Consider the following 144179-nt stretch of genomic DNA (forward strand, 5'->3'; position numbering starts at 1 on the left):
CCTAGAAACGTATTCAGTGAACCCATTCTCCCATCATACAAAGTCAATCACAGATTTATAGTTCAAAGTAATTATATGTGAGCATTTTGATCCTTGGTTTGTCTATGCCAAAATTCCACTGTGTTTACTAGCACATGCCTTCACTAGCATAAGGATTAGGTGCAGTTGTTATATTGTTATATTTCTTGTAGGAAAATATCTGTAGTATGATCTCCTAAAATGTTCCTATGAAATCATTTCTATGAGGTATTATTTTGCATGGTAGATTACTCAGAGATGTGTCAGCAATGCAGTAGCATATCATAGTGAAACACAGTTGGAAAGGTGTACTCCATGGAGTGCACAGACTTTACCAAGGAGTTCTTTATACTGAGGTCTAAAATGTGCCTCTTTTTATGAGACATTGTTATGCGGTGTATTTGCATACATGAATGAGAGTGAGACTTTGAGGCTGATATTCAGCACAGTTTAAACAGGGGCATAGCCAGACCTCGAGATGGGAGGGGGGCCAGAGCCCAAGGTGGGGAGGGCACATTTTGGTCCTCCGCCCCACCGCAGCCACCGACGGCACCCCCTCCACCGCCGTGCTCCTCCCCAGCCACTATTAACATATCTTGGCTGGCAGGGGTCCCCAATCATTGCCAGCTGAAGCACTGCCAAAACAAATACCTTGGCTGGTGGGGGTTCCCAACCTCCACCAGTTGAAGCCTTTGTCCAGCGCTGGTCTCCGGCGCTGCCGCATTGTCTTCGCTGCTCTCTCTTCCCCTCACGTCCGGCATGTGTGGCAGTGCCAGAGACCAGTGCTGGACAAAGGCTTCAGTTGGCCGGGGTTGGGGGACCCCACCAGCCAAACCAGGGGCCCAGAGCAAATTGGGGGGGGCAGGCTCCCGTGGCCCCACATAGCTATACCACTGAGTTTAAGTGGGCAGAAGAGGCTCCTGTCTGCTTAAACTACACTGAGCTGGCTGTCCACTTAACTAGGTAGTGCTGCTGAATATTGATTCTTTATACAAAGTAGTCCTATCTGTACCTGGTTAGTTATGCGGGTACCATCACTGAATATTAGCTGGCTCACTGTCATGAAGGGGTTATAGAGTGGAGCTGCAGGACTCTGAGTGTTTGATTTTAGACAAAATGTTATTTCTCATTAAGAAAGAAAAAAAGGAAGAAAACTACATTTCCTAGGAAGCCTGGATGGAGTAGGTAAGCCACCAAGTCAGCAGGAAGCTGTGCCCATCTTAGGAAAGGCTAAGGCCTAATTTGGAGAAGAATGAGCCAAGCTCCACAGAGGTGGAAACCTAACGTGAGGGGAGAGGTTTTAGAGCTTAGACTCTTCAAGAGAGCTCCCTAGCAGAAGAGCAGGCAGAAGGTGAAGGGAAGGAAGAAGCCACAGCCTGTATTCTGGCAAGAAAGAATGGCTGAAAAGTTCGCAACAAGGAAAACCTTCAACAGGACCTGAAGGTTAGTGGAGAACTCTGTGTGGAAAAGGTACTTACCAATACTTGGCAACTGTAAACCTGAAGACTGTTGTTCTGATAATTTTTTTTCTTTTGATTAAGTTAAACAGCCAGGAATGGAGAATAGGAGTGTAAGGTCATGTTGAGTCTGAACCTATGTAGGATGAGGTGGCTGTTAGACTGGAGCTCCTAGTGCTTGCTTAGAAGGAGCCAGTCTTGTCCTTTTTGAAGTTTGTTTAAGGAAAGTTGGAAAAAGAAAATCCCCAGACAGTGCTTGAGGAAAGCTAATTTGCATAACAGGTCTGCAGTGTCTGAGAGAGACTGGTAGTTATTTGCATAAGCAAGGCTCTCTAGCATGGTGTCTTTCTGTTCCTCCTCTTCCAGATGGATGCTCAGAAGGTACTGAATAATAAAGATATTGGTGTTATCTTGTCTCACAGAAGGAGTAGAGGTAAACTTGTGGGAGCACTGGTTTGATCAAGAGTGGAAATTCACCCTGAGTGTGCAAGCTATTAGGAATATAGTAACATGACAGCAGAGACGGGCTAAAGGGTCCATCCAGTCTGCTCATCCTCAGCAGCCATTGTCTTCTTCTTTTCCTAAAAGATCCCACATGCCTCTCCCATGTGTCCTTAAATTCAGACACAGTCCTTGTTTCCACTACCTCCATTGGGAAGTTAGTCCACACATCCACCCTCCTTAGATTGCTCCTGAACCATTTATTTTGTAAAAAAAGATGTCTCCTTCTCTCTGGCCATTTCCAAGCATATGAACTACATGTTTGCAGAATAACACTAATATTTATCTAGATGTTCAACTTGGTTTCTACCTAGAGGTCTACAATAACCTACCATATATACTTATCTATAAGCCAATCTTTGTGTATAAGTTGAGGGCACTTTTAGAACTAAAAATGGCCAAAAATGTTGTGACCCATGTATAAGTTGAGGCTGGGTCCAACTTTGCTCCCTGCCCCTCCCCTCCACTAACATTGTTTGTTCCCCCCCTATCTCTCCCTCCCCTCCAGTATCTCCCCTGCCGTTCCCAAACCCACCCACCACCCCTTCCCATAGTACACAGCTTCACACATTACAACAGCAGTCAACAGACTTAAGCCAGAAGGAAACAGCTAAATCATCAGATTTCAGTATGTGAGAATTATTTATTTATCCCTTACTGATAAGTCACCAATTCAGTTTATTCACCACTCTCTCTCACTTAAATTTGGCAAGTTCAGTAAAATAAAATGTTCTAGAAAAATCACTCACCTTTCCTATTCAAGGAGAATGTTTTATTCAGGAATCTGAGTGTTTTTCTTTTTTTTCTTTTACAAAAAACAACAATCAGAATTTTACTCATCAGCTCTTTCTATACCAATGTCTCACTTTCTCTTTGAACCCACTGCTTGAGCCATCAGCCAATCAAATGACTTTTAGCTCAATCAAATGACTTTTAGCTATAGATGTCTCTAGTTCACTTGATAAATGTCACACACACGTCCCTGCAAGCATGCTCTCCTCTCAATGTACATGCTCAGCACAAACTTTAAACCAGCCAAAACATTTATAGATTTTAAACAATCACTACTATTTCTCGCTTTGCCACCTCCTCCAAACCTTTACAATTGAACAATGTTCAAGCTCACCCTGAATTAAGAGTTCTTCCCACACCAGGGACGGATAGCATTGATTCTATTCTCTAACGTAATTTCAGCACAGCTAGCTTCTGTCTACCATACTTCCATAAAGCCAACAATAGCAAGCGTGCTATGGCACTGATAGGAGTGAGACATTTCAATACCCAATGGCAACTTTAAATATAACAGCACAGCTTTCAATGAAATGCGTTGCCAACAAAATCTCTCTTAAAGCGTTTCACTGAAACCCCACACAATGTACGACATCACAGATGGAGAAAGAAAGCCTCAAACTTAAGTGGCAGCTAAACGCAAACTCAGCTTCAATGTTGCCTTCAGTGATATCATTGGCACAAAAAAAAACTCCATCTGCTTTAAACATTTAAACAATGTCAGTTTGCAGTCGAACATGCCCAATGTTTTATATACAAACTGCACTAGGAACAAGTCACTTATCTGTAATGCTGTTTGAAATAATTAATTTCTCTTCCACAATGCACTTTCATTGTGTTCAAAATTCCAGGCATGCAGTCCTGACAAAGATCCTTGTTTCGCCAGCTAAACTGGCTGCTTCAGTGGATATTCATTTCCAACAAATGCATTCAACTTCCAAATGGCACCTGGACTAAAAAGACACCAACTGGTCTACTTCTGGGACCAAAAAAACCCCCCATAAACCATTCAATTTTTTTTTATTTAATCCCTGCAGCATTTAGAAAAAAATAAGGTATCAATCACACCTGGGGAGCAGAACATATTTCCATCTTTTTTATTTTTGGCCTCTGCCTAAATGGCTTTTTTTTCTAAAGCAGGTTTTGAACTAAGTAGTTTTGGGAGTTCAGGACACTTAAAGGCCCTTTTACAAAGGTGCATAAGGCCCTACTCGCATCCAGCATGTGCTAAATCAGCATTACCGCCCACCTACCGCATGCCCTGGGCAGTAATTCTGAATTTGGGACACATTGAAAATATGCAGTAGAAAATATTTTCTATTTTCTACCGTGTGGTGTTTACCCAGCAGTAAATGGCAGTGGGTGCATGCTGCATGCCTACCACACGGGTAGAACGCAAGACCTTACCGCAAAGCCAATGGGTGGCAATAAGGTCTCAGGCCAAAAATGGATGCGCACTGGTTTTTATTTTGCTGCACATCAGGGGCTTAGCTACGTGGGGCCAGGGGGGCATGGGTCCCACTAGATTTGGCCCTGCCCCCCCCCCCCACTGCCAACTCCTTCTACCCCCCTCCCGTTGCCAACCCTCCCCCGCTGCTGCTGGTGGGGGTCCCCAAACCCCGCCAGCCGAAGTCCTCTTCTCCGGTGCGGCCGCCTTGTTGATCTGCAAGAGCAGGCTTCTGTTTCTGTGAGTCTGACATCTTGCATGGCGGCAGGGGAGGGTTGGCGATGGCGGGAAGATGGGATCGAAAGGGTTGGTGCTGGGGGGGGGGGTCAAAGGTGGTGGTTGCGGCGGGGAGGTCAAAAATGGAGGGGGGTGGTTAAAAATGGTGGTGGTGGTGGGGGTTGGCGGGGCCGGGGGGGGGGGGGGCTAAAATGTGCCCTCTCACCTCAGGCTCTGGACCCCCCCTCCTACCGAAGTCTGGCTATGCCCCTGCTGCACATCCATTTTATGGCCCCTTAAAAAAAGGCCCTTTTTCCAGGATGCGGCAAAAACTGGCCCAGCGCGCACCCAAAAGATGTGCTTGCACTGCCGCAGGCCACTTTTTGCCACAGCTTAGTAAAGGGGCCCCTTAAACATTGAGGACCTAATATTTAGCCACTGACAGCCACCAGACTCCTGCATTGGGTAAGCTCAATCACCCGAGCGTTAAGTACCAGCTGATATTCACACCAATGCTCAGTTAGCTCAGTGAATAAAGTTAGGACAGGCTTTTTGCTGTCCTAACTTTATGCATTTACTTAACTGGATAGTGGGCAGAATATCACCAGTATCCAGTTACTTTCCGGCTATGCCCAAGCTGTGTCCCTAGACGCCCTAGCACTCATAGGACAGTCCTCCAACAAAAGAGAAGTGAAATTAGGGAGGTTGAAAGGTTTTTATGCCTGTGATGGATACATGAATGGGTAGAAAAGTATAAAGGCACCGGTCAGCTTTTTCTTCCCATTTTTCATATATAAACATACTTAATTTTTTTTTGAGTATCTAAGACTGAACACAGTGTTTATAGTGAAGTATTAGTCACAGGACAGTGTCATGACAGTTACAGGCAATATTCAGTGGCACTAGCTGCTTACAAATCAGCAGGCTTTAGCCAGACAGGAGCCTCTTATTCACACAAACACTGTCATTCACTCAACACACACACACATACATGTACCCACTAGCAGACATGGGATTTTAGTCATATTGAGCAAGGAAACAGGCCTATATGCAATGTTTTTAGCATGCACTTCAGAACGTATTTCTCTTTGCTCGCGGAGAGCCATTTGACAGAATCCAGGATCTTCCAATTCACTAATTCTGCAATATTCAACAGATTTAAAATCTCTCACAAGCAACTATTCCCTCTTTATTGCATTCCTTTATACATTGTAAAAGCAGCATTCAAAAGAAATGTGCATTTTGGCCATTATTAATTTGTCACTCTTCCTTTCCTTACAAATAATTCAATGCATTAGGTTAATAGAAGCCCCAGTAATGCAAGTCAACACAATCCTGGAACCTATTCCCTATGAAGTTGGTCTTAAAGGTTACGTGTCATAGAGTTAACAGAAGAACCTGCTGACTAATCTAATTCACTCTATAGGTCTGGTAAGAATTTATTACAAAGTACTAGATTATTAAAATACAAGATAACACAGATGCAAGGTATGCTTATTTTTTCAGGCTGGCCTTTCTCAGTGTTTCTAAGAACTGGGAGTTTCTCAGGTATGGAGGGATTTGGACAATACCCATGTCTGGGTGAGCTATGGCTTCTATAGCAATGATGGTAGTGATGGAACTTTGGTTGAATGTATTCAGTCACCACTAGTCCTTATTATCCGGACTATGATCAATGCCCTTTGGATCAATCAAAGAAGAGTTGTCTTCAAAAGGCTCCTGGATCCCATGGAGTTTGCTGCATGTTATTACAATGCTGGGTATACATCCTGCAGATGTAGTAGGAAGAGAATCACCTTTCTGTAGTCCAGTACCATCTGGAGGTCTACATGTCTTGAACATGCATTGAAAAGAAACAGAAATGCAGTATGACCATACCATTATAACAGTAAGCAAATATTGCCCAAAATGCTATATTTAAAAACTGAATAAACATTCTACATAGGCATGCGATTTTTGGTTGCATGATTTTTTTCAATGGATTTTTAAAAAAATTCTAGATATTGCAAAAATTGAAACCTTGAGCACAAAATTTCACTGTTTCAGAACTGTGCAAGAAAGCTGAATTGTGGACATTTTTCACATGTATGCATTACTTTACTTTAAAAAATCTGTCTATAGGGTTCATAATCATAATTTAAAATGTTAATACAGTATTATACAATATAAAATTTCCTCTATTCTGCATCAATTCCAATATTGTTCTATACGGAGAACAGAGAAAGAAACTACTTATAACTAGGAATGCCAATTACGTGGAGGGGCATAATCAAACGGGGCACCCAAGTTTTCCTGAGAACGTCCTCGCAGGATGTCCCAGTGAAGGGGCAGGGAAACCTGTATTATCGAAACAAGATGGGCGTCCATCTTTCGTTTCGATAATACGGTCGAGGATGCCCAAATCTCAACATTTAGGTCGACCTTAGAGATGGTCTTCCTTAGAGATGGTCGTCCCCAATTTTCGGCGATAATGGAAACCAAGGACGCCCATCTCAGAAACAACCAAATACAAGCCCTTTGGTCGTGGGAGGAGCCAGCATTTGTAGTGCACTGGTTCCCCTGACATGCCAGGACACCAACTGGGCACCCTAGGGGGCATTGCAGTGGACTTCAGAAATTGCTCCCAGGTGCATAGCTCCCTTACCTTGGGTGCTGAGCCCCCCAAACTCCCCCCAAAACCCACTCCCCACAACTGTACAACACTACCATAGCCCTTACATGTGAAAAGGGGCACCTACATGTGGGTACAGTGGGTTTGTGGTGGGTTTTGAAGGGCTCACATTTACCACTGTAGGAGTATTTCCCTGTGTGTCTCACCTTGCGGGCCTTGGCCTGTATAATCCTATGACAGCAAATGGAGACTGTAAACTCTGACCCGCACATCTCTGTGTCAGCAAGTAACAGCTTTGCAGCTTGTGGAAAATTACAGCAGAAGCTCAACACCAAGGACATGCTGTGGGCAAAGCAGGCCCCCTTATCTCCCTGAGAGGCTGGCTCCAGCAAGGCGGGTGAGAAACAGAAAATGCATACCAAAATGTAACAACTTGAAGGTCAAGAACAACGAACTGTTCTTGCCACGCAGTGAACCAAGGAAGATCCAGATTGGTCCCGGCTGGTCACCTGGGCATCAGGGACTGAGGAGAGCGGGAACAACGAGAGAAGAGTTAGTAAGAAGCCTTGGAAGAAGGTGGAGGTAAAAAGAAGACCAGTGAGACCTAATAAGGTCCACCAACTGATGAACTGTGTATCTGGAGGAAAGTATCGTGGTTCAGCTGTACCTGCCCTGCGTGACCTGTGACCACCTTATCTGCTGCAGAGTTCCCTTCCAGCTGCGACTGAGACTCGCTGTGAATCCAGCTTGAGTCTGTGAGGTGTCCCGTGCCAGCTCCCAAGAGACACGACCCTGAGGTCTGGTGAGAAACACGGAGATTCATTTCCTACTAGTCGGGGGCTAGTTAGTGGTATTTACCTGAGCAGAAGGCTGGTGCCGTCATTCTTGTGATCAGGAGAAGTTGCTAATAACTGTACTACCTCGTAACATAGTGTGACTGATCAGTGGTGTAATTTTACCTGGTAACCAATAAGAATTAGTGTTTAGTAGTGTGACGTATGAGTGTAATTTTTATCAGCCAGTAATTTTGTAATCAGCCAAAGCTTGCAGAGTTCTATTTTGTATACCTTAGCTCTATTTTCTTACCTGACATACTATAATAAATCTAATATATATATCAGCCTACGGTCTCAGCTACAGTTCTTTCTAACGGAAGTATTTGGCTAGGTTCCAAGGTTCCCACCCCTAGACCTAATTCAGGATTATTTGCTTGCAGATAGTTCTGCTTAGGGGAACCTGGACACAGGTAATTTATTATCTGTGCAATTATCCTACAGATAATGGGGGCGTCGTCCGGGATCTCATAAAGTTGAGAAAGTATTCCGGTTTGTGTGTCTTCAGTGAGAGAGAACTGACAGGCTGGGGATATTTGCCTTCTGTAATTTTTCGTACTGCTTCACTGATTCCTTGCTTTCTGTGTCACTGAACTGTGCTGTTAAAGTATTTCTTAGAGAACTACGAAGAGGGAGGATCTGGTAGCTGAACAGTAAAGCTGCTAGTTAAGATTTACGGCTTAGAGATAGCAGCGAGACATTATTGCAGTCAGCCCAGCCAGCCACGATGACGTCACACACTACTTCGCTCACTAAACTAGAGTTGAATGTTTTTGAGATTCTTATTGACGTTGCCCAAAGCCAAGAACAGAAGAGCTACTCCATTGAGTCATTGCTCTCCCTATTTAGAAAAGAATCTGGTGCTAGCCAAGCAGCATATACCTCAGTTTTGACCAATATTGTGAAAGGCAAAGCTAAGCTTGCTCTAACAGATCTAGCAGAATTAGTTTGCACCCTGCTAGCTATCAAAGAAAATGCTATGAATAACTGTTCCTCGCTACAGGTAGCCCTGCAGCGATCGCAGGAAACAGTGACTCCTCTGACCACAGAAAAGGCTGAATTGCAGCGTTCGTGGGCAGACAGACTGGCTCAGGCGACTGCTGTAGGAGATAGGGAGTCGAGCAGTACCCAAGGTCAGCTAACATGTGTTAATTGCCCAGTACTGAGAGATAAATGTGCAGCTCTAGAAGATCTGAAATCCCAGTGGGAAAAACAAGTCTGTTCCCTACAGTGTGAGCTAAGGCAGAAAGATGCTGTTTTGGGGTCTAAAACACAGCAGCTAGCTGACGTTGAAGAGACTCTTGATTTAAGGTGTCAAGAAGTTGTTAGATTACAATCGTTCCAGCAAGAAGTGAGAGATAGATCTGAGGGTGCTATGTCTGCTCTGCGACGAGAGTTGCAGCAAGAACAGGAGAGGTGCAGCTTTGCTCAAGAGGCATGGAACAGTGCCAAAGAGGAGCAGAATGAAATGTGGGAAGAGAATAAATCTCTCTCGCAGCGGTTGGACCAGGCAATACAAGAGAAAGATTCTTGCGTGCAGACATTAAAGCGATGCCAAGAAGATTTAGATGCCGTGCGTAGGGAAGTGCGAAATATATGTGATGACCCTGAGTCACTGCCCATAGATGATGATGGGGGGGGGAGAGACTGGGGATGTGGATAGGCCCTCTAGCCCTGCACGGGAACCTAACAGTGTTTATGTAAGTCCCAGAAATCCCTCCACAGCTCCTCCCCGGTACAGTTCCCTAACCCCTGAAGCCTTCGACAGTATGCCGGAGCACAGACTCCGCCCTGTCCGGTCACAGGGTACTGTACCACTCAATGACGGCTACAGTACAGCTGCATCTGGGCCCCGCCCAGGAAGGTCACAGTACATTGCACCCGATGAGAACACTGGTACAATTACACATATGCTCCGCCCACGAAGGCCACAGCTCTCTGTCCTGCCTGACGGGGACACTGGTGCCCTTGGGCCTGGGTCCCGCCCAGGAAGGTCACAGTATACTGCACCTGATGAGGGCCCTGCTACAAGTGTACAGAGGTTCCTCCCAGGAAGGTCACAGTCCTCTGCCCCGCATGATGATGTCACCAGTACCAGTGGGCCTGTGCTCCTCCCAGGAAGGTCACAGTCCTCTGACCCACCTGCTGACATCAGCAGCATACCCACACCACTGTTCTCTTCTCCTGCTGGTGAGCAGCGGTATTACACCCAAACGCCCAAAGTTACTCCTTTATCTAGAGATCAGCACAACCAAACAATGAGAACACTTCGCTCTATGATTGTACCTTTTAAAGAGTCTTCAGGGGTGACTATACACTCTCACCTGGATAGCGTGCGTGACCTTTTTGAAGAATTACAGGTTCATGCTGAATCAGATAAAAGAGCTCTACTGAAGTGGACGTTTGCGGCTGAGTGCCAAACATATTTAAAAGCTATTTTAGCCGAGCATAATGACCTATCCACAGTGGAACAGGCCCTGAAGAAGCGGTATGGACAGTTCGCGGATCCCACAGAGGCCAAAAGGGCAGCATATAATATGTGCTGTGGCCCGAATGAGAGTCCACATGAATGGGCCTATCGCCTGAAGGAGGTATTTTACGAAGGGGGGGCGGATCCAGATACCAAAGACCTTGAATTTGGAGATTTTAGGACCCTTTTCGTGAAAGGCCTGCCCAACCACGTGAAAGTGTCTTTAGCAGGTTACAAGAAAGAACCTTTCGCCGTTCTGTTGAGGCGGGCAGAGGAGGTTTTTGATATGTGTCGCACAACACCTGCGGGGGCAACACCCAGACCCGCATCAAAGAACCGCAGCCCGGGGGCCCAACCCAGTGTGTGTGCTGTTACGTCCACACTTTCTCTGGAAAACAAGGGGGCAAACCCACCTGCCCAGTCCCGTGGTGGCAGTAACCAATCACACCAGCCGAAGGACACAGCGCCTCCTACTGCTCACGAGGATCAACCCCATTTTCGGAGGAGGCGTCATAATCAGAGACAGTGGGCTCAGGAGAAGATCAGGAACTTGCAGGCACAGCTTGATCAAACAATAGATAAGCATCAGAGTCCCGATCCTGAGGAGAAGATTAGGGCCCTAGAAGGCCAAATAAAAGCACTGCGGGCTAAACAGCAGGGTTCAAATGCTGGAGCCTCGCAATATCCCTCATCTTCTCATAAGAGAGGAAACCCTTACCCAGGGAACAAGGACCAGGTCCCCGGTCCAACAACTCAGACCGGGCCCAGTGTCAAGTCCGTTGAAATCTCGGAACACCCGGAGTCTGCAGAAGTAGAAACAGCATGACTAGGCTTGGCTCCGGCGTCACCTGCCAACATGCCCACTGTTCATGTTGATGCTCTATCATCCGTCAGTGAGGAGCCCTCGTTGCCCAAGGCTGATGCCCAGCCCGTGGACCAGGAAAGGCTTCTGTTATGTGATTCTATTAAGGAAACCAGGTACTTGATGGGTAAACTTACTCCTAAAGGTTCCAGATATACCATGGATGTGTTGATTCAACAGACCTTTTCCTGTCCGGGTCTCCTGGATACAGCCTCAGAGGTGACCTTAATTACCCAAGGCCTGTTTCAGAAACTAGAGGAATCCCTAAAGGGGGGTGGGGAGACGCTGCATGTCACCCCATGCAAATTCTCCCTGGAGGCTTATGGCAAACAGAGCATTGGGACTGTAGGTCAGGTGTGGCTTTCCTTACAGCTTGGTGAGATGAGTATCAAACACTCTGCCATAATTACTACCTGTGCGGGCGAAGAATTCTTAATTGGAATTGATCTTCTGAAGAGATTGTGGGTTGATTTGGATTTTCACCATGAGGTTATTTGGGCACAAGTCACTGAGCCCCTTCCATATGGGAAAGTCCAGCAGATGAGCAGAGTCAGCGGCTCCAGCTCCGTGGGACTTCGGGATACCCCAGGTCAAATTAAGTTCCAGAACTCAGCTGACCCGTTCACCTGGGAGCTCCAGTTGCGTGGTGGACCAGGGGGGGACGAACAGAGTGGTGACGTCATCCGCGTCCAGACTGATCGGATAGCTGATATGGTTCTAAATGATGACAACCTGGAGATTATTCTGAATGCCTCGCCTATGGCAGAGAAGTCCCCTGAGGAAGCTACTGACATGCCGCAAGAGACCCTCGCTTCCATTCCCAGTCCTGATCCTTCTCATCCTCGTAGGTTGACCGACATCCAACAGAGGGGTGATGCTTACACGGTTCCTGTCCAAATAACTGACATCCAAATACTTCAGTCCACGTTGCTGCTGCAAAGCGACGTCTCCTTCATCAGTGACACCTTGTTTTACCGTCTTCGCAAGTCTGTGCCACTTCCCTTCAGTAAGTGTTCTTCCATTTCAGTAGAAGTACCTGGACTAGGTACCAGGCCACTAGTGGGAAAATGCAGTCTTCCTTTGACGGTGGGACAGAAGTCGTTCACCCATCACTTCTCTGTTGTCAAAGGCCTACAACAGCCCTTATGTCTGGGCTCCGATTGCCTTGTGCGACTGGGAGTTTACGTGGACTTGGTGAATCTTGTCCTGTGGAGCAGACTGGACGGCAACCCAGTGGAATCTGAGTCGACGCCTGTGAGCTTAAAGTCTGGGCAAACCATACCCCAGGTCTGTGAAGTAGTCTGTGATAAAGAGGTGACCATCCCGGCAAGAGTGAGGGACTTTTCCATCCAGCTCCGCCTTGCACAGGGACAGCGTCTGTTGGATAAAGTGGTGTTCTTCAACCCTCACTCTTACTTTCGTGACCTAGGGTTGTCCACCGGTGTTCTGCCATGTTTGGAGGTTACAGATGCACCTTTTCACGTGTTGGTCACCAATCCGCATTCAGGGGAAGTTGTGGTGTCTAAAGGAGACCCTTTTGGATTTTTGGTGGGAGTGTCTTTTCCTGATGTCGAGGTAAGTTTGCCTATTATTGGCAGGTTGCCCTCCATTTGGAACACCTGCCAGGGGGGGTGACAACTGAATGTCTGTTTACCTCTCCCAGAGGCCTCATATCTGTGGAGTTCATCTGGCCATATGATGCAACGGATTCACAGGTGCAGCTGGAAGACGAATTCTTGATTTTGTCCAGAAGGATGCCTTTACCCCAGAAGTCCAGACTGGTGAATTCTGTTGAAACTTCATCTTTGCAAGAGGAGATAGAGGAGCAAGTGGAAATTCCATCCAACCAGCCTTGCTCAGAGTTTGATGCTATGGTGAAAGAGCAAGTTGAACAGGCTGATGCGTGTACTACTGACACAGAGAAGTTGCAGTTGACTGAGTTGCTGTACAAATACAAGGAACTTTTTGCTGTTGACTCATATGACTGTGGCCATACAGACCTGCATGTCACCAGAGTGCCTACAGATCCTAATAGTAAGCCTGTCTTTGTGCGCCAGTACAAGATCCCATTAGCTTCCTACGAATCCGTGCAAGAGATTCTCAATACTTTGGAGGCCAGGGGCATCATTAGGCAATGCAACAGCACATACAACTCCCCTCTGTGGCCTATCCTGAAGAAGAACAACAGCTGGAGAATTGCACTGGACTACCGTCAGCTGAATAAGCGAGTGCCGTTGTCCAGGTGGCCGATGGCTCCGCTGGATCAGAGTCTTGCTACAATTAAAGGGGCTAAGTATTTCACAAGCTTAGACTTGGCATCAGGATTTTGGACCGTACCTGTACATCCACATGATCAGTATAAACTGGCCTTCACCTTTGGGAAGAAACAGTATACGTGGAACAGAACTCCATTTGGTTTTCTCAATTCACCTGCTGAGTTCAACATCTTCCTCCATAAGGCACTTCCAGATGCTGAAGCTCGAGGAACTGTGGTCTACGTGGATGACATTCTGATCAAGAGCCCTACCTTTCAGGATCACGTGGCAGAGATTGAGCATGTTTTCAGACAGTTGACAGATGCTGGAGCTAAACTAACACTAGCCAAAGGACAATGGTGCAGGAAATCGCTGAATTACCTAGGGTATGAAATTTCTGCAGAGGGTCTGAGACCTCAGAAGAAGCGAGTACAGGCCTTACAACAGCTGAAACAACCTACCAATCTCACAGAACTTCGTTCCTTCCTGGGAATATGTAACTACTCCAGACAGTTCATAGAAGAGTATGCAGAGGTCACCAGACCCTTGGTCAAGTTATTGAAGAAAGATGTGCTCTGGTCTTGGGGTCCAGAGCAGGAATCTGCTATGCAGGAGCTGAAGAATCAGCTTAGCCGCTTTCCATGCCTTGCGTACCCTGAGGGGGGTCGTGAGTTCTACGTTGACCTGGGTTACTCCAAGCATACCATGAGTGCAGTCTTGTATCAGAAATATGATTCCGACAAGCGGGTCGTGGCCTATGCTAGCAAAGGCCTATCTGATGTGGAAAAGAAGTATTCAGACTGTGAGAAATCCTTGTGGACCACGGTATGGGCTCTGCAGCATTTCAGGAGTTACATCCAAGGTGAGAAGCTAATCGTGGAAACGTGTCATCAGATTGTTAGTTTCCTGGGGAGCGACCGAATCAAATCCGGTCAGGTTTCCAACAGCAGGATAGTATCCTGGACATTGGCTCTCCAAGGATGGCCTTTAGAGGTAAGGTATGCTCAGAAACATCGCAATGTAGTAGCCCAAGGTATGGCGGACCTGCATGACTGTGCAGGCCATGATTCCCTTGCAGGTACTTCTGAAACAGATGTTCCCCCACAGGAGAAAGAACCTCATCTACATCATCTGTATGATGAAAAGATCTGTGAGACCATGCCTAAGGTCTATGTGGATGGTTGTGCCTACCGCCGTGATACAGACCATGAGTTGGTTGCAGGTGTGGGAGTGGTATGGAATCCAGCCATTCCTGAAGAGACTTTGAAGCACAGCTTGGGTTCCCAGACAAACCAGTATGCTGAGATAGTTGCAGCCTTGGTGGCGGTACAGTCTGCAGTTCAGAGAGGACTTAGGGAACTAGTCATATGCACTGATTCAGATTATGTGAGACAGAACTTTGTCTCTCATCTGCCCATTTGGAAACAGAACAACATGCTAAATTCTAAAGGAAAACCAGTACATCATGGAAATTTGATTCTGGCTCTGGATCAACTGGTACGAGACCATGACATGACCATCTATTGGAAGAAGGTCAAGGGTCATGCAAAAGTTGATAGTCCTGACAAGATAGGGAATGATCTGGCAGACCTACTCGCGAAGGAAGGTGCGCTCACCGGAGAACTATGGCGGTTCTCAGAACCGGATGCATTGGCAGTTCAGGCTGTCACCAGACGGCAAACTAAACAGCTCTGTGAGACTCCAGTGTTCCAGTGGAGCAGTGAAGTCCCCTCCTTTGATCTTGTCACGGCTCAGAAATCAGATCCGGTGGTTGGAAGATTTTATGAGTATATCCAGAATCCACAAGAACATCCATTGACAGAAGAGGAGTGTCAAACGGAAGAACTGAGGATACTCTATACATCTAGGGAGAAGTTTGAGATCCGCCAGGACCTGCTTATTCGGACGAGTAAGCATGGCATTGAGCAATGGGTTGTGCCTCAGACGTATCGTGGCATCATGTTGCAACATGCTCATGATGAACCATGTGCAGGACATAGAGGAGAAAGCATCACCTATGAGACCTTGAAGCAAGTGGCTTATTGGCCCCATATGCGTCAGGATGTGAAGCTGTATACTCGAGGTTGTCTGACCTGTTGTCGTTTCCAGCCATCTTCACCATCCCATCGGGCACCCCTCAGGAAGAAGGGTATTGCTATGCCCTGGTCAGATATCCAGATTGATTGGGTTGGACCGGTGGTTCGATCCACCCGAGGCAACAAGTACATGCTTACTGTCACCTGCATGTTCACTAAGTGGGTGGAGTGCCTTCCTGCACCCAATTGCACCGCTGAGACTACGGCTACTTTACTACTGAATCATGTGTTCAGCCGGTGGGGCTTGCCAATGCGAGTGGATTCAGACCAAGGATCTCAGTTTACTGCCGAAGTGATCCAACACATGTGGAAGATGCTAGGAGTGAAGAGTAAACTACACATTGCCTACCGACCGCAGTCCTCAGGACAAGTGGAAAGAGCTAATCGTACCATCATCACCATTCTGAAGAAGTATGTGTCATCTTCAGGTAAGGATTGGGACATGAAGTTACCATTGGTCCTCATGGCCATCCGTGCCACACCTCATCGGTCTACAGGAGTGTCACCTTTTGAGATGATGACAGGTAGGGAAATGATATTACCAATTCATTTGCTTTACAGGACTAATGATGTGAACTTGTCCAGTGCTACTTCCTCTCATGAGTACGTCACCCATTTGCGTCAGCATTTGCAAAGTGCCTTTGCCTTTGCCCAAAAGAACTTGGAAAGTAGTGCTAGAGGTAGAAAAGCCTACTATGATCAAGGGACTACCTCCAAAGAATACCAAATTGGCGACAAGGTATTCTATTTCAATTTTGGCAGAAACAAGGTAAAAGAGAAGAAATTTCTGCCCAGTTGGCATGGTCCTTTCCCTATAGTGGAAAAAGCTTCACCTGTGGCTTACCAAATTCGCCTCAGAAAAAATTCTCAAGGTGAAGATAACCTTAAGTGGGTCCACATCAATCAGCTGAGACCATGTCATCCCAGTCATTCTGTTCCGGATGTATGTGTTGATGACTTGAACTGTACTAACCAGACAACAGCATAGTCTGTTTACTTTGTTTTTGCAGATGCAGAAAAGAACTTGGATTACCGTGTTCCTGACCACCCTACTGATGGGATCCTTGTCCAAGATGATTGAACCTGGTCCAATGTCAGGAGTCGTCCTACAAGATACCCCGGGATTCCTGATCGCCCAATCACAGATTGTTACTCAGAAAGTGGTTGTTTCCCTTGATCCTATGCACGTAATATTGAGACATTTCAATTTGACTATGTTGGGAAAGTCTCCCTCCACTCAAACCTGGTTTTTCAATTATAGGCAGTATGCCAGAGCCCAAGTTAAAAACATTTTGGCCCAGTTAGAGAAAGTAATGGTTCAACCTGTTCAACACCAAGGTGCCAGATCCAAACGTTTTGTAGGCATTGTGGGTGGTCTGATCTTTTCCGCTATTGGCTCACTATTTGGGGCATCCATGTCTGTCGCTAATGCCATTTCTGTACGTCAGCTGCAAGAGTCCATAAAAGCCTTTGAAGCAGATTTGAAGAATGTAGAAGCCAAATTACAATCCCAACAGGACCAGCTTATTGCCCAGGGCAAAACTATAGCAGATACTGTTACTCTTGTTAATTTGCATAACCGCCAAATTGAGATAAACACGGTAGATCTGTCTATCATGAAAGGTGTTTTGAATGATGAGCGTCTCTTTATCCACCCAGTCAAGGACCTAATGCAAGATTTATTTAGGGAATTAGATACCAGTGTTAGTAATCTTATGCAAGGGCACATACCTACTTATTTGGTCCCATCGGAAGTTATTAGGGATGCTTTTGCTAAAGTTACCCGTCTACCCATTGAACCCTTCCAGATACAGACTGCTTTCCATTTAGGGACGGCCCTTCCATTAATGCTTAACATGGAACGTATGGAAATTGCTTTTCTCTTACAGTTACCTTTTATTGTACCTGAGAATGTGTATCAACTCAAACAAGTTTTGAATGTGGGAACTTGGCATGATAATTTGTACCTTCGTGTTGAGACTCCAGAATTCGTTGCTTACCAACAGGAGGATCCTCAACATTACCTAGTCCCGAATTTGGATCTGTGTCACAAAACTAAAGATATTCATTGGCTATGCCCAGGTAAACCCTTCTTGAAAGATTCCACAGAAGCCCTTTGCGGCCTGTCCACCGAAAAGGTACAAGAGAAATGTAAGGTTACTGTGTCTAAATATGAAGATTTCTCTGATACCACTGTAGCTGTGGTTGATACTGTGTGGATGATTAGCACACCCAACACGGAGCTTACTGTTACATTCCTCAAACATGATGTTATAAATCGTTTGTCTCTCCCTTGCAATGTCTGTTTGATTGCTGTACCCAAATACTCTGTTGTTCATGTGGGAGGAGTGTCTTTGTTTTACCTCGATACAGATTCTGTTGTATCCGAATTGGAGATTCTCGATGTATTCCGTGGCCATCCCATAGACTTTGCTTTGGACATTATGCCACTTTTACAGTCTAAGAACTCTCATACCGTTGAACTTGCAGTCAACCATGATTCTCTCCAGGTCACTGACTTCAAGCATCGCCCATCTGAGGTTCCTGGTGTCAATGTAACCACTCATGTCGCCATTCCACTACTCACCATCTCGTGGATCGTCATGCTTGTCATTGTGACCCTGTTGGCACGAGAAGTTTTGGCTCAGCGCCAGCTCATTCGCAGTTCTTCATCTCCTATGGCCATGAGACTGAAAGACTTTGTGTAACTATTTTGATGACCTCTCCATCATATAATCAGATTCTTTACCTTATCAGTTCTGTACTAATTTTGCTGATGCTTTTGCTATGCATTTTATTGTACTGATGATTTAATGTTGATTATAATTTCATGTGTTAAGACATAGCTGCTAACACCCTAAGAGTGTTCTAGTATTAGTAGTTTGCTGTATTAGTATTTTGAAACTACGTTTGAACATTGCATATGATTGTATGAAGTATTTGCTTCTAGTTATCATTGATAGTGTGTTAGTATTGAGTTAATGACATTTACTGTTTTTATGTCCTCAGTCTTGACCATGAGTCTGACTTAACCAGTCTAGCTGTATTACTAGTTAGATTGGAGAAGGCTTTTACTCCTTTGTAGTAAATTCCATCTCCAAGGGGGGGAATATGTAGGAGTATTTCCCTGTGTGTCTCACCTTGCGGGCCTTGGCCTGTATAATCCTATGACAGCAAATGGAGACTGTAAACTCTGACCCGCACATCTCTGTGTCAGCAAGTAACAGCTTTGCAGCTTGTGGAAAATTACAGCAGAAGCTCAACACCAAGGACATGCTGTGGGCAAAGCAGGCCCCCTTATCTCCCTGAGAGGCTGGCTCCAGCAAGGCGGGTGAGAAACAGAAAATGCATACCAAAATGTAACAACTTGAAGGTCAAGAACAACGAACTGTTCTTGCCACGCAGTGAACCAAGGAAGATCCAGATTGGTCCCGGCTGGTCACCTGGGCATCAGGGACTGAGGAGAGTGGGAACAACGAGAGAAGAGTTAGTAAGAAGCCTTGGAAGAAGGTGGAGGTAAAAAGAAGACCAGTGAGACCTAATAAGGTCCACCAACTGATGAACTGTGTATCTGGAGGAAAGTATCGTGGTTCAGCTGTACCTGCCCTGCGTGACCTGTGACCACCTTATCTGCTGCAGAGTTCCCTTCCAGCTGCGACTGAGACTCGCTGTGAATCCAGCTTGAGTCTGTGAGGTGTCCCGTGCCAGCTCCCAAGAGACACGACCCTGAGGTCTGGTGAGAAACACGGAGATTCATTTCCTACTAGTCGGGGGCTAGTTAGTGGTATTTACCTGAGCAGAAGGCTGGTGTCGTCATTCTTGTGATCAGGAGAAGTTGCTAATAACTGTACTACCTCGTAACATAGTGTGACTGATCAGTGGTGTAATTTTACCTGGTAACCAATAAGAATTAGTGTTTAGTAGTGTGACGTATGAGTGTAATTTTTATCAGCCAGTAATTTTGTAATCAGCCAAAGCTTGCAGAGTTCTATTTTGTATACCTTAGCTCTATTTTCTTACCTGACATACTATAATAAATCTAATATATATATCAGCCTACGGTCTCAGCTACAGTTCTTTCTAACGGAAGTATTTGGCTAGGTTCCAAGGTTCCCACCCCTAGACCTAATTCAGGATTATTTGCTTGCAGATAGTTCTGCTTAGGGGAACCTGGACACAGGTAATTTATTATCTGTGCAATTATCCTACACCACCACAAGTTTAACAGGGGGGGGGAGGGGAGAGGCCTGGGTCAGCGTGTCTGAAGTGCGCTGCAGTACTCACTAAAACTGCTCCAGGGACCTGCATACTGCTGTCAGGGAGCTGGGTATGACATTTGAGGCTGGCAGGGGGTTAGTGACCACTGGGGGAGTAAGGGGAGGTCATTCCCAATTCCCTCCGGTAGTCATCTGGTCAGTTCGGGCACCTTTTTAAGGCTTGGTTGCAAGAAAAAATGGACCGAGTAAAGTCAGCCAAGTGCTCATCAGGGACGCCCTTCTTTTTTCCATTATTGGCCGAGAATGCCCGTGTGTTAAGCACTCCCCAGTCCTGCCTTTGCTATGCTTCCGACATGCCCCCGGGAACTTTGGTCATCCCCGCGACGGAAAGCAGTTGGGGTCGCCCAAAATCGGCTTTCGATTATGCCGATTTGGGCAACCCTGAGAGAAGGACGTCCATCTCCCGATTTGTGTCGAAAGATGGGCGCCCTTCTCTTTCGAAAATAAGCCTGATAGTGAACCATTAATAGCAAGTTACATCTTATAATGATAAAAGCTCTCCCAAGCATATAAAACTATTCAATAAATCTATTAAAAAGGTATGTTTTCAGCTGTTTACAAAATAATATGTAGTTACAATAAACATTTTAATTCTAAAGGTAGGGCATTCATTCCTTTGCTGCTTGATGGGGGAAAGTCAGTGAGAAAAATATTAGGGAAGTGTAATAATAGTTGATTTTTCAAACAGTCGTGTTTTACCAGTTTGCAGAAAGTTCACTAATTGAGTCATTAAAAAGTTCAATACCAAGCAATACTTTATACTCATACTACCCCTCTCCTCAAGAGCCTTCACTGGCTCCCTATCCATTTTCGCATCCTGTTCAAACTTCTTCTACTAACCTATAAATGTACTCACTCTGCTGCTCCCCAGTATCTCTCCACACTCGTCCTTCCCTACACCCCTTCCCGTGCACTCTGCTCCATGGATAAATCCTTATCTGTTCCCTTCTCCACTACTGCCAACTCCAGACTTCGCGCCTTCTGTCTCGCTGCACCCTAAGCCTGGAATAAACTTCCTGAGCCCCTACGTCTTGCCCCATCCTTGGCCACCTTTAAATCTAGACTGAAAGCCCACCTCTTTAACATTGCTTTTGACTCGTAACCACTTGTAACCACTCGCCTCCACCTACCCTCCTCTCTTCCTTCCCGTTCACATTAATTGATTTGATTTACTTACTTTATTTATTTTTTGTCTATTAGATTGTAGCGCTATAGAAATGCTAAATAGTAGTAGTAGTAGTAGTAGTAATACACCAAGGTATAAGTAGGCCCTTGTCTCAACTGGTAGCCAATGAAGGTACTGTAGCAAAGAGGTTCAGTCATACTTACTCGCCCCACATAGCAGTCTTGTGGTAGTGTTTTGCAAAGTATATAGCCTTTTGCATACCCTTTCCAAATATCCTACAAAAAATAGTATTGCAGTAATCTATTTAAGTCACAATAGATTTTAAAATATTTATGGTTTCACTGCAACTGTCTCAGTCTAAGTAACACTCTCCTCATTACCATGTTGGTGTAAACTCTCAGAGTACATGTAGGGGCTCATTTTTGAAATAGAAAAACATCCAAAAGTGACAAAAAGCACACAAGATGGATGTTTTTCTTGCAAAAACGTCAAAAACACTATTTTCAAAACACATTTTAAAGATATTTTTCTTGCAGTTCGTTTGCAGTGCATCCAAATCACAAGGGGGTATGTTGGGGGCAAGTTGGAGGTAGGATTTGGGTGTTCCTACAACTTGGACTTTTCTGTATACTGAAGAGACTGGGATGGTCTTAGGTAAATCCTGGGTAGGGATGCTGAACTGCCGAACAAGGGCTTTGTCAACGCAGTTTCCACCTGCACCAGAATTCAAGATAACCTCAATGTTTTTCCTCTCTTCATCCAAGTTGAGCACTGCAGGAACTAGAAATTAGGTACTAAGAATCCTGGGAGGCGGGTCCAGTGTCGCACCTTCGGCCAGAACTTGGTTTAAGGATTTGGGTTTGTTAGGACATTTAAGTGTGTAATGTCCCTTTTCACCACAATAGAGGCATAAATTCAATGTCCTGCACCTCTGCTTTTCCTGAACAGAGAGAGGGGAGCAGTTCACCTGCATAAGCTCTTCAAGATTGGGTGGTGGGTGCTCCCTCTGACTGGAAGTATGTGGAGGGTACTGCTAGCTAGGCACCTTCAGCATCGTCTTCTCCGAGGAGCGACATTTCCGGGTTTGGTCCTGGAACCGGATATCTATCATATTACATAGAAAGATAAGGTCATCCAGACTAGTAGGGATATCTTGCCCAGCCAGCTCATACTTGATTTGGGGTTTCAACCCCTGCCCAAAGGTTGTGCCAAGGATTTCATTATTCCAACTTAGTTCAGAAGCTAGGGTGCGGAACTGTATAGCATCATTGCCCAGGGTCTGTGTCCCCTGCTTCAATCTAAGAAGCTCGGAAGCTGCTGACGTAATTTTCCCAGGTTCTTCAAAGACCATCTTAAACTGGGTTGTTCCTTTCCCAGAGTGGAGAGGCTCATGCCAAGGCTTGGTCAGACAGCAAGGAAATAATGTAGGCCACCTGGGCCTTGTCAAAGGATAAATCTCTAGCTTAGAATTCAAAAATTATCTGACACTGGTTAATAAATCCTCTGTAGTCTTTGGGGTTCCCGTCCTACCTCAGTGAAGCCACAAGCCAGATACCTGAAGTTACTGGGGCAGTGACGAGGGCTGGGTCATGGCCTGGAAGAGCTGGAGCCTGTTGCATCACAAGCGCTTGGAAGTGGTCCATCCCGGCAGATAGGTCCTGGACCAAACCAGCGAGCTGCTGGACCTGAAGAGTCAGTTACTGGAGCAACTGCAGGGTGGGCGGAGGTGACTGGTTGGATCTCATGGCCTTTGCAATCTATCAGAATTCAGGGAAGGTGAGCCTCTTAGGCTGCAACTGGGTTGGCAATACCTGGTCAACCTGAAGATTGGCTGGGCCCCGGCTGGTGGCGGACAAGTCACCCGGGCTAGGCATTTGGGCTCAGACTGGAAACAGGCAAGGCAGGCTTGGACTGGAGACAAGGCTAGTGAGGCTTGGCTGGAGACAAGGCTAACAAGGCTGGACTGGAGACAAGGTTAGAGAGGTTGGGCTGGAGAACAAGGCTAGCGAGCTAGGCTGGAGACAATACAGGCAATGCTGGGCTGGAGACAAAGCTAGGAAAGCATGGCTGGAGTCAAGGCAAGCAAGGCTGGGCTGAAGACAAGACAGGCAAGGCAGAGGTCTGGCAAGGGAAGGCAAAAGATCAGACAAGGCTGCAACTTACTAGGACAAGTGACCCATTGCAAAGGCAAAGAAGGAGAGCCTGGACTTTCCTTAAATATACCCAGGCCCATAACATCATCTCCCAGTGCCCCGGAGGGTTTCCTACTGCCAGCTCTTTAAATCTCAGGCCATGGCACACACGTGTGCCTAGGAAGGGTGGCAGCGTAACAGGCAGGACCACGAGGGCCATGGGGCTGGATCCCGGTACCCATCCCCAGGAGAGGTGAGTTGGGTCAAGTCATGGCAGCGAACATGACACCATCCTGTCTAACAATTATAATGGGGTTAGCTTACAATCAAATTCAGAGAGAAAGTAATGCCATTTTCATTATTGGATAGTTACTAAAGAAGAAAGGAAAATAGCTAAAGAAAAGAAAAGTAGGGAGGTAGACACTGACATCCAGTCTGAATAAGAACTAACAATAGAAAGCTTAAAATGGGTAGAAGTAGGAGTGACAATAGAAAATATTTTCATCACAGGAAGGGTGGTAGAAACATGGAATGGTTTTCCAGTGAAGGTGGTAGAAAAAAGCAGAAACAGAATATAAAAAGATTAAGCATAGGAGAGGGCAAGATGGCGTCTTAAAGAGACGCATGCACAGGAGCTCTGCTAATCACTGCTAGCTTGCAAGGATGGGAAAGGGAAGATGCAAACCTACCTGTTGGTTTTAGATTCCACTCCCCATCTGATGCAGATTAAGCTGGAGGATTGCAGGCTTCATCTGTGAGGAGTAGCAGCAGGACTTATGGGCAAAGTTTGGAGGGGGCTTCATTTAGCTCTGAGCTTCGACCTGCACCCCTGCAACCTGGAAGGGTATTGTCAGATGGAAATGCAGGGCTGAGAGAGCCGAAGAGCCCAGGAGTGGCAGCATCTGCTGAGGGGGCTCCATTACCGGCACAGGAGCCGGTTCTGTGGGTGCTTGAGCACCCCCAACATTGAACAAATTCCTTGACTGTGTCCAGGGAGAGGTAATTTCCATTCGGTTTAGCACCCCCAATAATTTTTAAAAGTTGGCTCCCCTGGTCGGCGGTGTCTACCCCATTGAGAGGAGAAGGTGAAATTGTCCGGGAGCAGACTGGTGTGTTCCCAGAGAAATCAGAATTTTGGAGAACCCACATGGTGCAACACAGGTGGATGTGAGACCAGCAGTCATTGATATGGATCAAATCCGGGAACTCCTACAGGGACTAGATAAATCCCTAAAGGTACTGACTATACAATTTTCTAGTACATCAGAGTTTCCCAGTTAGGAATCAACAGTCCTCCAGATTATATCAGGGGGAGACTCAAATAGGAGAGATAAAATCTTTAGATATATCTCAGCTTAAAGAGAAGACCTTAATGCAGAGACAAATTGAATATTCGGAGAATCAAACAAGAAGAAATAATGTAAGATTTTTGAACTTTCCAGAATTACCATTAATTTCTCCAACAGATGTGGTGATACGGTATATAAGAGAAATATTGGGATTACCATCTGATAATTTGCCACCTATAGCTAAGGCTGTTTATTTATTTACTTATTTATTAGGATTTATTTACCACCTTTTTGAAGGAATTCACTCAAGACAGTATACAGTAAGAATAGATCAAACATGAGTAATAGGCAATCACAGCAGTAAAAATATTCAAATAGCAATACAAAGTATGGCGTGGAGGGGCATAATCGAACGAAAAAGTCTATCTCCATGGGCGTTTATCTCCGAGAACGGGTCCGTGAAGGGGCAGACCGAACCGTATTTTCGAAAAAAATAGACGTCCATGTTTTATTCGACAATTTGTGAGCTGGGCGTTTTTGTTTTTCAGCGATAATGGAAAATGAAAGCGCCCAGCTCAAAAACGAATAAATCCAAGGCATTTGTTCGTGGGAGGGGCCAGGATACGTAGTGCACTGGTCCCCCTCACATGCCAGGACACCAACCGGGCACCCTAGGGGGCACTTTTACAAAAAAAAAAAAAAGGGTAAAACAGCTCCCAGGTGCATAGCAGCCTTCCCTTGGGTGTTGAGCCCCCCAAACTCCCCTCAAAACCCACTGCCCACAAGTCTACACCATTACTATAGCACTAAGGGGTGAACGGGGGCACCTACATGTGGGTACAGTGGGTTTGGGGGGCGGTTTGGAGGGCTCCCATTTACCAGCACAAGTGTAACAGGTGGGGGAGGATGGGCCTGGGTCCACCTGCCTGAAGTCCACTGCACCCCCTAATAACTGCTCCAGTGACCTGCATACTGCTGCCAGGGAGGTGGGTATGACATTTGAGGGTGAAAATAAAAAGTTGTGAAACGGCATATTTTGGGGTGGGAGGGGGTTTGTGACCACTGGGGGAGTCAGGGGAGGTCATCCCCGATTCCCTCCAGTGGTCATCTGGTCATTTAGGGCACTTTTTGGGGCCTTATTCGTGGAAAAACAGGGTCCAGGAAAAGTGCCCTAAATTCTCGCTAAAAATGCACATTTTTTTTCCATTATCGGCGAAAGGCGCCCATCTCTGATCGGCCAATAACCATGCCCCAGTTCCGCCTTCACCACGCCTTCGACACGCCCCCATCAACTTTGTCCGCATCCGCGACGGAGTGCAGTTGAAAACGTCCAAATTCGGCTTTCGATTATACAGCTTTATTCGCTTTTGTGAGATAAACGTCTATCTCCCGATTTGGATCACAATATAGGCGTTTTTCTATTTCGATTATAAGCAGGATAGTATACTACTTACAATGTCAACACAATACGTAATAGAACATTTTAATTGATAGTGAAGGGTATAAGCAAAGATGGAACATATAGATAGGTAAAAGAGTAAGAGGAGTTAGAAAGTAGGGTGACTAATTTAAAGAAAGTTGCACATGAGGTCAGAGAGATGGTTAAATATTATCTCAGGTAGGGTAGGAGTGGATAAACATGTCCTGCTGCAGTATGTGCAGCCTGTGTCATTCCTTGTGTGTGTGTGAGTGAAGTAGAGATAGTCTTCTGTTAAGCGGAGCCTTTCAGGAAGTGCAATCAAGAGTGTGGGGGCTACTCTGGAGAAGGCTCGCTTGTGAGTATCACATCATGTAATGTCTTTTGGAGAGGATGTGGCTAGTGATAGTCCTTGAGAGGACCTTTGTGTCCTTAGCGGTGTGTAGAGGATCATCCTATTCTTCAGGTACTCAGGGCCATTTTCTTTAAGGGCCTTGAAGATCAGACATAGTTTTAAATTTAGCCTTGTATTGTACTAGTAGCCAATGAAGTTTTTGCAAAAATGGTGTGTTGTGGTCATGTCACTTCCAACCTTCTATGACTCTTGCTGCAGCATTCTGAATCAGATTGTTTGACAACTCCTGCTGGAAAGGTTGCTGGAGGAAATGGTAGTCAGGATCAAACTCCACATCTGGACATGAACCTGACTGAGTTCTTAGAGAGTTCTTTGGATCTCAAATCTGGGAAAACAACTCTCCTGGTCTCCTTTGTGTTTCAACTGGATCGCAACTTCATAGTTAAGCGTTACTTCAGACATATGAACGAGAAGTTCTATGGCTCTGTTATACGTATATTTCCAGATCTTTCTCCATTGACCCAGGCCAGGAAGAGAGCCTTTCTGGTGTTCAAACTGAGGGTCCTTGCCTTGGAAGGGACTTTTATACTGAAATTTCCTTGTCATTGCTTTGTGATGTATGTTGGACATAATTTTTTGAGCCCAGTCAACCTGTTGAAATTTTGAATGCTAGGGAGAATCCTGTAAGTACTGGTGGAACAGTTCCTTAATTAACCTTAACCAGTTACCATTAATCTGACTAGTCTCTTCAATAATTTTCTTATATTTCTTTGATATAATATTCGTTCTTTGTCTCTGTTATTGTGGGCAAAAGTTTGAAATTTATATTTCCATATTTGATATATCTTGAATTTCCTTCTTTTGTATTTCTTTTTTTATTTCATTCAGATTTGATGAATGTAAAATTTAAAAATGTTTATTAAAAAAAAAGATTAAGCATATTAGACCTTTTGTTGCAAAAAAGTGAAGGAATAATCAGAGAGCTACTGTAATCTCTTACACCCCGATATTCAGCTGGCGGTGTCAGCCAAAGTATTCCCCAATATTTAATGCTAGGCTATGTCCGGGCACCATCACTGAACATCGGGGATAATTTTGGGTGGGCTGGGCGCCTGACATTTATGCAAACCCGGCCGATATTCAGCTGGGACTGCATAAAAATTATACGGGCCTGGCTGAATATTGGACCGGCTGGCCTGCACAACTTTTATTTCCTTTAAAAAAAAATCTCCTGAGCCCCCCCCCCCCCTCACCTGCAAATGTCCATATTTCCCTCCCAGCCCACATCAAGAGCCCCCCAGAGGACCCCCCACCATGCAGGCAGGCCTTCCCCTCCCCCTGGGCCTACCTGTAACCCTGGTGGTCCAGTGAGGTACTTCGTGTAGGCACAGCTCCTGCCCCCTACGACCCCACTCCAGCAGCTGCAGCAGTTAAAAGCGGCTTCCCCTCTCGGGTCCTGTCTCTCTTTTGCCATTTTTCTTTTCCTCACTCCATGTGTCTAGCAATAGCATTAATCTCCCTCCCCTCATATAGTCCTTGCCTTCCCTTCTGTAGATGTCAACCACAGCTGTTAACACAGGCAACCTCTGGCAGACTACAAGGTTGCAGCAATGAAGACAAGCAAACCTCCAGCTGACTATGGGGCCTTCTCTCTGCCACATCCCACATGGGTTGGACGTGGCAGCTGGCCAAGGTTGTTTGCATCAACAGCTGCGGCTCCATCCTTACCTTGCTGGAAAGTGATCTCCAGTTCTTCACTACTATGGGTTCGCATTGTTGAAAAAAAAAAAAGAGCTTTGAGCAGACGGGTAGCTGCCCCCCTTCCCTCCTGCCTTGTTTCCTGCTGCTCAAGATTCAGGAGCCTCTACTACAGCTGAAGCTTCCCTTAGCTCTGTCTGTGTACTCCAGCCTCCTCCTCCCCCCTCCCCCATGGAAATTGCTTTCCCCTTGGGCCACAGCTAACAGGCACAGTGAAGAGCCAACTTGGACCTCCTTTTCATTACTGCACTACTGATCAGGGCCTCATCGGGGCAGGAAAGCCCAGGTAAAAAAAACAAAACAAAAACGTTTTATGTATAATGCTAGTGGGCTTTACCAGCCAAGGTTAAAAAAAAAAAGAAGTTTTATTTGTAATGCTGGTGAGTTTCTAGGGTGGGGATTGCTGGATTGGCAAGGGAGGAGAGATGCTATCATGCCAGACTATGGGGTAGGGGAGAGCAGGGTAGGGTGATGCTGGTTACAAAGAGGAATGGAGGGGTCGGGAAGGGCAGTGGCCCTCAGTTGAAAAAGGAAAACATGGTTAGATACTTGTTGTTTATCATTTTTTATTGTTTTTTTTATATGTTTAATTATATGGGAATATTTTGCCTTGTCAAACATAAGTTTTTACTTTTATTTTTGTATATGATATTTCTTATTATGAACATGGGGGGGGGGGTGGATAATTTTCAGCAAAATATGATTCCACTGTAAACCAAATGAAGCAGCAAAAACTTTTGGATTACAGAATGTTCGTGTAGACCAGGCGTGTCCAACCTATGGCCCGCTGGGTAGAGGCTGAGAGAGGGTTATATGAGCAAGAGAGACTAGATAAAAGTGTGTATGTGTGTGTGTGTGGAGGGGGGGAGGGTTTCATGAGTGAGAGAGACTGGGTAAAGGCTGAGGGGTTACACAAGCGAGAGTGAGACTGGGTGAAAGCTGGGGAGGGGATGATGCACTGTCATATTTTGCCACTATTTGACAAAATGTGGCAAAATACAATGATATTCAATTGACTCTGAGGGCCATGTTTACTAAACTGGACTCTAGGCGTGCTAACCTTTTAGCAAGTGCTGAAAATTAGCACGTGCTAACGCTAGAGACACTCATATATTCCTATGGGTGTCTCTAGATTTAGAATACACTAAAACGTTAGCACACCTATAATGCAGCTTAGTAAACAGGGCCCTGAGCTTTGTTGTTGGCTGTCATTTGGATATTTCCACTGGAAAATTGTGCCACAGGTTCTCAATCAGCGTTCCTTTCATTTTGTTAACTGTTTGATTTTTATTTATTTATTTATATATTATTACAACTCTCATGAGAAATAATACAGAAACTGGAAATAAAATCATAAAGAAATAACAATATTGTCAAAATTGACCACAAATATAAACTATACAAGCTTCGTCCAACATATTTAAGTAATTTGGATCCAAGGTGATAAGAAATTAAACAAATAATTAATGAAAGAAATCTAAATTATTGCAACCCATCAGGCTCTCTTCAGCCTATCTTACATTGTGAACCTGTGACTTAAACAATGATATTTACCTCCTCTTTAGCTAAGTTTGATTTTAATTTTAATTGATGTTAATTTACTGTGTTCACTGTTGTGATACAACTGCCATTAGCAGTGTATCATATTCAATAAACAAACACATTTTCTTTTCGCAGTACGTGTTACTCAAAAGTATAATATTAGGCACTTACTTTTTTACTTTTACTTCAGTAAATTTTTAATGCAATTTTCATTATAATTTTTACTTTTACTTAAGTACTTTGACCTAGTACATTAAACAACACTGACGAGTTCCAGGGGTTAACTATTCATTAAACTGGCAGTTGTTGGACAAACTGGATTGGTTTGTCTTCCTAAATATTCCCAGATATTCAGCTGCATTTTTCAGGGTATGAGTGTGGTTTGATATCCTGATAAATCTGAGTGGTCAAACTTAGGCTGTCTTGAAATGACTCTTGCTTTTAACATAATGTCCAAACATACCACGGATAAAACCCAGGAGTATGGAATTTGACACTTACAGTATGTAAAGAGCTGCGCTCCACTGTGTTAACCTCCACCATGGCAATGCTATCTACATCCATTAATGTCTAAGACACAAAACAAGTAATTGTTAGACAATTCTAGAATAAGATAACAGTAGGGACAGTTTTCAATGCACAAGAAAAACAGAACAAAATGAGAACATTCTTCAAAACAAAGCAACCCAGAACTGTGCTGGAACATGGGTGAGGAGTACCTTCTTGGCCCTTTCCACATTTCTCTCGTCAAAATTAACAGGGTAAGAGTAAGCCCACAGCGATCAGCATTTTGTTAAACACTGGCCTCTGTGGGTTCTTCGATACCAGAAGCGTAGCCAGGTTCAGCCAGGTTGACGGCGCAGGGGGAGCGAGAACGGACTTCCGCCGGTGCACATTTTCAGTGCTGCACAACAAAAGAAAATAGGCGCCGGCGCCAGCAGAACTCCGTTTGGGGGAGCGGACGCTCCCCTGACGCCCCTCCTAGCTACGCCACTGTTCTATACTCAAATATATCAAGGACAATTCTATAAATTGAAGCCTCAGTCTAGATGTCCCAATGCCGGGTGCACCTAAGCTCCATCCCTGGATTACCCTGGCACTACCCAAATGTGCACCCGGTGTTCACTACAAGCTGCGTTATAGTATTTACTTAGTAATGAGCTGCTTTAAATGTATTTGTATGTTTTGCATATCATTACTATGTTTCTCGGAGTAACCAAAATACTAACCTCTGATATTCAAAGCTAATGAATTGGCCAGACACGGCTGCTGACCAGTTAAATAGCATATCAGTGTCTAAACGCTAATATTGAATGGAAGATTACCGGTTAGCGCCTAGGCGTTAACCGGCTATATCACACAACATAAAAATGTAACTAGTTAACGCTGAATTGGCTAACTTTTTAGTGGTTAAAAAAACCCAAATATTCAAAGCCAGTCACTGGAAATAGCCCTGCATTGAATATGCAGGTTTAATGCTAGCAACAGACAGCAAAAACGCTACCTGCTGCCAGCTGAATATCGGGCCCTAAATGTACTTGTATATTTTGCATATTATTACTATGTATTGCATATTATTACTGTGTATCTTCAAATCCTTGCTCAAAGCCCACCTCTTCAATGTTGCTTTCAGCACCTAACCATTATTCATCTATTCAGGAAATCTAGACTGCCCCAATTTGATTGACTGCACTTTTTTGTCCTTTAGATTGTAAGCTCCTTCAAGCAGGGACTGTCCTCTGTGTTAAATTGTACAGCGCTGCGTAACCCTGGTAGCGCTTTATAAATGTTAAGTAGTAGTAGTAAGTAGTATGTATTGTGGAGTAACCAAAATAGTGCAATATTAGGGCAATGCAACCTGTGTTACAGCCCTTTAATACTCATTAAGGGGTAAATAGCATGGCTTAGTGCCCTAACGCAGCTTGATAAATACCTCCCTAAGTGGCTTGTCCAAGGTCACAGGGATCAACAACAGGATTTAAATGCTGGGTTCCCTGGCCTTCAGCTTGCTGCTCTAACCCCTAGGGTACTCTTCCATGGAGGAGGGGGGAATAGATTCATTTCAAAATCTAGAAATATTTTAGAAAGGGCAGTGGATGTATGGAATATGGAGTTATGTTGGCATGATAGACACAGAGGAGCCTTCATCACAAAAAATGAAGAAAAAGCAGCATATGTTTAAGTATTAAAATGTAGTACTTGAAAGATGCAATACGTGTTGGGGTTACCAGAGAAAACGGCAAAGTGGGTAACATGAAACATTAAAAGTTAACACAAAATCAGGCAATCACAGTTGGCTCTGTCTGGCAGGCAGCAATGGGATGACAATTACAAACTGCATCTGCCTGGCAAGCTGTAAGTACAGTAATAACTAAGGGGCTCTTTGAATAAAGTGTGGTAATTTTTGCACCTATCATACCATAAATGCAAATGTTAAGGTGTAGTCTCCGCCTTTACCACACAGAGTAGACCCATCACAGGCAACGACAGTGCCGCCCCAGCTGTCAAAAAATGATAAAGCCATGGCAGTTCACCCCTTCTGATTCTCCCCTTACACAAACACCCATATCTGAATCCCCCTCTTTGGTACAAGTACTCTCTTTCCAATTTTCTCTCCCCAGAACAAGTACCCCCCTTCCTTCTGATCCTCTCCCCAGAACAAATGCCCTTCTTCCAGTCCTCACTCCCCTAACAGACCTTTCTCCCCAAGCAGACCCTGATCCTCCTTCCCCACATTCAACCCCTCTCCCAAGGGAATCATCTAGGGATTCCTTGGTAGTTCAGTGGGATGAGATAGGATGGGAACAGTCCCCCTTTGTTCAAGTCCATTTGGATCTGAGTGGCGAAACGGCACTTATGACCCCTGGCAGTAATCTTACAATACTATTGCTAGGGGTCACTGGCACCATTTTGATATTTGGAGTCAGATAGGGCAGAGGCAGAAGGTGACCACTCCTGTCCTGTCCCACTATACTACTAGGGAACCCTTGATGAGTCTTGGAGGGAATTAGGGTCTGCACAGTGGGAATAGGGACTGTTGGGGTGTGGAGATTAGAAGAGGGGAATCCTTGTGTAGAGGGACGGGCAGGGGGTAAACTGCCACTGCCACAGTTCCATCTTTTTTTGACAGTTGGGTCAGTAGCCACTCTATTGGACTGCGGTAGTGTGGCACTTCCTGACATCATCATGATATACCTCCATTCCACCTACCCATCCCTACCCATATGAAGCAGCTAGCACAGGGTTTTACTGCACTGGCTAGAAAACTGGATATTTGGAGAACAGCCGCATGAGGGAACTATTTAAGATTAGGCTGTGACGACAGATTTAACTAGCAGCTGGGCCTGTCTGGCAGGCAATAAGCACAGTAATGATGAGCAGTCCTAGAGGAAATGTAGGTGCTCATGAGCTTCACAGCTGTCCTAGCAGACCATTACGTGAGTGCCACATTAGTGTTACTATTTACTACTACTACTACTTATCATTTCTATAGCGATACTAGATGTACGCAGCACTGTACATTTGAACATGAAGAGACAGTCCCTGCTCAACAGAACTTACAATCTAATTAGGACAAACAAGAGATAAGGGAATATTAAAGTGAGGATGATAAAATAAGGGTTCTGAACAAAGTGAATCAGGGTTAGGAGTTAAAAGCAGCATCAAAAAGGTGGGCTTTTAGCTTAGATTTGAAGACGGCCAGAGATGGAGCTTGACGTACCGGCTGAGGAAGTCTATTCCAGGCATATGGTGCAGCAAGATAAAAGGAACAGAGTCTGGAGTTAGCAGTGAAGGAGAAGGGTGCAGATAAGAGAGATTTACCCAGTGAACAGAGTTCCCGGGGAGGAATGTAGGGAGAGATGAGAGTGGAGAGGTACTGAGGAGCTGCAGAGTGAATGCACTTATAGGTCAATAACAGGAGTTTGAACTGTATGTGGAAACGGATAGGAAGCCAGTGAAGTGAGTTGAGGAGAGGGCTAATATGAGCATAACAACACTGGCGGAATATTAGTCGTGCAGCAGAATTTTGAACAGATTGAAGAGGAGAGAGATGGCTAAGTGGGAGACCTGTGAGAAGCAAGTTGCAATAGTCTAAGTGAGAGGTGATAAGAGTGTGGATGAGGGTTCTGGTAGTGTGCTCAGAAAGGAAAGGGCGAATTTTGGTGATATTATAAAGAAAGAAACGTTTCTTTCTCTACTATTTAGATTATTGCAAAGAAAGGAAATGTGCTGGGTAAGAAAGTGGGGAGATTTTGTATGCTCATCTGCCCAAGATAAGAGTACAAAGGAGGATGGAAGATAACAACTATGCTGGATAAGAGAAAGATCATTTTTCAAGTGGTCAACCCTCTTCAGCTGGCAAAAGAGATATATCCATAGTGAAAGGAACTCAATAAAAGGCACCAAAAATTCAGCACTGAAAAAAATTGAGCATCAAGTGCTATTCTATAAAGGGAGTTTACCCTTTACAAAATAACGTTGTTCGGTGGAGATCTGACGCCTAACTTTTGGGTGCTAAAATCAGGTGCAAATGCTGGCACCCAACTTAGGTGCACTTGAGGCAAATTTTGTAAATCTGTGCCAACATTTTGCAATGCTCCCAACACACCCATGGCCATGCCCCTTTTTAGATTTGTGCTAATGACTTAGGAGCCGTGCTTGATAGAATAGTGCGCAGCGAGATGCGTGTACAAATTTCTAAGACTGCCAATTATCATCAATGATTGGTTGCTAGCATCCAGTTATTGATGTTTCTGAGCTCATTGATTTATTTGGTCATGCATCTCTGATGTGCATACAAAGTTGGGCGCAATATATAGAATGTGGGGGAGTATGTGGACACAGATATAATGTTACTATGATGATTTGTAGTAGACATCAAAACAAGCATATTCCTTCCGCTTTTGTTAGTAATATGCTCGTATCTACTTTCCATTTAAGTGTGACCTTTACCTCCCTACATTTATACATTTCCAAGCTTCTTCACTTATGGGAGAATTATGCAAATTTATGATACCTTCTCATAAGTTCCAGAATCCTGACTTTTCAATTTTGATTTCCTTCTTGCGTCACTGGTTTCAGTGGTGTCCTTGTCCATTTCATGAAAAGTGTGCCTACTGGCTAGTCTGGAGCTTGCAGTACTGATATCAACCTCTGTGTCAGTCCAGCCCTAGAATAAATACATGTGAAATAATCAAATATACTGCTCTGATGAGCCTTTTGTATTTTTGAGGACATGAAGTTAAAATCTACTTGGACATTGTTCTGTAAGGAGAATGAAAGTCAGCAGAGAAAAGAAAGGTAGTGACAATCCATTTGCACAAAAGTATATATTAGAGTGCTCTTACATCTTTGGACTTTCAGTTCATTTGAAACTAGCCTTTACTAGAGCTATGGTCACTAGGAGATGTAGGAGTTGATATTCAGCCAGTGGTGGTCTGCATTTTTCTGGTTGCTGCCAGCTTTATCCTCAGCTATTCAATGCCAGGCCAAGTCCAGGCACTGCCATTGAATACCCAGGCATATGTAGCTGCCTAATGTCATTTTCAGCACTTTACCACACACAGTTGTCTTTTTTTGTAAAAACATCACTTGCCCTTCATCCCAAACAATCAGGTTTCAAGGCTAGTGCATTGCCAGCTAAAGTTAGTGGCCAAATAAGACCAGCTAAATAGCAGGCTTATCTTTGGCCGCTATAAACTTAAACAGGCCAGCACTGAAAATTGACATAGCCAGTTAAGTTTAAACCGGCTGACTCCCCCCCCCCCACCCCCCCCCCCCCCCCCCCCCCGTATATTCAATGCCAGTCACCGGAAACAGCACAGCATTGAATGCCCAGGTTGAGCTCCGATTGCAGGACTTAGCCAGCCTGTCTCCTGCGGGCTGAATATCAGCCCCAGTGTAACTTCATGGGCTTTCCTCCCCCCCCCCCCCCCATTTCTGACCCTCTACTCCCTCCCCCATTTTTGACTGTACTCCCTCCTTTCTAGTCCTCAGTTAGATGCCAGTGTTCTGGACCTTGGCATATGTGCATCTTCAGTCTGACCATTAAGGGGTCAATTCTATAACTGGATGCCTGCTTTTAGACACCTAAATGCTGCACAGGAAGTGCCTATTCTATAACGTTATCGGAGTGCCTGGATTCCATTATAGAACAGTAGCGTAAACTTGCATTGCCATGCCTAAACATAGGTGTACCTGTTAATCTCAATGGTGGGTCAATGGTACGTGTAAATAGAAAGTCAGTGGCAGGTGTAAATGGATGCACTGAAGTGTGGCATGCAATGCATATAACTTACAGTATTCTATAAGTTGTGTATGTAAGTGTCAGCCCCGTCCATGCTACTCCCATGTTCTGCTCATGTTTGCCTCCATGCAATTATGTGTGGTTACTCTTATGTGCACCCTTATTGAATAGCATGGAGTGTACTTATGCGCATAACTGACATTTTTCTGTGCACTAACAAGGCATGTGTCACTACTGTGCAATTCCTGAGTCACTCTTTCCCCTGCTTGTAGCTACATGTGTTACCTCTGTAGGGACTGGAATCTGGCACCAGGAACCTTCATTCACAACTACCTGAGGAATCCTCCCCTATTTTTAATTCCCTCACAACATGCCTAATCTGGTCAACACATTGGCAATCCTTTGGCCAGAGGACATGCACTAGTGCTCCTTCCAGAACCTTGTAATCATAGACGCTGAATCCAGCCATTAGTGTCATTCTTACAAGGAGGTTTAATTGACAAGAGACGGCAGGAGCATGCCTGGCCCATTGTCTGGCCTGAAGCTAGTATGCAGAGCTTGCCGCCATATTGAGACACCCAAAACAATAGCAAACTCTTATAAGAAATAAGGACTTTCTATGTATGGCTTGGCATGGACCAATAGTTTGCTTTGTTTTCAGAGTATCAAGATGGCAGCTATGGCTTCAGCCTTGTCACATGATACTGTCTCCTGTCAATTAAACCTCCTTGTATTCTTAAGCATTAGTCATCACTACCCTGAGGAATGTGAACCTTGACTTGGGAACATCCCTAGCCCCAGCTATTCAGGGAAGCTAGAAAACCAACTCAGAGCTGGGAACCTTCAGTATGACAGTTCTCAGCACCACTGTGAAATACTAGGCTTTAATTCTTGACACTAATACTCTATACTCCTATCAATAGAGTTCTTTACGGTACTATGTAAGCCACATTGAGCCTGCAAATAGGTGGGAAAATGTGGGATACAAATGTAACAAATAAAATAAAAAGAGGCTAATTATATAAGGGGCTATATAAATATAGATGGCAAGAACAATGCCAGTATTCTAGTCATTTACATGCATATGCATGTTAACGATCATTGGCTATGCACTGTTCTTTAAATTAAGCCAAGATGTGATGGCATGAATTTTGGGGTTAGGCATTCACATGGATGGAATGTGGGCAGGGCACACTTTACGCAAGTAGATCATACAACGCTATAATCTACACATTTTTTTTAAACAGACATTTACATCAGCTCCATGACCTGAAATATAGTGAGCCCAATATTTTATTTATTTGCTTGTTTGTCTGGATTTTGCTCACAACTTTTTCAGTAGTAGCTCAACGTGAGTTACATTCAGGTACAATGGTATTCAAAATGATTTAAACTGCCAGGAGAGGCTCCTGGCCATTTAAATTACCTGTCCGGGGCTATCCAGATATTTTCAGCAGCACTTAAGTGGATAGTGCCGCTGAAAATGCCCAGTTAGCGCCCAAGCCAAAACTGGCTACTCTGGGGGCATTCTGGGGATGGAGTCAGCACTTAACCGATTAAAGTTAACCGCATAAATAAGACTGCATATTTTGTGTGGTTCTTTATAGCCGGTTAAGTGCCGGATATCGCACTTAGGGGTCTTTTTATTAAGGTGCGCTAAAAAGTGGCTAACGCTGCGTTTAGCACATGGGCTTTCCAAGCGTAGCAGCCACTTTTAGCAACCCAGTAAAATGGTTGTGCTTTTCTTTTTTTGTATTGGCCACATGATAATTTCCCAATTAGCATGTGGCTATACCGCGGGAGCCCTTACCGCCACACCAATTGGGCAGCACGCGGTAACATGTCCATGCTACCCAATTAGCGCAGGCACACCTACTCTCCACCCATGGGCACGCCTCCCACGCTGAAAAATAAAAGGTATTTTTCAGTGCAGGATTATCGTGTGCTAAGTGGCACACTGCATCCCGCAGTACTGCTTTTTTAGCAAGCGATAAGCATGTGCTAAGCCTACCGCACCCTAATAAGAAGGGCCTCTTAACCAGCTATAATTTGGTTGGCTTTGTATACCTGTAAATTCAGTGCTGGCATTGAATTTCTGGGTATAGTGCCAGCAGCGATTAAGAAAACACTGATCACTGCCAGCTGAATATTTGGCCCAGTGCGTTTTTTTTTTTACCTATTATGCCAGTGTTCTGTACAGAAATGTAGACGCTTATAGGCTCCAAACAGGCAAGTTCTTGACACCTAAAATAAGCACCTCTTATTAGAATCACCCTCCACATGTCTATTTTAAAGATCTTTCCTACAAAATGGCTACAAAATTACTGCTACTGTATTAAATAACAGAAACATCACCTTGGGCTAGGTTTACTAAGCGGCGCTATGGGCGCGTTAGCGTTTTTAACGTGCGTAAATGGTTTACACACGTTAAACACTAATATGCCCATAGAAATGTATTGGCACGTTAGCGTTTAATGTGCCTTAAATTTACAGGTGTCTTAAAATCGCTAACACACCTTAGAAAACATACCCACTTGAAATAAAACCAAAAGAAAGAAGAATATATTTAAAATTTGTAAAAGCATACCCAACCTCCCTCTGTGCCTGCAACAACTTATGTTCAACAAACCTGAAGATCAAATCCTGTTACTCTAAAGACCATTTTCCCAATTCACCAAATATGTGTCATTAGCTGTGTACAGCTTTACCAGGATCAATAGTTAGCATTAAGGAAATAATAGGAAAGTGGATAGAGAAATGTGGGCCTGCTTCCAATGTATCTTATAGAACTGGACAGACCAATGTTTGCTCATATATGGAAAATAATGAGTTGCCCTTAGGAATAGGTTTATTGATTGATTGGCTCTCTTTGAAAGCAAGATGATCTATAAATAGCCGACTTGTGAAAGTTAATTAGAAAGAGAAGTGGCCAGTGTGTTCTACGCACGGAAAAAATTTTTGAAGGTGCGTAAAGTTACAACCAAAAGGTACATTAAATTTGATTTGGAAATAGGGGTATATGGTATGTATGGTTACACAGGTTTGAGTTCAGCTTGCTATTAATATAAAAATTTTGCAACAAAAATATTACTAATGGATAGCATAGGTGTCAGAATGAGGTAGACCAATGGGGCCATAGCCCCACTAATATTTTGCTCAATGGAGCATCAACAACTAGAAAAGCTTGGAGGGAATGGGCTGGAGAGTGACTTGTGTGGCCCTTCCAAATAAAGAAGTGTCCTGCTATCCACAGGGTTGGGATTGTTCCTGTACTAGCTTGGGTAATTTTTTGTGAGCTATTCTCCACTATCTGATTAATAAAGTAACCTATTTGCTACCCAAATATAAGTTTATTTGTCTCGTATACTGAGGAAAGGGAGGATGGCAAATCCGTCCCAGTCTTATTTGTTAATATAGGGGTAAATATTCAGCTGGCGGCAGTCACTGGCCATGTTCGGGCACCTGCATTGAATATCTGGGTTTGTGAGGCCATCTATCCTTTATCTGGTTAAATTCAATATTTAGCACTTAACCGCCTAAGTGAAACTGGATAAAGACAGGACTGCATTGTAGGCGGTCCATTTGTCCAGTTACTTAGGCAGTTAAGTGCTGAATACTAACATGTAATTGCATAAGTGCCAATTTGCCCCAAGACCACCCACAAAATCACTGGCTATGCCAGTGTTCTTCAGTACAAGGCCCGGAGTCAACTGTGGCCCCCAAGACCTCTGGTACAACCCCATTGTCTGTCTGGTTATTTTTCTGCTACTCTGCCTCTCTAGCCCGTCTCGGGACAGAAAGAAGAAAATGAATGTGGAGAAAGAGTCACATTTTTCAATGACAGGCATTCTCAGTAGACAAAAGAGAATGTATTTGGACATGCTTACAAACTTGAGGATACCCCCCCAATGAAGTCTGAAAGTTGGCTGGTAGGGAAGGATGTCATTAACTTAGGGCCACTTTGGATTCTAATGAGCTGCAGGAGAGTCACCAAATATTTTCCCATGCAAGGCTACAACACCGCTGACCATTGGTCAGTGGTGTTGTAGCCTTGCATGGGAAAATATTTGGTGACTCTCCTGCAACTCATTAAAATCCAAAGTGGCCCTAAGTTAAAAATTAACGAAGACCACTGGCTATGGCTTTAGTGGTTAGTTCTGCTATTCAGTGACTCTATCTGATTACGTGCAGTTGAATATCAGCGGATAGCCCCGCACAAATGATTTAACTGGGCAGGAGCCTCTCCTCAGTTAACTACTACTACTACTACTATTTAGCATTTCTATAGCGCTACAAGGCATACGCAGTGCTGCACAAACATAGAAGAAAGACAGTCCCTGCTCAAAGAGCTTACAATCTAATAGACAAAAAATAAATAAAGTAAGCAAATCAAATCAATTAATGTGAACGGGAAGAAAGAGAGGAGGGTAGGTGGAGGCGAGTGGTTACAAGTGGTTATGAGTCAAAAGCAATGTTAAAGAGGTGGGCTTTCAGTCTAGATTTAAAGGTGGCCAAGGATGGGGCAAGACGTAGGGGCTCAGGAAGTTTATTCCAGGCGTAGGGTGCAGCGAGACAGAAGGCGCAAAGTCTGGAGTTGGCAGTAGTGGAGAAGGGAGCAGATAAGAAGAATTTATCCATGGAGCGGAGTGCACGGGAAGGGGTGAAGGGAAGGACGAGTGTGGAGAGATACTGGGGAGCAGCAGAGTGAGTACATTTATAGGTTAGTAGAAGAAGTTTGAACAGGATGCGAAAACGGATAGGGAGCCAGTGAAGGGTTTTGAGGAGAGGGGTAGTATGAGTAAAGCGACCCTGGCGGAAGTTAAATCGCTTTGAATATTGACCCCATTGATTATTGATGATCATAGGCTTTGGGCATGCACCATTTAATTAGCTGCAGCTTTCATCACATCCTGCGTGCTATGAGGCTTATTTTCAAAGCACTTAGCCTCCCAAAGTTCCATAGAAACATATGGAACTTAGCCTCCCAAAGTGCTTTGAAAATATGCCTCACTATTTTCAAAGTTCTAGCATGTCACATGTATCAGTACAATATAGGTGCAGTATTAGATAAAATTATTTAAAAAGACACAAGGCCCAGAAGACCTAGAAAGAGATAAGATGTTCTCTTACTGATTCACTGTCTGATACTGAAGACTTCTGCCTCTTCCCTTTGGGTAGGCCACTCACATCAGAAGACAGGCTGGACACAGTACAGCGTTTGGTAGATGTATAACTGCTATAAGACTTGGAGTCTTTACGAGACACCTTGAACAGAGACCCAAGACCAGGAACATACTTTGCAATAGCCATTCTAACGGGTAAGCAATACAAAGTTAGTCAATTCCTATCCTTAAAAAAAACACTCCAAAAAGTTAAATGCAATGACATTGATTATAAACATCAAAATGTGTATAGATGGAGGTAGTCTCAATCTCAAATTTTGATTCTTTGATTTTGCAAGTTCCAGGGGACTAAAGCAGTGTTTTCCAAGTCCAGTCATGGAGTACCCCTTGCCAGTCAGGTTTTCAGGATATCCACAATGAATATATATGAACTTAATTTGCATACACTGCCTCCATTATATGCAAATCTCTTTCATGCACACTGATTGTGGATATCCTGAAAACCTGACTGGCAAGGGGTACTCAAGGACCAGACTTGGGAAACACTGGACTAAAATGATAATACAGTATTACATTCTATAAGCTGGATTTTAAAATAGATTGCAACTTGTAAACAACCAGGAGAGTGGTATAGATTAACCAGAAGCAACATATGAGAGACAGAAATATTAGAAATCTAGTTGTCAACATTAGTTTTTATCTGCTTATGGATCATTTGTTAGAGAAATGAGGTTGCTTCCTATTAAAGCAAAGCTTGTGGATGCACTTTACTGAATCACTTAATCTCTCTCAAATGAGTTATTCAGATCTCCTCTTGGGCATCTGTTCTCGTAGAACTCATTCTGCAATATAAATGGTAGAGCAAATTGCTTTTCCTCGGCTGTTATCAGCGTTGTCCCATAATTTTTTGTGCCCTGTGTGAAGTGTTATGTGACAACTAGATGAACTTATTTAGAATATCTGAATCGTTATCTTTTAAAAATATAGTATGTTCCCAGTCTTAGTATGTTCCTAGTCTTTGACTAGTTTCTTTCTCTGTTCCTGTTTATTTTCATTATTTCTTTTCTGTTCCATTTAGTGTTTGCCCTTTGTCCTGGATTTCTTGCATGTTTTTCTCTTTCTGTGTCACATATGCTATAAGTCTCCTTAAGTATCTGACATTTTTGGCATGCTCTAAACTCTAACTCGGTCTCTCCCGCCTTCCATATTGCTGTCAATCTCTTCCTTCCTTCCTTCTTTCTTCTCCCTTCTGCTGTCAGTTTCTCTACCCTCTTCATCCCTCTGCTTACCATCTGTCTCATTAACCTCAGGCTTCCCTTCATAAATTTACAAGTGATGTGAGCTGCTCATGTATGAGACTTGAGGTTTAAGTGTATCTATGCAGATGCACAGCTTAAAAAGGTCACAGTGTGCAAATTCTAGACATGCTGGTGTGCTAAGCTGTGTAACCTAATGAAGCTTCAGAAAAGGAAACAGGCAATGCTTGTGCAGGTCACATGTCACTTAGCTAAATATAATCTTAGGGAACCTCAAGAACTACAGGTAAAAAAAAAAAAAGGCCTCTGTATACTGAATGCTATACTATAAAATATACAAACTTAGTGGCCTAGCTTTTAAAATGCATTAAAAATGAATGTTAAGGTACATTTTTAACATGCATTAGTAGATTCAGTTTAACATAGTATTTGTTTTAGGGGGTCTTTTACAAAGGCGCGGTAGTGTTTTTAGCGCATGAATTAAATATGTGTGCGCTAAACGTTAGAGATACCCATATGGGCATGTCTAGTGTTTAGCACATGTATATTTAACACACACGCTAAAAACGTCAGCGTAAAGGCCCAGACTGAGTCAATGACACTCAAAAGTAGGTCAAACAAAAAAGGAGGTAGGATGCTTCCAAAGCAAACAAGCACAGACTGGAAGAAAATAGTTCCAAGAACTACCAGAAGTCCAGTGTCTTCAAAATTTAAAAGTTTATTCTCCAATGAAAGTTGCATAAACAGTTCGGACCCAACATAGGCTGTGTTTCAGGAGTGTGCCTTCCTCAGGGGTCACAACTCTATTAAGATAAAAAAAAATGTCAGTTGTTAGTCCATCTTGGACATAGACGCTGTGCTGTTATTCCTGACTTTCACATGATTTACTGGAATTGCGGTTATTCTCCAAACATTTTTTTTCTATGCTTGTTTGCTCAAAGGTAGGTGCCAGAAAAAAATCTGTGCAATGTGCTATTCTATAAAGAGCACTTCAAGCTGAGTGCCTTTTATTGATGCTAGGATTGGGTGGCAGAGCCAGTGGTGGGAGGCGGGGCTAGTGCTGGGCAGACTTCTACGGCCTGTGCCCTGAAAATGGCAGATTCAAATCAAGGTAAGGTATACACAAAAAGTAGCACATAGGAGTTTATCTTGTTGGGCAGACTGGATGGACCGTGCAGGTCTTTTTCTGCCATCATCTACTATGTTACTCACGTTACTATGATGCGTCAACTTTGGGCATGAGGACTTATGCCCGCTGAAATGTGATGTAAATCCTAGCGTGCAAGTTGACCGCACAACCCCGGTATTCTATAACACTGTGCTGAAATTTTTAGAGCACCCCTGACCTGCCCATTCCACCCTCCCCCCCATGTCCATACCCCATTTTGGGATGCATGGGAGATATTTTGGGCATGCAGCATTATAGTATAGCACATAGGCAGATGCATGTGTAAATCCAAACTAGTGCCAATTAACACCAATAACTGTTAATGGCTCATTAACTAATTAATTTGCAAGTGCATCTGCCCTGAGCACCCAAATTTGGGTGACTTATATAGAATCTGGAGGAAAGTGCTTAGGGTGATCTACAAACTAACAAACTTTCGCAAACTACTAAAGACCCATCTCTTTAACAAGGCATACCACAAAGACCAACCAATATGAATATACACAACTCCTCCACATAAATTCAGAACTATCTTACAATATCTGCTTGTTATAATAATATCATGTTTTATCATTATCATGTCGCCCAAGATCCTTTTCTATTCTCTATTATAGTTGCACCACTCGTGATGTATTGTAAGCCACATTGAGCCTGCAAAGAGGTGGGAAAATGTGGGATACAAATGCAATAAATAAATAAATATAAAGGTTATGCTCCTAAATTTTAAATTACTAGCTTAATCTATTTTGGATCATAGATTATGCTCATAATTTAGGGACATTAATTTAGGAGCGTAAATTTTAGGAGCATAAATTTAGGAGTATAACCTTTATAGAATAAGGCCCTTAGTGAATACTGCATTAAAAGTGGAATGGAGGAGTAGCCTAATGGTTAGTGCAGTGAACTGAGAGAGAACCTGGGGAACTGAGTTCCTTGTGAGCCTTAGCAAAGTCAATGAACCCTCCATTGCCTCAGGTACAAAACCACCTTAGACTGTAAGCCCACTAGGGACAGAGAAAGTAACTCCATATACCTCCAGACTCTATATATTGCGCTGAGAGTTCCATGTGGAAATTGAAGCGTATTCCATAGCAATGCAGGCATCAGCCAAAATGTCAGGTTTTCAATAACAGGTTGAAATTGTGTGTATCCTGGAGTATGTTGTTTGTAGACCCACTGCTTTTCTTCTGTTGGCTTGAACAGTTGATCCAGTATAGGACCGGGAAGTGCATCAACTGTTGCAGGACCAGAAAGATTAGAAAGATTAGAGAGCCTGCTCTCTGACCTGTACTATTGCCAAAATTACCAACCAAGAAGGAGGTTTGCAAAGAGGATTAGTCAGCTGCATCAGCCTGCCCTATCTGATGACATCATTTCCAGGTCACTGGCTTGAAAGGTTGACCTGGTACTAGGCAACGGGTGCACCGCTGGCAAATGTACCTCCAAAGGAGATGCAACCAAAGAGGGTACACTCATTAGAGTGGCTCTTAGTGAGGCCTAAAGAGAGAAAAGTTGATGGTGTTCCTGATATTTTCTGTGGAAATAAAAGTTATTGCATGTTTTCAGGGAGTGATAAGTATGCTGAGAGATTGTTGGATGGGGTGCTAATGTATATTGAATGTCCTTGGGAGGTAGGTGGTTGTGACTTGGTAGGTAGTAGGAAATTATGTGTTATGAGAATATATTGAATGGGGGGAAAGGAACTTCGGTTGTTATGGGAAAAGGATAGTAGAATGGAAATGAAAGGAGGAAAGGTGAGAGGCCTTGCAGGGAGTGAGTATCAGTTTTGATCTGGCTGAGGGAAGTTGGTAATCTCTCTAGCGATGGTAGGGATGTGCATTTCTTAATGTGCCTTTGGTTCATTAGTGTTCCCTAAAAAATTGATACATGATAAATTGATTTAATACACATTAACCTAGAATTAACATAAGTTAAATTGATTAGCCAACTTTAAAATGTTTTAATGCACAACAAAAATTTTTTATTAAAATGGACTGAAAAACAACTAATAATCAGGAAAAAAGGCCAAAAGAACTGAAAATGAACCAAAACGTTTTGCTTTGGCACACCAGGGGCACTGCAGAGCTATCATGGAGGGGAGAGGGAATTATGAATAATAAGGGGTTTTGAAAAGAGATGCAAGGAAAAAAAGAGAAATGCTGGTGTACCTTGAAAATAGGGGAAACTAAGAGGCTGTCATGGATTTTTCAAGAGTTGGAATTGTAGAGGTGGGGAAAGGGGGTGCTTTTGAAGTCTCAGAGGAAAAATTAGCGGTGTTTCAGTGGTAGAAGGAGAGACGAAGTATGGAAGTTGTCTGGATTGGTTGAAAAGAAATTTGTGGAGAATGTTTTGTGGAGGATGTACCCTATATATGGGGCTGAAGATCCTTATCCATCCTGGTTGATCAGAGGATTAGTGGAGGAGGAAACACTGGTACATTGGTCAGTATAGTAAATGTTCCCTATTAGGAAGGTCATTTTCCTGACCAGTTGAAAAAGGTGACTATAAAAGCTTTGCTGAAAAAACAGAATTTAGACTCAAGGGTCCTCTCTAGTTATAGGCCAAGTTATAGACCAATTTCAAATCTGCCAGGAAAGATCATTAAGAAGTTGGTAACCCACCAACTCATAGTTTATGGAGGTGAATAAGTTAATAGGCCCTTAGCAATCTGGCCTTAGTTAATACCGTGGAACTGAGGTTGTGTTGCTATCATAATTGGATGAGTTACTTAGGTAGATAGATGAAGACAGATAAACAATTCTATTGCTGACTAACCTATCACCAGTGTTTGATGTGGAGGAGCATTTTCAATATGACGTCTAAATCCAACTTTGGACATTTTGCTGAAAACGTCCAAAAATCAAGTGTTAAACATAGTGATTTTTGAACCAGATAAATGTCTACATTTTTGTTTTGAAAATATCCATTTCTTAGACGTTTTGTGCTCAGTGCATTTTTCTTTTGTCATCATTTTTGGAAAAAAAAAAGTCCAAGGCAAGAACGCACAATAACAAGCCATTGGGACATATTGGGGGGGGGGGCAGCAATCTTAGTAGACTGGCCACACAGACATCCCAGCAGAGCAGTGGAGCACCCTAGGAGGTGCTGCAGTGGACTTCACATAAGAGGTCCCAGGTAAACATTGTTGATAATCCTAGGCAGGGCAGTAGAACACTTTTTGTTGTTGGAGGGGCCATGGAAACCAAACTCCATTGCTCTCCAAGCTCTCTAGATTCTGTTATAGTGTTGGGTAAAATATTGGTTGGGCCATGATTCCAGTGGCCCACCCTTTTGCACTGCCAAGAATGCTGGAAGTAGCAGAGATGCAGTTAAGAAGAACATGGAGAAGGGTTTTCTCAGTATCGGGACAGATATGATGGAATACCTTGCAAGAGAAGGCAATGATTATCTACAATTTTACCACTGTTTAAAAACTTGAATATTTTGCACAATAGATACAAGAGGAGGTTGGGGGAAGAGATTATAAACTGCTGGGATGTTTCTTTAAAAGGAAGGGGTTGAGGTAAGACCTGGGGAAAATACTGTTAATTGCTTTGTGTTTGTTAAGGGAAGCCATACACAAATTACTGGTCAGGTGGCCTCTGTTCTTTTTCATGTAGTTAAAGGGTTATCTAGAGACAAATTTCCCCATCCACATTGGGGGGTCACGTGAGGTCTTATTTAGTTAGTTAATTTCTTATACACTGCCTGCAAGCCATTGAAGTAGTGTACATTCAGGTACGGTGGGTATTTTCTGTACCAGAAGGGCTTATAATGTGAGTTTGTATTAAGCAATGGAAGGTTGAGTGACTTGCCCAAGATCACAAGGAGCTGCAGTGGAATTTGAGCAGGGTTCCTCTGGTTCTTAGCCTGCTGGTCTAACCTTTAGACTAGGATAGGCTGCACCAATGTCCCCTTCCCTCCCATCCTCTCCTAGATGATGAAAAAAAGACTCCATGCCCCAAACATGCTTCTTACACGCCCTGTAATTAACCTTTTCTGTTAAAGGTGGAGATTACCACAAATCATGTGTATGAACATGATTTGTAATGATATGTTTTAATATTAATGAGCTATCTTGCATGAATTTGGGAGAATTATGAAAAACTGATTTGATTGCTAGTATAACTAAGTGATGTTTCTGTCTGACCCACCCTTTCTGGGCATGTTTGTAGTGCAAACTGACTAAGGGCATCTCAAGTTAGGCCTTATTGAAAAAGATTTCAACCCTCTCTACACATAGGGAAACTTTTTTTTTTCAAACCGTCATTTCATAAGGTTCTCAAATGACATGTTTCTTAAACTTGAGCATCAAGTTTCAAGTTTATTCGGATTTACTAAGCAGCCAACGGGCAGTGCCATCTAGGTGGCTTATAAAGCAAAAATAACAAGTGGAAGTAAGGAAATGATAGTTTGTGCATATAGATATTCAACAGAGAGTGAGGGAAGGTGGGAGAACTCCATTTTGTCAAGGAAAAGAAAGGGAGGTACAAAACAAAAGGGATGTTCAAGTAATTCAGGGAAGGCTGTTGGGGTGCTCTGTAGGTAGTGAAGGTTTAATAAAATGCATCTTTAAACAGAAATGTTTTTAGTTCAGCCTTAAAAGCTGGTAAAGAGGTCTGATGTAGGGAGGAGGGTAACCTTTCTTGATCTCCTAATTCTTTCTAAAGAACTAGGAAATGGGAATGCTTCCTTCGTGCAGTTTTGATAAATTATTAGCATTACGGGCTTGATTCAAATATTGTGCAAAAAAAAAGACAGAAGCAACCAACTCACTTTGCTTGAATTGTTTATTAAAATGTCATTGTTGTATTTTCTATCTATCTGTCATTGTAACTGAGTACCCAGTTTCAGAATCATTCATACATTAATACCATACAATATATTTCCTAAAATATCAAATGTACTTCAAGGAAAGAAGGAGTGAAAATGTTACAGTTCAGTTTCAAGTTCATGAAGACAGATTCGGAGGCTATTATACTGCTGGCAAAGGTCTTCATCAAACTAAAACAACATAACAAGAAGTTTTACTATGATGCTAGCTCATTTATGAAATGAAAGAGAGGGAGATGGGATGATAGTTAGAAGGGCAGGTAGGGTCCAGTGAAGGAACTGGCAAGGAATAAAAAGTAACTTTTCCTACCTTGCAGGATATAAAGCTTCAAATCCCTCATAATCCCAGGGATCATCCTGCTGGATCCTTCTCTGTGGGCCTCACTGACTTTCTCTAAACTCAGGCTTTTGTACTTCCTGATTAGGATTCTACCCTGCTGGCTAGGTTGCCCTGCTCTGGCTTTGTTAATGTAGATGGGGGAATGTGTTTGAGGAGGATTAGGGTTCTCTTACACCCTCTTTCAGACTCCAAGGGTGCCTCACTTCATCCCACTTACTTGAAGTCTGGTCATACCACCTGTCTTTAGCAGCTTGGACTCTGCAGGAGAGGTTCCAACACCATTCTCTTTTCCACACCATTCTTACTTTCTCCCTTCTCCCATGTACCTATACTGATAGGAGTTCCATCTTCATCACAAAATACACATCAGACCACCATCTCTCCATTACAGGCAGTGTTGGATACTTCCACCAGTCAGTGCGTTTTTTTCTAGCAAAAAAGGTGCCAGTAGTCAAATGTTAGGCCACCTTTCAAGGGTGGGGTGATCACCAAGTGACCTACCCCTCAATAGCCAGACCCCCTGCAACCAATCACAGAATCTATGACAAGGCAAAATTGGTGTGTAGAGCCTGAGCTCTTTCATTAAAACTTGGGGTCCATGGGTCAATTTTATCAGACAATGGAAAAGGTTCCGGTACTCAGTACCCCCAAGTACCCCCTCAAAAAAAGCCCTGCTTCCAGTTGACCAGTAGAGCTCTCCTGCTAGGAAACATTAGTTTTGTAGCCAACTAGCCTGCAGCCTCTCTTCTAGTTCTGGAGGGAGGTAAAGAAACAGCTAAGCTTTGGGCTCCAAAAGCACCTCCAACTGGGTTCATTTTTGACCTTCTCTTGCACAGGTCCCCAAAATTGCTTTATAACTGGGGATTCCTTATTTTGGAAATATAACCTTCCCCTGTGACCAAAACTCTTCCAGCACACTTCACCCACTCCCCTCCCCATCATTTTTAGCCTTTTGGCATAATATACTCCCCCATTAAAATTCCATAGTATTACCTCACAATATTAATTGACAGCAAATATTTCCAAGCGGTTACCTCCTAATTCTATATATGATGCCTTGATTTGCGTGCCAAGATTTGGGTGTGCTCCTGAGATACACGCACAAATGAATAGGCTAACAAGCCAATTAACATCAATAATTGGGTGTTAACAACTGTTATTGAACTTAATTGGCAGCCATTAAAATTTGCATGCGCATCTAGCTGCACACTATTCTATAAGGCTTGGTGCCTAACTCTACTAGCGTGTTACTCAAAAGGATGTGTGGCCATGGGCATGTCAGGGGCATTCCAAAACATTGCACATGTAGTTACAGAATAAGACCTCAGCGCACCTAACTTGAGCGCCAGCATTTACATCAGGTTTCAGCAGCTGTAAATCTGTTGCCCAAAGATAGGTGAGGGAAATCGGCCATAAGCATGTCTCTATAAAGAGTGTGAGCTCTTTATATAATCACGCATAGTGCCAATTTTTCCAGTGCTAAATTTTGAATTCCATTTATAGAATTCCCCTCCCCCCATGTGTGTATATATGAGTATATATCCTAATATTCTTAACATTTAGGGATGTAACTGGCTTGTTATTCTTAGCATCTGCTTCATACAATTGTCCCTATAGTATCACTAAATATAGATGTAAGTTGACATGTTTAGATTGTACTTTTTAAATTATTTCCTGGATGCCTTGCTGAATATTAGCCTCACAATGTTTATCCCTTTTTGCCAAAAGTCCCAAAATTACTTCTGTGGTTATTTTTTCTTTCAAACAATTGCAGGAAATTAAATCCTTGATTGAGCAATGCACTCTTAAAATTGTGCAAGCAAACTAACTTGTGGGCTTTTTAAAAAATTATTATTACTGTAGCATGTTTTCTTAAAGTTGGTCTTAAGAATAAAATACACAGATATAAATATATATTTCTGTTTTTCCTTCCAGGGAAAAGATCAAATTGATAAATTCATATTACCAGCAGTAACAGAATGCAAAATGTCAAGACCCACCTGTACTTAGGATGCGTGATGGCATATATAATTGGATTATGGATGGCAGACGCCTTTGCAATCACAGCTGGTACAGAGTTGGTATAAGGTGTCAGGACATCAGCATATCTTAAGTGAAAAATAGAATTAAAATAAATTTGACAGTCAATTTTATCACTCCCTGACTGTTTGAAACAGAAAGATTTTCATTGTTTTCCAAAATTTAGGCCTCTATTTATCAGCCTGCAATAAGAAAGTATGTTTGTATGCTATTGAACTGCAGAAAAAGTTACCACAGGATTCATTAATTGGTGGTACTCTAGTACTGCTTGTTAGTTAATCTAACAGTAAATGTTATGCTGTTTTGCAGCAGCTGGTAATATTTGTATTTCCTGCTTTAGCCATAGAAAACTAGCAGACTTCGGACCAGGCCTCCTATCCTTTAAAGGAGCAGGTGTATGTGCAAATCTGCCCTCCCCACCCTTGATTCATTTTTAACAAATTGTTGCAGGAGCAAATCTGACAGGATATCAATTAATTTTTACCAACTTGGAACAGGGCCGTGCCTAGGGTCTCTGGTGCCCCCTGCAGACTATCAGTTGGCGCCCCCCCCCCACCCCCCACATAATCAGGCACTCGTTTATAATTTCAGTCAACTTTGATCAAACAACAATTATCTCTTTCAATTCTTACACACACGGAGCTCACAGCTGCATGTCTCTCTTGGCCAAACCATCAGTTGCTCTCACTCTGTTCCCGGGCAGATTTCTAACAGGAGCTGATCATCCAATCAGAGAGCTCTATTTGAATGCAGATTAACATACAGACACTCTAATGGGAAGTTTTAGTCAAAAACACTAGATAAACTCTTTGTTTTTGGATCAAACTAAACAGTTTTGATCAAAGCCATGCCCTAACATTAAGGTTGTAAACATTTCCATCACCTTTTACCCATAAATATGCAAATGAGAACCTCACAAAAATGGACTAATTTGCATATGATTTAAACAAATCTGAGTATATGACAACCAAGTACAGACTCCCAGCAACTGAATTCTGCAATTAGATTTGAATGCAAATACTTTTAAAACTTAAAAAAAAGCAATCAGATTTTCACTTACCAGCTCTTCCTCTTTGAAACTACTGTTGAAACCATCAGCCAATGAAATGGCTTTTAGCTGTAGCTAACCCAGAATACCTGATAATTATGCACACATCATGCCCTCCTCTCGGTGTACATGATGCTCAGAAAAAACCCCAAAAACTTTGAACCACTTACAGATTTTAACAATTACACTATTTATTTTTTATTTCTCCCCAGTCTCACTTGCACACCTCCCTCCAAACCTGTTCTCTTTAATTTGAATGTTGTTCACTTCAAGCTCACCCCGAATGAGAAGTTGTTCCCATACCAAAGACATATATAGCACTCGTATTCTTTTAAGCAACTTCAGCAGAGGTGTCTGCCTCAGTTAGTACTGCTGGGCTGCCTTCACTTTCTGATGCGGAGGGGGAAGGGCAGGGGAGAGAGGAGAATCACAACTACAGGTAAATGATTTTGCAAGTGAACGGACCTGGGCGGCGCCCTCCAGAGGCTGGCGCCCCCCTGCAGTGCTTACCCCACTTACTGTGTTGGCATGGCCCTGACTTGGAAGGATTAAAAAGGGTGTCACTCCTTTACTGCACTTTCTCCATTGGCTTCCTATAGAAACACAATGTACATTTAAGCTTTATACACATATCCACAAATTATTCTATGGTTTTGTTCCAGATTATCTGGTGGAGTTATTTACTGTAGGAACAACAGTTTGTCCCCTTAGATTTAAGGATCGTTGTTTGCTGCAGTTTCCTTCTGTAAAGTATGTGAAGGGTCCTATCATACCTCTGGTTTTATCTATTGTTTACTGCAATGTTGGAACTCCCTCCCTTTGGAGTTCAGATTGGTTGAATCGTATTTATGCCTTTGTAAATTGTTAAAGGCTTATCTGTTTTCTATTTATTTAATGTAATTTTGTGCGTATGGTATTGAGATGGTTCTGATTGGTCTATGTATAACCATATGTACAGTATTTCTTTTCCTAGTGATGGCCTAGTTTTTTTAATTTAATTTGTAATCCGCATTGATCCTTAGTTGGTATATAGTGGAATATAAATTCTTTTGTATTGAGTTGTATTGCTATGGGCTGATTCACATAAACATTCTTCCAGACTCCCAGTCTAGTAGATAGTATAAGTAAACTTTGATTAACTTTAAATTCAGGATTAATATAGATTTTGCTGCAAATCTGGAAACAGTTTTCTCAATGATAAAGCTTTAGCAAAGCTACATGATAAACTAGATGTTCTCTGAATGTTTAATGGCTGATATACACGTGTTAGGTGCTCAAACCTAACATGAGTAAGTGTTGGCACTTACATGGGTAAGTTTCCAAGTTTCCATTGTTGATTTTTTTCCACATGTATATTTGTTAAATGGATGCTCCCACTACACATGTCAGTAAATACACATGTATTTCTGCAGGCATTTTAAAAAGGCTCTACATTGGTGAATCATTTTCTAAAATACCACCAGAATTGAGCATGTCCTGACCTGGATGTCTCAATTCCAGTCTTTATGTTCTCTGTAAAATGGGGCAGCATCTGTATTGGGTTGCTACACAAATTTTATCCCCCGTTTCAAATTGGAATGTTGTACACTCAGCAGGTGGTCTTCGTGAACATTTAGGGGCCCTTTTACTAAACCACATAAGCATCTACGCATGCCCAATTCAGGCCAAAATTGAGTTACCACATGGCTGCCGTGTGGCTCTTACGGTAATTTCATTTTTGGTGCGCGTCCAATATGCGCATCTGAATTCAGATGCACATAGGTCATTACCACCCGGTTACCATGTAAGTCTTTACTGCTAGGTCAATGGCTGATGGAAAGGTCTCAGACCCAAAATGGATGCGCAGCAATTTTGATTTTGCCGCACGTCCATTTTTGGCAAAAATAGAAAAGGCCTTTTTTTACAGGCGCACTGAAAAATGAATCGGTATGTGCCCAAAACCCTCACCTACACTACCGCAAGCCATTTTTCAGCGCACCTTAGTAAAAGGACCCCTTAGATTACTCTTGGCTTCCTCTTGATTTTGTTTTAATTGGACTTGAACCCAAACCCATGTCGCAAGCACTAGAATGTGGCACTTTGCATAAAAGCTTAGATGGAAGCCACATTGGCCAAAACGTAGCATCTTCTGGATGGATGGATGCATGCATAATTTATTGTATGTGCAATTTCTGCTGTGGGTAGTAGAGTCATCCAGTCATTTTGATGAAAGCTACCGAAACAATGGAAGTATTGCTCCACAATCTAATTCCCAAACTGCCTAGGTATTGGCTTGAGGCTGATACACTGATGATAGATGTAGCTGTTCTGAGGAATCTCATTAGTTGTTGGCAAAATCAGGATATAAATTACAATCCTTGATCTGAAACTTTTTTTTTACAGTTGTCCATGCACTGTATCTTCACTGCACACTTTGATGGAATTACTTTGTTTTTCACATCAACATTGCGCTTTGTTACAAAAAATACTGGTTATCATATTCATTTGATGTATTTAAGTGCTAAGCCAACAGGAAGTCATGGCATGTCCACTGGTATATAAAAGTGTTCATTTTTGAAACAGAAAAATGTCTATAAAGCGGTAGATGGATGTTTTTCTTGCAAAAATGTCCACATCGCTATTTTCAAAACACATTTTAAAGATGTTTTTCTATGCAGTTTGTCTGCAGTGCATCCAAATCAAAAAGGGCCACGTCAGGGGCATGTTGGGAGTTGGATTTGGGCGTTCCCAGAACTTGGACGTTTTCCTCCCCTCTTCAGAGTAAGCACTGTCCCAATGAATTTCCAGCCTCATTTCCGTTAGAATTAGAAATTGTGACCAACAGACTTTCCTGCCAAAATTCAAATTTGTGACCAACATATCTTCCCACCTCAATTTTCCACTGAAATCACCTCAAACCCCAGTCAATCAGGTTTGAGAACCTACTATATAAAGACCAACAGCAGACCTCACAGCATACCCTGAAGAAAGTCATAACACAATGGCTGAAATGTCGGTTCCACTTACTCAGAGGCAGCAATGTAGAGACAACTGCAACAGTAATGAAACCAGCTGCAGAAGCCTAAGAGAACATTATCTGGATAAATTAAGGCAGTCTTCTATCTGTTCAAAGTTCTTTAGATAGCAGTTTGCCACTATCTAGTTAAGTTCTGAGACTGCCCTGGTTTCATCCATACTCCATCCGGTGAGCAGCATTTATCTGGATAACAGGTGCTGTTATCCAGTGCTTTTCGATATTGACCCATGTATTTTTATAAATATATAGACAGAGAAATTCATTGGCATGAACTATAATTTCTACGGACCCATTCAGAATACAGAAATGTGCACAAAGACTGCCCCACAGTTTGATTTCTCAGCGTTACTTTTGTTGTCGTAATGGCATTAATATTTACCCAGCAAAGGCCATCAGGGCAACAGTAGAGTAAGGAGACCAGGAAATGACAAAGAGCAGGATGACGATCAACGCAATTTTTGCCATTTTCCACTCATTCTTCATTTTCTGATACTGTTTCTGGGATTCCTTATTGTCATCAGAACCAATTTTATGAACATCCCTACAGAAAATAAATTACATCCAATCGATAAAAGTATTCCTAAGAGATGAATTCTATAGCAGCAGAGAGCAGGCCTATTTTATTTCACAAGCTATGAAAACTGTAATACATACATTTGTAAAGCCTTAAGTCCACGAGACATATGATTAGTGACCACATTTTTCTAATCTATTAAACATCATGGTATATAGGTATATTAATACCCAGTTTTTGACTGGTTGAGGATCCTCACTGATTGGTTACAGGCCTTTTCTAAAACAATTCTTACTAAGGGGAGTGGAAGAGTGGCCTAGTGGTTAGAGCACCGGTCTTGCAATCGAGAGGTGGTCGTTTCAAATCCCACTACTACTCCTTGTGATCTTCGGCAAGTCACTTAACCCTCCATTGCCTCAGGTACAGACTTAGATTGTGAGCCCTCCTGGGACAGAGAAATATCCAGTGTACCTGAATGTAACTCACCTTGAGCTACTACTGAAAAAGGTGTGAGCAAAATCTAAATAAATAAAATAAATAAATTCTCAACTAAATTCCCTGCAATCAAAGGATCTTAGATTTGGATTCTAAATTATAAGTGACAAAACAGTTAAAAAAAGTTATTAAAATGACACCACCTACAAGCATCTACTGAATCAGGAATAGTTTTCCCAGTCAATGTTCCTCCCACACCAGTTCTACTAGGCAATTATTAACTTATTCTATCTCTAATAAATATATCTAGAAAAAAAATGATATTAGAATGCCAATATTCAGTGACATGGCTGCTGCCAACATCACTCTAGAGTAGAGGTGTTCATGACAAATTTTGGGTGGAACATGGGTGGAATCTCAATTTCCATGCATTGTTTATAAAAAAAAAAAACACATGCTTGCATGTTTTGTATGCGCTACAATTGGGCACCCTGAAATTTTTCATGTCTTTCTTTTCATAATTTTTTTAAAATAAGAGTGCGCACTATTACTGGTGAATGACTTCCTGTTGGAGAGGGGTAGAACACTGCAATGCCAGAGGAGGTTTTATGACAGGAGACATCATGAGCCTATCTAGCCCACTCTGTGGGCTGAAGCCAGTGGGCAGAGTTTGCTGCCATATTGTGTGACCCCAAACATTCACAGACACTATTGAAAAGAATAGCAAATTTGTGAGGTTTATGACTGCCTATGTGTGGGGTTTTTTAAATTTGAAAGCATCCCTATGTAACCTGAGGGCTTTTTTTTAACCTCTGGGAGTCCTAGGGCGTGAGCTACAGTCCAGAGGTGCGTGTGCTCCAGAGCAGCAGACTTGTTTTTGGAGCCACAGAAGGCTCGATTTTTGTAGGGGCAGCTTTAAGAAAGGCCCCAGCTCTGCCTGATCCTCGGGGCTGAGTTGTGGTGGTTCCCCAGAGGTTACATATGGGAAGCTCTCACATAAATAAAAAAGCTGTCAAATAGGCAGTCATAAACCTCACAAGTTTGCTATTGTTTTTAATAAAATCTACAAATATTTGGGGTCACACAATAAGGCAGCTGTGCGGGGGAGATGGCTTCAACGTTTTGACATCATGTCGTCTCTTCTCATAAAACTTCCTTGGCTATGCCTCAGTGTGGGTCTGCACAGGCCCTCTGCAGTGCTCTATCTTTTAAAAGCTCAGAATCAGTAGCTTGGAAAAGAGAGGGAAGGGGGAGATGCTGGTGAAGGTGGGGTAGAGATGGGGAGGTGAGATCCTAGTCAACTGGTAGTGGAAGTGGGGAGGGGTGTTAAAGGGGAAGGGGAGGTGATGATACAATGGGGGGGAGTAGAGGGGATATGGGAGATGCTGGCCACCTTGGGGATGAGGTAGAGAGGTAGCGAGGGGACAGGGAGATGCGGATCTATGGGGGGGGGGGGGAAATGGTAAGGCCTTGTGGGGTAGATATGGCTAAAAGTTCACTTAGGGCACCAATGCCTTTGGGCTGACCCTGGGGAGAGAGAGAAGAGAGGTACAAAGAACAGAAGTGTGAAGGCAGGAAAGTTGTGATTTTTAATGGGCTGAGTTACAAGCATAAGGCAATTCCAAGCCAGCACAAGAACAGTATCTACATTCTCACTACCAAGTTCACATCCATTCATCCAGAAAGGATTTATATAAAGTTTTGAGAATCATGAAAAGCAGTGAGAATGGGAAATGGGACAGGGGTGCCTATGGGTTAAGCAGGGGCAGGAAAGAACCATATGGTGAGCGTGGTTATGCTGATTCCCTAGCAGAAACCCCTGCAAGCATTATACTGGTATGAAGACAGAATGAAATTACTACAGGTGGTTAAAGAAAAAAGGAGTTGTGGTCATGAGAATAGTGATATATCTCTTCTTTTTCAGTAAGGGTGAAACCAAAATTTTCATATGTTCATTCCAGCTTAACTGCAAAAAGACTGATATTCAGTAGAACTTAATCCACTTCAAGGTATCCAGATACATTATTTTAAACCAGATATCTGGACATTTCTGAGCTTCTGAATATTGGTGGCCAAGATATCAAAATAAAGGTATCCATATAGAGATGAATATTGTTGCCATCTGAATAACTTTGCGCTTAGCACCCAGCATATCCATTTTCCCTCCTTTATATTGCATAACCTTTACCAGAGATCAAGATCTTTGGCCAAAAGTCCTGCATTTGGTGGCCCGCCATTGTTAAACAAAGAATTTTCTGGCTAACAACTAATGTCAATTTACAATTATCTTCCCAAGCAGGCAAGACTGCTTTTAAGTTTTAGGTTTCAGAGCCACATAAAACTGAAATAATTAAGGTGATCACATTTGCAGGTGACATAAAATTATTCAGATTATTTTTTATGTTGGTTACTTTGGATGTATTCTTATTTTGATATGTTGCTGTAAATATAGCATGTTTATTTTGTATACTCTTTTGGTGAACTTTTGCTAATTGAGGGCTTCTTTTACAAAGCTATGCTAGTGATTCCTGTGTGGCAAATGAGAAGAAGCCCATAGAAATTGAATGGGCTTCCTCTCATTTGCCACACCGAGAATCGGTAGCGAAGCTTTGTAATAGAGGCCCTAGGGTAGTTTATAACCATTTTATTATTATTATTATTACTGTGGTTTTGCATAGCCTGCCAGATGCTCTTGACTGGGTTTATTACTCTAAATATCCTTCCCAGGAACCTAGGATATTCAGAGGTATCACGTATCTGTGGAGGATGTGGACAGTTTCAAGTAGTGTTAGCTTCTGTAGTTGATAATTGGTGATTTTGTCAATACTCAGTGTGTTCACTTGTTTTGTTGTTACAGATCTTTTGATACTGTTCTAAGGGCACCAGTTACTACAGGATCCACAACTACAGGTTTTTTTTTTTTCAGTCGCTCAGCTTCAATCATGAAGTCTTGATATTTCATGATCTTTTCAATCTGTTTTTCTTCAACACTGCTGTCTTCTGATATTATCCCATTTATGATCTACAGCTGTTTCTTTTCAACAACAAAGATACCAAGGGTATTATGTGGCAACTATTTGTCAATCTGAAGTCCCAGAAAATTTTGGCTTGTTCATTTTCTACCATGGTTTCAATTTTGAGATCCCACCAATTTCTGGTTACAGCAAATGATATTATCATGGCCCCTACTTTGTTGTGTCTTTCCTTTTAGTCAGTCTCAGCAATCTTTTTGTAGCTAGTGACTAGGTAGTCCACAATCTCTTCAGCATCTCTGCATGGGCAACACTTGATGTTTTATCAAATTTAGCCTTTATTGCATTTGTTTGAGTGTTTCTTCTGTGCTGCCATGATACCTCCTTTGGTTTATTTCTTCAAGGTTCCTTCCTTCATTCACTACTACATTTTCGATTTGTTGACTTTTCCATCAATGTCTTCTATATACTGTCCATAGAGTCATTTACACCTAGATTCTATAAATGGAACCCAAAGTTGTGCACGCAAGTTTGTGCATGCGCTCAATTTGTGCAGTTTAATTAAGTAATGAGCCAATTTTCACCAATAATTGGGTGCTAACAATCAATTATTGGCATTAATTGGCAACAATTTGGATTTGCATGTGCATCTTGCTAAGCACTCTTCTAGCGTGTTACTGAAAAGGGGGTAAGGCCATGGGAGGGGCATGGGCCGGTCAGGGACATTCACTAAAGATGCACGTAGTATTATAGAATTTGGGGGATTCACACCTAATTTATGATCAAAGACTTACACCTCATTTCAGTTGGTATACATCGTCATGCCCAAAGTTGGGCGCGAATCCCAGCGCTACGTGCTGTTCTATAAATGGCATCCAACTTGGAGCACCATTTATAGAATAATGCTCAGCATGCATTTTTTCGGCATACAAATTTGGGCACCATTTACTGAATCTAGTCATTATTGTGCCATTTTTCTCTTTGACTTCTTGATTGTTCTTGTCTGTAGGCCTGCTTGGCTTCTTTGGTCTTAAGTAAGCCGTGTTGATTTCCTGATTTATGTATTTATTATTACTATTTTATTAGATTAGTGTATCCTCTCCACTATTGTTAATTTAGGCCAGGCCTCGTTTCTCCTCTTCCTCTGTTTGTAGCACTTGCAGTAGTCCTCTTCCACCTATGCTATATGGAAGATAAAGCATGTCAACATCACTGCAGGGGGTGCAGAGCATGGTTGATGGTCATGATTTTCATGTTTTTCAAACCAATGTTTCTAGCTCTGTTTTAGTCCGTTTCCCAAACTCTATCTAATGGCAGGTATGGCCCAGATTTTGGTGGTCTTGATGGTATTTCCATCATTGAGTTTAGCCTTCAGGATTTTCCTAACCTTTCTGATGTATTATTTGGTGATTGTGTTCTTTACCATTCTATGTTAGATGTTATCCACTTGTAGGATGCCCAGATACTTGTAGTTTCCTTCACTATCCATTTATTCAATGATCTTATTATGGGTCATTTCTATATCTGTGATGTCAACTATTTTCCCTTTTTCATAGCTAGGATGACAAATTTGTCTAATCCAGATTCCACAGCAATATCTTCACTGAAAATTCAGATGATATTTAGCAGCAATTTGATTTCCAGTTGTGATCTTCCATAGAGCTTCAAATCATCCATGTACAGCAGAAGTTACATTTTTGGAAATGTCTTTCTAGCCAGGTAGCCTAAGGCTGTCTTTTTCAGTATGACTGACAGTGGAATCATGGTAATCACAAACAACAAAGGTGAAAATGGGTTTCCCTGAATAATAATAATTATTATTATTAAAATACAAGCATACTGCTCTGTAGCATTTGCATCCTATTATAATATTTGCAACCAGAATGAAACTTGCAAATAGTTTGACATTTTTTTAATCTCTCTCTGCTTTCAAGCTTGCCCCGATGGCAAAGGATGGTCTGGGTTACTGGGCTGGCAAGTACGTATTTCCAGGAACATAAAGGAGTTACTTAGGCTGACTGGTGAGGGGAATTCATATCTGATGGATGGTCACATTTGTTATGCTGTGGGGTTACAAATGCCTTTCATCCACCAGCAGCTGAAGGCTTTTATATAACTCCTGGCAATGACTGTGGTAAACTGTCCTGTTATAAGCTGAATTAGAGAATGTTCAGAGAAGGGCGACGGAAATGATGAAGAGGATGGGACGACTTCCCTATGAGAAAAGGCTAAAGCAGCTAGGGCTGTTCAGTTTGAAGAAGAGATGGCTGAAAGGAGAAATGATAGAGGTATATAAAATACTGAGTGGAGTGGAATGGATAGACGTGAATCGCTTGTTTACTTTTTCCAAAAGTACTAGGACTAGGGGGCACGTACTGAAGCAATTTAAAATATACCAGAGAAAATATTTCTTCACTCAGTATATAATTAAATTCTGGAATTCGTTGCCAAAGAATTTGGTAAAAGCAGTTAGCTTAGTAGGGTTTAAAAGAAGTTTGGAGGTACTTGTGACCTGGATTGGCCACTGTTGGAAACAGGATACTGGGCTTGATGGGCCTTCGGTCTGTCTCAGTATGGCAACTCTTATGTTCTTATGAGAGAGAGAGAGAATGTGTGTGTGTGTGTGTGTGTGTGTGTGTGTGTGTGTGTGTGTGTGAAAGACAGTGTATGTGTATGTGTGTTTTTCTGTCTTTCTCACGTGAGGATAGTGCCTCATAAATAGATTTCCACCTGATTTTCTCATAAGAAAGAGGTTAATCTACTACTGGTTTTTACCCCACTGTATGCACAGACTTCTAATTCTGATTGCCCCTTTTGAGTTTCCAATGAAAATCAAAACTATCAGTCCATGTAAGCAATAGGGTAAAACCCAGGACTTTATTAGCCTGTACCTTATGGGCTTGAAGTCAGTGGTAAACCCAATGGCACATGCCCTTATTTGATAGCTTGACCTCTAGTGGTATAACTACTAGACCACCACTAGGGGTCAAGCTGTGCCATTTTGAAGATGGTAAGTCCAGGGTTGCCAGGTTTAAAAAAATTTCCCCGCCCAAAACCAGCCCCAAACAGCACAAAATCAAACCCCGCCCTGACGTCATTAACCCCGCCCCCAATGTCATTAATATCCCCGCCCCCGACGTCACCTCCAACGTCATTAACGTCCCCGACTCCCCACCCCCGACGTCGCCTCGGGTTCCGATGTCATCATGCGGCAGCCTCCTGCTATCTCCTCCTCTGTTTATTAAATTTTCTTTGGGAGAATGGGACTCCATTATGGGAGGTTGTCTAGCGATGAGGGAGGGGCTGGATAGGGGTGCATTTCCGGAAAAAAGGGGGAAGCGGTGTAGGGTGGGTGAGAGATGGCGACCGCGGTGGCCACGGGAGGGATGGAGGAGACCGTGGAGAGAGAGGAGAGAGTCCCATAGCCTGACTCATTCCCCACTGCCCCAGCTCCATGTGGCACATTTGCTTCCAGACTGCTGAGCATGGCGCAAACACAAAAAGCTCCTTCCTAATCACCCCATATTCTTTGCCCACTTCCCCCTCCCCCCATACATAAAATAACTTCTCTCTACATCCATGCTGATAGTGGGGCTGGTAGTGCATTTTGGCAGCGTGATGGCAGCGACCGGGGAGTCTCCGGTTCAGCCCCCGGGGAGTCGGGGCTCTTTGGTGACAGCACTGAATAGCATGTGGTCCGCCCTGGTGCTGGGGATCTTGGCTGCCATCTTCGCCTGGTTCTAGTTCGGTGGCTCTGGGGAGAAGCCGCAGGCGGTGCAAGAGGAGGAGGAACGGGAGCAGGAGACATGTGAACCGCGGGCTGGCAAGGAGGAGATGGCAACAGGTAGATAAAGGCTCCGGGCGGGCCGCTGTTGCAGGCATTTAAGAGAAGCCTGCAGCCCAACTCCGCAGGGCTTCTATTGGTCCAAATTGGACCAATAGAAGCTCCGCGGAGGTGGGCTGCAGGCTGAAGAGGGAAGGAAAATTAGGGAATGCTGGGCCTCTGGACCAATAAAAAACCTGCTGCCTGGTGGACGGGAAAAGTGCCCAAACCCGCACAGCAGCCGCGAAAATGCCGCCCAATTTCCCACAACCCACAACCGGTCGCAGGAAGCCGCCCAATTGTGCGGGAAACCCGCAGCCCTGGCAACAATTGGCAACCTATTAGGAACAACAAACATAGTTTGAAATGTCTATATGCGAATGCCAGGAGCCTAAGAAATAAGATGGGGGAGTTGGAATATATTGCACTAAATGAAAAATTAGATAGAATAGGCATCTCTGAGACCTGGTGGAAGGAGGATAACCAGTGGGACACTGTCATACCGGGGTACAAATTATATCGTAGTGATAGGGTGAATCGGATTGGTGGAGGGGTAGCATTGTATATTAACGAGAGCCTTGAATCAAATAGATTGAAAATTCTGCAGGAAACAAAACACTCCTTGGAATCACTGTGGATTGAAATTCCATGTGCAAAGGGGAAAAGGATAGTGATAGGAGTGTACTACCGTCCGCCTGGCCAGGACGAACAGACGGATGCGGAAATGTTAAAGGAAATCAGGGACGCAAACAAACTGGGCAACACAATAATAATGGGGGATTTCAATTACCCGCATATAGACTGGGTTAATGTAACATCTGTACACGCAAGGGACATAGGATTTCTTGATGAAATCAAGGACAGCTTCATGGAACAGCTAGTTCAGGAGCCGACAAGAGAAGGAAAAATACTAGACTTAGTCCTTAGTGGTGCTCATGATCTAGTGCAGGGGGTAACGATACGAGGGCCGCTTGATAACAGTGATCATAATATGATCGGTTTTGATATTGGCATTGAAGGAAGTGAAACTAGGAAATCAAGTACGCTAGCGTTTAACTATAGAAAAGGTGATTACGACAAAATGAGAAAAATGGTGAAAAAAAGACTGAAAGGAGCAGCTCGCAGAGTAAAAAACTTGCATCAGGCGTGGATGCTGTTTAAAAAACACCATCCTGGAGGTTCAGGACAAATATATTCCACGTATTAGAAAAAAGGGAAAAAAGACTAAACGTCAGCCGGCGTGGCTAAACAGTAAAATAAAGGAAATCATTAGAGCCAAAAAACAATCCTTCAGAAAGTGGAGAAGAGAACCAACTGAAAGTAACAGGATAGATCATAAGGAATGCCAAGCCAAATGCAAAGCGGAGATAAGGAGGGCAAAAAAGGACTTTGAGAAGAAATTAGCGTTGGAAGCAAAAATACATAGTAAAAATTTTTTTAGATACATTAAAAGCAGGAAACCGGCCAAAGAGTCGGTTGGGCCGCTGGACGAAAATGGTGTTAAAGGGGCGATCAAGGAGGACAAAGCCGTAGCGGAGAAATTAAATGAATTCTTTGCTTCGGTCTTCACCGAGGAGGATTTGGGGGGGACACCGGTGCCGGAAAGAATATTTGAAGCGGGGGAGTCGGAGAAACTAAACAAATTCTCTGTAACCTTGGAGGATGTAATGGGTCAGTTCAGCAAGCTGAAGAGTAGTAAATCACCGGGACCTGATGGTATTCATCCCAGAGTATTAATAGAACTAAAAAATGAACTTGCGGAGCTACTGTTAGAAATATGCAATCTGTCCCTAAAATCGAGTGTAGTACCGGAAGACTGGAGGGTAGCCAATGTTACTCCGATTTTTAAGAAGGGTTCCAGAGGAGATCCGGGAAATTATAGACCGGTGAGTCTGACGTCGGTGCCGGGCAAGATGGTGGAGGCTATTATTAAGAATAAAATTGCAGAGCATATACAAAAACATGGACTGATGAGACAAAGTCAGCACGGATTTAGTGAAGGGAAGTCTTGCCTCACCAATCTAATGCATTTTTTTGAGGGGGTAAGCAAACATGTGGACAATGGGGAGCCGGTTGATATTGTATATCTGGATTTTCAGAAGGCGTTTGACAAAGTGCCGCACGAAAGACTCCTGAAGAAATTGCAGAGTCATGGAATCGAAGGTAGGGTATTATTATGGATTAAGAACTGGTTGAAAGATAGGAAGCAGAGAGTAGGATTGCGTGGCCAGTATTCTCAGTGGAGGAGGGTAGTTAGTGGGGTCCCGCAGGGGTCTGTGCTGGGTCCGTTGCTTTTTAATGTATTTATAAATGACCTAGAGATGGGAATAACTAGTGAGGTAATTAAATTCGCCGATGACACAAAATTATTCAGGGTCGTCAAGTCGCAGGAGGAATGTGAACGATTACAGGAGGACCTTGCGAGACTGGGAGAATGGGCGTGCAAGTGGCAGATGAAGTTCAATGTTGACAAGTGCAAAGTGATGCATGTGGGTAAGAGGAACCCGAATTATAGCTACGTCTTGCAAGGTTCCGCGTTAGGAGTTACGGATCAAGAAAGGGATCTGGGTGTCGTCGTCGATGATACGCTGAAACCTTCTGCTCAGTGTGCTGCTGCGGCTAGGAAAGCGAATAGAATGTTGGGTGTTATTAGGAAGGGTATGGAGTCCAGGTGTGCGGATGTTATAATGCCGTTGTATCGCTCCATGGTGCGACCGCACCTGGAGTATTGTGTTCAGTACTGGTCTCCGTATCTCAAAAAAGATATAGTAGAATTGGAAAAGGTACAGCGAAGGGCGACGAAAATGATAGTGGGGATGGGACGACTTTCCTATGAAGAGAGGCTGAGAAGGCTAGGGCTTTTCAGCTTGGAGAAGAGACGGCTGAGGGGAGATATGATAGAAGTGTATAAAATAATGAGTGGAATGGATCGGGTGGATGTGAAGCGACTGTTCACGCTATCCAAAAATACTAGGACTAGAGGGCATGAGTTGAAGCTACAGTGTGGTAAATTTAAAACGAATCGGAGAAAATTTTTCTTCACCCAACGTGTAATTAGACTCTGGAATTCGTTGCCGGAGAACGTGGTACGGGCGGTTAGCTTGACGGAGTTTAAAAAGGGGTTAGATAGATTCCTAAAGGACAAGTCCATAGACCGCTATTAAATGGACTTGGAAAAATTCCGCATTTTTAGGTATAACTTGTCTGGAATGTTTTTACGTTTGGGGAGCGTGCCAGGTGCCCTTGACCTGGATTGGCCACTGTCGGTGACAGGATGCTGGGCTAGATGGACCTTTGGTCTTTCCCAGTATGGCACTACTTATGTACTTATGTACTTATGACAGAGTGAATAGTGATTGCTCTTCCCCTTCTCCACCCCCACTAGACATGAGGGAGACCCGTGGTAGGTTCTGGGGAGATGGAGGTGGATAGTCTATTTTGAGTCTGATGAGGGGTGGAGTCTGTTTAGGGGGGGAGAGAACAGAAGGGTTTAAACTTATCTGTTCAGCCCCTTTAAAGATAGTGGGTCTGACTCAGGGTCTGCTATTTTTGCTATTGCTATGCAAAAAAAGAAGTCACACAGGATACTACCCTATGGTAAAATGCAGTACTTTACTTCAGGTTAAATGGCCTAATTCTTGAGTCCACCTTGGTAAAGTGTGTGCAACTGCATTTTTTTGCCAGGTTAAATTTAGCTGTTTTGTGTATTTAGGAAGTAAATGTATCCTCTAATGGAGGAAAGGGGGAGGTTTTTAAAAGTAGTGTTTTAACCAGCTAATGCCCATGGATTGCTGGTTTTGCCTTTTGAAACTGACTCCTTGGTTTTTTCCTAAATAGTTTTGTCATAATTTTTTTGTTTCCTAATCTGAAAATGTATACTGTATGTAACTGTAAACTCATTTTTCTCCAAACATATGCAGTTTGCATGTTAAGCTTATAGTTTCCTCTTTGTGCCTTTTGCAAATGAGGGAATAATTAATCCTTCATTATGCTTTGTCCAACAGATGTTTTAAACAACCTTAGAACATTTTTTTAAACAAGAGCATACTGTGAGCCACATTGAACTCAAAGACCCTTTGGGATAATATAGGATATAAATGTCATAAAAAATAAGTAAATAAATAAATAAAGTAGTTTGAGGGATTATAAATGTTCTATTGTTTGTGTTTTTCTGTGGACTAATGTATATCTTAAAAAATTATGACCTAGCTTACTTATAGAGGCTTCAATATTACTTTGAACAATGGTAAAGCTAACAAAAAAAAAAACAATGGATGTTGTAAGAGCCTCTACCACAGCGATTACTGCATTATGATGGGGACCGGGAGTATACTTTATCATCTTCTTTATATATATATATATATATATATATATATATATATATATATATATATATATATATATATATATATATGACTTATTGTTGAATCCGATAGAATTCTATGTAGGACATGTTTCAGATTATGAGGAATGTTCCAGGATGTGTAATGGATTAAAAGAATGAGGACGTATCTGCAACTGAGTTCTGCCAACAGATGGCAGGGCACTATTTCAATGGATTTAAGAGTCATTCTGAACTTGCCCCATTGGGAAGAGGGAGCAATTTTCTCTTCCTTTGCAGCTTTAGGACAGAGGTGTAGAGATCTAAGAAATATCCAAAATAGAATGCTGATCCCAATCTATTAAAATTGTTCTTGTTGCAATATTTATTTTAAAAACATTTGGGCCATCATATAAAGGGCTGGCCCTAGCACTAGGTGAGCTAGGCAATTAGCTATGGCAGGACAATTTGAAGAGTGGCACTCATAAGGGGAATCTATCAGATCATGTACACACTTAGTCCTGCACTGGACAATAGCAGCAACTGATCTGATCACCATACTGCAGATCCAGACAGGGACTGGTCACCAGGCACACAGTTCAGGCAGCTCTCCTCCAAACTCAGCCTATAGGCCAGCAGATAGCCTGGCCCCCAACCATAGATAGGTCTGTGCAATTTTCTTATCGTGATTGTCACACCACTCTTTCCAACTTGCCCTTGACCCTGCCCTTTATTTAAGCTCCTCCTCTACTGGCTCCAGCAAAAAGTTGTATCATTCTACACAAATGACATGTGGCAGAATGAATTACCATGGGTGAGCTGGGCAATGGGCAGAGAGTAGCAGCAACAGCATGCTGACAGAAGGAAGGTAAGGGGGAGATACTGGACACGTATAGGAGGGTTAGAGAAAAGAAGGAGCAATGCTAGATGTGGATGAAGAGGGCTAGAGAAGGGAAGAAGAGATGCTGGATACTAATAGGGAGCTGTGCTGAATGTGGATGAGAACCTAGATAAGGGAAGGAGAGATCCTGAACATGGATGGTGGGGGGGGGGGGGGGGGGGTGCTAAGGCACAGAAAGTGAAATGCTGGATATGGGGGGAGGGTGGAGAAGGGAGGAGAAGATGTTGGAAGATGGTGGGGAAGGACTTTGACCCTTAAGCCTTGAGCCCCCCCCCCCCATGGGGGGGACGCATGGTTCAGGGTTAGCCTAGGGTTCAGATACCCTTGGGCTGGCCCTGACCTAAGTAGGTACCTATTTGCCTTCTTATGCTAGGTGTCCCCTTATAAAATTACCCTGCTCATGTATAACATTTATACTTAGTTATTTGTACTTTCTGCAGCACCTCATAAGTGATCATATGTTTAGGAACAAGAATGAAAATTTTCATTGTTTTCAAATAAGTCTTCCACCAATCCTTAAAAAGATTTTCTTACTTTACCACTGGCCAAGAAAGCAAACAATAAACTGATGACTCACCTATTGGTTGTCTTGATAGCTTTGAATATGAAAAAGTAGCAATATATGATAGCAGACAAAGGAATAAAAAAGACAAAGCAGAACAGTAGCATGGTATAGGCACGGACTGAAGGTGTAAATGTCACATAATCCCAGGTACATGAAGTCAACAGTCCTTCAGGAACATAAGCACCTAGAAATGGGAATAAATAAAAGAGAGATACACAAGCCATAACTTTTCATTGAAAGAATTGGCCCATCAATCTAGTCTACAATAGTTGAAGTGTGGGAGAGGGAGAGAGAATTCAGACAGGAAGTAACGGGCAAGTTTATTATTAGGTTTGCTATGACAACAATTGGAGGAAAGGCCGTAGGAATAAAAGCAAGGCAGCCAAGTGGGGAATCAGCAAGGCATTTCTGCTGCCCACTCGCCATGCCCAAGAAGAAAACTGTAGGGAAGGGGTGGGTAGATTTTACACAGTGGCCTTGTCTTACTGTAAGGGAAGGAGTAATTTCCCCCCAGATTCTAAATATGGTGCTGAGATTTTGGTGCACAATTTAGCTTATGAGTCAATTAATTGCAATAAATTGATGTTAACAATCAATTATTGCAGTTAATTGGCAATAATTAAAATTTGCATATGCAGCTTCCTGCACCCTATTTTATAACCCCAAATGCCTAAATTCCCTAGCGCATAACTGAAAAGGGGGTGTGTCTAAAAGTTGCACACAGAGCTATAGAATAGCCCCATTTTTGCACCAAAATGCCTGGTGCCAGTATTTATACAAGGTTTCAGCTGGCATAAATACTGGTGCCCAACTTTTGGCATAGAAAAGTACTATTCTGTAAATGGCATTGAATCCTGAGCGCCGCTTAGAGAATAGCACTCCTTGCTCTCCTTAGTGCTTAGAGCAGCAGGCACAGAAAACCAAGGAAGCCAGGGTTCAATGTCCACTGACTCGGCCTCTGACATGGCAGGTAGCACCACCTGCCACAAGGTGGCTAAACTGCAACTTCATTGAGGGAGTGTTCTCAGGGAAACATGCCGCTATACTCCTCACTCCCTTACATGCATGTAAATAGCATAACTGATCATGTGAAATGCATTGTGTTATCTGCTTTGTTAGCATTGCAGTCAGTGTCTACACTCCATGCCCCCTAATAGGAATTTCCACATTAAGGACTAGATTCAGTTCATGGTGCCCAAATTTGGGGGCCAAAAAAAAATCCATGTAGAATACTATTCTATACACAACACTCAGAGTTGCACGTCATTTAGAGAATATCATTTAGTGCCGATTTCTGTGCCAAACTTTAGGAGTGAGGATTTACACCCAATAATAGTAATAATTATAACCCACAAACAAACCAACCAACCCTGTAAGACTATGGGAAGTACACATTACTGTAATATATATTTTTTAAATAACAGATAAAATAAATAGGTTATGTTATAATTTTGTGTTTTAGAACACAGCAGACGATAGTTGGTTATACTGTACATTCCTGGTATACAATCGCTTTTAGGCAATGTGACACCAGATACACTATGTCAAAGCAATCTAGTTCATAGGGGATACAAATTAATCTTTTGCATTGTCTAATTAACTTAAGCTGTCAGCAGTGCTGTTCAGTGAGATTTTTTATGTGATATGTAAATTCTGTTTATTCATTCCTAGTCTATCAGAATGGCCTTTAATCTTTCTTGCTCTTAGTATCTGCCAGGCAGCTGTCTTTTGCAATTTCATCCCACTTACTCCAGCCAAAGAAGGGTGGAAGGCTCCAGGCTAAAGCATACAGCCAGACTCCCAAAAGGATTAGCACAGCTCTTTTCTTGGACATCATTCCAATAGAGGCCAGTGGTCGTGTGATAACGAAATACCTGTCCACAGATATCACCATCAACGTAATCATAGATGTGATACCAAACAGAGCACCACAGAAGGCGTACAACTCACAACCTGTCAAGAGAGAATACAGCCACATTACAGAAGAGGTCACAGTTGACGCCTCATTTCACTTTGCCTCCATTTAGTTTGAAAAACACTTTTGAGTGTCTAAGAGACTAGAAGTGACCTGTACATATGTCATTTTCCCCCCTTGAAACTGCAGCAAGTGTGAATGCAGGTGATGCACATTCATGAAATATATATACATTTAGGTGGGGGTAAAGCAAAACAAAAAAACACAGAAGAAACCTGTCCGCAAAATTATGTCGGAGTGCCATATATATATATATATATATATATATATATATATATATATATATATTTATAAATATATATAATTAGATTGTGAGCCCTCCAGGGATAGGGAAATACCCAGTGTATCTGAATATGACTCACCTTGAGCTACTACTGAAAAAGGTGAGCAAAATCTAAATAAATAAATAAATATAAGCAGAAATATGAGTGAAGTGGAATGAATAAATAAGAAACATGATTTACCTTTTCAAATACCACCAGAACTAGGGAATGCTCCATGAAACTAATAGGTAGCACTCTTAAAACAAATCAGAGAAAGATGCTGGAGGAAAAGTCCGTAAATCATTATTGAACATACAGACTTGGGAAAGTGACCAGGTGTACATGGGTGTTAAGGATAAGATTAGGACTCCATAGAACATGTGAAGAGCAAGTACTGTATATAACTTGGTGTTTATGGGTACTTGCCCATTTATGCGTATAAGTGCAGAGAAAAGTAATATTTACATACATAAGCACCCTACGCATTTTGCTATAAATGTATGTGAACATGCTATAATGCACATGCAAAGGGGCAGGACATGGGCGGGGCTTCAAGTTACACACATAGGGCCAGATTCTATATATCGTGCCTGAAAACTCCACACAGAATAGATTTCCGCTTAAACGTATTCTGTAAGCAGCACCTATATTTATGCTCAACATATAGAATACACTTAGTTGATATCACAGTGCTTTTGTCACGATTGTGACTATTTTCCATGTCTGTGCTCACTTTGCCCCCTGGTAGCCGGACCCTGTGGTTGCTATGGACTGTTTTGTTCCTGTTTCTCAAGCATGTTCCAGAAGTCATTCCAGTCCAGTCCGGATCTTCCAGCCTTCCAGACTTGCTTGGGATTTTTGGTACTATGCCTCACCTTTACTGGTGATCTCAGCTGTGAGATTGCCTTTATTAACCAGCTGGGAACTTTCTAGTTTACCTTTGCAACGCCAAATGTCTCCAGGTTAGTTGGTGTGCTGTGTAGCACTTCTGCCTTGCTTTGTTTCTTGCCCGTATGCCTTGCCTTGTTCTTGTTTAGTCTGTATGCAGTTAAGCTCTTAAGCACTACTGCTTTTATCCTTCTTTGTGGCTGCCTGTCAGCCTTCAGCCATTGCTCTTTGCTTGTCTGTGTGTCCTTCTTTGTGGCTGCCTGTCAGCCTTCAGCCATTGCTTTATTGTTTGTCTGTGTGGCCTAGCTTTGTATCCTGCCTAGCCTGCCTTGTTTGTTCTTTTCCCCTCTGACCTTCAGTCCCTGTTCAGTCAAGCTTGTTTCAGTATCCTATACCCTGTGTGAGAATCCTGAGTCCTGAATCCTGTTTTAGTCAAGCTTGTTTAGTATCCAGTGTCTGGTGTGAGAACCCTGTTGTTCCAGTCAGTCTGGTCCAGCATTTCTTGTCTACCAGCTCCGTCCTGTAAGTCCTGCAGGCTGCCCGCACCTAGGGGCTTAACCTCTGGGGAACGGTAGTCAGCACAGGTGAAGTCCGGTTGCTCCAGTCCTGTTATTCCAGTCAAGTTCATTCCAGCATTTGGTTCCAGTCCAGCCAAGCCAAGTCTATTCCAGCATTTGGTTCCAGTCCAGGCAAGCCAAATCTATTCCAGCATTTGAATCCAGTCCAGCCAAGTCAAGTCTATTCCAGCATTTGGTTCCAGTCCAGCCAAGCCAAGTCTATTCCAGCATTTGGTTCCAGTCCAGCCAAGCAAAGTTTATTCCAGATTCCAGCTCCTTCCTTGTTTGTTTGTCCAGTCCTGGTTGGGGGATTTTGTCTGCTGCTGCCGCTCCTCGACAGTAGCCCAAGGGCTCATGTTGTTCCAGTGTCCGAGAGCCTGAGACCGTGACAGCTTTAAACTAAGTACATCCATTTACATCCAGGGAATGTGGCATAAATGCCAGGGGCACAGGGGCAAATTCTATAACATGTAAATTTTGGAACGCCTATTTCCCCGCCCACAACCATGCCCCTTTTTGGCTACGCACAATACAATTTAGGCACAGTGTGTTACAGAATACGTTTAATGAATTTCGTCCATAAATTCTAATTATTGACAATCGGTGCTCATTATTGCTTGTTAAGACTTGTTATCAACGCCGATTAGCTTGTTAAGCCAATTAAGTTACATACGTCATTATAAAATACGCTTGGATTTTGGCACGGAACACTAGGCATGATATATAGAATCTGGGGGATAACCCCTACAGAATACATTATGTTATGCACACCCTTGCTGCATGTATGCACCTGTAGTTTCACCAGGTGCATAGCTGGTATAACTGCAGGAATCTAAATATAAAATATATAGATGTCAGATTATGCTAGCATTCTAGAACAGAATCTGGGAGCCCAGGTGCTTTTATAGAATAGGTGCTCACTGTGCTGTATTGGGGCACTTAAAAGGAATCACCCACTTACAGCATTGCCATCCTACTGCACACTAAGGGCTAAATTCAGTAAATGGCACTCAAAAATTGGCACTTAATGCTATTCTATAATGGGCACTCAAAGATGGGCACCTCTTATAGAATAGCAGTGAGTGGCAATCTGGAAACACAAACTTCGGCTCCAGGACTTAAACTAGGTGTAATTCCTGGCACCCAATTTGGGCATACATCCCTAGTATTCTATAACACTGCGTGCAAATTTTAGAAATGCCCCGATCCGCCTATGTACCTCCCATGGCTACACCCCTTTTGGGTTGTGTGCTATGGGATTTGGGCATACATTGATACAGTGTGTAGCAAAATATGTGCACAAATTCAAATTGGTGTCAATTATCACTCAATTATTGGCACATTAGCCAATTTAGATGTGCACACATCTTGGATTGATGCCCAGTTTTGGGCACCATATATAGAATCTAGGGGCAAATAAATTTAACATTCATTAACCTACAAATTAATGTATGTTAAACATTTTTAATGAATGTATGAACCAAACCAAAAAAATGCTGTAAAACCGTGAAAAAAATAACCAAAACAATGAATTGAAAATTAATTTCAAACACATCTCTTCAGAGTATGACCAAAAAGAACTGGAGGAGTTTATTGGGGTCTGCCAGGTACTTGTGGCTTTGATTGGCCACTATTGATGGTAGGATCCTGGACTTCATAGACATTTGATCTGATTTATCATGGCATATCTTAAGTTCTTATTTTTTTTGGCTGTAAAATATTAAACAAGTAAGTACTGAGCTTTGTCATAGCTGTTGAGGGAGCAATTTTTAAATGCTAAGTAGAAGCATCGTGTGGTAACCCCACACTAATCAGTAAGCATGCAGTAATGTGGCTGAGTAACTGATGTGTGCTGTCACACTCACTGTATGTCCCCAGATATGCCCCCTCTGAGAAAAATGAAGAAAAATTGTTTAGTATGTGATTTGCATGGACATATTGGGCTTTTACCACATCCTGCATGTTAAGCTGTAGTAAGGTTGCGGGAAGAAGATGGTCAACCACAAAGTCAGTTTCAATGCAGCAAATGTGCCATATGCTCTATCTCAGGCTTGTCCAACCTATGACCTGTAAGCCAGAACCTGGCCCACTAATTGCTTTTTTTATTGCCCTCAGAAGCTTAGCAATTCTTGGGTGCTTACAGCAGAATTCCTGCTTCTCTGCCATGACTCAGCTCTCTGTAAGCATAAACTGCATGGTGGCAGATTTTCGGTTTAGTCTTGTACTTTCAAGTCTTGACTACTACTACTACTACTATTTAGCATTTCTATAGTGCTACAAGGCGTACACAGCGCTGCACAAACATAGAAGAAAGACAGTCCCTGCTCAAAGAGCTTACAATCTAATAGACAAAAAATAAAGTAATCAAATCAATTAATGTGTAAATGAAGGAGGAGAGGAGGGTAGGTGGAGGCGAGTGGTTACAAGTGGTTACAAGTCAAAAGCAATGTTAAAGAGGTGGGCTTTCAGTCTAGATTTAAAGGTGGCCAAGGATGGGGCAAGACGTAGGGGCTCAGGAAGTTTATTCCAGGCTTAGGGTGCAGCGAGACAGAAGGTGCGAAGTCTGGAGTTGGCAGTAGTGGAGAAGGGACTGGTGGCTAAGGGCCCTGGAACATGGTCAGGCCAGGCTGGAGCACACTCAAGGGTGCAAATTATTTGACCTTGAGCGTGCTCACATCCTAGGCCTTGACGCCTCCCAGGACTCTTAGTTTATCCCCCCCCCCCCCCCCAGGCACCTTCTGGAGCTCCTGGAGGGCCTCCCTACCTCCCTCTTCCCCGCCCACAATGATTCTCTCCCGTTCCCTCATCCTTTTTGTTGACTAAATATATTGGCTTTTTTCATTTATTTTTCCCCTCCCCCTTATTTTTTTCCTTTATGCATATTTTATTTGGCGATTTGTTCTGTAAATTATATAAATATGTTTGAAAGAAAAGAAAGAAAAAAGATTTATGCAAAGTTTTATATTTCTGATTTATATGGGTGTCCTGTGTTTTCATCTCAATGCCTATGGTTGCTCCATCTGATATCAAGGTTCTGTGGCTACTATATAGGTTTCCTGAGCACTGTGAAGAGTGGAAGAGAGACAGGGATAAGGAGCGCGGTCACTATGTCTTGTTGGATGCATGTGTCACCTGAAAGTCTAGCAATGGGGTTGTCATGTGCAAGACATGTTATTCTAAGAGATGGTGTGAACCAGTGTCATCTATGAGCTGCACTACCTCATTTTAGGTGCAGTGTCCAGTCAGCTGTTTTAATTCAGATCTCATTGCCTGAGTGCTGCCAGAGGCATTGCTGCTACAACCTTTAAAGAGGACTGTGTTATCATTGGTTTGAAGGTTACCAGAAGCTCTGCTTTGATTTTTCTTTAATGAGATTTGTGTCACATAATTTGAGAGGTGCCAGAAACACTGCTGCTATTATTTTAATCAGAATTGTATCATCTCAATCAGAGAGGGTTGAGCATGGGAGGTTGCTCCACCCCCTCTGACATCACCAGTAGTGTGCTTTTAGGCACAGCATCTAGTGGCACACCGCCACTTGGCACACCGTCTAAGGCACAAGTCAAAGGTGTGCGCCTTAGTGTGACGCCTTGAGTGGCGCTTGGGATTTTATGCACATAGGATTTTATATCGTAAGGTATTTTATTTGTTGATAATAGCGAGATCATGTAGATTAGATGTTGTCTGAAGATAGAAAGAACTTAATATTACATTCTGTCTGATTTTGAGAGTACATTGGAATGTTTAATAACGTGGATACAATGGCATTTTTTATATTATTACTATTACTATATTCTATCTATTTAGGTGGGGTAATAGGTTTATTATATGAGGGGAGGAACAATCAGTATTTTATTTTTTCTACCTGTTCAAACTTACAAAGATTAAGAGTGGAAAGAGGTTTTGGCTTATTCTCTGATTTAGTTCACTCGCAATCTTCTGGCATTAATTCAATAGAAATGATAGTTGGTAATAGACCTTATGAGAAATTTAGACATAATGGGCATGTTCTTGGGCACAGAATTTAAAAAAAAGTTCTTATAGATTATAATATAGGTAGAAATAAGTTTCAGCCTGTGCCTTGCTGTTATTTTAATAAACTCACCATTTTAAAGGAGATGTTTGAAGAATTAGATGTAGGACTGGTTATGATAACTGAAATTTGGATTACAGATTAAAATAGTCCTATAATGGTTGGTTTATGTCCTTTGGGTTATAACATTTAAAATAGTCCTAGACAGGGGGAAAACATGGTAGATTGTGTCTACTCTATAATCCTTTTTTAGGTGTGAAATTAGTTGAGTCAATTTCTGTTCCTGGTTTAGAGATTATGGTCTGTCAATCTCAGGTAGACTTTATGGATGGGTCACTTGGGATAATCTTTTTTTTATGTTTTTTATTCACAAGTAGCACAGAGCAATCAGAGGTATAAATGCATTGTTACAATGAAGGCAAGAAGCAAAAGGTACACAGCATATGCAAGAAATATAGGGTAAGGGCTAATCTGAGCTCTTAAACCTAGCCTAGCCACTTGTTATTTTATATATAAAGAACCATAACAACACAAACATCCCCCCCATCCTCCCTCCCCCCACCTCCGTCCTGTGTCTAGGTGTAAACGAACTAAAAAGAAAACTAAGAAGTTGGGGCGGGTTCAAAGTCAGAATTGTGAGATGCGGTAGGCAGCATCCGCACATAATGTCTCCAAAGATTCAACACCCCCGGAAATGTATGTCTCAATTTCAAACAAAAAAATTTTGTTTTATAAGCAAAATGTATTTTCTTATCAGCTCTTTTTTAATTGTGATCTTAATGCTCATTTCATATGTATGTATATTTAGGGTCATGTCCACAATAAAGTTTCCTTGGTGACATTCTTAGGTGTTCCTCATCCTCTTCTGGGCACCTCAAATTTCAGGTTTTATTCAAAGTTTGATATCCTGCCTATTGGGTAATAGTCTAGGATGCTTGCAATAAATAGTATATAATAAGTCACAAATATTAAGTAAAATGCCACCTCTGCTCTTCTAGTGTAGTGTATCTGCCATGGAGGTTTCTTCCTGTTTCTTTCTTGCAGGTCGCCCCTATAGTCAGCATGAACAGGTTATCATGCCATTGCCTGCCTCATGAGGTATTTTTCTGGAGAGCCTTTCTCTCTCACATTCTCTGCTATAATTTGGCTAGACAGCAAAGGGAAAGTAGTGGGATGACAGCATCATAAGGTCTGCTTCCCATTCTTGGTTTCTACTCCTTCTGATGTTCTTCATAGTTGTGGTTCAAGGGTGGGAGGCACCTAGTGATTCCTGATAATAATTAAACCAATTGTGTCCAAGTTCAGTACTTGCGGACCACAGACAGGTTTTCAGGATAGTGCTAATGAATAGGCATGAGATAAATTTGCGTGCATATTACCTCCATCACATATAGATATCATGCCTATTTATTAGGGATAGTCTGAAAACCGAAACTTTTGGTGGTCCTCGAAGAATGAACATGGGCATGCCAGGTTAAGCAATTAACTGTTGAATTTCAACAGTTTGTTCTTTGTGGAGTATACTTCTGTGTTTCATGCAGTATCTGCTTGTAAAATGTGAAATTCATAATTTTTAAAATTTTATATATATATATGACTTCCCAGAAAAAGTCCTCTGGCTTGACTCTGGAGGTGGGAAGATCTTCTGGGGGGGGGGGGGGAGCACTAGGAAACAAGGGCTGGGATTGCCAGCCTGGTGGGTGGACATAGGCGGAGCCAGCCCCAGTGGGCAGGGCCAAGAGTTGATAAACAAGATGAGTCTTGTGAAAACATGGTCTTTGGTTGCCCAGCCCCCACTGAGACCTAAGTACCGAGAGGGAAGTCTCAGGATAAAGAAGGAGGAATATGTAGTGCTCGGTGGATGAGACCCCTACCACATGGCAGTGGGTACCTGCAGTTGGTTTCCCTGAGTGGGGAACCTTAAGGGAAGGAGTACTTGGGAGAGAAGAGCCTCACTTCTGGCGGGACATTTGCAGGTGGTCAGAGGAACCCTGATCTGGGATGGGACGGAGAGTATATGAGACAAAATGACTGAAACTGATTCACAGCTTTGTAAGCCCTGTGCTCTACTGGAAGAGATAATGTCTGAAGCTGGCCTGTGATTATGATATGCCCTGAAACTGTACACACCGAAGCATTTATGAACTGTTTTTTTTCAAGTTATTGATCAGTAAAGAAGTTGGAGTTAACCCTGGAGCAGAGGCGTAGCCAGACACCCAATTTTGGGTGGGCCTGGGCCCAAGATGGGTGGGCAGAAGAACTCCACCCCATCCAATAGGTGATTTGGTCTCTCCTCTCGCCTGCATGCCATATGGTCTCTCAAATATCCCTCCTCCCCTGCACACCTTTTAAATTTCAGATTTTCAGTGAGAAGCAACTAATACACACTACTCATGTAGGCCCCACAGCCTTCCCACTGATACAGCTTCCTGTTTCCGCATAGGCGGAAGATCTGCTATTTATAAGGTATGCAGGAGGGACAGTTGTTGGGAGTTTTCAGCTTGGGAATCTCTGCCGGCCACATCATAGGTGTGCTGCTACTGGTGGGCCTGAGCTCAAAGTGGGTGGGCCTGGGCCCACCCAAGCCCACTCTTGGCTACACCACTGCCCTGGAGCTTAGCCAACAGCCCTGACTGAGGGGTGAGCTAGGGGTTACACACACATAGATAGATAGATAGATAGATAGATAGATAGATAGATAGATAGATAGATAGATAGATAGATCACATTTATGAACCAATGCTGCTCTCTAATGATAAAAATTAAAATACAAAATATGTCTTAACACACACAATGATCATACACATAACAGTAACACTGAAAACAGTGCTACCTTCTCCAGTGATTCTGTATAAATAGAACCATGCATTTTCTAAAAATGGAGTGGAAAAACAGTCTCTCAGATATTTCCAATGCATACCTTTTTCTCCAAAAATCCAACGTTTATGAAGACTTGTAGCAAAGAAAACTGGAGCCTGAGTAATGGACATTGAGAAATCGCTGATGGCAAGATTTATGATGAACATGTTTGCAGGAGTCCGGAGGCTCTTACTTCTACAAGGAGGAAATCAGAATGAGAAATGCTACTAACATTGCACAGCACATTGGGCTGCAAAAGTTCAAAGTTTCTTATGCACAAGTCAACAAGAGCCTGCAAAGCAGCTTTGGATTTAAGCACACCAAATCATGGTGAGATTGTGGACTTTTCTCCACTGTGCTAGCCTCCTCTCCAAGTCCTGTTGTGAAAAGTATTACTTGCATGTATCACTAAATCAGTGTGAGGATGGACTATATAATTACTTGACTGCGCTAACCCTCTATAATCATTGTCCATGAATAACAGGAAATTGATGTTGATGTACACTATGGATTTTCTAAATCTACATCATACCCAACCAGGTAGGGGGGAGGGGAAGGGCATTTTCCACTGCTGATGTGTTAAAGTTTCCCCAGGGGGTTTTTTGAGGGAGTACTTGGGGGTACTGAGTACCGGCACCTTTTCCATTGTCTGCTAAAATTGACCCATGGACCCCAAGTTTTAATGAAAGAGCTCAGGCTCTACACACCAATTCTGCCTTGTCATAAATTCTGTGACTGGTTGCAGGGGTCTGGCTATTGTGGGGTGGGTCCCTCAGTGATTACCCACCCCTGAAGGGTGGCCTAGCATTTGAGTACCGGCACCTTTTTTGCTAGAAAAATGCACTGGATTTCCCAATCAAATATGGAGATTTATCAGGTTAACTTATTTTCCCTTGCTTCAGTTTCTCAAAATCCTCAGGAGCTTAGCCGAGATTCGATAACAGAGCCGGTAGTGGGAGGCGGGGCTGGTGGTTGGGAGGCGGGGATAGTGCCGGGCAGACTTGTACAGTCTGTGCCCTGAAAAAGACAAGTACAAATCAAGGTAAGGTATACACAAAAAAAGTGGCACATTTCTTGGGCAGACTGGATGGACCGTGCAGGTCTTTTTCTGCCGTCATCTACTATGTTACTAGCTTTGGAGTATGAAGGAAAATAAACAGCCTCCATCCATGTAAGCAAATCTATGAGGTGCTTAGATAATGCACAAGTTTTGGAATTCAGGGAGGTTCGTGCATATATAATTTCATAGAAAATTCTGGACTAAAGTTTTACAGAATGCAAGAAGTCTGTTACCCCATCTCCTTTTCCCCACAATGATCAAAATGCAAAACTGAGATATCTAAAATTATACAGTTAGGCTTCCTATCTAGGCAGGAAAATTATTCCTCAAATGAATATGTAAAGATGTTTAAGAATCGCAGATGATTGATCATGAGGTAGGCAATTCAGTAATAAAACAAACAATACCTTTAATAAACATTATTTAAGAAGAATATGAAGTTCAGATATTGACTCCTTGATATTTCTTTGTGTTTCCTGACTTTTTGTTGACTTCTAGGCTTAAAACTGTTGTACTAAAGACCAGTTTTCTGAAATGTTTGCTTTTGTTCTATTTTGTTAAACAATGTAAATGTGGAGGGCAGGAGCGTAGCCAGACCTCGCTGGGAGGGGGGTCCAGAGCCCGAGGTGGGGGGCACTGTTTAGCCGCCCCCCTGAGCCGCCCCCCCTCCCGCCACCGCCACCACATTGGATCCCCCTGCTGGCCTGCCGACGATCCCCTTGAACCTCCCTCCCGCCACCAACCCTCCTCCACCGTCGCCGCCCGCCCCGCCACTGCATCAGATACCTTGTTTACTGGCGGGGGTCCCTGAACCCCGCCAGCCGAAGAGAGTCTTCTTCAGCGCCGGAGTAGCGCCTTCATTCAACTAAGTTCCTGGTGTGATCAGCTGTTTCTGACGCCTTACGTCCTGCAAGGGGCTACATGCAAGGTGCAGGACGTAAGGCATCAGAAACAGCTGATCACACCAGGAACTTAGTTGAACGAAGGCACTACTCCAGCACTGAAGACTCTCTTCGGCTGGCGGGGTTCGGGGACCCCCACCAGCAAACAAGGTATCTGATGCAGCAGCAAGGTGGGCGGCGACGGCGGGGGAGGGTTGGTGGTGGGAGAAGGGTTCAAGGTGATCGTCGGCAGGGGGGCCAGGGCCTAATCTATGGGGGCCCAGGCCCCCTCAGGCCCCACATAGCTACGCCACTGGTGGAGGGGCATTTTCGATATGACTTCTAAATCCGATTTTGGACGTTTTGCACAAAGCATTCAAAAACCGAATAGGAAAGAAACCAGCTTATTTTCGAAAGAGAAAAATGCCTATAGTGCGACCTAAATCGGGAGATAGACGTTTGTCTCGCAAAGGCGCCCAAATCGGTATAATCGAAAGCCGATTTTGGGCGTTTCCAACTGCACTCCGTCGCGGAAACGAATAAAGTTGACAGGGGTGTGTCGGAGGCGTGGTGGAGGCAGAACTGGGGCGTGGTTATCAGCCGAGGAGAGATGGGCATCTTTAGCTGATAATCGGAAAAAAAAAAAGGCGTTTTGACCGCGATTTTGGGTCACTTTTTTTGGACCCTTTTTTTTCACGAACAAGTCCCAAAAAAGTGCTCCAACTGCCCAGATGACCACTGGAGGGAATCGGGGATGACCTCCCCGGACTCCCCCAGTGGTTTATAACCCCTTCCCACCAAAAAAACCCCACTTTAAAAACTTTTTTTCCAGCCTGTATGCCAGCCTCAAATGCCGTACCCACCTCCATGACAGCAGAATGTGTTCGATCCTGTCACATCCTTTCCCTGGGTCAGATGTGGCTCTCAGGTGCAGTACAGGGTCACATCAGCATTGCATTGTGGTGGGTGTAGGGTATTGGGCTCCGTGATTTCATTAGCTTGTGTTACAGTCTCACGATGTTGGTAGTTGGTAGGCTCTTCTCCCATGGTGCTTTTCCCCCTGCCTACTGGGTCAGAGTGTGCCCTGTTGTGTTTCCTGTTGTAGTCCATGCGGTAGTGGCCATTTTTGTAAGCCAGTTTTAGTTCCCTTTCCTGTGTTAGCCACATTAGACAACTTAGTTCTTCCCTTGAATGTGGCTGAAAGAGGGCATTGTACAGCATTCTGCCAGCTCTGACCTACTGCTAATCTCAGTACCAGGGAGACTCGTTGCCAATGGGGCACAACCTCTGATCTGCAGTTAACTGTGAGTAAAGGCGGTTATTCCAATAAAGGACGTTTTCGGAGAGATTAGTCTTCAGGTGTCAACTGGTGTGCCAATATTATATAGCAGCAACAAGTCCTAGAGGCCTGCATGTATGCAGGTCCCTGGAGCACTTTTAGTGGGTACCGCAGTGCACTTCAGCCAGGTGGCCCCAGGCCCACCCTACCCCCCCCCCCCCACCTGTTACACTTGTGCTGGTAAATGGGAGGCCTCCAAAACCCACTGTACCCACATGTAGGTGCCCCCTTCACCTCTCAGAGCTATGGTAGTGTTGTACATTTGTGGGTTTTGGGGGAGGGGGGTTGGGTGTTCAGCACCCTTGGTAAGGGAGCTATGCATGTGGAAGCTTTTTCTGAAGTCCACCGCACTGACCTAGGGTGCCCAGTTGGTGTCCTGGCATATCAGGGGGGCGAGTGTACTACGTATCGTGGCCCCTCCCACGACCAAATGGCTCGGATTAGGACGTTTTTGAGCTGGGCATTTTTAGTTTCCATTATCGTCCATTTTTTCGAAAATACGGTTCGGCCCGCCCCTTCACAGACCCGTTCTCGGAGATAAACGCCCATGGAGATAGGCGTTTCCGTTCGATTATGCCCCTCAAAGTCATTTTCAAAAAAGAAAACCATCTAACTTTTTTTTATTTTTTAAATACTGTTTTAAACAAGGTTTTATGATTTGGACGTTTTGTTTTTTGGTCCATTTTCAACCCCCCCCCCCCCCCCCAAAAAAAAAAAAAACGAATAGGTGCAAAACATAGAGACTGCGGCCTGTGTGTTTCTACTAAATCTTTGTCCAAGTCTGTTCATTGGGTACAGGTTGATATGAGATGGTGGGGTGAAGGAGTTACAGGTTAGTGGGGGGGGGGGGGGGGGGAGGGTCAGGAGTGGGGGTAGTCCCAGATCCCAAAGTTATACCATTTATGCTGGCTGTAAGGAATCTTCCTTGAAAAAACTGCAGACATCTCAAAATACAGCAGCCAGATTAGTCTATAAGGCTATGAGATTTGAAAGTGTAGCCCCTTTGCTTATAAAGTTACACTGGCTCTCAATCAAAGCCAGAATAACATTCAAATTATGTACATTTGTCTTCAAAACTCTATATGGCTTAACCCCTGATTATATGCAAACGTTAATTAATCTCCCCCTTCGCAGTGCTCTCCCTGGTTTAAGAGATTATCTAACCCTCCACTATCCCAGTTACAAAAATGTGATGTACAAGTCAATCTACATGTCAGAATTCTCTTACCTCTGTACCAAATGGTAGAATTCCCTCCCAAAATTCATCATACGGGAACCTAATTATTTGATATTCCAGAAACATCTTAAAGCCTCTCTGTATAAGCAATTTCTCACAGATGGTCATAATTAATTTAAACCCCTATTTGTACAATTATTCTGTTTCTCAGTTCCATTTTAATTGTTATTATACATGGATGACTATAAATTGTTATCTTTTTGTGTCTAGCATTGGTTTCTTTATTACATATTATAATTACTCAATCCTCATTTATTTTGTTATTACTATTTAATGTATACTATCCCACATCACTTTGTGTACTGTTAATCACAATAAGTTGTTAACCACATTGAGCCTGATCTATTGAGATAATGTGGGATATAAATGAAATAAATAAAATTAATTAAATAGATAAATTCTATAAATTATGCCTAACTTTAAGCGCAGCCTATAGAATAGCATTTTTTAATACACCAATTTTGTTTATGCTATATATAGAATCTAGCCCAGGGGTTCCCAAATTTTTTCGGTTCATGACACCCTTAGTGTCTGAGCAATTTTTCGCGACACCCCTCCCCCCGGCCAAGTGGGTGTCCATACCCCTCCCCTGGTTACATGGGTCTTAGCCCCCCCCCCCCCCGGGCCACATGGGTCTCTGCACCCCCCGGCCACATAGGTCTCTGCACCGTCCCCGGCCACATGGGTCTCTGCACCCCCCTGGCCTCATAGGTCTCCCTTTCCCTTCAGCCCCCTCTTCCCAGAAAGTCCAGCACACCATGCCCTGCAGCCCCTCTCCTCCCATAAATCAGCACACCTCTGCCTTCCCCAAATCCAGCATCGCTAGCTACCTTCCTTCCTGCAGTTCCAGGATCACTGCCGCTTCCTTCTCCTTCCCTGGCTGCCGCTGCAGTGCTTGCGGCTTACATTTTCGGGCCGTGCGTGATTCGCACAAGCAAGCACTCCGGGGCCTTCCCAGTCTGCCGCACCCAGCCCAGTATTAAACATAAAGATAAAAGTTTGAAAGGCAATGATAGAAGTACCTGCAGAAGGCGTAGATGACCAAGAAGTTACCCAGCATGCCTGTGATTCCCACCACCAGAATGACAACACCGATTGTGTAATGAGCGTGATCTGGGACATCAACCGTAGGGAAGACATGTGAAGCTTCTTTCACAGCTATTTCCTAGAACATACAGGAAAATGAGAGTTCCTACTGGGCTTTTGTTATAAGTGAAACAAGTTGAACTATCCATTGCCATCTTTAGGCTGGTAGAAATGGTGCAACTGCTTCAGGCCACACACTGGAGGGGCCACATGGAAGTCAAACCCACAAAGGCCTAAACACAGGCTGGGAGAACCCAGGAAGAGCCATGGCCCCTATAAGGTCTGCCAGTGGGAGGAGGATAGAAATTTCCTTACAAAGCGAACTGTGTCCCTTTCCTCCATGCAGGATCTCTGTGACCACAGGGTCTGGGAAGAATCATTTCTGAATTGTTGTTGCTTCCCCATCTCCTGTGAGTGATTTGCTCATTCTGTTCACAAGACCCAATAAGCTGCAAGATGTGAGAGAAGCAGCAGCAGGTTCAATGGCTTTTACAGTCCCTAATATGAAGTCTGACTCATTAGGTAATTTCTAAAGTATCAGAACCTCAATCACTGCTCTGATGAGAAGAAAGCCAAAGAGTAGAAAAGCCCTTACCACCCTCCCCCCCCCCCCCCAAAAAAAAAATAAGAGAGAAATAAATCTGAGCATATGGCAGTTTATTTCCCCAATCAGACCTAGAGGGTGAGAATTAAGCAGCCATTTCCTCCGAAACTCTTTACAAAAGCACAGAAGAGAAGAAGGGAAAATTGAGCAGAAGAAAGAGAAAAGGGATTCCTTCTTCAAGTTATATTAACATCTCTATGTATCCCCCACTCAGTGTGTACATATCTATCTTTCCCCCATCCTTAGGTCTGTTTATCTGTCCATTTCTGTGTGCCTCCTTCTGAATTTATGAGTACATATGCCTGTGTGTGTGTGCATCTCTCCCTGTGTCAGTGTGTGATGTGTATGTGCCTCTGCTTATCTCTATGTGTCTCTCCCCTCCAATAGTCTCTCCTGTTGTACCTGTGGGTGTGTCCCTTTTTCTCTCCAAGTGCGTGCATGCATGCGCGCGTGTGTGCGTCTATCTCCTCCACTGTCAGTGTGCCTGTGTTTCTCTGTCTTTGTCCAGTGGGGAAAGTATCACATAGAGTTTTCCTTTGAATATTTAGACTAGCAAAATCCTCATAGCAAAATAGAAGCAGAAATTTCAGAATTAAATCCCCAAGTGCGCTTCCCCTGTGCTGTCCTTTCCCCCTAAATATCAGAGTACACATGCTGTGAAAGTACATCATTTTATCTACCAAGGGAAGGACAATTTTCAGCCTGGAGTATTTGCTCAAGTAACTGCTTAGTTACCCAGCCAAAATCCTTTTAGAGTTCTCCTATATCATCTTTCAGAGGCACCAAAAAATAAAAAGCTAAATATAATTTTGTGTGGCTTCTGTCAAATGAACTCTGATATGAGGAAAGGCTAAAGAGGTTAGGGCTCTTCAGTTTGGAAAAGAGACAGCTGAGGGGAGAAATGATTGAGATCTACAAAATCCTGAGTGGTGTAGAATGAGTAGAAGTGAATCGATTTTTTACTCTTTCAAAAAGTACAAAAACTGAGGGACACTCAGGGGCCCTTTTACTAAGCCACAACACGCATCAATTTGGAATTACTGTCTGGCTACCATGTGGCCTGGGTGGTAATTTCATTTTTTACGTGCGTCCACTACGCGCAATGAAAAATCATTTTTATTTTCTGGCACGTGGCGCTAACTGGGCGGTAAAAGGCATTCAATGCTCATAGACCAATACCGCCCAGTTAATGCCTGAGACCTTACCAGTAAGTAAATGGGTGGTGGTAAGGTCTCAGACCCAAAATGGACGTGCACCAATTTTCATTTTGCTGCCCGTCCATGTTCGGCCAAAATAAAAAAAGGCATTTTTTACAGGTGCGCTGAAAATGGATCTGTGCGCGTCCAAAACACATGCTTACACTCAGGGGCGTATCTGCGTGGGGCCACAGGGGCCTGGGCCCCCGCAGATTTCGCCCTGGCCCCCCTCCCCGCCGTCAACCCTCCCCCGCTGCTTACTTTTGCTGGCGCCGAGGTCCGACCCGCAATCTCCGTTTTTCGTCTACCTCCGTGGCCATGCTTCCAGGAAGTAACGCTGCAGTGCTGATTCGTTGAATCCAGTTCGGCGTCTGACGTCAGACGTCGAACTGGATTCAACGAATCAGCACTGCAGCGTTACTTCCTGGAAGCATGGCCACGGAGGAAGACAAAAAACGGAGATTGCGGGTCGGACCTCGGCGCCAGCAAAAGTAAGCAGCGGGGGAGGGTTGACGGCGGGGAGGGGGTGGAGAGAGGCGGCGGCGGGGGGGGGGGGGAGGGAGGCAAAAATGTGCCCCCCCTCTCTGGCTGTGGCCCCCCCTACCGCCGGATTCCAGATACGCCCCTGCTTACACTAGCAGAGGCCATTTTTCAGTGCACCTTAGTAAAAGGACCCATCAATGAAGTTACACGGAAATACTTTTAAAACAAATAGGAGGGAATATTTTTTCACTCAACAATTAGTTCAGCTCTGGAACTCATTGCTGGATGATGATGTGGTAACAGCGGTTAGAATATCTGGGTTTAAAAAAAGGTTTGGACAAGTTCCTGGTGGAAAGGTCCATAGTCTGCTACTAAGATAGACATGGGGAAGCGACTGCTTAAGCATGGAATCTCACTTCTATTTGGGTTTCTTCAAAAGGAATAGGGAGAGATGTAACCAGGGCCGACAAGAAACTGAGCCGGGCCTGAGGCAGAACCATCATTGCCGCTGCCCCCCTCAAAAAAATTGTCATCGCTGCCGCCTCCCTCCGACCCCCCCCCCCCCCCCCATCCCGAAGTACCTTGGCTGGCCCCGTCAGCTGCAGGCAGCACGGCTCCTTCCTCTGCCCAGCATTACCTGCCCCTGCAGCTGCTTTCCTCAGGTTGCACGTGCTCAGTCTCAAAATTGAGCATGCGCGGCCTGAGGGCCCAGCAGCTGCTTGGCAGGCAATGCAAGGGGGTCCAGCGCCAGAGTTTTCTCTCTCCTGCTCCTGTCGGGACACAATCCCCGGGTCCCATCAGGAGCAGGAGAGAGAGAAACCCCTGCGCCGGGCCCCCCTGGAGGACTGGGCCCAGGGAATTTTGCCACACCTGCCCCCCCCCCCCCCCGGTGGCTATGGATGTAACAAGTAACAGATTCTGAAAAACTCCCACGAATTGTCAACATGTGACAGTAAAAATAGAGGTCACAATGGCATCAGACATGAGTAAAAGAAAGCTATAAGACCTCTTTTAGCACTCAGCCATTTTAGGTCAAAAATTGTAGCGTCAATCATCTGTCCTACCCCCATCCATCCCCCATGGTCTGGCATCTCCTCCCCCAGGTCTCCCCACCCTGAAGGACATCAGCATTAAATATAAGACTTTTTTTTTTTATGTTCTGGGCTCTTCAGAGCCCACCTCCATCCAGAAACCCAACTATATTAAATTGAAAACTTTTTTTTTTATTTTATTTTAACCCAGGCTGCAGAGACCATTCCCACCCAAAAACCTACCAAGGCACCATGACAAATACAGTACAACCTTTTAAAAAATGTAACCTGGGCATAATTTATTGGTGGTGGGTTTCTGGGTGGAGGTCGGCTCTTCACTACCTAGGGGAAAAAAAGCATATTGAATGATTAACTATACCTTTTTTTGCCCTAGGCAGTGAAGAACCCACCCCCACTCAGAAGCCCACTGGCACCAACAGCCAGCATTACACTGACTTCGCTGTAAAGATTAAAATTTAAAGAAAAAAAACCTCTTTTTTTTTTTTCCTGTGCAGCTGGTCTTCAGTGGTGGCAGGTGGTGAACAAAGCTCAGCACTCACTGTGCTATGTGCTCCACTCCATGTCATGTGTGCTGTTTGTGGGGCCACAGGGGAGTGCTGACTAGGCCTGGGGAGGGGAGGCTGCACTGCAGGGCACAGAATGGAGGAACTGCGACAGCGATACTGACGGCAGCCAGCACAGCAGATTTTCCTATGCCACTCAACTGTTGCACCGTGGTGCGCACTGGGAGCGGGGGAGAGAGAGCAAGTTAAAACAGCACAGAACTGGATGGGGAGCGAGTAAGGAAGTGAGCGACAAATTGGACTCCAAGTAGTGGCGCCAGCGTGCAGCTGCAACACAACCGCTACAATGGCCTGCCTACAACAATTTCCGGATCAGGGGGCCCGGCCCGCACTAAAAAAAAAAAATAATTTTGTGCACAATGCAATAGTCAGGTAGGACTTGGGAGAAGAAGGACTGGAGAGCTGCCAGCTGCCTGAGTGGGCCTGGGCCCACCCAGGCCCACCCATAGCTACGCCCCTGCTTTCTAAAGAGTGCACACTCAATCACTTTGCTCCCATGATGAAAAAATGGCCAAACACAAACAAATACAATGAACATTCTTGGAAATAACACAAAATGAAAATCTTCTGGCTCCCTATTCCTACTTTTTTTTTAATCAGGCTGAACACTCCGCTTCCTGCTAGTGTAGTTACTGAACACCTCCTTAGCTTTGCTGGTTTAATAATGACTCACAAGCATACGCCCGTGAGTGACAGTTTCAAAATTTAGGGGAGGGGGAGTTATCAACATGCGCTACTGTTAAGTCATGTTATTTTACAACAAGTCAAATTATGCTAGACTGATCTATGGAAAATCGAGGTTCGAATGATCCAGACCACTACGTGAGAAACTGCACTGGCTTCCTGTCAAGGACCGAATAACTTTTAAAATTTGCACCCTGGTGCATAAAATCCTCTATGGTGAAGCTCCAGCTTATATGGATACCCTTATCAACTTGCCACCAAGGAATTCTCACAAATCATCTCGTTCGTACTTAAATCTCCATTACCCAACCTGTTGTGGCCTCAAATATAAAACCACTTACGCATCCACCTTCCCCTATATTAGCGCACATTTGAGGAATGGATTACCTAAATCTGTAAAAACTACTCACGATCATCTGACTTTCAGAAAATCACTCAAGGCCAACTTATTTGGAAAAGCTTACGCCAAAGTCCCTCCTTGTACCCATAACTCCTAAACTGTAGCTATCGGAATGGCATATTGAACTCTATTACCCTTTAGCCTTTTCTTCTCCTCTGTAATTACTCACTAATGTCTTCAACTTCATTGTACTTGATTGTTTATTACCGGATTGATGTGTGCCTTTTCAGACTGATGTAAGCCACATTGAGCCTGCCTGTGGGTGGGAAAATGTGGGATATAAATGCTGTCACTCAGGAACCTCTACGAAATACCATATTGTATTATACCTTACCATGTATGCGCCTTAATGTAATACCATTTGTAATTCTCTACCCGGAAATGGCAATCGCCATTACAGCATAATGTAAGCCACATTGAGCCTGCAAATTGGTGGGAAAATGTGGGATACAAAATGCTACAAATAAATTATTTTAGCACAGGTAAAAGGGGGCCTTAGTGCACGGCAAATCTAGGCACCGACACTACCGCAGGGCCTCTTTTACCGCAGCTTTGTAGAAGGGGCCCTAAGTTAATGTCCCTTAGCATGTGCCCCAAAGTGAGTAATTTATAAATTCAGACAGGTACATACATTGATTTTATAAAGCCTTGGATTAAATTAGCATCAGTTCTTTGGGGAAGCACAGAGGATGTGCCTGAAATGGAAACAAGCGTGAGAAAACAAAATAAAACATAGTGGGAAATGATGGGAAACAAGCTTGAAATTTGTATGCTATTTAAATGCTAAAATATAAAAACATTTATAACAGCTTCCTTTTAAGAAGCATCTACGTGGTTGCACATAGATCTTTTTTGAAGGTATCAATTTTTGGAATTATATTACAGGCATAGTATCTCTACAGAAGGCTGCTGAGCCCATTGCAAATTTAGATCTGGTTCAAAATGGATAGCACTGAGAAAATTGTAGATCTGTTTTTTCCATTTGAAATCAGCACTAAAGGTATTGATTTAGCAGGAGGTTACTGTACGAAAGCTCATACTGGTCTTAAGTCTTCAGCATGAAAACTGTCTCACTGGGAGCATCTTGTTTTCAGATCAGTCAAAAGAAATAATATACAGATTTTGCAGTGCATTAGCTTTTGGGACTTCATGCGCCCTTCTTTAGATGTCTCTCGTTTTTATCCAGAATTAGGCATGATGTGATGGGGGTTTACTGTGAAAAAAAAAAACTTGGCTCAGGTGTATTGTCTACAATCTCCTGCTAAAACCTTCTGGTTGTATTTATTTATTTATCTCTGGGGGGAAACTATCACTAGCCAATCAGCCACACTATGATAGTAGAAGTCTGGTGGGACTTGTAGCTGAGCTCCAAAACGCAGTTTGGAAGAAACCCCAGACAGAAATTCTGTTTCAGGTGTTATTAAATTTCATTTTCTTTTAAAACAAGTGCCCTGGGTATTTAGTTGTAGTACAGTATCTGCTCTTCAGTTCAATGTCTTTGCTTGCAGCTTCCAGGCAGCAGTTTTGAGGCAAAGCCCATTATTGAGGGGCTCCATTGTTTTGCTAAAATGCTTGGATAGGAGGACATTGAGGCATATTTTCAAAGCACTTTGGGAGGCTAAGTTCCATAGGTTTCTATGGAACTTTGGGAGGCTAAGTGCTTTGAAAATGAGCCTCATTGTGATGTCATGATCACCTATTCATGCACTGACCTGAGTTCTGAATCACATTGACCTGTTTTGTAAGCGAAATGAAAGAAGACAGCAAAGTGCCTACACAAGGGTTGCAAAAGAGCACAGAGTGGGAATGAGGGTGCTTGATGTATTCCATGTATTCAGAGAATCCTATTTGCACATTAGTCGCTTGTAATGTAGATTTTCTACTAAAGGACTATAAATTCTATCAGCGGCAATGTCTCCACATGGGTTATTTTTGTGCATACCATGATAGTAGTGAACCTCACTCCTAAACCAGGGTATGAGGTGTATGATCTCATTCTCTCAGATTTACTACTAATCTCACTCACATTGTGCCAAAGAAAGCTTTCTTCTGGAGTTCATAAGATGCTACATGTATAGGCAATTTATGTGGGTGCACTTGGAAATTCTTTTTAATAAGACACGTGACACTCACAACAAGAGGAAATATTTCTGTATTCTTTGGCTACATTTTCTTGGTCTCATTCTGCTAGAGGATTATTTCTGTGTTGTTATGGGGTTTTCAGTCATCAGCCCTAGAACACAAGATGCGTCTTCCCATATCCTGAATTCCCAAACAACCTATGACATCACTCGTGTTCCTTGATTGTCGGTAATGAATGCTCTCTTTTGCTCTTTCTTAAAACAGAGACTGGGAGAAAATTCTACAAACAAGAGGTGAAATGGCTAGTGATACTAGCAAGATGCCAAGGTCATATTAGTTGCTCTCCAAAGATCCTACAAGAGGTTGACTCACAATTAATCCCAAAATAGATTGAGCTCAAATGATTGGAAGCTTAGATAAATAATTTCAGAGTATTTTTCTAAAGTTGGACTGTGACAGCTACTTATCAGTGGCATTGAGGAAAATACTTTATCATGCTCAGGTCTTGTTAAGAACACCATACACTATATGCTTGGAATAGACTTCCTGAGTCAGTACATCAAGCTCCATCTCTGGCCGTCTTCAAATCTAGGCTAAAAGCCTACCATTTTGAGGCTGCTTTTAACTCCTAACCCCTATTCACTTGTACAGTACCCATGTCTGTTTTATCATTACCACCTTAAGTAATTCCCTTATCCCTTATATGTCCTGTTTGTCTGTCTTGATTAGATTATAAGCTCTGCCGAGCAGGGATTGTCTCTTCATGTTCAAGTGTACAGTGCTGAATACATCTAGTAGCACTTTAGAAATGATAAGTAATAGTAGTAGTAACATGAAACTAGGACATAGCCCTCAGAATGAGCAAAGCTGTACCAGAGATAGAGACACTATGCATGTGCATTTACCCCTAGATTCTATAAAATGCGACTTGAGTTGCATGCACAATTCAAGAGGTATTCTGTATTGTACACACAACTTAATTATCTTAATAAGCTAATCAGACTCATCATTGCCAATTAACAAGCAATTATTGATACTAATTGGCTTTATTTTGAATTTATGCACACAATTTATTAAGTGTATTCTATAAAGTGATGTGCATAATTTCTAATGCACGCTGCTGAAAAGGGGACATGGCCATAGGCGTGGCAAGGGCGGATCATGGGCATTTGTAAAATTATGCACGCTGTTATAGAATACACCCACTCTGTGCCTAACTTAGTCGCTGGCATTTACTTCGTTTTATTTTGCATAAATTCCAGCGATTAGATTTAATCACGCGGATGGGCCCTAGATGTATTCTATAAACCGCACCTAACTTTAGGCATAGTTTATAGAATACAACTAGGTTTATTTTTTGGCACTGATTTTTAAGATGCCATATATAGAATCTAGCCCTTAGCATGCATTTGGCAAGTTGATAAGGGTCCTATACCTTAAAGGTGGAGCCAGGCACATACTAGTGACATCAGCACTCTGGGAGTTAAAAGAATGTTGACTCCTAAGGTATTCCACCACTGCCATTACCCACCTACAGTCTCTCTGGGGCAGCAGTTTTATAATTTAGTGTATTTTAGCTTGCAAGAAGCCTTGAATTAATTCTTTCCAGCATTTCATCTCAGTGGTTGTGGGAGGAGCCAGGCACATACTAATGACTAATGACATTGCTCTGGGACTTAAAAGAATGCTGACTCCTGAGGCATCATGCCAAAAGGGCATGTTAAAGAGGGCATGGCCTGCCCCTTTGTGAGCCCCTTCATGAGCACCTCATGAGCACTTTAACAAGCCTAGAGATTTTGTCAAATGCCTTTTGAAAATCCAGATACACAACATCAACCGGCTCCCCTTTATCCACATGTTTGTTCACGCCTTCAAAGAAATGTAATAGATTGGTGAGGCAAGATTTCCCTTCACTAAATCCACGTTGACTTTGTCTGATTAATCCATGCTTTTGAATATGCTATGTCTCAAACAAAACAAAAATAAGCTTTATGAGTATTTATCTAGCTACAGCCTGTACATTTCACAATATAGAATGCTGAATTCATTGTTGGTTGTGCTTTACCTGTTTTTTTTTTTTCAAATTTTTTTTAAAAGAATGCAAAAAATCTTGTGTTTTAAATTCAAGAGATGAAAAATACTAAGCTGCGGTAGGTACTAGTGCATGCCTACCACCCCGCCAAAATGCACCACTGCAGGACACGTTGAGGTGTCCCACGGTAGTATGCTGATCAGTGTGCATTAATCCTGCAATAAAAAATACTTTCTATTTTTTAGTGTTGGAAGCTTGTCTATGGGCAGAGAGTAGGTAGGTGCCCTATGCTAATCAGGTAGCAAGGAGACATTGCCATGCACTGCCCAGTTAGCATGGGATCAGGGCTGCCGAGAGGGGGGGCAGGGTGGACAAAATTCCCCGGGCCCGGGCCTCCAAGGGGGGCCCGGTGCTGCAGTCCCACCCGGCCTCCGTCATCGACCATCTGCCACTGGGCCGGGCCCCCTGCATTGAAATCACAGCGCCTCTCACCTACTACTACTAACTAGTGTGAAAGCGCTGCAGGCAGCAGCAGATCACCTCCCTTCGGGCCTCCTTCCCTCCCTGTGTCCTGCCATCTGACGTAACTTCCGTGAGGGTGGGACACAGGGAGGGAAGGAGGCCCGAAGGGAGGCGATCTGCTGCTGCCTGCAGCACTTTCACACGGAGGTGAGAGGTGCTGTGATTTCAATGCAGGAGGCCCGGCCCGGTGGCAGACGGAGGGGTGGAGCAGCGGCGGCGACCTTGGGGGTGGGGGGGGAGGGGGGAGGTGGCGGTGGCGACCTTGGGGGGGGGAGTGGCGGGGGTGGGGTAGCGGTGGGGCAGCAGGGGGCGGCCTTGCCCTGGGCCCAACCCAATCTCTCGGCAGCCCTGCATGGGATCCCTTACCACCTCGTGAATTGGTGGCGGTAAGGGCTCCCTCAATAATGGCCACACACTAATTGAGAAATTAGCGTGTGGTCATTACGGGACAAACTACAAATGCAGCTATTTTACAACTGCGCTAAATGTGGCTGCAGCATGCAGTAACCCACACGTTAGCATGACTCGTTAAAAGGGCCCCAAAGTTTTTAAATATCATGAGCAAGTTTGATATGTTCTTTATTCTATAAACATTCTTTACTCTAAAAATGTGTTCCTGTTCTTAGCAAGATTATTTACTAATCTATGTTTCCCTTAATCTTTACTGAAAACCTTTCCGGATCTGTAGCAGAATTTTTATATATCTTGAGGAGTTTTGGGAGGGTTGAATATTTTTAGGTTAATAGTTAATGGTGATGGTCAACTACTTTTTTTAATTGCCAGTTGCAGCATTTTTTTTAAAAATCCATATATTTCAGTAGATTCAGTGGTGAATTTATGTCTAGGGGAGTTTTTTAATTAATAAATTTAGGGGTCCTTTTACTAAGGTGTGCTAATGAATTAGTGTATGTTAAGTGCCATGGAGTCCATAGGTGTACAATGGGCTGTATGGCATTTAGCGCACAGTAAGGGCCTGTTTACTAAGTCGTGTAATATGTGCACTAATGTTTTTAGTGCATGCTAATACTAGAGACACCCATAGGAATATATAAGTACGTAAGTATTGCCATACTGGGACAGACTGAAAGTCCATCAAGCCTAGCAACCTGTTTCCAACAGTGGCCAATCCAGGTCACAAGTACCTGGCAAGATCCCAAAACAGTACAATACATTTTATGCTGCTTATTCTAGAAATAAGCAGTGGATTTTCCCCAAGTTCATTTTAATAATGGCTTATGGACTTTTCTTTTAGGAAGCTATCCAAACCCTTTTAAAACCCTTTTAAGCTAACTGCTTTTACTACATTCTCTGGCAACAAATTCCAGAGTTTAATTACATGTTGAGTGAAGAAATATTTTCTCTGATTCTTTTTAAATTTACTACTTTGTAGCTTCATTGCATGCCCCTTTGATCTAGTATTTTTGGAAAGAGTAAACAATTGATTCACATCTACCCTTCCATTCCACTCATTATTTTACAGACCTCTATCATATCTCCCCTCAGCTGTCACTTCTCCAAGCTGAAGAGCCCTAGCTGCTTTAGCCTTTCCTCATAGGGAAGTCAGCCCATCCCATTTATCATTTTCGTCTTCCTTCTCTGTACCTTTTCTAATTACACCATATCTTTTTTGAGATGTGGTGACCAGAACTGCACACAATATTTGAGGTGCAGTTGCACCATGGAGTGATACAAAGGCATGATAAATGTCTTCATTTTTGTTTTCCATTTCTTTCCTAATAATATCTAACATTCTATTTGTTTTCTTAGCCACCACTGCACAAAGAGCAGAGGGTTTCAACGTATCATCAATGATGACACTTGGATCCATTTTCTGGTCAGTGACTCCTAATGTGAAACCTTGCATTTCGTAGCTATAGTTAGGGTTCCTCTTTCTCACGTGCATCATTTTACACTTGCTCACATTAAACATCATCTGCCATTTAGATGCCCAGCCTCCCAGTCTTGTATGGTCCTCTTGTAATTTTTCATAATCCTCTTGCAATTTAACAACTTTGAATAACTTTATGTCATCAGCAAATTTAATTACCTCACTAGTTACTCCCATCTCTAGATCATTTATAAATATGCTAAAAGGCAACAGTCCCAGCACAGACCCCTCTATCTACCCTCCTCCATTGAGAACACTGACCATTTATCCCTACTCTCTGTTTTCTATCTTTTAACTAGTTTTTAATCCACAATAGAACACTACCTTCTACCCCATGACTCTCCAAATTTCCTCTGGAATCTTTCATGAGGTACTTTGTCAAATGCCTTTTGAAAATCCAGATACATAATATCAACCTGCTCACCTTTATCCACATGTATGTTCACCCCTTCAAAGAAATGTAATAGATTGGTGAGGCAAGATTTCCCTTCACTAAATCCACGGTGACTTTGCCTGATTAATCCATGCTTTTGAATATGCTCTGTAATTTTGTTCTTTATAATAGTCTCTACCATTTTGCCCAGCACTGATGTCAGGCTCACTGGTCTATAATTTCCCAGATCACCTCTGGAACCTTTTAAAAAAAAAAATCGGCTTTACATTGGCCACCCTCCAATCTTATTTTTTCAATTCTATCAGTACTCTGGAATGAATACCACCTGGTCTAGGCGATTTGCTACTCTTCAGTTTGTCAAATTGCACCATTACATCTTCCAGGTTTATAGAGGTTTCATTCAGATTCTCTAACTTGTCAGCTTTGAAAATCTTTTCTGGCACAGGTATCCCAAATCTTCCCCAGTGAAGACCGAAGCAAAGAATTCAATTAATCATTTAATCTCTCCTCTATGGCTTGTCTTCCCTGAGTGCCCCTCTTACCTCTCAGTCATCTAGCAGTCTAACTGATTCTTTTGTCAACTTCTTGCTTTAAATATATCTAAAAAAAATGTTTACTATGTGTTTTTGCCTCCAGCACAATCTTTTTTTCAAAGTCTCTCTTTGTCTTCCTTATCAGCACTTTGCATTTGACTTGCCATTCTTTATGCTGTTTCTTATTATTTTCAGTCGGATTCTTCTTCCATTTTTAGAAGGATTTTCTTTTAGCTCTAATAGTTTCCGTCACCTCACTTTTTAAACATGCAGGCTGTCGTTTGGTCTTCTTTCCTCTTTATTTAATACACAGAATATATTTGGCCTGGGCTTCCAGGATGGTATTTTTGAACAACATTCATGCCTGATGTAATGTTTTGACCTTCGCAGCTGCTCCTCTAAGTTTCTTTTTTCACCCTGCTCATTTTATCATAGTCTCCTTTTTGAAAGCTAAATGCTAATGTATTGGATTTCATGTGTGTACTTACTCCAAAGCCAATATCAAATCTAATCATATTATAATCACTGTTATCAAGCGGCCCCATGACCATTACCTCCTGCACCAGATCATGCGCTCCACTAAGGACTAGGTCTAGAATTTTTCCTCCTCTTTGTTGGTGCCTATACCAGCTGCTCCATAAAGCAGTCCTTGATTTTGCCAAGGAATTTTACCTCCCTAGCATCAGGGCCACCGAGAGACTGGGCTGGGCCCGGGGCAAGGCCACCCCCGGGGCCCTGCTCCCGCTGCCCCCCCCCCCCCCCCGAGGTCGCCACCGCCGCTCCCCCTCCACCCGCCCCCCTCCGTCCGCCCCCCTCCGTCCGCCACCAGACCAGGCCCCCTGCATTGAAATGACAGCGCCTCTCACCTCCGTGTGAAAGTGCAGCAGGCAGCAGGGCAGCAGATCGCCTCCCTTTGGCCCTCCTTCCCTCCTTGTGTCCCGCCCTCGTGGAAGTTACATCAGACGAGGGAGGGACACAGGGAGGGAAGGAGGCCCAAAGGGAGGCGATCTGCTGCCCTGCTGCCTGCAGCGCTTTCACATGGAGGTGAGAGGCACTGTGATTTCAATGCAGGGGGTCCAGCCTGGTGGCAGACGGTCGACAATGGAGGGCAGGTGGGACTGTGGCACCGGGCCCCCCTTGGAGGCCCGGGCCCGGGGAATTTTGTCCCCCCTGCCTCCCCTCTCAGCAGCTATGCCTAGCAAGCCCAGATGTTATATTTACCCAGTCAATATCAGGGTGTCTCTAGAGTTAGAGCGCGTTAATTTTCATGCACACTAAAAACGCTAGCACATCTTAGTAAACAGTGCCCTAAGTCTGTTAGTGAACCTTAGTAAAAGGACTCCTTAGTAAATTTACATACAGGACATAAACTAAAGAAATTAACAAAGAAATGCAGTAAAAAAAGAAAAAGGAAAAAAGATAGAAATAATGGGAGTATGCATTCAGCTGGCAGCAGTCAGTGGTTTTTTCAACCCTCCCCCACCACTTTCGATCCCCCTCCCCCCCGCCGCTGACCCTCCCCCGCCACTTTCGATCCCCCCTCCCGCCACTACCAACCCTCCACCGCTGCCGCCAGGTATCTTTCCTGGCGAGGGTCCCCAACCCCGCCAGCCAAAGTCTTCTTCAGTGCCGGTCGACTCCGGCACCTTCGCTGATGATCTGTTTCTGACTCCTGACATCCTGCATGCACATTCTGCACAGGGCTACATACAGGACGTGCATGCAGGACGTCAGGAGTCAGAAACAGATCAGCGAAGGCACCAGAGTCGACCGGTGCTGAAGAAGACTTCGGCTGGCGGGGGTTGGTAGGTACCTGGTGGCGGCAGCGACAGGAGAGGGTCGGTGGCGGCTGGGGTGTCCAAAGTGGCAGGGGGGTCAGCGGCTGGGGCAGGCGGGCTAAACTGTGCCCCCCCACCTCGGGCTCTGGACCCCCCTCCTGCCGAGGTCTGGCTGCATCCCTTCTCTCGGCGGCCCTGATTTCCTTAACTTTAAGTAATTAGTTTTAGTCCATATCTCAAAAGGTAATATATTCCAGATTGGAACTACAGTATGTACATACAGTCTCTTGAAAGCAGTGGCGTAGCCAGACTGTCAATTTTGGGTGGGCCTGAACCCAAAGTGGGTGGGCACAAAATTTTCTCTCTACCCCCCCTCCCCCAGCAAAATTTAGTCACACTTTTCAGTGAGCTTTCAGAGGCCAAAACCTCCTGCCTCAGGTCAGTATAATGCTGTTACGGTATCCTCTCCTGACCTAAGGAAGGAAGTATTGATCTCTGAAACTTTATTAACACAGGTACCATATTACTTTATCCTAAATTAAAAATAAAATTATTTTCTTTACCTTTGTTGTATGGCCATTTACTTTTTCTCATTGTGTTGCTCCCAGTCTCTAGATTCTGCTTTCCTTCGTCTTTCTCTTGCCAGGGTTTCCTGTCCATTCATCACCTATGGCTTTTCATCTTTTCCTCACCCTTGTTTGCCACATGCCCCTTCCTCTTATTCTCCAGTCTTTCCCTACTCTGTCCTCTCCCTCTTTCCATCCAGCAGCTCCCCTCTTTCTCTCTCCATCCTTCCAGTGTCTCCCCTCTTTCTTTTGCATCCAGCATCTCCTTTTTCTCCCTACCCTTCCATCCAGTGTCTTCCCTCTTTCTCTCCTTATCCTTCCATTCATCTACACTCTCTCCTGATCCTTCCATCTAGTGTCTCTATCTCCCCTCTCCTTCTATCCAGTGTCTATCTCTCTACCCTTTTCTGTTCAGTCTCCTCCCTCTCTCCACATCCTTCTAGTTTCTCCCCTTTCTCTCTGCATCCTTTCATCCATCTCCCCTCTTTCTTTCTCTCCCTATCCTCCCATGTCCAGCAGCTCTCTTCCCTCTAGTCTTTTCTTCCTCTTCCTTCCTTGTCCAGCAGCTCTCCAGCTTCTTCCTCCTCTCCCTCCCATGTCCAACAGCTTCTCCCTTCCCTCCAGTCCCTTCTTCCTCTCCCTCCCATGTCCCAGCAGCTTCTCCCTTCCCTCCAGTCCCTTCTTCCTCTCCCTCCCATGTCCCAGCAGCTTCTCCCTTCCCTCCAGTCCCTTCTTCCTCTCCCTCCCATGTCCCAGTAGCTCTCTCTTCCTTCCCTCAAGTCCCTTCCTCCTCTCCCTCCTATGTCCCAGCAGCTCAGCCACTTTTCCCCCAGGCCCGCAAATCCACATCCTTCCCGCGCTGTCGCAGCCCTTTTGTCCCGCGGAGGCAGCGTTCTGCGTTTCCTTCCTGCCCTGTCTTCTCCCCAGGCTCCGCTGCATCGTCCCTGCAAGTGGAATCCTTCTCCTTTTCGGCTGTCGCGCTGCGCTGCCATACACACAGGCAGCTTCACTCCTCCCCCACCGCGTTCATCCGGCCCTAACAGGAAGTGCATCAGAGAGGGCCAGAATGGACGCGGCGGGGGAGGAGCGAAGCTTCCTATGTGTATGGCAGCGCAGCGCGACGGCCGAAAAGGAGAAGGATTCCACTTGCAGGGACGATGCAGCGGAGCCTGGGGAGAAGACAGGGCAGGAAGGAAACGCTGAACGCTGCCTCCGCGGGACAAAAGGACAGCGACAGCGTGCGAAGGATGGGCGGGCCTGGAGGAAAAATGGGTGGGCCTGGGCCCGTCCAGGCCCACCCGTGGCTACGCCCCTGCTTGAAAGTAACAGCCAACCTAGATCTAGAGAAATGTGACTGTTAAAGTTTGACATGCAGAAACCTGGTGGTAGTTTTAGGAGACTGAATTGTCAAAGTGCAGAAAGATAGTATTATGGAACACTGTTTTCTGTCTTCCACAAAGTGTGCACAAACATTTATATGACACACAATTTGATGTTGCAGATGCAAGGACACTTTCCTCAAGCCTGGCCACAGAAGGGACTACATCAGAGTGCACAGGGCCTGGCAGAAATAGATTCAGCATGCAGGAAACCATCCCTAGAGAGGTAAGTGCAAACAGAGGGCAGAGCTGGAAGAATGTGTGAAGATGGGACAACAAGGAGATAGAAATGTCAGCAACTGATTGCATATGGGTCAGTGACAATTCCTGCTACACCTAATCTGTGCACTTAAAATCCCCAAATCACTGCACCCTTGCACAACACAGTAACAGACAGTGTTTGGTCATCTGCACCACAATTTCCTCTGTCCCTGTCATCATGTATGTGGTGTACATAGAAGCCACATAAGGGCCACACAAAACAGAGCTGGACCAGGAGGAGGAAGCTGCTGGACTACAGCATATCACATTTGCATATGTATGGCACGGGAGTCCAAGAATAGATGGAATGAGAGGCAGGTCGATAACAATCTACTCTGTTTCCACAATTATCCCTGCCAGACATTATTATCAGTGCTGGTCTAGCTACTAGTTGAGCCAGACATTGCTAGGGCCACCCTTGCTGTGGCCCCTCTGTTCCATAATAAGCAGATCAAGATCATGCGTTTATGCTTATGTTTATTAAATTTGATATGCCGCTTATCTTATCCAGTACAAAGCAGTTTACAATACAAATTTTAAAAAAAGAAAAAAAAAACACCATTTCTTTGATAGGAAACCCTAAATAATCAACAAAGAGTAACGCTCAAAACAGAATCTTAGACTAGATGCAGCTGCATTGTGTTGCTACATGAAACACAGACCTATACTGGGGCACTGCTGGGACATGTCCCATGCCACCAGAAAATGTGACCTGGGGGGAGAGGGGGGGTTGGACTCATTGGCATATATATGGTTTGTGTATATTTATTTGGTTGATGTAACCTATCCTTTTACACACATGGTTATGGTAAACTATACTGAGAGAAGATGTTGGGCTTAAAGAAAACTCACTTTCCCCTGCAATGGTGTAAATACAACATTTCCAGTGGTTCTGTCCTAACATAAGTGTTCGACCAACATTGTGCCACAGTGTTGTATGCATTACCATGTCATAGTTATGTTACAGCATCCTTGGAGTGTCTGTACTGAGGTCTAACTGTTCTGTATCCTACAGAGGCCGCAAAGGGAAGCAGCAGAGAAATGGGCAGATGAGTAAAGGATGCCGGTCCCTCTACACAGTAAGATGGTGGCTCACACTCACCACCACTATCAGCTGCTAAACCTGGCCAGGAGGGATTGGCTCCAGCGTCTCCACCTAAGGAGCCTAGAGAGGAGGAAGAGGGACATCATAAGAGGAGTAACATCTGAAGAGGTGGAAAAGGAAGATCAGCTGGAGGATGACATTACATTGTAGCTTGAGGAGGCCAATGCTGAGGATTATCAAGCATGTGACATTGACACCCCTGAGAAGGGAGATAAACTTATTACATCACTGGCACGTAACATCTCTGACCAGGACAGCCTTCTTAGGAAGGAAGTCAGTGGCCTCCACAGGGACATTCAGGGTCTGATGGATATTGTGGAACCACTCATTACAGACTTTGTGAATGAGTTAAAGACCCTGAATATAACCCTAGCCTCCTTTCTTCCCTGGCTGGTTGAGCAGCCAAGGTCACCTGGCTTACTGTCTTCAAATATCTCTATGCCTGTATACTCCCCACCCCTCTTTTCTTCCACTCACCCCACTCACCCCACCCCTGCCTCTGTCAGTAGGAATGTCACCTGTGAACCCCTGGTATTCCCAGACTTTCATGAGGAGCCAGGAGAGCCACAAGGATGAGTTGAGGAGTTGAGGTGCCACATCTTCTCCACAGTAGTCTTCTAGCCCACAGCACCCTTTGTGGCCCACTGGCTTCTCCCAAAACATAGTCATGGTCATGGATGGTGTTAAAAATAGGGACAGAGCAGAATGGGAAGGGCAAGGATGGATCACTGGGAGGAAGAAGGCATTGAGTTTATGTTGACAACCACGTACACCTTATTTAGATGATTTACATTAAAACAAAATTTGCACTCACCCAGGCCTGTGGTCATTACTTTTAAAAATATTTAAGTAAAAAGGACAAGTATTAGCTTCTGAAGTACTTAAGTAAAAGTAAAGATAAAGGGTCATGGATCTGAAATACCGCCTTTCTGTGGTACAATCAAAGAGTTTTACATATATATATTATGGCGCCCTTTTATAAAGGCACATCAAAAAGTGACCTGCAATAGTTTGGGTATGTGTATTGGACACGCGCTAGACCATTTCTCCAGAACATCTAGAAAAAAGGGGTGATTTGGACCAGGAAATGGACATGCGGCAAAATGAAAACCATTGTGCGTCTATTTACGGCCTGAACCCTTAATGCCACCCATTGACTTAGTGGTAAGGGTTCATGCAATACCCGTGTGGTAACCGTCCAGCACACGCCAACTGCTGATTACTGCTGGGAAGGCCCCTGCAGTAGAAAATAGAAAATTATTTTCTACCGCATGTTTTTGGTGTGTGCCAAACTCGGAATTACTGCCAGGTGGATGTGCTAGCCAGGCGGTAATGCTGATTTGACGCAAGTTGCACGCACATAGGCCCTTACACACCTTTATAAAAGGGCCCCTATATGCAGGTACTTTGTCCCTAGTGGGTTCATAATGTAAGTTTTGTACCTCGTACACAGCAAGTTCAGAAATCATATAAGTATACTTCTCAATTACAAAGTAAAAAGTACCATTACATCTTAGCCAAGACTCAAAAGAAGTGATGTTTAATATCAAATGAAATTGTAATTAGTAATAATTACAATAATAATAAAAAAATAAAGTCAAGAATTATAATTTAAGTGCAGCAAAAGTTGTTCTTCAAAATGTTCATCACTCATGGAGCTACTGTTCAGAGTAAAAACTCTACGTACCGCACTGAACATGCGCTCACTGGCAATCATAGGCGACTCGTATAACAGGCTACGGGAGGATAAGCTTCTGCAGCCCCAAATGCCACCAATCCCTTCTCCTGCAGGGACTGCTGTCTTTTTGAGTTGGTGGCACCGCCACTGCAGTAGCAGTAAAAGTAAGGCAAAGATGCATGGGATCAGTTTCCTCCATGTGCCACTGCTAGCTCTGCCAGTCACACCCTGCCGAATGTAAACTTCCTATGTTGGAGGGATGTGACCAGCAGAGCTAGCGGTGCACGGAGGAAACTGGTCCCATGAGTCTTTGCCTTACTTTATTCTTGCTTCAGGCCTGCACTTGCAAGAGGGTACAGGGAAGCAGGGGAGAAAAGAAAGCAGGTGATGCTGGATTGGGAGGGGGCAGCAGAGAAAGGAGAGAGAGAGAGATGAGATAATGATAGGGGAGAGGAGAAGAGAAAGAGACGGAGAGAGACACACACAGAGAACGGCAATACTTGATGGGGGAGAAGAGAGACAGATGAATGGGTAATGCTGAATGGGGCAGAAGAGACATACAGAGAGAGACAGGGTAATGCTGGGTGGGGGAGAAGAGGCAGAGAGAGAGAGAGAGACAGGATAATGCTTGATGGGATAGACAGGGTAATACTAGAGGAGAAGAGACAGAGAAGTCTCAGCATCCATTTTGAAAACATGGCAGAACCGGGCAGAATAATGGTAGTGGGCAGAAAAGAGTAGGGTTATTTCCTGCCCCTAAAGAAGCCACTAGACCACCAGGGCCCTTCAAGGTAGGACCAGGAAGGGTCCACTGAGGCTCGGGGGACTGTAGTGTGTGAGAGGGGGCGGCAGCAGCTACAGTGGTAGGGGGAGGCAGCAGCACAGCGGTGGAAAGTAGCCAGGAGAGCCCAATGACCTTTACTGCCCGAGGGCCCAGATCACTGTCAGTCCACCCCTGATGCAGCTGCACCAGAGTGACACAGTAGAGGGATCTGGGCATTCAGACAGATTCAGTTTTATATAGGCTAATGTCTAGACCAGGGGTGTCCAAGTTCTTTCAACAATAGTCTGCATGATCAGAAATCACTGTGAATGAGGGCTGCATGAATCCATGTGTGTGCAGGTCACATGAATATTTTAGCCTACTATAGCATGATTATTACTCATCAGAATCTGTGAATCTCTTCAAAATCAAAACCTCTGCTTCAAATGTTCTAGCTAATTAGGGAAAACATTTTTTGCTAAAAATTTCCTGGGGGCCATATCCTGAGCTGAGGCAGGCCGCATTTGGCCCACAGGCTGCTCCTTAGACATCCCTTCCCTAGATCCAAGGGTGGCCAATGTTTCACACTTCAAAAGCTAGGAAACTAGAATGTACCATCTATGAATGAGAGCATGGTTTCCCTCCTTTCCCAAAGAAAGGACAAGCATGAGTCTTTCTCTATTTTTCCTTCTTTTGCTTGCTCTTCATGCCCTACCATGTCCTCATAAATCTCCCTCTTTCTCTATACCCCTCCCTTTACCTAACGCTCTCTCCCTCTCTTTCTCTCCACTAATCTCAGCCCTTACATGGTCACCTCCTTCTCCCACACCCCCTTAATCAGTCAGTCACTTCATAGCTGATCAACCAAAGGGGCTGGAATTAGCAGCAGCCTTTTTTATTTTTTTGAAGGAGGCTGATCGGGGCTCAGAGGCCTTGTTGTCTTCTCTTGCTGCCCTGGTTCTATCAATTGCATTGAGGACTGTTTTTGCTGTTCAGGATGGTCAGTGCCATGAACCTGGATGTTTGTGGAGGCAGTGATTACACTAAACTATGGAGAGGAAAATCTGTGGCCATGACCAGAGCTGGGCTATAGAGGTGAGGCAAAAGGCAGCAAGAAGTGACATAAGCTGCTTGGAATCACAACTGCCCCAAAGAAGTGGTGATGGCACACCAGTGGGGAAGTTAGGTTCATACCGTACCATCAGCTTCTCTTGTAAAGCCTGGGCCACTGATAGGTCTCCACCTCTACATGCCCAAAAGTGTCACCCTCCTCCAGTTACCTGGGCTGCTGATGCTAGAGACAAAAGCTGCTTCTCCCTTTTGCATGGACCGCTGATGCCACCTCCCACGTGGGCCATCAGCTCTGCTACTGCTACAGATGTGGCTGCCAATGGTATTGAAAGAGCTACACTTTTCAGTTTAGGAAGTCACATGAAGCTCATAATATCCTGGTGGGTCATCCCTGTCCTAGATCATTTAAATAAACTATTTAAGACTTGTTCAGAACCCTTATTTTGTCATCTTCACTTCAATATTCCCTTATCTCTTGTTTGTCCTGTTTGTCTGTCCTAATTAGATTGTAAGCTCTGTCGAGCAGGGACTGTCTCTTCATGTTCAAGTGTACAGTGCTGCGTACGTCTGGTAGCGCTTTAGAAATGATAACTAGTAGTAGTAGTAGGTGAAAAACATTCACTTCAGTGGTTTGGTAGACAAAATTCTTTTCAATATAATGAAATGGGTTCTGAACTTCTTCCAAGGATGTAACAGTTCTGCACATCACTAATAAGACATTTTCTTAGGTAATAAATACTATCTGATTTCTAAGCTTGCTGCTTTCCTTACCGATCTGTCTAATTCAATTACCCTTTCCAGATATTCTTGCATTTCAAGAGTAGACATGAAAGAGAACAGTACTTCCAATATAATCAGCTAGATAGCAGCTCGACAAACATTCCTACTGTTATATTTTTCAAAAAGCTTCCTCTATTGTTTAATTCTATTATTTGAGAGACTATAAAAGTATCCAAGGGTGTCTGTTGCATGGGGAAAAATTTAAACCATTTCTCTGGACTTCTGCTGCATTTAAGTTCAAATGTAAAAGCATTGTTTACATATATTGGTAAAGAAGATACAGTATGTTCATGCTCACTGGCTATAAAACTGAGTATCGTCCTAGTGCACTAATCCATTGCAAAGAAAAAAGAAAAACCACATAGCAAACAATATCTAACATGGGATGACAATGTACCACTGCAGTTAGCCACACTGTGTTGTACAGTACCATCAGTTATCTCTTTTTGCAATGCACATGACACCATGTTCAAATTAATATTAGGTACACCTCCTGCAAGTTGTAATGACTGTTCATTTTCTGCTCTACAATGGATTTCTAAAGTGACTGGGTGAGTTAAACTTGGACTATCCCACAGCTACAATGCCAATGGTCTGGGCTCAAATTATACTGTCACCTTTATCAGGTCACGTAACTTTTCCAGTGCTGAAACTGAAAACATTAGGGTCAGAGCATTATAAGCATGTGCATTAGAATATGTACTCCAGCGTACATTGGTAGTAGTACATTATGAATAATTATTAAATCTGATATAATTTTTAAAAATGTCATATTTGATCATTGGCTAGTTCTGCTTCTACAATAAAAGATGCTTCCAAGTATTTGCAAACATACAGAAAATATTGCCTTTGTAATTTATTCATTTGTTTTAAAAGACCTGGTGTAAAATAGCTAGATATAAAGAGCTAACCAGAGCACAATGCAACAGAAAGTTAGCATACACATAAACAAATTGAAATATACCATGCCTTTCAAGCAAGATCATTGCAAGTTGGAACATACCGTTGGGGGAATGGGTGGCAGCTCTACCAGTCTGTAGGCATTTGCTTCCGAATTATTCCAGGTGCTCAATGATTCCAGAATCTTGGTACAGTTGATGTCCTGAGGAGAGCAAGAGATGCCTCTTTGAATGGACTGATTATTCATGTTTAAAAACACAACAGAAAGTATGACAGGAAAAACAAAACAAAAAGAAAGAAAGTCTGGTTAAGAAAGAAAGTCTGGTATAGACTGGGAAAAGCAGTTAGCTTTTCTTGCAAAATTCTGATTCTCTTGAAAATATGTGAGCAGAGCTCCAGCCCAGGGCTTTGCAGTTAAGCCTCAGATGTCCTTATGCATCCACAGCTCAGGCAGAAAGCACTAGCAGTAACTTCTCTTTAAATACCAAAGACTCAGGGGTCTGCACATGCCCAGTCTATGTATTACTGTCTCAGTATGCAGGCTTTAATTTCATTGTACAAACTCATAGCATCATTTCATCTTGGCAAATTTTGTAACACGCTAATATTTAGAAAGAGGAAAGATGAACCTGCGAGAATAATGCTGGCTCACCTGGGCATTGGTCCTTCTGAATTGTTTGAGTGTTCATTGTGTTGGTGAACTTGCTCTTCATGATCAGAGTTATGGAATGCTAGAGGTCTATGGGGTCCTTTTACTAAGGTGCGCTGAAAAATGGCCTGCGGTAGTGTAGGCGCGTGTTTTGGGCGCGTGCAGATCCATTTTTCTGCGCACCTGCAAAAAATGCCTGTTAAAAGTTTTGCCGAAAATGGATGTGCAGCAAAATCAAAATTGGCGCGCATCCATTTTGGGTCTGAGACCTTACCGCCTGCCATTGACCTAGTGGTAAAGTCTCACACGGTAACCGGGTGGTAATGACCTATGTGCTTGAAATGCCACTTGGCGCACATCCGATACGCACGTAATTTTTCGGATACGCGTATCGGACACGCGCCAAAAATGAAATTACCTTGAGAGCCATGTGGTAGCTCAGCAGTAACTCCATTTTGGCACACGCTGGACGCACGTAGATGCTTACGCGGTTTAGTAAAAGGGCCCCTTTCTTTCTAAACTTTAGGCTATCACACTGAACCGAATCCAAAGCAGTTAGTAATAAAAAGGCTGACTTACTAAACTGCATTAAGGAATTTGCACAACACTCCTTTACGGCAAAGATGAAGGTGTGTGAGTACAGAGCCACACTAATGGGCAATCCTGTCATTTGGAAGAAGGCAATCAAGATGCTAAAGTACGGCAATGCATTTTACTGTGTGTCGTCAGCATTGTGAGAGAAAATGGAATTATTTAGGGGTCCTTTTAAAAAGCTGTGGTAAGAATTGGCCTTAGAGCACCCTTTCATGCGTCTTTCCCACACATTGTAAAGCCTCATTATTTTCCATTGATTTCATTTATGGCCATGCGCCAATGTTAGTATCAAAAATATGAGAAAGATAACTGTGGCTCTAACCAATCAAATGTGACAAAATATTGAAGAGTCCAGTATTTTTACAAGATATATATTGCTTGTATTTATCTAAATGAGGAAAAGACCTTCCATGTGCATATGAAATTCGTAATGATGTGTCTCTGAATCTATCATCTGATTTCATAATGTGCCATAATTGATTTCTGATTATAAAAAATAAGTCTAATATGAAGAGGTATTTTCAATGAAAAATCAAGAGAAATAAGTGATAAGAAAGAAAGAAAACTTATGTTTTAAACTTTAAGGATTACAATAAAAATGGATTTTAGAAAAAATTAAAAAATGTAATATCACGAGGTTGATAGACCGATGATGAATATCACAACCCCAGTCAAAGACGCTAAAATTCAGATAAGCGTCCGGGTGCATTGAGGTCTTTTCCTCGTTTAATAAATACAAGCAATATATATCTTGTAAAAATACTGGACTCTTCAATATTTTGTCGCAAACGCCAATGTTCCCATAAAAATCGTGTGAGCACTTGTCACCATCTGTTAAAGAGGTGGTAAGGGCTCCTGCATTAACTGTGTGTGTGGTAATGTAGATTCACTAACGGTTTAGCACAGGAATGCCCACAATCTGCCCCTGACACATACCCTCATAAAAAATTACTAAAAATAATTAAGGTGCAGTTAGCACATGCACATGCTAAAATTAACATGGGACACTTTACTGCATCCTACGTTAGGTTGGTTGTTTTTTTTTGGTAGGGGGTTTGGCTGCATGAAGCTGTGTTAGGTGCTAACATGCACCTAATAAAAGGACCCCTTAATGTTTTCATATATCACTAATCTAAAGGCCTCTTTTACCAAGCTGCAGTAAAGGCGGCTGAGGGGAGATATGATAGAGGTCTATAAAATAATGAGTGGAGTTGAACGGGTAGATGTGAAGCGTCTGTTCACGCTTTCCAAAAATACTAGGACTAGGGGGCATGCGATGAAGCTACAATGTAGTAAATTTAAAACGAATCGGAGAAAATATTTCTTCACTCAACGTGTAATTAAACTCTGGAATTCATTGCCAGAGAATGTGGTAAAGGCGGTTAGCTTAGCGGAGTTTAAAAAAAGGTTTGGATGGCTTCCTAAAGGAAAAGTCCATAGACCGTTATTAAATGGACTTGGGGAAAATCCACTATTTCTGGGATAAGCAGTATAAAATGTTTTGTACATTTTTGGGATCTTGCCGGGTATTTGTGACCTGGATTGGCCACTGTTGGAAACAGGATGCTGGACTTGATGGACCTTTGGTCTTTCTCCCAGTATGGCAATACTTATGTACTAAGGGGGCCTACAGTGACATCAAAATGTGGATTTGCCACGCTCTGAGGTCTCCTTTTACCACAGTGGGTAAAAGGTTGTTTTCAACAAAAGAAAAATAAAACGGCTGTGTTTTAATCACAGGGATTGGTGCACGGCCATTTCCAGGGATAAGTGATGGTAAGGGCTCCCACACTAATCCAGCAGTAACTGAGCAGCAATTACTGCCGGGTAAGCCCCAATGCTACAAAAATAAAAAAAATATTTTTGTCATGCCAGAAATAGCGCTCACTGGGAATGGGAACCGCAGCTGGGCTTCTGCAGTAGCCCAGCGGTAGTGCCAATTTGACACATGGCAAGCCCACTGTGGTCTTGCTTTGGGTTTGTAAAAGGGCCCCTTAAATATGCATTATATTTTTAATTTTATTTTTTATTTATCACATTTGATACACCACTGAGGCCTCTGGATTCTATATAGCATACCTAGAGATCCACGCCAAAATCGGCATGGATTCTATAACAATGTGCACAATTTAACAAACTTAACAAGGTAATGAGCTCCGATAACAGCATTTAACAAGCAATATTATGAGCACTAATTGGCACTGATTAGAATTTAGGCACATTCTGTAGCGATGAGCACCAAACTTCTAACTTGAGCAGGCAAAAAGGGGCATGGTTATGGGCGGGGAAATGGGTCTTTCGTGGGTATTCTGAAATTTATGTGCCTAGTTATAGAATATGGCCCAGTGCGCCTAAATCTACACACTGGGATTTACGCCACATTTTCATTGGTGTAAATGGATGCTTGTAGATTTACGCACTGAAATATCAACTAAGCATATTCTATAATCAGCACCTAAATCTAGGCACCAATTATAGAATACGCTTAGCACTGATTTCAGCACCGATTCTTTAGACGCCATATATAGAATCTCCCCCATAGCGGTTAGTGTTGGAATGTAATTGTATTTTACATGCATTGCCTGTCACCTATTATTTCTCTGTGATTACTCTGTGACCTCTGATGTGAATTACTTAGAGAGGTCACATAGCTATGCAACTTCCTGTTGGGGGTTAGACACAGCAGATGCAGCACATGGAGCACATGGAGCTCATGATCTCTCCTAACCTGAGAGGATCTATGGTGGTGTGAGCATCCATTACCATCTAAGCACATGGAAAGAGCTGATAATACAAATGTATAGTAATATGTATATATAAGCCTGTCTGATTATAATCTAACTACAAACTGTGAGTAAACAGATGTTTTGTTACTTCAACTTTAAAGTGACTCAGCAGTGAATTATTCAGGGGTGAATGAGAGAGAGATGAAGAAAGAAATTAACATTTCTAAAGCTGAAGCTGTGTGTACTAAAATCTGCTAATTATTTACTACAAATAATCCAACAAAAGGGTTATGGGCCCAGGGTCCAGGAATTGAAAAAGAAGAGAAATATTACCAGGCAGAAAAAAAGGCCACATTTTTCTCTTAAGTTTTAAAGGAAAGATTCAGTCTGTCTCTCTCTCCCCCCACACAGCAGACAGAAGGCTAAGAAAATGGCTGAGGGAAGAAATTCACCATTTTTCTATTCTCTCAAGGTGCCTAAATTAACTGAGTTTAATTATCGGCAGTGGGAATTAAGATTCATATGTCTCCTTCGAGCAAAAAGATTAAATATATGCTTAGACCAAGACAGAACAGCTGAAAATATGGCTGAATGGGACAATGCAAACTATTATGTGAAGTGCATGCTTTTGGAAGCTCTCTCAGAGAAACAAGCCATATTAGTGGAGGGAAAAGATACACCAAAGGACATTTTATATAAACTGAGAACTATGTATGCAACTACATATGCAAAGCAGCAACCAATTTGGTTAGCAGAGTTGAATGAAACCAAATTAAGGGATAAAAGTAAATGTAATGATCACATTATGTATCTTATGTCTTCATTTCAAAAGCTAGAACTTTCTGGAATTCCCATGTGTGATGCATTGAAAAGAGCATTTCTTTTTACCTCACTATCAAAGAAGTTTGATGTTTTTAGGTCTGTAAATGAGGCCATTGAAGGGCAATCTTTTGAACAGGCAACATCAAAACTAAGGCAGGAATGCATAATAAATGATTCTGAGGAGATGTGTTCTCAAAGTCAGTCAGAGAGAAATGAAACAAATTTCTTGGCAAAGAACAGAGGAAGGCGGAGCTATGGGAAAACTCCACCCAAGGGCAAGCTGATTTGCTACTCATGTGGAAAGGAGGGACATGTATCTAAATGGTGTAAGGAAACACAAAACACTCCCTCTAGCTCACCTAAGCCAATGGAACTAAAGAATTTTCAAACCAGGAAATGTATGAAGGACAAAGATAAACACAAGGGCTTTCTAATGGCAGAAAAATCTTTGACTATGGTAAATAATAATTCAAATGAAAGTACTTGGATTTTGGATTCAGGGAGCACATGCCATTTAACCAATTGTAAGGATTTCTTTCAGGAAATGTGTCCAGAGGAAGGTATTCTTAAAACTGCAAACGCAGGGACTGCTAAGATCCAAGCAAAAGGTATTGGATTCTTAAAATGCAAAGTGTCTAATGAAGTTAAAGAAATTCCTGTAAGTGATGTCTTGTATATTCCCCAAGCAGTTTGCAATATGCTTAGTGTATCTACATTAGATAAGAAGGGATTTGTGATTCATTTTGAAAACAGTAAGTGCACAATCTCTAAAAATGATGAAGTGTATGCTGAAGCTTTTATGCATAATGATGTTTATAAACTGAGCATTTCAGGTGAAGCCTCACATATGGCGCAAGTAAGGAAGAATGCTGGTAAAATGGAGAAATGCATAGACTGTGTTACTCAAAAGGGTGTGAGACCCTCATTTCCTGCATACACAGGAAATAGGAGTAATAAAGTGCTGGACTTAATACACAGTGACTTATGTGGACCGTTTAATATCCCATCATTGGGAAATAACAGATTTGTGCTAATATTCTTGGATGATTTCTCTAGATATTGTGTGGCCTATTTGCTGAAAGAGAAAAGTCAAGTCACAGACATGCTGAAGAAATACGTAGCCATGGTGAGCAATAAATTTGAAAGAAAACCAAAGGTTCTTCAGACCGACAATGGTGGTGAGTTCACTTCACAAAGCATGCGCACATTTCTAGAACAAGAAGGCATTCAACATATCACAACAGTAGCTTATACACCAGAGCAAAATTCTGTTGCAGAGAGAAAATTTAGGTCACTTGTGGAAATGACCAGGTGTATGCTGTCAGATAGCAATCTCCCTAAAAGACTATGGGGGGAAGCCATTCTCACAGCAGTGTACCTACAAAACAGAATGCCAACTAAAGGCGCTGAGCGCACACCACATGAGACATGGCATGGTAGGAAGCCAAACCTGTCACACATAAGAACATTTGGAAGTACAGCATATGCTCATGTACCAAAGCAAAGAAGGCATAAGCTGGATTCCACAACAGAAAGGGGCATTTTAGTTGGCTATGCTCCAGGACACAAAGGATATAGAATTTTGAATCTGAAAACTGGCATTGTTGGCATAAGACATGTTACATATTTTGATGAAAACAAAAGGGTTGATAAAGGCTGGATTATCCCAGATGAGCCTTATCATCCAGAATATGAAACTAGAACCATAATAGACATGCCAGTGTATATAAATGCCATACCAAGGCAGATGTCTGAAAGCAACTCATCTGTATCTAACGAGGAACAGGCAGAGGAAGCAGACACAGAAAGGATCATTGAAGAAGACAGTACAGTTGGAGAAGGGGAATCAATTGGAGAAGAACTCTCAGATTTAGAGGATGCAGAAAGGTCGGACCAACCTGTTGTCAGACGCTCATCCAGGGAAAACAAAGGTGTTCCACCCCCAAGACTGTCTTACCTAACAAAGTCAGCAGAAGCTCAAGAGCCCTTAACATGGGATGAGATTGAGAAAATGCCAGCAGAAGAAGCTGCTGAATGGCATAAAGCTGCACAAGAAGAAATTGATGCATTGGATAAAAATAATACTTGGATTCTTACAAAATTACCTCCTGGCAAGAAAGCTATAGGATGCAAATGGGTATTCAAGTTAAAAAGGAATGCACAAGGAAAAGTGGAAAGGTATAAAGCCAGATTAGTGGCAAAGGGATATCTTCAAAAATATGGAGAAGATTTTGATGAAGTGTTTGCACCTGTAGTGAAACACACGACAATCAGAACACTTCTGAGCATTGCAGTCTCAAAAGGCATGCAAGTCAACCACATTGATGTGAAAACAGCGTTTCTTCACGGAGAAATAACTGAAGACTTGTACATGGAACAACCAACAGGTTTCATAAATACAAAACAAAGACAGCTAGTGTGTAAATTAAACAAAGGTCTTTATGGATTAAAGCAAAGTGCAGAATGTTGGAATGACAAATTGCATGAAATATTGACAAATTTAGGATTTAAGCAAGGTGAAGCAGATAAATGCTTGTACACTAGGTGCACAAATGGACAATATGCATACATTTTAGCTTTTGTTGATGATCTGCTCATTGCAAGCAAAAGTGAGCAAGAGTACAAGGACATTGTAAAGTGTTTAAACCTGAATGTTGAGATAAAAGAACTGGGTAATGTGTCATACTATCTTGGTATAGAAATTGAGAAACAAAATGATGGTTCTTATCTTCTAAGCCAGAAGCAGAAAATAAATGAGCTTATTGAAAGTTTAGGTATGCAAGATGCCCAAGTTGTAAGCACTCCCATGATCACTGATTTTCTGAAGGATGAAACAGTAAGAGAACCTTTACCAGATAACATCCAATATAGATCAGCCATAGGTAAGCTTTTATATCTAGCTACCACATACAGGGCTGATATAGCAAATGCAGTAGGAATTTTGAGCAGAAGGGTCAGCTCACCTACCAAATCAGATTGGACTGCAGTTAAAAGGATGGTAAGGTATTTAAAGGGTACCATTGATTGTAAATTAAAGATTTCAGCCAATAGTAATCCAAAACTAATATGTTACTGTGATTCAGATTGGGCAGGGGATCATTCTGATTATAAATCCACAAGTGGATATGTGTTTATGTATGGAAATGTACAAATTTCATGGGCCAGTCATAAACAAAGTATTGTGAGTTTGTCTTCTACAGAAGCTGAATATGTGGCCGTATCGGAAGCGTGCAGAGAACTGATGTGGATTGAAAAACTTTTGCTGGATTTTGGAATAGCTGAACAGAGACCAATCCAGATAATGGAAGATAATCAGAGCTGCATCCAACTGTCACAGAATGACAAGGTTCAGTCACGCACCAAGCACATCGCAACGAAATACCACAACGTGCGAGAGTTGGCAAAAGAAGGGGTCATCAGTCTACACTATTGTCACACCAGTGAGATGACAGCTGACATCATGACCAAACCGTTACCCAGAGAACATTTTGTGAATCTGCGTATAAAGCTTGGACTTTGTATGAATAAATAATTGCATGACAGTTATGCATGAGAAGGGGTTTGTTGGAATGTAATTGTATTTTACATGCATTGCCTGTCACCTATTATTTCTCTGTGATTACTCTGTGACCTCTGATGTGAATTACTTAGAGAGGTCACATAGCTATGCAACTTCCTGTTGGGGGTTAGACACAGCAGATGCAGCACATGGAGCACATGGAGCTCATGATCTCTCCTAACCTGAGAGGATCTATGGTGGTGTGAGCATCCATTACCATCTAAGCACATGGAAAGAGCTGATAATACAAATGTATAGTAATATGTATATATAAGCCTGTCTGATTATAATCTAACTACAAACTGTGAGTAAACAGATGTTTTGTTACTTCAACTTTAAAGTGACTCAGCAGTGAATTATTCAGGGGTGAATGAGAGAGAGATGAAGAAAGAAATTAACATTTCTAAAGCTGAAGCTGTGTGTACTAAAATCTGCTAATTATTTACTACAAATAATCCAACAGTTAGCAAGTATATTTTCTATACAGGTACTAGTACTGTCCCTAATGGGTTCACAATCTAAGTAGTATATATTGTACCTGGGGCAATGAAGGGCTAAATGACTTGCCCAGGATCACAGAGAGCTACAGATGGAATTGAACCAGGTTCTCCAGGATCTCAGCCCACTGCCATATTAATGTGACTTAAAAAATAGACCCCCAAAGTTTTGTAAGGTCTTTCTAAACAAGTTAAAGTTATCTTGCAAACCCTCCCACTTCCTCCACTGAGGTCATAATGCAAAACACTCATAATCAAGTCTGCTATGCAATGAGGCCAGCTGGTCTCTGGAGTACCACAGAGGTGTGAGGATGAAAGATGGCTACCAGTACTGTAGCATTCCTTGTTAGTCTTGGGCAGCTCTGAGGAATCATCTTAGAGGAGACTTCATTCCAGACATTTGGGTCACTGAGGATTCCATGTACACCCCCTCCCAGCTCTAGATCATGGAGCTCTCAGCAGGAATAACTTTTCATGACCCTGAATATCCCCTGAAGAAGCCTGTATTGGTGAAACGGGTCCCTGTTGGGATCGAGTCCGAGATGAAGTAAGTCTGAAGCTAACTGCTGTTACATTTTGTTCTTATACACTGAAGATTATGCACAGGTCTTTGGTTATTTTCGCTGCAAGTATTTTGTTACAAGCAAGATTTTAATTGCAAGTATATGAGAAAAAATTGCAAGTGCATAAGAAAAGCTTTTTTGCAATAAAATGTCTTTAGGAGGTTTTTGCTGATGATTGGTCTTAGTTAATGGGCTGCTGTGGCACTCTTATTTTAGTAACTGAGTTGATTTCACTTTGTTTGTTTCCACAGCATGAGCTTGTGACTGCTGAGGCTTTTTTCCTCCCAGTAGTACTTATATTGATGAATTAAAAACTTTTAGTACTAGAATACTAAAAAGGAAATATTGATGATTGCTTTTGCAATTTTTCAAAGGTGACTTTAGTTCCATGTGCTTTGGTTTTAAGCTGAGCTTTACAAGTGGAATTGTTCTTTGGTTTTTGATATCACAATGTTTTACCATATCCTAAATAATAATTTGCACCTCCAACATTCTACATCTGGATGCCTGGGTTCTTAACATCCATTCCCTCTCATTGCTCCGCCCTCGCGTCAAAGCGTAGTGATGTCAGAGGGCGGAACAATGAGAGGGAAGGGAACGCTGGAGGTGAGATGGTGTCAGGAGGAGAGAATCGCGGGACATCGAGGGGAGGGAGGAAGGGAAGGGGAGGGCAGGGCAGAGGAGAATTGATGGGCATGGATGGGATGGGAGGACAGTCATAGGCACCCCATATAAGAGGTTTGGGGAGGCTAAGCCTCCCCAGCCCAGCCGTGACCTTCCCCTGGCTGCTGCCCCCCCAAATGCAGGGCTGCCTGGTGCAGCAGTGCTGCAGCCAGGCAGCTCTCAGACGGTCCCTCTGCTGCTTCCTGCCCTCAGCTCCCCGATCGACAGCTCTCCTCTCCGTTCTTCCCGCCCTTGTGCGTGTTTAACCCTTTTACTTTCAGGCGCAGCGACGGCAGTGAGGAGGACAACACAGCGGGGTCGCCTCCAGCTTCTTCCTTCCCTCACACAGTGTTCCATCTTCTGCGATGATGCATTTCCTGTTTCCTTGAGGGCAGGACACTGTGTGAGGGAAGGGAGAAGCTGTGTTGTCCTCTTCACTGCTGTCGCTGCACCTGAAAGTAAAAGGGTTAAACGCGTGGGGGGGAGGGGAAGGAACAGAGAGGAAGGCTGTTAGGGAGCTGAGGGAGGGCAGGGAGAATCGCTGGACATGGATGTCAGGAAAGGGGGAAAGAAGAGATGGCTGGAATTGGAGAGGATGGCAGGGGGTGAAGAGATCGCTGGACAGGAGAGGAGGGGAGGGCAGGGGAGAGAGGAGAATTGCTGGACATGGATGGATGGAGGGGGCAGGGGAGAGAGCAAATTTGCTGGATATGGATGGATGGATGGAGGGGAGGGCAGGGGAGAATGGAGAATTGCTGGACATGGATGGATAGAGGGGCGAGCAGGGGAGAATGGAGAATTCCTGGGGAGGAAAGTCAGGAAGGAGATGCACATGGATGGAGGGAAGGGAAGAGAGGAGAAATGCTGGACATGGATGGAGTCTGATTACTCTATCTTTTAAAAAATACTATAAATAAAAATCACAAAAACAGAAAGATTAAAACAAAAAAAACATAGATAAAACAATCCGTATCTCATACCCCTGGAGCATATTACTCATTATACACCCTTCCCAATTATTACTTATCACGACAGAACATTTCTCCTAATGGTTCCCTTAAAAACATAATCGCCATTACATGATAACCTTGCTAGCGCCCGTTTCATTTGTGTGAGAAACGGGCCTTTTTTTACTAGTACTTAAGCGGATTGCACTGTATATATATACAGTGCAATCCGCTTAAGTGCAAGGGTCTGGGACCAAAGAAACACATGCAGTTAACCGGAGCGTGCACTTAACCGTTGTGACCCAAAGAAGCTTGACATCTGATAAACATATGTACAGTACTGTTTATTATACGTACAGTATACAGTCTCCGTTAACTGACGTTATACAGTCTCTGTTAACTGACGTTAGGCTTACTTGAAGTAATCATAGTCCTCTGTACACTCTTGTGTCTGTGAGTTCCATAGACTACGTCTGCCAGACGGTAAAAACTGTCATAGCACTGACATCCAGTGGCCTCCAGATAGGCCCACGAGGTGTTGAGCCTCTCCAGCGCTCTTGCAAAAGTGACAGGAGGTTGTTGAATTTCGTCAGCATGTGCCTCGCTGCTCATTTCATCATCTGTTTCATCAGCAGCTGTTGCCTGCATGTAGGCGCATATGTAGACATCAGTACTGTCGTCAGCTGTTTGTAGATCATAATCAACTGCTACGTAATGATGAAACTCCTCTTCAGTAACACTGGCTGGGATGTCAATAGCCTGTTCATCTGACGCATTTGCAACAGCTGCTTCTGTTTCGTCCCTCACCACATCCTTAACAAAGCTTGCCCGCTTGTAGCAGTTCACAATGGTTGCTTGTGTAACATGATTCCAGGCTTCTTTCTGCATACGTAGGGAATCCAACAGTGATAGATTATGAGCCAGTTCAACAGCACGTTTATCCTTGTCAGTCTGGTCATCCATAACGCTCATCAGACGACGTAGCACAAGAGCCCGATAATGTTGTTTGAAATTGGCTCTGATCCATAGGTTGGATCAGAGAGGTAGTGTTTGGTGGCAGGAAGACCACCTTGACATTAGACAGCCTGATATCATCACTGTGTGCAGCACAATTATCACAAAGCAACAAAATCTGATGCTTTTGTGCCCGCATTCTAGTGTCTAACTTCTTTAGCCACTGCTTCCAAATTTCCCCAGTCATCCATGAATTTGTGTTAGCCTCATATGATACAGGAAATCGCTTAACATTCTTGAAGCAACGGGGCTGTTTGCTCTTTCCAATGATGAGTGGTTCCAACTTCTCACTCCCATTCATATTGCAGTTGGTCCTTCGACGTTTTACTTCCTGTAGTTTCGGCTTGTTTGAATGCAAGTGTTCCATCGGAATTGCTCATCAATAGAGACCGTTTTCATCAGTATTGAAAATGTCATGAGGTGCAAAGTCGTTCAAGATGGTAGGAAGAACTGAATCAACCCAATTTTCAGCACCAAACTCATCAGCGTCTTGTTTTTCACCATGCTGTTTCTTGAATTTTATGTTGTTCCTCTCCTTCCATCTTTCCAACCATCCAACAGTGACTTTGAATTCAATTTGTCCAAGACTTTCAGCTAGCTGATTAGCTTTCTCCATAAGCAGTGGACCACTGACAGGAAACTGTCTGCTCCTGACATGAGAAAACCACCGAAGAAGAGCATCTTCTACATCCTCAGCTTTTCCCACCCATTTATGTTTCCGGTGTGGATTTTTATTGTTTTGCCAGTCTTCCAAAGGCTGGTCTTTCTGCCTCAAAATACGTGAAATTTGACTGGGATTGATACCATATTCTTTAGCAACAGATGCTTGACTTTGTTTGTTTTCTAATTTTTTAAGAACTTCTATTCGTTCAGTCAGTGTTAAAGTCTTACAGTTCCGCAATGACGACGACAACTCTATTGTACACTCTAACGACATTCTTTTGCTTCTTCTGCCTGTGGCAGTTAACCAACGAGATTTCAAATTTACCTCCCCTTTGTCACGCGCCAATCGGCTTCCATATTCCGTGCATGTGCTTATACGGAGTCTTTCCTACAGAGGAGTGATCTTAAATCATGCATATAAGCGAATCTTGCACTTATCAATGATGCGCTAAACCGAAGTTTGTCCCCATAGAAATTGATGGTGCCAAAAACGGAACTGAAGTACAGCATGCAGTTAAACAGAGCATGCGCTTATCCGACGTGCACTTAAATGGAGTGCACTGTATATATATATATATATATATATATATATATATATATATATATATATATAGTAAAACTTTGGGATATACAATGATTATTGTTTTAGAGATAGGAATGAATGCGTACAAAGTTTATCATTGTACAACTCTTGTGTATGCTAAGACAAATAAGAAAGGAGTTTCTAGGTTAAAATTTACTACTTTAAGTGACCGTCCTTGAGCTTTACTGATGGACATTCAAAGAGAAGAAGACTGTGCATGGTGTTTGTCAGAAAGACACAGAATGAGTGATAAAGTAATAAGATGTGTTTTTCACATAAAGGTAGATTATGTCTCAGAGAGAGAGAGAGAGAGAGAATGTGTGTTTCTCTAAAAATGAGAGCGACAGTGTGTGCATTTCTCACAGAGAGAGAGAGTGAGTGTGTTTATGTTTCCCTGACAAAAATTGAGAGACAGTGTGTATCTTAAAGAGTTCATATTTCTCAAATATAAAAAGTGTGTATGTGTCTCAGAAAGAGAGTCTCAGGTTCAAGCCTGTAGCTCAGAGAAAAGTGGACATTTTGGGTTGAAAAGTAGATATGTTTGGCTGTATAGCATTTACTCAAAGGTGTTCAAACGCTTAAAGAGAAAATGTGAATTTGAATACTTCTGAGTAAATACTGGACAACCAAACTTAGCTACTTTACAACTGAAAATATCTACTTCTGTCTGAGCTAGAGGCTTGGACCTAAGATAGATAGATTTATTGATTGATACAGATAGATCTTTATATATATTTAAATAGATGTGTCTAGATAGATAGATAGATAGATAGATAGATAGATAGATAGAGGTTATCAAGGTGTGGAAAAAGCAGCATTTTACTGTACTTTGATTAACCACAGGAGTAACCAACCTGCAGCATCTCATTACCACAGATTGATGATGCCTGTGGTAAATGCATAACACTGATTGCAATTAACCTCACAAGCAGTATTATGCCACGGTCGCTTCTTAAAGGGCCAGGTACAGTTCATAGCATATATACTCCCTGATTGGCCCCCCACCCCCTCTCACAACCCCCATCTCAAAGGTCTCCTCCTGCATTGAAACCCCCCTACCTGATGCAGATCCCTAGTGTCAGCCCACCCCTCCACAGAGAAGGCTCCCCAGTTGGACATAACCCCCAACCAAAAGTAAGCCCCCCCCCCCCCCCGGAACTTCATCTCCTACATGCAACACCCCTCCCCAAGGCCCCTCTCAGGCTTTAGTGGGGAGCCAAGCAGCAGCGATTCCCGGTCACTCCTGTCCTTGCTGGCACCAGAATTCAAATTTGCACCAGCGACCCCTAGCGGTAGTCTCATAGTATTATCACTAGGGGCCAGGTTCCTTTGCCCTTTCACTTCTAATGCAGATTTTCACTGAAACACTGATTTCCCAGTGTTCCCTTTGCAGGTTGGGAAATATTACCGGGCCTGATATTCAGCTGGCTGCAATCAGCATTTTGCTGACCGCTGCTGGCATTGTATCAAGAAATTCAATGACAGGCCATGTCCGGGCTCTGGCATTAAATTTCCAGGTATATGGAACTGGTGAAAACATCGCCACAAGTGAGATATTCGGCATTTTACCAGATATGAAGAACCACATAAAGATAGTACTGTGTTTTATGCAGTCCTAGTTATGTGTTTATCTTAGCTGGTTAAATGCTGAAAATCAACACTTAACTGGTTAAGTACACCGGCCCTAGAACGCCCCCAAAATAGTAGGCTTTGGCTTCAGCGTTAACCGGACATTTTCAGTGGAATATGCAGTATATCAAGGTTTTGATTTCATATCATTTATTAATTTTATATATTCTGAATACAGCCAGGGCTTTCAAGTGGTTTACAATAAAAAATAAAATTATTAAAAATACCAATAACAGTTACTAGAAATTAAACTATAGCTAAAAACTTGTTGCTAAATAGTAAATCCAGAGATATTGCTCGCTTGCTAAAAATATTAGCCAGCACTCAATCCATAGCTTTTCTAAAAAAAAAAATACCATTGAGATTCTCTGGGACCAATCCAAGAGTGTCGCATATCACATGTAGCCTTAAGAATGGAGGAGTAGGACAGAGGTTAGAGTAGCAGGCTTAAAATTAAGGAAGTCAAGGTTCAAATCATCCTACTGATGCACTTTATGATCCAGTTGGCAAGTCCCTTATCCTCTGTTGTCTCAAGTACAAGTTTAAATGGTCAGCCCTCTAGGAACAGAAAACTATCTACTGCATTTGATTGTAGCACACCTTTAATTACCAATGAAAGATGGAGAGGGGGTAAGCTAAATATATAAAAAATAAAATGAATGTCTTATCATTACCATGAAATCTCTTGTTTTTCTTTTTGTTTATTGTGGTAGCCTTTGGGTGTTTTTTTTTATTTTTATTATTTTTTTAATTCTTTTATTTATCCTTTTATATATTTTACAAGCTTAAATACTTGTACAAGAAAAACAGATTAATTTGGTTTACAAAGAAAATTTCTCACAAGAAGTTAAAAGAGAATAGACATCTTGTCTTAGACCACCATAACGGGGGGAGTATGCCGATAACTCAGGAGAAGAGCTTATCAAAAATAGTAAATAATAAGTAAAGCTTAACGGATATTACCACTGTAAATCTTCATTACTTTCCCTAAAGTTAATACAAGTTGGCTTCAAACAGCTTTCATAATATTCTTTTGTGCAATAAATTGTTTTAAGTGATCTGGTACAAAGAAAACATATTTTACATCCATATATTTTACAATGCATTTACACGGGTAGTTTAGATTGAAAGAGGCACCCAATGACAATACTGCTGGTCGTAAGAGCAAAAATTCCTTTCTTTTTGTTTGTGTAGTTTTGGTAACGTCTGGGAAAACCCAGATTTTTCCCCCATAAAAGGGGTTTTGTAAATTTCTTAGAGCCAGTTTTCTCACTAGCTCCAAGTCCTGTTGAAACACAAAAGATACCAAAAGGGTTTGTCTATTAGTTTTAGAGGTCAAAGAGGTTTCCAAAAGTTCTGATACGTTTAAGTCACCTTGCGGAATCTGTAATTCATCATTTAATCTTTTTGATGGTAAGTAATAAATTTTACTCAAAGGTGGAATATTATCAGAGGTAAACTTTAAATTTTCCACCAAAAATCTTTTAAAAATATCCATGGGTGAATACACTGATATCCTAGGAAAATTTAACAATCGAAGATTCAATCTTCGATTGAAGTTTTCAAAGTATTCAAGTCTGTTGTGAATCAGTGTATTGTCCTGTATCAGCTTAACAGTTGTTTCTTTCATTTTGGTGGATTCAGTATTCAAAAGGTTTATTTGCTCATTAACCTCACTTTTCATTGTAGTAAATGCAGTATTTAAAGTCTGTACCTTTTCAGTCAGTAAATCAATCTTGCTAGTTGAAGTCCTCATCGTATTATCCAAACGCTGGAGCACCTCCCATATCGTCTCCAGCGTTACCTTTGCATTCGAGGCCTTAGATGTTATTGGACTCTCCTGAGAAGCAATTATGCCCTCTGGTTCCGATGGCAGGGAAGCCCCGGCAAACAAACCGCCTTTCTGGCCCAACGGTGTAACGCTTACTCCGACTTCCGGTTTCGGCGTTCCACCCTCGAAGTCGAGCGTCGCCGGTTGCAAAGGTGGGCAAATATTTGGAGGGGACAACGACGTGTCTAAACCCAAGATTTCGGCGTCTCCTAACGCCGAAATATCAGCAGGACCTCCAATCTGTGCAGTGGAATGTCGCATCAGGAACTGGTCAAGCTTCCGCTGGACGGGCGTTGATGTTAGCGCCGACTGGGCCGCCGGTCTAACGGTCCCCTTTCTCTTGGTGTGCGGCATCGTGGAGGTAAGAGAAAAAAGAAAGAATCTTTCAAGAAAAAAGCCCAAGAGTAAATTCAATCTCCTGCAGCGTTGAACTAGTCACCGATGCAGACAGATGGTACCGCCGCCATCTTACTCCGCCGCCGCCTTTGGGTGTTTAACGGCAGATATAATTTGAACTAAGACTTGAGGAGTTAAATATGCAAATCTTAGGAAGAGGAGGGACAAGGGAGATATGATATAGGCATATAAATACTGGTGAACCCTCTGTTGTAGAGATAGACTTCTGGGGCTACAGAACAAGCTTTTATACTTCTGGGTTTTAAGGGCTGGGAGGGAGACTCTTCTCCAAGGCCCTTCACCATTACCTGCTTAGAATCCTTTATTCTCAGGCTGTCCACATATGAGAAAGGGTGGTTTGAGAAAAAAATAAGCTCATAGCATACAGTGATATGTACCTAGAAACTCGACTTCACTGATAATGTCAGGCAACTTCAACTGGATACTGCAGCTTCATGGGAAACATTTACAGAAATATTTATAGATCAAATGATTCAGGTAGCCAGTTTTCTTCTTTCTCTTTGAAGTATGTTCACCCAATATCAGACATATTTTCATTCCTCTTTTCATTGAAGTAAGGCTCCTCTTTCATCTCTATGGAGGGATCTGCACAGTTATGATGGTTCCACATGGATTTCACCTTTCAACTTGGATCCAGTCTCATACTGCTAGGATCGTCACTATTTTGGTAACAGGAATTGATCCTGGGGAAAGGCCTCTCAGCACTCACATTCCTTTCCTGGATCATTTTGTCCAAGTATATGCCAGAAGATCCCGTCTAAATAGAAGATCTTTTCCACTCAAGAAACTCCTCAGATAGCTCCTGGTTCCTTGTCCCTTCCATTTATACATAGGTGGTCTGTGGCCCAACTGTTTGGGGAGGCTAAAGGGGGCAGGGTTAGGGGTGGGGCCAGGGGTGGAGCTTAAATCCATAATTGTCTGATAACACACAGAAATAAATAAATAAATAAATAAATAAAAATAAAAGTCACAATTAATACCTTTTATTAAATTTAGATATTAGATATGTACCATATGTCAAAGAATAAAGTGGTTGCTCAAAGCATATACTAACCACAATTGCTCAACTGCAAAACACTATGCACAACTTTGTGCAAAAACACACTCAGAACCTTACTGTACCATAAATATTACACTGGGCAGAACCTAATACACCAATATACCACCCATACGGAGAATGCAGACAGTCAACAATATGAAACAAGGGATCATATCATCACAATTCTCATGTAGAGCCACAAAACACCCTAATTCATGTTTAATGTGGGATAAAATGCCATAAATAAGTAAATAAATATAAACTTTTAATGTTGAGCACCTGATTCTCAAAGTGGACATATTCCAAATGCTATAATGAAAATAAAATGATTTTTTTTTTTACCTTTGTTATCTGGTGACTTTTTCTGATCATGCTGGCCCAGTATCCGATTCTGCTGCTATCTGTCCTCAGGTGTCAGTGCAAGTCTCTTTGGTATGAACTCTCATGTGCAGGTCAGGAAGTCATCCTCGCTAAATATCTCCATGGCAACCCAGGACACCTCCAGCCAACCCCCCCCCCCCCCCCCCCCCCCCCGCTCTCCCAGCAGTAAGGTAAACAAATTAAACCATAAACCAATTTCTACAACTGGTTACACAAGGCTTTCACTGCAGCTCCTGCTGTGAGGATGGAGGTAAATCAACAATTTAAACCCCCCAGAGCAGCAGGACTCCACAGCTGATCCATCCTGCTGCAGCAGGGGAGGCTTAGCCTCCCCAAGCCTCTTATACCGGGTGCCTATGCCTTTATAGGTTGAAAAAGGTAACCCCCTCTACAGTTATTACAGCACTTTCCCCAGTTAGATCTTGGACTGGTTCTGGGGCAAGAATTTGAAATCTGCCACCTTCTTCTCTTCTTTTGCCCTGAGACCTACATGATGCTTAAAACCTTGCCTTAACAAGTCTTACAACTGCTTGTGTCTGGCTGGTAGAAAAGACACCATGAAAAGACCCCATCCCTTTAAAACTGGGACCTTAAGCTAAGAACGTCCACCCAGTTCCTCCTCTGGGCACATCCCACTTAGGTAAGCAGCTAGAAAAAATCTTCATGTTGCTTAAAGGGCAATTCAACCCCTGAAAGGGTATAAACATAGAATCAGTATCATTTTCTACATGTGGGTCACACTTGAAAAGTATTAAGTCACAAAAAATGAACCCTTTCCAAAGGAAAGAAAGTTGTAGAACTAGGGGGATCATGCAAAGAAAGAAATTCAGAAGCAACATCAGGAAATAATTTTTCAAGGAGAAAGTGGTAGATGCCTGAAATATCCTACCTGGGCAGATGATGGAGACAAAAACTGTGATGGAATTCAAAAAAAGGCTTGAGTTAAAAATGGAAAGCTGCCTTAATAGCATGAAGATGGAAGCCAGCAGTGAAATAACTTTTTGTACTTCAAGGAAGAGATGGGCAATAAACTGCAAAGAGCAGTAGCTACAACCCTAAACAAGGGCATGGGAGGTAAATTGCATGGAGCAGAAGATACAATCCTAACCACCTTACTAGATGAACCACTTTAGTCTTTATCTGCTGTCAACTACTATGCTGATTATGTTACCTTGAGCCATATAAAAGCTGGGAAAATCTGTGAAGTTTAAAAACTTTAAAATGGATAACCATCAGTCTTGTGTAACAAAAATGACAGAGGCAGATGGCATCTTACAACCAATTTATTCAGACATGAGCTTTCAAGGACCAGAATCCACTTCATCAGACCCACAAAGTCACGTTCAGGAGATGGATAAATGTAACTGAATATGTATGGGGAAAGGGGTGGGATACACGGTTAAGAGAAAGTCTTGAAAAGTGCAGGTCAGGGAATAATAGCAACACAGTTCATTTAACTGACAACTGTGGTGAGTGAGAAAGAACATAGTTAAGACCCGTCACACCTGTAGTGGGCCATGAGGCCTTTGTCCCTATTCAGGCCTAGGGTGATGACGTTAAACTTCTGGAAAATTTCAATCTAGTAGTTTCACACTGGAGTGTCCTTTTGAACTTCTTTTATAGGAGTATGGCACCTTAAGGTCAGATAAAGAGTGTCCTGGAAGGTTAAAATGTTCACCTACTGGTTTTTGAATGTTGCCATTTCTAATATCAGATTTGTACCCATTTATTATTTTTGTTAAGGACTGACCTGTTTGCCACATGTAGACAGCATAGGGACATTGCTGACAGATGATGGCAATTTTTACATTAGAAGGAGATCAGGTGAATGAGTCCCAGATGTTGTAATTGATGTTGGGTCCTGTGATAATGTTACCTGGGTAAATATGGGGACAGAGTTGGGGGTCTGGGCTTTTAGCAGGATGTAGTCTATGAACAGTGTGTGGTGGCTTTGAGTATAGTAAATGCTTCAGGTTATGGAGCTGGTGATATGCTTGCTGCCAGAAATCATAGGTGCATAAGTACATAAGTATTGCCACACTGGGACAGACCAAAGGTCCATCAAGCCCAGCAACCTGTATCCAACAGTGGCCAATCCAGGTCACAAATACCTGACAAGATCCCCAAAAAAATTCAATACATTTTATGCTGCTTATCCCAGAAATAAGCAGAGGATTTTACCAAAGTCAATTTAATAATGGTCTATGGACTTTTCCTTTAGGAAGCCATCTTAATCTTTTTAAAACCCTGCTAAGCTAACCGCCTTTACCACATTCTCTGGCAACGAATTCCAGAGTTTAATTACACGTTGAGTGAAGAAAATTTTCTCCGATTTGTATTAAATTTGCTACTTTGTAGCTTCATTGTATGCCCCCTAGTCCTAATATTTTTGGAGCAGCTTAGATCTCAGAAATCTTCCTGGTACACATGGAGGGGCATAATCGAACAGAAACGCCTATCTCCATGGGCGTTTATCTCCGAGAACGGGTCCGTGAAGGGGCGGACCGAATCGTATTTTCGAAAAAGCATGGACGTTTATCTTTTTTTGAGCTGGGCGTTTTTGTTTTTTAGCGATAATGGAAACCGAAAACGCCCAGCTCAAAAACGAATAACTCCAAGATATTTATTCGTGGGAGGGGCCAGGATTCGTACTGCACCAGTCCACCTCACATGCCAGGACACCAACCGGGCACCCTAGGGGGCACTTTTACAAAAAAAAAAAAAAAAGGTAAAACAGCTCCCAGGTGCATAGCACCCTTCCCTTGGGTGTTGAGCCCCCCAAATCCCCCTCAAAATCCACTGCCCACAAGTATACACCATTACTATAGCCCTAAGGGGTGAAGGGGGGCACCTACACGTGGGTACAGTGGGTTTGGGGGGCGGTTTGGAGGGCTCCCATTTACCAGCACAAGTGTAGCAGGTGGGGGGGGGGGGGATGAGCCTGGGTCCACCTGCCTGAAGTCCACTGCTCCAGTGACCTGCATACTGCTGCCAGGGAGGTGGGTATGACATTTGAGGGTGAAAATAAAAAGTTGTGAAACGGCATATTTTGTGGTGGTAGGGGGTTCGTGACCACTGGGGGAGTCAGGGGAGGTCATCCCCGATTCCCTCCAGTGGTCATCTGGTCATTTAGGGCACTTTTTGGGGCCTTATTCGTGGAAAAACAGGGTCCAGGAAAAGTGCCCTAAATTCTTGCTAAAAACGCATAGTTTTTTTCCATTATCGGCGAAAGGCGCCCATCTCTGATCGGCAGATAACCACACCCCAGTTCCGCCTTCACCACGCCTTCGACACGCCCCCATCAACGTTGTCCGCATCCACGACGGAGTGCAGTTGAAAACGTCCAAATTCGGCTTTTGATTATACTGCTTTATTCGTTTTTGGGAGATAAACGTCTATCTCCCCATTTGGGTCACAATATAGGCATTTTTCTCTTTCGATTATAAGCAGGTTAGCCTAGGAAGTCAGGCAACTTTGAAGTAGTTCACATCAAAATTCTGAAACAGCTTGCATCAAAATTCAAGACATTTTCTGTTAAAAATTTAAAAAGCTCGTTCACAAGTGTAAAACTATGTAAAGTTAGGAAAATTAGGGGCACTTTTACTAAGTTGTAGTAAAAAGTGGTCTGTGCTTTGACTAGCATGTGGGTTTCTCGCGCACTGAGGCCACTTTTAGCGTGGCTGTAAAATGGCCATATTTTTTTTTTGCAATACTGGCCACACACTAATTGTTCCATTAGCACATGAGCCCTTAACCACACCTATTTTCTAGGTGATAAGGGCTCACACGCTAATCACATACTAATTGGTTAGCATGCAGCGATGTAGCTGCACTAACCGATTAGCACAGGACACGCCTGCTCTCCTCCCTCAAACACTTCCCCAATGCTTAAAAAATTATTTTTTAGCGTGTGGGAACTATGCCCAGATGCCAAAACTACTGCGGGATGCCTGAGCACGACCTGTGGTAGTGCTTTTTAACCTGTGATAAGCATGAATTAGTGCTTACCGCAGCTTAGTAAAAGGCCCCCTTAGATTCTTAAATCCATTCAGCTCAGTTTTGACTGAGAAAACCTATACATTATATATTTCTCTAAATATTTGTATCTGTAAGCCACATTGAACCTAAACATTGTTTGGGAAAATGCAGATATAAATGTCAAAATAAATAAATAAAGGACTTCCGGTGACGTCAGCATCCTTGATGGCAGCCTGAACTCATTGAGCCGGAGCTCAACCCCGCTAAAATTGCTACTTTTTCGCTATATAACCGGAGGACTTTACCGCGAAACGAAGGCAGGAAGAATATACAAGTGGTACTTACAGAAAAGAAATGTCACAGAAATCGAAAATCGCGGATGCCAAAGCAGGAGTACGAGGCAGCCTCCACAATGCTAAAACTGCTAGCAGCCATGCTTCATCTCGGGAAGAGGAGGCCTCAGATTTTGATTCAGCTCACTCCGACGAAGATACTGGCAACAATAAGGATTCACAGTTCACCAAAGTGCTTCGAGAACTCCGTAAAGACTTAGCTCGCATGAAATCAGACATTGTGGAACACATTGAAAATGTGCGAGGTGAGATCAAGGAAATTGGTAATCGAGTGGAGGATCTTGAAGGCCGGGTGGACGAACACGTGGATCTGATGAACCAAATGAAAGAGAAGGAGATGGATTTTGCTAACCAAATGGAGGAATTACAATACAAACTTGATGACGTTGAGAACAGAGGGAGACAAAATAATTTACGGTTTCGGGGCATTCCAGAGGCTGGAGATCAAGAAGATGTTCCCAAACTAATACATAGTAACATAGTAACATAGTAGATGACGGCAGAAAAAGACCTGCACGGTCCATCCAGTCTGCCCAACAAGATAACTCATATTTGCTGCTTTTTGTGTATACCCTACTTTGATTTGTACCTGTGCTCTTCAGGGCACAGACCGTATAAGTCTGCCCAGCACTATCCTCACCTCCCAACCACCAGCCCTGCCTCCCAACCACCGGCTCTGGCACAGACCGTACAAGTCTGTCCAACACTATCCCCGCCTCCCAACCACCAGTCCCGCTGCCCACCACCGGCTCTGGCACAGACCGTATAAGTCTACCCAGCACTATCCCCGCCTCCCAACCACCAGCCCCGCCTCCCGATCTTGACTAAGCTCCTGAGGATCCATTCCTTTGGCACAGGATTCCTTTATGCTTATCCAACGCCTGTTTGAATTCCGTTACCGTTTTCATTTCCACCACCTCCCGCGGGAGGACATTCCAGCCTAGACTTGGTGAGAGAAGGACGTGTGCTTGAAGGCTCGGTCTCTAGAGAGCAGGAAGGGTGCTGGGCTGGCTCCTTCCCCAGGTGGGCAGAGAGGCCCGGGGAAGAGTTTCCCAGGAAAGGCCCAGGACATGGGGCCTCTGGGCCCTTCAGACCAGAAGGCCCGGAAGGGTTGTGTGCAGCTCAGTCCAGCCTCGGGGAGCAGAGAAAGGAGCCCTGTGGACCGCAGGGCTCAGCGTCTCCGAGATGAAGAGGTAACAGGTACCTCCTCCATGACCCAGCGGTTTCCGGAAAGGGAGCCTGAAGAACATGGAGGGGGGAGGTGGATAGGGAGGGCCTCGGGCCTCCAGACGGTGGAAGGAAAGGAGCCGATGGTGGTACACCAGGAGCTTCAGCCGGGTCCGGGCGTACAGGACTATGATAGTGATTGGTCGGAGGAGGAGGAGGATGAAGACAGGGAGGATGGTGTACGGTCGGTGAGTGAAGGACCGGGGCACTTGGCTGAAGAAGTGGTGAGGCAGCGGGCAAAGAAAGTGTTAACTCTGAGAAATGATATTAAAAGCTTGAAGTTAGAATTCTAACTTTTTACTTTGCAACTGAAGCAAAGGAATGCCAGATGGTTCATATTATTTGAAAGTCTTGGCCGAGCTAAGGTTAGGAAAGGTCAGTGAGAAATGAAACTCTGTCCCTTGTGAATTGCCAATGCTAGCTGGCACAGCTGTAAACTATTATGAATGAACAAAGCATGAGCCAGACATGCCGTAGTTTTAAAAGAATTAGTTTAATGCTAGTTAGATTCTAAATAATTCTAGATATTCCTGATGTTTAGAATATGTCTTATAAGAATGCTTATTTTAGAATATGTGTATTCTGTGTAGTTAATATGTAGAATGTCTGTTAAATTCTGTATTACTCTTTGTCTGCTGTTTAAGACTGCAGTTGAGGAGATCAACATGTGGTTTGACTTAGCCATAGTTCTGGCTGGTTCAATGTATAAGCTGATAGGTGAAAAAGGTCAGAACTAGTCAGCTCTCTTCTCCTTGATTAATTATAGCTAAGTGTAGGACTGGCCTCCTGGAAGTAATAACCTGATATGTATGCTATTAAGTAAGATTGGCTTTTGACCTCTTTAATGAATGCCAGAGTTTAGTTAGCAGTTAGTACTAGGAATATGAGAAATCAATCATAATAACATGTAAGAGACTGGAGACCAAATGTCTGGCTTAAGGGGCCCCAGGTCAGAGGTCAGTTTAGGATGTCTGGAACCTATGTAACTGATATTTCAAAAGTAATGATTGGTTGAGGCAAGGTAGCCAATCAATTTCTTAACCAATTGGGAGTAAAGGGGGCTAGGCTAGGAGGAGGGCTTAGGACCCTATTTGAGTAGGAGCAGAAGCAGTTTACGTCAGAAGGAGCTCAGAAGAAAGAGAAGGAACAGACAGAAGAAGGAGAAGACAGCATAAGAAGAGAGCTGAGACAAAGACACAGAGAGCTGAGACAGAGAAGAAGAGAGCTAGAACTGATGTCTTGCTTTGTTTGCTGGCAAATAAAGAAGATTTTTCTCTCATACTGGTGTGTGCTGTCTGACTCCTGAAGCATCACAAATTCATGCATCCATTCCTGCAACAATTCTTGGTGGCAGCGGTGGGATGAATCCTGCATTAATCCCAGCACCCAACTGACTGGAGAACATTCGCCGGGTATGTATTCTGTATTTTGTATTGTAATTCTAGCTAGAAAATTGTAAATCAGCCCCTCAAACAAATTGAGGAAGGAGAGCCTGATCAACTCTCAGCGAAGGCCCTAGTACCTTCTAATCTAGAGGAGATTAGAAGCGAAAACGCTTGAGCTTATCTGTATCTGAGAAATCTGAAATTGTTGGGTGGGATTTTCTGTACTGAATGAATGTGTGATGCCTGAATGTTAATGAGTGCGGACTTCTTATAGCTGCATTTCCAATTAACGCGAGTTCAATTGGTCAGCAACGGAAGGAAGCGATTGCTGTCTGTCTACCTAGTGTCTCGAGAGTGCAGACCCCTTACTGCATTCTCAAAAATTCCCCCCCTCTTTGTGTGTTGTAACTGTAAGCATTATGGGTGGGACATCATCTAGACAAATTGCTACCCCCCTAGATTGTATGCTTAAAAACTTTAAAAAAGGCTTTTTAATTAATGACTATGGACAGACTTTAAGCTCAAGTACTTTAAGAACCTTGTGTGAAGTTGAGTGGCCATCTATGGGAGTGGGGTGGCCCCCTAGTGGCAGTTTAGATATTGAAGTAATCCGGAAGGTCTACAGCATAGTAGTAGGAGAATCAGAATATTCTGAACAACTCCCCTATATAGATTCCTGGGACAGCCTTGTGACTGACCCTCCCTCCTGGTTGAAAACTTATATGGGATCCCCAGTAAAATTCATGTTAGGCCGTGTTCAAAGAAAGATTAGAAAATCTAAACTAGAAGAGGGAAAGAGCCCTAGGAAGCTTACCACCCAATCGGTGGCTTCCGCCCCTACCCTGTCTGAGAAACCCATACTCTCTGATGACCCCTCAGATCTTGAGCCACCACCTTATGGCCCATTGTTGGGGTTCCGTGCTACCCCCAGAGATCCACGCCGTCCAGCCCAAGCTTCTCCAGCACAGGCTTCTCCAGATAGTTCCTCCCCCACTGTGCGAACCCCACCACATCCTAGGTTGGACTTTTCACCTGGCCTCTACCCTTCTGTGCCAAATCCTCTCCTGTTAACCTCTGAAGACCCGTTTTGGGTTCCACTCCCTGACTCCTCAACTCCCGACAGCCCAGCCTCTCCTTCTAATACCCCTACCCACTCATCAGGGGCCCGGCATCCCTTTCAATGGACTGACTCACCTGTGACCACCTCTCAGTCTATGAGTACCCCTCCCCATCCCTCAGGGGTTCAACATACCTCCACTGAATGGGTTAGACCTGCTGCAATCACCTTTGAGCATGATAGGAGGGTAGCTCCTAGCTCTACCTCAGGTTCCATTCCCACCTCCTCGAGAGTTCTGCCACTTCGTCAGGTAACTACCACTCGACCGGATCCTAATAATCAGGGTCAGGTTATACAGGCACAGGCCTATCAGTATGTACCCTTCACAACCACCGATCTCCTGAATTGGAAGACGCATTACCCCTCTTATACTGAAAAGCCTCAGGCAGTGGTGGACCTAGTGGCTAGCATTATGGCCACCCATAACCCAACCTGGACTGATTGTCAACAACTTCTCCTGACCCTCTTCACAACTGAGGAGAGGCGGAAGATTTTGCAAAATGCTGAGGCCATCACGCGAGAGCGTGTCCCCGGGGGGACACAGGACCCAGAGGGGTGGGTTAGAGCTCGGTTTCCTCGCGCAGCTCCAGATTGGGATCCAAATGATGGGCAGCACTATGAACTATTGTCTGGCTATTGCCGGGACTTGCTGGAAGGTATGAGGAAAGGCATAAAGAGGCCCATTAATCTGGCAAAGGTCTCTGAAATTCTCCAAGGGGCAACTGAATCCCCTGGGGCCTTTTTAGAGCGACTAATTGAAGCCTACAGAACATACACCCCATTTGACCCTGAAGCCCAAGAAAATCAGAGAATGGTGAATAGTGCATTGGTGGCCCAGAGTATGCCAGATATCCGGAAGAAGTTGCAGCGTCAGGAGGGATTCGCAGGGATGAATACCACCCAGCTAATTGAGATCGCAACCAAGGTTTTCATTAATAGAGATCAGGAGGTGCGCCGAGAGGCTGACCGGAAGATGCAGAAGAAGGCCGACCTTTTAGCGGCAGCCATTACTAATTCCACCCTTAACCGAGGTCGACCTCTAGCTAATGGGAAGCCAAAGTGGGACCCCGGACCACCAGTCAGGCCCCGAGATTCCTTCAATCAATCCCGGCCAAGGGGGGAGAATCCCAGACCAAGATTGGAGAGGGATCAGTGTGCCTATTGTAAGGAAAGAGGGCACTGGAAAGATGAATGCCCCCAGAGGCGCCAGGGACTGAGAAGGGGACCAGGAGATCGAGGAAGCCGAGGCCGAGTTCGAGAGGGAAGATATGAGCCTCCTGAATCTGACATCATCGGGATAGCCGAGATGGCAGAATGGGACGAATAGGACAGACCGGGTTCCTACAAACTGGGCTCCCAGGAACCTATGGTCAAGCTAACTATAGGGAGCCGCTCAATTCCATTTATGATTGATACAGGAGCTGAACATTCTGTTGTGACGGAGCGATTAGCGCCTGTGTCTGGAAAAACTGTCCGAGTGGTGGGAGCCACGGGGGTGCAGAACCGGAGGCCTTTCCTGACAACCCGTAGATGCCAATTAGGCTCACACATAGTCACTCATGAATTCCTGTATATGCCAGACTGTCCAATCCCTTTGTTAGGCCGAGACCTGCTGTCCAAGCTTAGGGCCCAAATTTCCTTTGACTCTGATGGCCAGACTTCAGTCTCCTTTCGGCCCCCGATATCCAGCCCTAAGGGTATATTGAGTTTCTGCTGCCCTCTTGAAGAAGAATGGCGGCTGCATCAGTCACATAGCCAAGTTGACCTACCCCTGGCAGACAGCTTTCAGGTCAGTGGGGTATGGGCAGAAGATAATCCCCCAGGGTTGGCCCGAAATATTCCTCCTGTACATGTAGATTTACTTCCAAGTGCCCGGCCAATCCATCTTCGTCAATACCCAATTCCCAGAAAGGCTCTGGAAGGGATTCAAGCACATTTGAATCGTCTGTTATCCCATGGAATTATTCGTCCTTGCCAGTCTCCATGGAATACGCCACTATTGCCAGTTCAGAAGCCAGGGACTGAGAACACTATATGAGAGTAATCTGTGATTAGCACAGACTGTTTAAATATTATTGCTTAATTAGTTTGCTGTATTTGTTTTAGATTAGGAAGAAAGAAAATGTTAGTAGTTTGGATGCTTTTGTTGTTTTCTACTCCTTGCCTCCTTGTTCCTAATACCCCAACTCGCTCCAACCTTTGGTTACACTCTGTCCAGGAACTAATTAGCCAGGCAAAGATTACTTCCCCTTGTATTGTGTGTTCCCGATTTTCTCCTTATACCACAGATGTCCCAGCTGTACCTGTCCCTGTGCAACTCCCAGCTCTTATACCTCCCTACTTTTCGAGTTCAGGCCCTTGGAGCCAGGATTATACTTGGTGGTCCTTTTATAATGCTACTTCCCCCTCTGAATATTCTCTAAGGCCAGTTTTTACGTCTCCCTATCCAGCCTCTGGAGTGTTTTGTTTAACAAGAAGCATCTCAACTGTTCTTCCCATTCCCTGTAACTATACTAATGTTCTCCCAGAAAAAGGAGAATCTGTGTGGGTAGTTTCTCCAGGTACTCCTATGTGCCCTGCTACCATACCTGTAGATTATGACCCAGGTGATTATCTGGCTCCTAAGCGTACCACTGAGAAGACTATAGTGTCCAAGCTTATTTTCTACTTTCATAAGTCCCCGGGGTATGAAGAGTTATTAACAAATGAGCAGCCTGTCACAATTGGGGATTGGCGCCTATGGTGTGCAAAGTCTCCATTTCGTCTTCGTTCCCCCTGGGATAGGGGCTCGCATTATGGGCACCCTAAGTACCCTGTCCAGCCTGAGCCAACATTTATTGGGAACTTTCCTCACCCTCTCCTTGGTCATTACTGGCTCTGTGATAATGTCCTCCACATGATTCTTCCCCCTACATATAATTTTTGTGTATTGGTAACCTTGAATTATTTTCCTAAAGTTATTCCTCTTAAGCCACTATCCCCGCACCGCTCTAAGCGAGAGGCTTTGTCCTTACCCTCCTCCGTTGCCACAGAGGATGAGGCGATTGAATTAGCCCTCCAGTATATTAATTCTACTTATCCTCTGACTAAAAAGAGACTTGTAGCCCTTTCTGCCACGGCCTGGATTCCAATTGGAGGCCCGGTAGCGGGTATTACTGAACTAGGTATGGCTACTCGGAGACTTCAGTCTCTACTCCATGTTTTAGTTCATGAGCTGAACGTGGTAGTCAATGCATTGCAGGATCAAATTAATGAATTAAGTATAGTTTCTCGGTATAATCGTATGGGCCTTGACTACCTCTTTGCAGCTCAGGGTGGCCTCTGCACAGTGCTAAATTCTTCAGAGTGCTGTACTATTGTCATAAATAGGACGCATGTAGTTAGGCATGCTATGGATAAAGTCCTACAGTTGGCCAGCCTTAATGTGGAGGATTACCGAGGAGGATTAGATCTTACCTCCTGGTGGTGGTCATTGACCTCCTGGATACGTCCCTTGTTCATTTCCCTAATAGTCTTAGTTTTAGCAGGGTTTTTGTTTTGTTTCCTGGCCTCATGTGCTTCGGCAGTATGCCGTCGAACCTTAACAAGTAGGGTAATGGTGATTCACAAGTCTATTCCTAGTTAGGATCACTATAATCTCCAGAGTTTGAGTTGTGAGACTTATCTCTGCATAAGCTGATTTAGTCTCAAAGGGGGGAATGAGGCAGCGGGCAAAGAAAGTGTTAACTCTGAGAAATGATATTAAAAGCTTGAAGTTAGAATTCTAACTTTTTACTTTGCAACTGAAGCAAAGGAATGCCAGATGGTTCATATTATTTGAAAGTCTTGGCCGAGCTAAGGTTAGGAAAGGTCAGTGAGAAATGAAACTCTGTCCCTTGTGAATTGCCAATGCTAGCTGGCACAGCTGTAAACTATTATGAATGAACAAAGCATGAGCCAGACATGCCGTAGTTTTAAAAGAATTAGTTTAATGCTAGTTAGATTCTAAATAATTCTAGATATTCCTGATGTTTAGAATATGTCTTATAAGAATGCTTATTTTAGAATATGTGTATTCTGTGTAGTTAATATGTAGAATGTCTGTTAAATTCTGTATTACTCTTTGTCTGCTGTTTAAGACTGCAGTTGAGGAGATCAACATGTGGTTTGACTTAGCCATAGTTCTGGCTGGTTCAATGTATAAGCTGATAGGTGAAAAAGGTCAGAACTAGTCAGCTCTCTTCTCCTTGATTAATTATAGCTAAGTGTAGGACTGGCCTCCTGGAAGTAATAACCTGATATGTATGCTATTAAGTAAGATTGGCTTTTGACCTCTTTAATGAATGCCAGAGTTTAGTTAGCAGTTAGTACTAGGAATATGAGAAATCAATCATAATAACATGTAAGAGACTGGAGACCAAATGTCTGGCTTAAGGGGCCCCAGGTCAGAGGTCAGTTTAGGATGTCTGGAACCTATGTAACTGATATTTCAAAAGTAATGATTGGTTGAGGCAAGGTAGCCAATCAATTTCTTAACCAATTGGGAGTAAAGGGGGCTAGGCTAGGAGGAGGGCTTAGGACCCTATTTGAGTAGGAGCAGAAGCAGTTTACGTCAGAAGGAGCTCAGAAGAAAGAGAAGGAACAGACAGAAGAAGGAGAAGACAGCATAAGAAGAGAGCTGAGACAAAGACACAGAGAGCTGAGACAGAGAAGAAGAGAGCTAGAACTGATGTCTTGCTTTGTTTGCTGGCAAATAAAGAAGATTTTTCTCTCATACTGGTGTGTGCTGTCTGACTCCTGAAGCATCACAAATTCATGCATCCATTCCTGCAACAGTGGTACAAAGGGTGCGAAAGATTAAAGCCCTGGAGAAAGACATAGAGGAGCAGGGGAAACGGCTGAAGATGGCAAAAGCCATGACTAGGCTGGCCCCAGGAGATAAACAGGACATTTACAAGAAAGAAGAAGCTCGTTTGTTAAAGCAGCTTCAACACAAAGAAAAGACTTTGGTTTCATTAAAGAAGAATACTGATAATCCCTTAAGGGAACTTTACATAAACCAGGAGAGAATGGCACAAGGCACAGCAAAATCTCAGAGTCAGGTTTCCCCAGTATATACAGCAGAACTTTTTCAACAACAACAGTGTGTGAGTGAGGACTTGCCAGCTACAAACACTGGACATACACTGCAATTTATGAAGGGCTTAGCAAGTCAAACAGATTCTGGTGCACTTACTGTGATGGCTGCTTCTGGTAATGAGAGGGGAGGAGGCAGCAGGGAGTCCATAGTATCTCTGGAGCCTACAAGGACAGAGAAAGAGCTTCAAAAGGCTCCTACACATTTGCAGGCTATGGAAACCAGAGATAGAGACTTTTTCATACAAGAGCTCCAGACAAGTGTTCCTAGTCTTACAGAAAGAAGGTTTCCTGAAGAAGGTAAAAAGGACAGTTTTACTCTGGTTGAAGGTGCATTTGTGGAAGAACTGTTGCCAGCAGAAGAGCTCTGCTTGCAAACACAGGTGCACTCTACAGGCTCCCTGAGTGCAGGAACTGTTGCTAAGTTACAAGGAGTAGCTGCAGCTGGGCAAGCAGGCTCTGGCGAATCCTGCCTTCCAGAGCTGGAAAGACAGGTGGTTTCTGCCAATCAGGAGGAAGCAAGGGGAAATTCCTCTTATAACACAGTGACTGGTCTCGTGCGGGACCAGTGTTGCCAGGTGGGCGGTTTTACCGCCCAATTGGGCGGTTTTCCGCGACCCGCCGCGGGAAATTTTTGCCCGCGGCGGGTTGCGGTTTTTTGGGCTGGTTTTTGTGCTTCGGGCAGTTTTTTTAGGTGGCTTTTTCGGCCGCGGTGGGCGGGGTTAGTGACGTGGGAGGCGGGGTTAGTGACGTGGGAGGCGGGGTTAGTGACGTGGGAGGCGGGGTTAGAGACGTGGGAGGCGGGGTTAGAGACGTGGGAGGCGGGGTTAGTGACGGGGAAGGCGGGGCCGATGACGGCGGGGGCGGGGTTGATGACGGCGGGGGCGGGGGTGATGACGCGGGGGCGGGGGGGTCAGGGGCGGGGTTTGAGTTTGGGCGGGTTTTGGGCTGGATTTTGGGCTCCTTTAGGCTGGAAAAATATTTTCCACCTGGCAACCAGTGTTGCCAGGTGGGCGGTTTTACCGCCCAATTGGGCGGTTTTCCGCGACCCGCCGCGGGAAATTTTTGCCCGCGGCGGGTTGCGGTTTTTTGGGCGGTTTTTTAGGCTTCCGGGCGGCTTTTTGGGCGGCTTTTTGATTTTTTTCGGCCGCGGGGGGCGGGGTTAGTGACGTTTTTGGGCGGGGTTAGTGACGTTTTGGGCGGGGCCGATGACGTGGGAGGCGGGGCCGATGACGTGGGAGGCGGGGCCGATGACGTGGGAGGCGGGGCCGATGACGGGGAGGCGGGGCTGATGACGGGGAGGCGGGCCCGATGACGTGGGAGGCGGGGCTGATGACGGGGAGGCGGGCCCGATGACGTGGGAGGCGGGGCCGGTGACGCGGGGGTGGGGGTGTCAGGGGCGGGGTTTGTGTTTGGGCGGGTTTTGGGCTGGTTTCTGGCCCGGATTGGGCTGGAAAAAAAATTTCTACCTGGCAACCCTGTGCGGGACCCTTCTGAGCAGAATGCAACAGACAGCCAGCTGGGAGCAGAGGAGCCTGAGCAGCAGGATATTCAGAGGGAGCAGCAGTGCAAGGTTTCATCTGAACAGATAAGCAGGGATCTCCCCTGTGGACAAAATCTGGAGAAAAGTGACAGTCTAGTAAATGGTTTCAGTTTGGACTTGGGGGGGAAGGCTGCTTTGGATGGGGTGGATGAGCAGGGTGGGGGATTGGTAAGAGAAGAGGGACAGAAAGGGTGTACTTTTGAAGCTATGGAGGTGGCAGTCTGTGATCAGAGGAGGGGGGAGGAAGGGAGGGGGGTGGGGCCTGGGCAGGCTGCAGAAGATAGAGGGGGTGGGGGCGTGGGGACAACTCAGAAGGGGCAGTTGGAGAAGGGCATGGGTTTGGATGGTCGGGACGGTTCCAGGTCAGGGAAGAGCGGGGGTGGGGAGGGAAAGAGGCCGGTATCTTTTGCGGCTGTGGTGAGGGGGGAAGGAGAGCAGGGGAGGGGGAGGTTAGGTTTTGCGGGTAGGGGGGGAGACGGGTTTGGAGGAGGAGGGAGGGGGCAGGGGCAGATCCCCAAACGCCGGAATGTCGTTCAGCTCAAATGGGTGGGGGAGGGGGGTATGCCATCCCGGGATAAGGTTTTGCAGTTGGTACTAGGGCTAGGGTTTATTCCAGAAGATTTATATGCTTGCATCCACCCGGCTAACATTCCGGAATATGATGTTAGTTTTTTGACTCAAAGGGGGATGGAGGTGTTTTGGGAAAAGTACGAAGAAGTTCGAGGGAGGGGGGAATGGAGAAATTATAGGGTGATTCCGATAAGCAGACCTGATCTGGTGCAGGTGACCCTTTTAGTCCGGAATGAATCCATCTCAGCAGCGGACCTGGCCTTCTGGGTTCAGCGGTATGCTGAATTGAGAACTCCACTAACCAAGCTCCCGGATCCAAGTAGAGTATGGGCAGGGGGGTGGGGGGCTTTAGTTAGGCTTAAACAGGTGGGTCAGGTGGTCCAGCATATTCCCTCGGCAGCTTTTATCGGGAGAGATAGGATCCTGTGCTTCTATAAAGGACAGCCAAGACAATGTTTTAGGTGTGGGTCTTTCCGCCACTTTAGCATGTCCTGCCCGGTACAGCAGTGTGCAAAGTGTGGGTCTAAGGATCATCTTTCGGAAGAATGTTCCTTTATCCGGTGCAATCTTTGTGGGGATCTGGGGCATGCTTTTCGGAACTGCCCGAGGGCTTTTCATAATGAGGGGGAAGAGGGTGGGGGACGGGGGAGTTTGGTCCAGGAGGGGGGGGGTGGGGGGAGGGCGGTTTCAGGGTCAGGGCCCGGAGGTACAGGGAGTAGGGAAGCGGCAGAAGGGGAGGAGGGAGGAAGAGGTTTCAGGGGTACGGGAGGAGGAGGAACAGGTGAGGGAACGGGGGGAGGGAGAAGGGGGTTGGGTTCAAGTTCGTAAGAAACAAAGGGGGGCTGAGGGGAAGGGTAGGGAGGAGTTGGGTGGCTCGGGATTTGGATCACAGGAGTGTAGGCTGGAGAACCGTTTTCAGATTCTGGAAGAGGAAGGTAGGGAGGAGGAGATCGAGGACGGTGGGGGAGGGGAGGGAGAGGGAGTCCTGGGGGGGATGAAGGGAAGAGGAAATTTGAGGTGGAACAGGGAGAGGGTGGTAGGTGTAAGAAGAAGGGGGGGAAGGTCCGGATGGTAGGGGTTGGGAACGAAGGAGGAGGGGGGGGGGGTTGGAAGTAGAGGGAGTGGAGGAGAAGGGGACAGGAGAAGGAGAAGGGATTAAGAGGCGGTCTGATAGGATCAGATCTAGACAGGAACAGGGTAAAAGGGGTGATGGGAATGAGGTAAGGGGGGTGGGGGGGGCAGGGGAGCAGCTCAGAGTTAGGGAGCAAGTAGGGGAGGGGGGGTGGGGGCCTTCTTTTGTGAGAGGGGAGATGGTGGTTTGGATGACTCTAAGAAGAAGAAGGGGAGGAAGAAAGGAGGAGGGGAGGTGGAAGGGAAGGATAAGGGTTTTAAACTTGGTGTTCGGGATTGGGCAGAGGAAGGAAGGGATTCTGCAGAAGGGGTGCAGGGCGTTGGTAGTGGGGTGCTGCAGAGGGCAGATATGCAGGAAGGAGGTGAGCAGAGGATACCTTCTACTCAGTGATGGTAATGGCAGGAATTGTTTTTTTGTTTGCCACATTGAATGTGGCGAGTGTGGCTTCCCAGAGGGCGCAATGTTTGGCCTTTGATGGCCTCTCTAAGATACAGGCAGACTGTATTCTGCTTCAGGAAACACGGCTACAAACGCTAGAAGCGATTAGGCGGGCACAACGGGCCTGGAGATGGGGACCTTCGGTTTGGGGTTTGGCAGGAGAAAGGTATGGGGGGGTAGGGATCTTATTTAAAACACATAATGTAGATATTCAAAAAGTGATAGAGTTAGGTATAGGGAGGTGTTTGGTGTTAGATGTGTTGTGGCACGGGGTGGCGTTGCGGATTATTAATATTTACGGGCCTCAAAGTAAGAAGGAACGTTCCTCGTTGTTTGGGAAAGTTAAACCTTATCTCTATACAGCACGTCAGGTGGTTTGGGGGGGGGATTTTAATACTATTTTAAGGAGGCAGGATAGTGGGGGGAGGACAGCGCAGGTGAGGTATGATGGGGTACGTTTGGCCGGGATAATGAAAGGGGCAGGGCTGGTTGATGTGCACATAGAACATTCCCCTGAGGTACAGGGTTTCACATTTTCACGGGGTCAGTGTAAGAGTAGGATAGATAGATTTTTGGTTCGGGAAGGGGCATGCGGGCAGGGCCCCAGATTAGTGGACGTAGACTTCTCGGACCATAAGCTGGTGTTAATTGAGGTAGGAGGTTGGGCGGGGCATAGGCCAGGAAGGGGTTTATGGCGGCTCAACCTTAAATGGGTAGCAGATATGAGAATGCAGGAGGAGTATCGGGCCTTCTTGGAGGATCAGCTCTCCATCCAGGGTATTTTTCCCTCTATTGGAGAATGGTGGGAGTTAGTCAAAAAGCGCACGAGGAGATTTTTTACCCAACAGGCAAGAAGGGAAGGACGGGAAAGGACGAGGTTAGGAACGGCACTTAAGAAACGCAGGGATTATTTACTCTCCACAGGGGGTAGGCGGGAGGATATCCTGGAACTGCAAGCGCAGTTAGAGAAGGTCCAATACGATAGATATGCCTCCTTGCTTTATGAACGTGATTTCGGGAAATTGATTAGTCCTGATCCGTTTGTCTGTTGTAAGGAGCGGAGGGAGCGTAGGGTGGTGGGAGGGTTAAGGGACGCAAGGGGGGTAGTGCAGGTTTCGAAGGAGGAGATTTTGAAGGTAGTAGGAGAACATTTTGCACGTTTTTTTTCGGGAGGACACTTGGATCAGGAGGTGATGGGACACTACATTGACGGGACACCAGGGGTGGGAAAGGGAGGGCCCCATCTCCAGGCCCTGTCGCGTCCCTGGACACTGGGGGAAGTGGAGGAGGCCATCGGGGCCTTACGGAAAAGAACGGCTCCAGGGCCAGATGGCCTGACGGCTGAATATTACCAAACTTTTAAGGTCCATCTGGCTCCAATTCTGTTGCAGGTCTGGGAAGCCGCACGACAGCAGGGGATTCTGCCCCAATCTCTGACAGAGGCAGCATTAGTTTTGCTTAGTAAAGGGAAAGATCCTGGGTCCCTGTTGAACTGGCGTCCTATCGCCTTGTTGAATGGGGACAGGAAAATTTTTGCACACATGCTCTTAAAAAGGATGAAGTCAGTGGTCCAGGAAGTGGTGGCAGTCTCACAGCAGTGTGGGGTTAAGGGGAGGGGGGTCTTGGAGGCGGCTGCATGGGTTAGGGAGGGTCTAGAGCACAGCCGGGGGGAGGGGAGGTTGGTGGTGGCTTTAGACCAAGATAAAGCTTTTGATAGGGTTCAGTGGTTTTTTCTTTGGAGGTTGTTAGAGCATTATGGATTTCCAAGGGATTGGGTGGCACAGTTACAGTTACTTTAC

The 144179-nt window shown here is 43.7% G+C and overlaps 1 protein-coding gene across 1 annotated transcript; it reads right to left on the minus strand.

Annotated features, from left to right (window-relative positions):
- Positions 1 to 5618: 5618 nt before the first annotated feature.
- On the minus strand, positions 5619 to 107192 carry OPN4 (opsin 4). Its single transcript, XM_030204988.1, has 12 exons — positions 107049 to 107192; positions 89065 to 89080; positions 84168 to 84303; positions 78690 to 78823; positions 69803 to 70006; positions 68066 to 68237; positions 54902 to 55063; positions 50419 to 50526; positions 40829 to 41009; positions 34469 to 34621; positions 29953 to 30021; positions 5619 to 6261 (listed from the first exon to the last, which is right to left on the minus strand). Exons 1-12 carry the CDS (start codon positions 107190 to 107192, stop codon positions 6076 to 6078), a joined length of 1665 nt encoding a protein of 554 aa, XP_030060848.1. The 3' UTR covers positions 5619 to 6075.
- Between the last annotated feature and the right edge of the window lie 36987 nt (positions 107193 to 144179).

The sequence above is a fragment of the Microcaecilia unicolor genome, chromosome 5 (genome assembly GCF_901765095.1).
Source record: "Microcaecilia unicolor chromosome 5, aMicUni1.1, whole genome shotgun sequence".
Lineage (NCBI taxonomy): Eukaryota > Metazoa > Chordata > Amphibia > Gymnophiona > Siphonopidae > Microcaecilia > Microcaecilia unicolor.

What these genes read in the sequence shown, in the direction of transcription:
- OPN4 (XM_030204988.1), bottom strand. Translation starts at nt 107,192, where the DNA reads ATGAATAATCAGTCCATTCAAAGAGGCATCTCTTGCTCTCCTCAGGAC. An exon ending in TCCACCCTTCTTTGGCTGGA is followed by an intron (nt 68,238 to 69,802) that starts GTAAGTGGGATG and finishes TCCCATTTCTAG; the next exon opens with GTGCTTATGTTCCTGAAGGA. An exon ending in CAGTATCAGACAGTGAATCA is followed by an intron (nt 34,622 to 40,828) that starts GTAAGAGAACAT and finishes TATTTATTCTAG; the next exon opens with GGCTGGACTGACACAGAGGT.